The sequence below is a fragment of the Bufo gargarizans genome, chromosome 7 (assembly GCF_014858855.1).
Source record: "Bufo gargarizans isolate SCDJY-AF-19 chromosome 7, ASM1485885v1, whole genome shotgun sequence".
Classification (NCBI taxonomy): domain Eukaryota; kingdom Metazoa; phylum Chordata; class Amphibia; order Anura; family Bufonidae; genus Bufo; species Bufo gargarizans.
Genome location: NC_058086.1, coordinates 162,770,358 through 162,878,579, shown reverse-complemented (window position 1 = coordinate 162,878,579; position 108,222 = coordinate 162,770,358). Strand labels below are relative to the sequence as shown.

At 44.5% G+C, this 108,222-nt stretch overlaps 1 protein-coding gene across 2 annotated transcripts; it reads left to right on the top strand.

The window, feature by feature from the left end:
* The first annotated feature begins 3,042 nt into the window (after positions 1-3,042).
* On the top strand, positions 3,043-107,578 carry BCAR3 (BCAR3 adaptor protein, NSP family member). Of its 2 annotated transcripts, XM_044301586.1 has the most exons (12): positions 3,043-3,172; positions 24,815-25,143; positions 46,917-46,956; positions 92,772-92,903; positions 96,732-97,174; positions 98,086-98,186; positions 98,469-99,100; positions 100,192-100,307; positions 102,755-102,923; positions 103,414-103,525; positions 104,826-105,038; positions 106,925-107,578. In XM_044301586.1, exons 2-12 carry the CDS (start codon positions 24,824-24,826, stop codon positions 107,086-107,088), a joined length of 2,442 nt encoding a protein of 813 aa, XP_044157521.1. In that variant the 5' UTR covers positions 3,043-3,172; positions 24,815-24,823; the 3' UTR covers positions 107,089-107,578. The 2 variants fall into 2 exon arrangements, with proteins under 2 accessions (XP_044157521.1, XP_044157522.1); XM_044301587.1 differs by lacking the exons at positions 3,043-3,172; positions 24,815-25,143; positions 46,917-46,956 and adding an exon at positions 75,933-76,259.
* Positions 107,579-108,222: the final 644 nt, after the last annotated feature.

The following is a 108,222-nucleotide window of genomic DNA, read 5'->3' as shown; positions in this document are numbered from 1 at the left end:
GCCCTTAGTGTAAGGGAAATCCTGTCCACATGTGCTGACCTCCTGACACCAAGCAGCCAGGGTAAGCTCACAGTGCACCAACTTCAGGGAGGAGCAGCAGGCGCAGCCGCTGATGAGGCAGGAGGTGTGTTTCGGACTACTACACACTACCTGTACAGCGAAAGCCAGCTATACACAAGGCTTATCGGTGCAGTCAGTCTGTAGTGGTGGTAACTCGATGATAGTTCCGTAAGTGAAAATTAAATTAAAGCGCACACAGATTGATTTCTAGTTTGCACTGTAACACCTGCATTGGTCTAATAAGTGTCGTCGTTCCCCCCCCCCCCCCCTTTGCTGTCAGGAGTTTAGCATGGTGAAAACTGCTGACAGTTTCCCTTTAATTAAACTTGTGACAATAAAACATGAAAAAGTCTGGGGGTGCGATAGTCATTTTTATTTCACATTTTGAATGACCTGCCTATTATATAACTAATGGGTTCTTATAAAAGGAGATCATTTTACCAAAAGGCTGTGACTGGAAAAAAAAATCCTATTGAATATGTGTGTATTGTGGGAAGTTTCTTTACATATCTGTCCATGCATTTTTCCCAAAGAATTGTAAGAATTAACCATAAATGTGCTCAAACAATTGGATAGGTTGCCATCTGTTGGTACTAGTTTGGTTTTGGTACCATGGACATGGCAATTACTGGTTAGGGCATGTTCACACAGTAAAAATACACGTTGGAAATATCTGACTTGTATGTCTCACCATATCCATGGTAGAAATCTGAGGGTGACCCTTGATTGCCGTGGCTCTGCCTGTGGTTTTGGAGGCCGCACCACGAAGGGACATGTTCTTTCTTGATGTGGCCTTCAAATCCACCTGGGGAAAAAAAAATTAAAAAAAATTCAATTTTGCTATCGTTTCAACTAGTGAAAAATATCTTTGCGTGTATGATGAAGCATTAAAAGGGAATTCTGGTAACAAGAGGTTATCCCCTAGTGTTAGATCAGCAGTGGGTGGTTAACAGGGGCGGACTGGGAACTTATAGTGGCCCCATGTTGTAGGCAGGTCTAAATTGACAGAAGGCAGACCCAACAAAAGTAGATAGGGCCAGCATCATTAAGGCACAAAATACCACCCAGCACAACCAAATTACACAGTGAATCACAAAATAATGCCTCAGAAGAACCAAATATCTCCCAGGCCCACTGTGGTGGCCAGTGCCAGCTGCCACGTTCTATCCTCCTACTCTATGTGCCTCAGGATGGGGATAGAGTTGAATTCAGGAGTCAGGAGGGCAGCCCCCGGCCAAGTAGGTAAATGCTTGATGCCCACACCATCAATTAACTGTGGGAGCTTTAGACCATAACCTCTCTGAAGAGGGCTCAGGCAGCCCCCTGGACATCGGCCCACCGGGACGTTTCCCTGTAAGTTCTATGCCCAGTCCGCCCCTGCTGGTTGACTGCTTGGACAGTCACCAATCACTGTGTCCCCTGTTTGAATGGAGCCATGGTTGAGCGTGTGCACCACTATACCTTTCAAAGTGTATGGAACGGCTGACTATAGCCGAGTACAGCTCTTGGGTATCTATGGTAGTTCCATAGGCTTTGAATGTAGTGATGGTGCACATGTTGGACCATAACCCTATTCAGTGGATCTGGGGGGATGTGAGAGTCCTAGTGTTCGGACCTCCACCGTTAAAACAGTTCTCTCCTGTCTAGTGAATAGGAGAGGACTTCTTGTTACCAGAATGTCTCCATATTTTAGGGTATATTCAGTCACAGCAGATTTGTTGCAGAAACTTACCTAGTGTCTCCAGTACTTACCTAGTGTCTCCAGCACCGTCGCTCCAGTTCTGCCGGCTGTAGTAGTGACATTACGTTGACAACACGCAGTGCACCAAAACCAGACAATGGGCGCAGCAGCGATGAATCTGCTCGGTAAGTACAGCTCACAGTGTTGATCTTCCGGTCCGCGGCTCTGGAAAAAAATAGAAAATGTCCTATTCTTGTCCGCAATTGCTGACAAGAATAGGCATTTCTATGGGGGTGTCGGCTGGGTGTATTGCGGATCCACAATGCCCTACGGACGTGTGAATGGACCTTTAGTCTTAGGCCTATTGCACACGAACGTATTTTCCTTCCGTGTCCTTCCCGTTTTTTTGCGAACTGTATGCGGAACCATTTACCTCAATGGGTCCGCAAAAAAAATGGAAGTTAGTCCGTGTGCATTCCATTCTAGTATGTCCGTATTTCCGTTCCGCAAAAAAATAGAACATGTCCTATTATTGTCCGCATTACGGACAAGAACAGTACCGTTCTATGAAGGGCCAGCTGTTCCGTTCTGCAAAATATGGAATGTACACGGATGTCATCCGTATTTTTTGCGGACCGCAAAATACATACGGTCGTGTGCATGAGCCCTTAGGCAGAAGTAGAACACTAAGCAGATTTCATGCGGACGTGTGAATGGACCCTTAGGTGTAAAAGTAGACCGGGGGTTGCGTGGCGTGGGATATGGCTTTTTTGTGACTTTTGTAAAAGTCGCACATAGTAAATGAGCCATAATCCAGGTCTAATCTCACTTTTAGCTCTTAAACATGAAAAATGCCAAAGATCACAAAATGTCACAAATGTAGTCACTTGTGACTTTTTTAGACCACAAAACTGACATATCTGATTTGATAAATGACCCCCTATCTCTTTCTGGTTACACTGTAGCCAATTTAAAAATCTGATGTCACGTGTATATACAGCGTATCTCTTCAGTTTGCTTTATTTTCCATGTCCCGGGGCTTCTTGTCGTCTTCATACTCTTGCATTTAACCCGTGTAACCAGTATCCACATATACAAACAAACAGCAGTAACACCACAAGCCGCTGCAGACAATGGGCAGTGAATGTGTCCATGTGCCCTGTGTGCAGTGCAGGGCAGAGCTGGGTCATCCCATGTAAATGAGCAGCCCCAGGCTCCCCATCACACCAAGCAGGCAGGGCAGGGGAGTGGCTGCCAAGTGCAGAGCCTGCCCTGCTGCTGCTGTCTGAGCTGCCTGCTGGTATAGCTGCTGGATCTGAGCTGCTGGAGAATGCGTGAATCCTGCTGAAGAGCACTGACATAGCTCATGATTCTGGACCTGGACTGGACACTATGCTGGCTGGATAACAGACTCTTTCCATAGGCACACAGGTGAGGGGACATTTAAGCTGCACTACCTTTAAACTGCACCCCTCGTTCCCTGTGCAGAGGTGATCTGGGGTTGTGGAGAGTTACCAGTGACTCTTTAGGAAACGAATAGGAAGGCAATGAATAAGATGTGATTGTCCCCGTATGATTCTTGCATATCTAAAGTTGTGAGGGTGAATGGCACCCATGGGAGAGGAGTGAATCCTGCTGGTATTTCTTATTGTGACTAGAATTGGATTGCGTTGGATACTAGACCTCCAGGTCATTCTTGAGGTTACACGTACATGGCTTTGAAGTCACCTAGGGATACGCACTCTGGAGCAGCCATAAAGATTGGAATTTGCAAACACTTCATACAGATAATACAGTTATATTTCAGTTTACTGATCTCAGGAGTATTTCTGATAAGGAACTGGGTCACATTACCAGGTCATTGACTATAAGCTTATATTGTAAATGGGTTGAACTCCATCTCCTGCCGTAGTCACTGATTCTTACCGTATACTATTTTTTTTAAATCTCACAATATTATATGTGTAGTGGAGCTGGCTGGATAGTAGAATTGTGCTAGCTGTGGTCGTGCAGATAATATGGGTGATACGTAGCATTTGTAACTGGTTATTCACATGACCGTACTTTTTTTTTAAATAAAGGACAAAAGCAGACCCATAAAAGTCAATGGGGCTATTTATTCATTTGCATACCAATAATACATAGGGCCCCCTAGCAAAATGAGATGTAAGAAAATTAAAGCAGCAGCATAAGTAGCAATAAATAAAGGTATGTATAATAGCACCATACATCAGCAAACCCATATTATAGCAAAAAAATGAAAAAAAACTAAACACCTTATTGTTATTCTCTACAAAAAGGTACAATGTTCTTGCACCTGATTGAGCCCCCCCCCCCCCCCCCCCCCCAATCTGGGGCCCATAGCAAGTCCTATGGGTGCTATGGCTATAGTTACACACATGGGTCTAGTCACAAATATGTTTCTTTTTTTTAATTAATGAATCCCTCTGCCCAGTCCAAGAAAATAACTTTACCCCTATTCTGTTTCCTTTTTGCGGATCAGACCCGTCCATTCAATGGGAAAGAACGGACGGTGCACGCAATCCATCCGTGCGCTATTTGTTTTTCACGGATCCGGATGTAACAGCGTCAAGTGAATGAGCTCCAAAAAATGATCTGTCCGTGACTGACCAAATATTTCCAGGTGGAAAATGTATCGTCGTCTTCTGATATCTGCTGTAGATTAACATGAGCCATGTGGATGTGGTCTTGAATGGCTCCTGTGTTCTCTAGTACCGATGGCAGGAAGGGCAACTCATTTGGGCTTAGTAATATTCTTATGGATTTTCTCTATCTGTCGCCGGGATCCGTCACTGAATATTTAGTAGTAGCATGTCCAATTTAATTTCCAGAGGTTCTGCCATGTGGGGATTGTCCTCCCTGACAGTTATGATGTATTATCCACTCATCACTTTCATGTACATTAGCAAATGAAACCTTGTGGTGTTCCAAGTTCTTGTGACCTGCAGGATCGCAGTGCAGTATCATCTGTAGATGGTTACCAAATGGCCTTGAAGGTTTCATGTGTCTCCTAAGAACTTCTACATGTGGACAAATGTCTAAGGCTACTTTCACACTAGCGTTTTAGTTTTCCGGTATTGAGATCCGTCATAGGGGCTCAATACTGGGAAATAAAAAACGCTTCCGTTTTGTCCCCATTCATTGTCAATGGGGACAAAACTGAACTGAGCAGAACGGAATGCTCCAAAATGCATTCCGTTCTGTTTAGTTGCGTTACCATAACGGAGAGCAAACCGCAACATGTTGTATTTTGCTTTCCGTCCTGGGATGGGGAGCAAGACAAGTCAATTGGGATGGATCCGTTTTCTCTTCCACAATAGAAAACGTATCCGTCCTCCATTGACTTTTAATGGAATTCATGACGGATCCGTCTTGGCAATGTTAAAGATAATACAACCGGGTCCGTTCATAACGGATGCAGACAGTTGTATTATCAGTAACGGAAGCGTTTTTGCTGAACCCTGCCGGATCCAGCAAAAACGCTAGTGTGAAAGTAGCCTAAGTCTCCTCCGGCCGATTAAGGTGCTCTCTCCCCCAAGGAGGGATAATACCCCCCAAGTTTTAGAAGTATAGTAATGATCGGCCTGTGATCGGATTGCTCCGCATCCCAGGACGGAAAGCAAAATACAACATGTTGCGGTTTGCTCTTCGGTCTGGGTACGCAACTAAACGGAACGGAATGCATTTTGGAGCACAACGTTCTGTTCAGTTCAGTTTTGTCCCCATTGACAATGAATGGGGACATAACTGAAGTGTTTTTTGCCCGGTATTGAGCCCCTATGACGGATCTCAGTACCGGAAAACTAAAACGCTAGTGTGAAAGTAGCCTAAGGTTATTGCAAAATTGACAACCAGTGACCTCCCAGCCTGTGTGGGACTGGAAACCACAGTATAGACAAGGTGGCTGTACTTTATACAATATATCCAGATCTAATAAAAATGTTCTTTTCTTTTCTTAAGAAGACGACCTTTTAATAATGTTTGAAAATGTCCTTGTGGTTTCTTGACTCTTGACCCTTTTTTAATAGGAAAAATAATCCATGCCTTTCCGATAACGGTACACTATGACTTCAGATATCCCACGATGACCAGCTTTGGAAAAAAAAAACCTTTGTGCTTGTAGAGTAAGGGTGCCTGCACACATGGCAGAATGCATATATTCGGAAAAATCGGCATCATAAATAATTCCCTGTGGAGCTTAAATTTGTGTCTGTGTTCCACTGTGGAAAGCATGTGTTGCGGATTTTGTGAAGCCCAATTTCTCCATAGATTTTGATAGGCAATCGTAATCCACAATGAAATCTGCATCGAAATCCACAATAAAATCAGCACCAAAATCCACATGAACTTAAAAAAAAGGTTGCTGATTTCACTGTGGATTTTTCTACCACGTGTGAACATACCCTAAAGCTGGCCATGCCCATTATATTGGTCGAACCATCCAATTTGGGAGGATTTGGCCAGCCATCTATGTGTATGGGGCCTCCCAGCTCACCCCTGATGACTGATGTGAGGGCATGTTTGGCTGACCAACTTATGTACGGGGCCTTCTTATTCTCCCCTTACACCTGGTGTATTCCTCCCTCTCCATAAAGACAAGCATGCCTATGTATGATAGGATCGGGAGAGACGGCTTTCGGCTGAATGAGCGTTCGGTCAACAGTTATCGTATGTGTATGCCCAGTTTATTTCAAAGATGGTAATCTTGCACCTTTTATACCAGGATATCTCACGCCAAGAAGAAAGAAACATAGGAAGGACACATAAAATATCCAAAAACAAGAAAGGACCTGGATCACACCTCCTCATGTTATGCTTTGATCTAATAACTGCTTCTCAGCATAATTAACTTCGCTTCTCAGCGCCAAAAATAGTATACAGGCCCCTATGTTGCATGCTTACATGAGGCATTAGTGCACATTTTGATCAAAAAGAATAAGCCCACTCACCCCGACAAAGTTGCCTCCTCGAGTGGGAACCTACAAAAAATTTGGCGCGGCACTGCGTGGCGACCACCGACGCCACAGCACCGCACCAGCAGACGGCAGGACTGGTGTAAGCATGCATTTCCTGGTAGGTTCTGTGCAGATCACAGGTTTATTGGAGAGCAGATGAGATTCCTGACCTGTTCTGTGTAACTTTCTGGCACGTTGTGCTATAATCAACATGCAAACACATCATTCCTTCTCTTTCCTTATACGCTCTCAAGAAGTACGGTACATGCCTCCTCTTCATATCCGGAGTGGCAAACATCACTACTGTAGCGGTGAGGTTCCCTCGTTCTTTTCTTTCATGTACATTAAAGTCAAATTTTGGTTTTGTTTTGTTAGTTTTTTTTATTAATTAATACATTTTCTGATGCACTTTGTCCCTATGAAAGTATTTTAAGTACTGTGAGTGGATTTACTAGGAGTGCCAAAATTCTTATGTTCCTTGTGCCAGATTTAGATGACCAAGGCTGTTTTGGATGAGGCTGCTTGCCCCCTATTATGTGACTTGGTTAGGTAGACTTTGGTCCAGATTTAATAATGCACCTGCACCTAAAATCTTCCTAAAAAGTGGCACAAATTGGTGCAGTGTTGATGCAATTTGGAGCAACTAGAGTTTCTACACTTTTATTGACTTGCTCGAATAGGGGCGGGGCTTATAAAAAGGGCGGGATGTCACTAGAAAAGGGGAGTGGCCTAAGATGCACCGTTTTGTTGGCTTAATTATTGTCCAGGTCGTGTCTCAAGGCCTTTCAAAATGTTGAGCATTGACTTGTAGGATAGCTACCTTACATCTAGTGGCATCAGGCAGAGCTTTCTAAGAGCTCATTTGCATACATTAATTTTTCTCAGAATTCCAGAGAAGCGTTCATGACCTATAAGACTCCTCACGCCGTTTAAGAAGCTCTCCATAAGGAGATATTATATTCCCCAGCTCTGTAATGAAGTGATGCAAACAACAATGCACAAATAGAGAAGTAGCAGATTTGTTAGAAATTTGCTTCAACAGATTTAATTTCACAGATCAGTTTATACTTGAGTATGACTGTGTAACGGACGTAAGCCGGTGACTGAAAGACATGGTCCTCAGAAATGTCCGATCATCAGAAAAATCCATCAGATAAATGAAGTCGCTGCACTAAAGGTTCCTGCAGAAAATGCGATTTATTCACTCTTGTTCAGGACAACATTTCAGCCCCTCACCAGGGCTTTCTTCACCATCATCAGATAAGGAATCTTTGGCAAACCTTAGGAAAGAAGGCCCCTTTTGGCCAACAATGCCTACATCAGCACTTTCCATAAGCATGACATCTGTACTGGGGATGCCCACCAATTTTGAGGGGATCATCTAATCAATCTCATGTCTGTGGAGGGATTGGGAGTGGGGATGACCTTAGTTCATTACATCAAAGGTGTCTGCTGTATTCCTCTGCGCATTCTGCCCCTTTATCTCTTAGTTTAGAGAATTCCATATCTCCAGGCTACACTGTGGGATGTTCACTGACATTACATTTTAATGCAGTTCACATTTGCATTATATCATTATATTACACCCTAGCGCTGACCGCAGTGCAAAAAATAGTGGCCAAATGTCACAATATGGGCACATATAGGCATCTGTCAGCAGATTTGTCCCTATGACCTGACCTGTTACATGTGCGCTTGGCAGCTGAAGACGTCTGTGTTGGTCCCATGTTCATATGTGTCAGCATTACTGAGAAAAATGGTTTTATTATATGCATATGAGCCTCTAGGAGCAATGGGGGCGTTACCATTACACCTAGAGGCTCTTCTCTCTCTGCAAGTACTGTGCCCTCTGCACTTTGACAAGACCATGGTGGCATCTCACTGCCTGGCCCTGTCAAAGTGGAGAGAGCGCGGCAGTTGCAGACAGAGCAGAGCATCTAGGTGTAATGGCAATGCTCCTAGAGGCTCATTTGCATATATGTATTTATTTAATGCACTTATATAGCGCTACTACATTTACAGACATCATCACTTACTGTCCCCAACAGGGCTCACAATCTAAGTTCCCTATCAGTAAGTCTTTGGAGGTGGGAGGAAACCAGGGAGAACATACAAACTCCATGCAGATGTTGTTCTTGGCCAGATTTGAACCTAGGACCCCAGCACTGCAAGGCACCAGTGCTAACCAGTGAGCCACCATGCTTCCACCATTTTTCTCAGCAATGTGGGCACATATGAATGTGGGACCAACACAGATGTCTTCAGCTGCCAAGCGCACATGTAACAGGTCAGACAGTATCATAGGCAGGGGCGGTGCTACCATAAGGCAGACCAAGCGGCCGCTTTAGGGCGCACCCTGGGGGAGGGCGGAAAAATGTGACATGGAGGGGGAGAAATGTGACATGGGGGGCTGATGGTTGGGGGATGATGTCTGACATGGGGTTCTGATCTGAGGTCTGATTAACATTGGGGGTCTGATTGCTGGTCTGACCTGAGGTGTAATGGGAAAATATTTTTTTCTTATTATCCTCCTCTAAAACCTAGGTGTGTCTTAGAGGGCGAAAAATATGGTCCTTTAAACCAGCCATTGTCTGAAGCAGAGAGAAGATACCAGGACCACAAAGAGGAGAAGCGGGGGGGGGAGGGGGGCACCAAAATGTAGCTTCGCTTGTGTTGGCAAAAATCCTTGCACCGGCCCTGATCATAGGTACAAATCTGCTGACAGATGCCCTTTAATCGATTCTCCCAAAAAATATGGGGTCATTTATTAAACATTGTGCCCCTGTGTTTGTATGTACGTGACAGTTTATTCGCTCTATAATGTATGTAATGACACAAAATCTTTTTGAATTACACGTTCTGCGCCTTAAAGGGATGCTCCGGGAATTAAGAAAATGAAAATACTTAAATATTACTTTATTATAAATATATTCTCAAATGCCTTTCATTATTTATAATGGCTCGTTTTGTTTGGGGGGCAATCATCAGGGGAAACAAAATGGCCGCTGTCCTATTAGTTCACACAAAACCTGTCCTGATCACACATGAGGACGAGTTACTTTACAACACTAAGGTAAAGAGCTGCCTCATCCTCCTCCTCTCTACTTGTCAGGTATTATGATCCTGAATACAGATGATAAGAACTTTAGCTGAATCTCTGGGGAATTTAGTTCATGAGGAGACATGATGTTTCCTCATCCTCTCCATTCCCACAGAGATTCACCTGTATTCAGGATCATAATCCCTGACGAGCAGAGCAGAGAGGAGGATGAGGCAGCACTATGGCTCATTGTGGTGATGTAACTTGTCCTGCTGTGTGATTAGGACAGGTTTTGTGTGTATTAATAGGACGGCGGACATTTTATTTCTCCTAATGATTGGTCCCTAGACAAAACAAGCCATTCTAAGTAATGAAAAGTATTTGTGAATATAAAGTATTTTAATTTTTTTATTCCCGGAGAGCCCCTTTAATAAAGTGTGAAATCACTACTAGCGGGGCATTCCTAAGTGACCCAGTTCAATATAGACCAGAACCTCGCCACCACCACCCATGCTGCTTGTAATCGTTCCGCTATGCCGCTGCCTTTATAGTCAGGCGATTGTACTAATGAGCATGTTGGCACCTTTAGCATATGCATTTCTCTTAGAATACAAGGAGCGTTCTGTTCGCCAGGAGTGGCTGCTCTTAGAGAAGGTTTTAGTGCGCCCGTCTTCTGCGCTCAAATGCCCTTTTGTGCTAACAATGCATTTGAAGTTTGTCGCTGTGCAGGGCATTGCTCAGGCCATCTGGCTTATTGTTGGCTTACCATCTCTCGGATAGGGGCTCTGCAGTTGGGAGACAGTTGGAGGAGACGCACATTCCTATCGTCCTCCTTAGTAAGAGAGGCTTGAGCAAGTAGGCTGCCTCTAAATGTCTGGGCCACATTGTTCTGCATCATTGTTCTTTTGATATGAATGGAAACCTTGTGCCTTCAGTTTGGTCACACTGGTTGCAACATCTTTCCCAGACAGCACAAAATCAGCCTCCTGTCCTGATGTAGCAGAGTCGAATGTATCATAGTAGTTGAACCAGGGGCGTAGCTATAGTGGAAGCAGGGGAAGCTTTGGGGCCCTGACCCAGAAGGGGCCCATCTAGGTGGAGGAGGGCTAAAAGACTATGTCAGGGCCCCCTCAAAAGTATTACACAATGAAATTATATACAGTGACAGTATAGACAATGTAGAAAACGGATGGAACAGCTGCCGGGCCGGGTCTGAGCGATCTTTACTAGCCACAGGAATGGGGGCGGCATGAAAGGAAGGGGTTGCTAAAAAATTACTGGGGGAGAGGGGCCCCATTCAATAATTTGCTGTGGGGCCCAGTAATTTCTATCTACGCCACTGAGATGAACCTTATCATATTTTCTGGAGAGAAGGAGAGTTTCGGAGACAAATTAAGCTGAGGTGCATCTCCGTGATGACGTCATATGTGTGAAGCGTGGCTAGATCTTCAAATGTCAGCTATGCAGCTGCATGCCTCTTTTGGAGAGACAGTCCCTCTTTTTGAACCAAGTCCCTCTGTCCCTCTTTGATCCTTAAATGTCCCTCTTTTTGACCAGGAGAATTAATGCATACATGGGCATTAATAAATTTACTATATTGATCTTTACTAAAGTGTATGGTTTCTACTTGTATATTAGACCACAATTTTAATATTTTGTGCAATTTGAACCTTAAAATATCTATAATCCGAGGATTTATCTGCTAATATTTAAATGGATATTGAAGCGCATATTACATGCTGTAAAAAAAAAATAAAGGAACTTGCACTCACCTCACCGATCCCCAGCTGCTGCAGTTGTGACGGAGTCAGTAATTATGCTTTGCGCGGAGTTAGAGGCGTGGCCTAGTATGAAAAAAACTGCCGTGATGCGCGCCGCTCATATTGTCCCTCTTTGCATCTTTCTAAAGTTGGGAGGTATGCAGCTGTTCTTGAAGCATTGACTTGCTGTACAGATAAATAGTCTACATAAAAAGGTTTATGCACTCAGTTATCATTCAGGAATTCTGCAGACCCCACAGCAAAGCCTGGAAAAGGGCCTCCCAAAGTCAGGCTAGAACTGCGGTGATGCCGGCAGACCGTGTTTATCAGTACGAGATGCCTGTGCCCGGTCTCCTGTTTATAGCCAGGTCTCATATTAATGTCGGAGGATTTGATTGATGACAGTTCAGACTTCAGCTGCAATTAGCTGCATACTTATTCTTTACATTTGTAAAAACAGACTCATTCTGTATATATAAAGTGGACCCGTCACCTCCCCTGACAGGTCTGTTTTACTAACTACTTGCATTCCCCATGTAATAATAATTCTGGAGCATCTATTCTTGTGACTCTATGATGTGCCATTCCTTTATTATTCCTGCTAGAATTTATGAATGACTTACTTAATAGCAGTTTGCAATGAAGGTCCAGAGGGGTGTTACCTGCTGAGGTTGTGCCCTTGCACAGTCTGACACAATACAATCAGTGCTGCCAGTGTCAAACTGTGCGAGGACACACTCCCATCTGGACCTTCACTGCAGAATGCTGGTAAGTCATTCATAGCTTGAAGGAATAATAGAGGAATGGAAGAACATAAAGTCATAAGGATAGATGCTCCAGAATTGTTATTACATGGAGAATGGAGGTAGTTACTAAAGCAGATGTGTCCAGAGAGGTGACAGGTCCCTATTAAAGGTCATTTTATTTTAGGCTTCATTGATATTGTTTTACTGATTTATTATTTTACTGACTTATTTTGTGTGTACCACTTTGAAAGGATGTTGAGGTGGCCATAAGCATTAGGTAATGGTCTACCAAAACTGGCGTTTCATATGGCAGTGTGGAACTAGTTCTGCCCTTCCTGCTAAGCCCCTACACCCCGACCACTTTTCAGAAAAGCAGTGATGGCAGCGTAAAACAAAAAAATCACAGATGTTTTCCTCAAATCATAGTTTTGCAAAAATGTGTATCTTTTTGATACCACTCTACTGATACACTGGGGGGCAGATTTACCAAACTGGTGTAAAGTAGAAATGACTTAGTTGCCCATAGCAACCAATCAGATTCCACCTTTCATTTTCCAAAGGAGCTGTGAAAAATGAAAGGTGGAATCTGATTGGTTGCTATGGGCAACAAAGCCAGTTCTACTTTACAGCAGTTCTGATAAATCTCCCCCTGGGTTTGTAGATTCCACTCAATGCGTTTTCAGGATCTCTCAACTCTCCCCAATGATAATGTCAAAGTAAGAAGGATCGGGCATGTTGTATTTCAGCATGACTTGTTCCTGCATGAGATAAGTGGTTTACAATGGGGCTACACAGGGATCTTGGCCTTGATACATGATCGTTAAGTAGCACTGCAGCCATTGAACTGAATGGGTTTGCAGTTTGACTCAAAAGGTTCCACGACTTCGACCCCAGAATCGCAAAATATCCAGCAGGCCTTCAGCTTACGCGCTTTTTCCATTTTGATTTACAGGACCAGGCAATGAAAACATGATCATACCTGGCCCTGTCAATTAAAGTGCAGAGGGTGCGGCAGGGAGCTGAGCCTCTAGGTGTAATGGCAACGCCCCCGTTGCTCCTAGAGGCTAATTTGCATATATTAAAACCTAATTTTTCTCAGCAATGCGGACACATATGAACATGGGACCAACACAGACGCCTTCAGCTGCCAAGTGCACATGTAACAGGTCAGCCAGCGTCATAGGTACAAATCTGCTGATAGAGGCCCTTTAAGTAGCTGGTCATGTCTGCTTGTAGTATATCTCCCTCGGTAATAATGGCGCTTATGAGGCCACCACTACAATGAGCGCCTGCTCTGCTCCGGTTGGCTCTGTGACTACCAAAGATGATAGTTGGTATAGCACTATCATCCTTATGGAAATTTGTGCCCCTCACACCTGTCTGCTTTCCATGTCCACTTCAGTTATTAGTTATGCATTTTCCCAATATGTTAGATGAGTTTGCCCTTGGAGCTTCCATGCGTTGGCATACGCAGGGAAGTATTGCGGTGGTGATCTAACAGCTGTGATTATACCAGGAAAAGAATAGCCATCACTTTACCGTAATCCTTACATAATCTACAAGTGGCTCACCAGACACAGACTGTAGACACACGTAATATGCCGAGTGCTCTGACCACGCTCTAAGGATCGTGTTTAATAGACAATATACACATAGTCAGCACTCGAGGTATCAACTCAAAAGAGCTGAGACAACAAAATGTTATAGATCCCCAAATATAAAATATATGTAATTTTATATTTGGGAATCCATTAAAATGAATTGTTTCATATTCTTTGAGTGTTTGACTTGAGTGCCGACTATCTGTCTTTAGCTAGGACAAGAGAGGGAGAGTGCACATGGGAGAGCCTGCAGGCAGGGGCGTAGCTATAGGGGGTGCAGAGGTAGCAGTCGCTACCGGAACCAGGAGCCTGAGGGGCCCAAAGACCCTTGTGCCTCATAAGAACAACGGTATTTTAGAAAGTGCATGCAGGTCAAGTTACACCTCTGGTTGGAGGGAAGGGGTTAAGTCAAGAATTTGGCATGGGATGGGGAAGGGGGGTGCCGTTTAAATTTTTGCCTCAGATAGCAGAACGGCTATGTGCCTCCCTTTCCCTGTCCACAAAGCACTGAGGTAAGGGATGCCCAAGCTCAACCCTTGCACCAGGGCCCATGAGCCTTTAGCTACACCTCTGCCTGCAGGATATATAGAAGGGAGCCGGCTGTGTTGCGCTGAGGGTGCAACAATCCGCTGAGGCTTGAATGTAGGTGCCGCCCCACCAGGCTGAATGCTGGATAAATGGGAAGGGAAAGAAGAAGAGAACAGTGACTTCAGTGCTCGGCACTACCTCCAGAAGACAGTTAGGATATACTGTAGTTCGGGTTCAGGAATTGTTTTTATTAGTTAATTTGCAACGCATTTCCAGTCCGCATCGGACCTTTCTTCAGGCATTAACATCTATCATAATCTATTAACAAACTATCTGTCCGTTATTTTTACTTAAAGGGAACCTGTCAGCGGCAAAAACCACCCCAAACCGCCAGCAGTACCTTCAAGTAGCCGGCAGTGAGTTTCTAATGATTTTCTTCCTGCGGTCAGATGCAGTAAAAGCAGGAAGAAACGTTCTTTTATCCTCCGTCCTTGCTATTTTCGAGTCACTCTTGAAGTCAAGCGGGCAGCGGCCTCCTTGCTACAAGTCAAGGTAATCACACCCCCTTCCCTGCCCCTTCTCCTGTGACTGACAGCCGGCTGTCGGGCATACGCGTGGTCAGTCACAGCAAAGGGGCAGGGAAGGGGGCGCGGTTACCTTGACTTGTAGCAAGGAGGCCGCTGCCCGCTTGACTTCAAGAGTGACTCAAAAATAGCGCGGACGGAGGATAAAATAAAGTTTTTTCCTGCTTTTACCGCATCTGACTGCAGGAAGAAAATCATCATTAGAAACTCACTGCCGGCTACTTGAAGGTACTGCTGGCGGTTTGGGGTGGGTTTTGCCGCTGACAGGTTCCCTTCAACCTTATGGTTAGTTATATGAACATAGATGATGTCCGTGGCGGAGATACTGGAATGGAAGGAGAGGTACATAATGGAGAGGTTGGCTACATCTATGCAAAAGCGTCCTCTAAGAAACAAAATAAGATTCACCTGTAGAACCTCTTAACAGGATTTCCACGGACACTTGGAATGTTGGCTGGAAATGCTTTACAACGCAAAGGTCACTGCCCAACTGCTCCGAGGTCAAACTCATTTTGTATAAGGCTGGCAGGTTAACAGGCACATGTTGGAGGGGATCAGAACAGGTTTATCCTCTGTCATGACCACTTTTGAGAGGTGGATGGATGGTGTCACTGATGGTACTGGAATGTGTGATGTCATAAAGAGGTGAGTAGGGCTCACGGTCACGTAGACTAAAGCGTAGGGTAGAGAATGGGGGAAGCTTCACAACTCTGCTGCGGAAGTAAGAAGAAACACAAAAGCTTCTCTGCTGCTCAACAGAGCCAGGCTAATCTTCAAGGACTCGCTATTTGTTGTTGTTGTCCTAAGGCCATTTTTGTTATTTGAGGCTACTTTCACACTTGCGTTTGGTGCGGATCCCTCATAGGTCTGCACAGACGGATCCGTTGAAATAATACAAACGTCTGCATCCGTTCAGAACGGATCCGTTTGTATTATCTTTAACATAGCCAAGACGGATCCGTCTTGAACACCATTGAAAGTCAATGGAGGACAGATCCGTTTTCTATTGTGTCAAAGAAAATGGATCCGTCCCCGTTGACTTACATTGTGTGTCAGAACAGATCCGTTTGGCTTAAGCAGCATTTTGGTGTCCGCCTCCAGAGCGGAATGGAGACGGAACGGAGGCAAACCGCGGCATTCTGAGCGGATTCTTTTCCATTCAGAATGCATTAGTGCCAAACTGATCCGTTTTGGACCGCTTGTGAGAGCCCTGAACGGATCTCACAACCGGAAAGCCAAAACGCCAGTGTGAAAGCAAAGGCTAATATGAGAGTCTTACATGTGTCTACTGAGAAGGCAATAATTGGGAAGGAACCTTTCTGTCCAGTAAACTGCCTGCTCATCACTGGGGGTAAGAGCTACATTTACAAGCAGCAATCACCTTCACTGTATGGGAATGAGTAATAGGTACTGCTATAGCCCGTCCAGATTAATTGTCTCAGGGCAGAAGATCGCTGTTCACACAGCAAAATCTGCTGCTCAGAAATGAGGATTTAGGTGCCCATGTAAACGATCACCCAATGGTTTTTCTTGGTTATCAGGTGATCTTCAGGACCTTTACACGAGCCGATTCTCATAATTGACTCAGTAATTGCCCCCATGTAGATCCGCTTTATGCAAGTTTCACACTAGTGTTAGACAGTTTGCTGGAAATGTCTGGATCCAGCAATGCCGGATGCTACCGAATGCCCAGCAGCCCCTTTATCTATAATGGGGACTGGCGGAGAATAGATCCGGCCACAACCCAGCAAGTATGCCGAAAAATGGCCGGACGAAAACCGCTGCATGCAGCAGTTTTCGTACAGCCGATTCTTAGAATTTTTGCCGGGTTGCGGCCAGATCTCCCCCAGTCACCATTATAGTTTATTGGCCTGGATGGCAACGCAGTAGCTACCGGCAATGCTGGAATTCAGAGAGATCCGGCAGGCTGTTCCCTGCCGGAAAAGCATGCCAGATACAACTGCGCTAGTGTGAAACTAGCCTTAGAGCTGGGCTTGCACAGTAGATTGTCATTTGAACCCAGCTATCTAATGTGTGTAGGGGTTGTCTGAACTTTTCCCTAACAACAGATGTTGGGGGAGAAAAAAGACTGGGCTGTTGGATTTCAACATGGTCAATCCTTTATTTTTTCTCAAGGGAGAAAGGCTCCTGCCAGAGGGAGTTATAGCGAATGCTCTTGCAGCCACTTACATGTTGAAATCGAACAGTCTGATCCTCTGCCATCAGGGAAAGGCCTCATGCACACGACCGTGGTGTGCAAAGCGCAGACAAAAATAGGACATGTTATATTTTTTTGGCGGGGCCACGGAACGGAGCAACGGATGCGGACAGCACACGGAGTGCTGTCCGCATCTTTTGCGGCCCCATTGAAGTGAATGGCTCGGATGCGGACCAAAACAACGGACATGTGCATGAGGTCTAACATTGAGATGTTCCACCAGTTTCCGACATACTCAGCAGGGTTGGCTGACATTAATCTAATGTATATGGTGAACTTTAATATGTAATATGCTGCCTTTGCCTACTCTTTACTATCCTATTTTTGTATTTTTTGTTTTCTATTCCCAGTTACAGTTGGTAGCTGAATAGTGTAATTTCTCAGTGGTTTCCTATCAGTACAGGTCCGGATAGTGCTTACGCCATGTCTCTCACCATGGCCGTTGTGCAGCGTTGTTCTATGGGCACGTGTTGAGCTCTCAGCGCCCTGTTTCATCTCACTTCACAGGCAGTAATGTAGCCAGCATTTGTTCTTCCTCTCTTTGAGGGGATGAGAAGATCTGAAAGGTTTAGCTTTTTAGGTGTAACTAAACAAACATCATAGAGGAGGGGGTCGCCTTTAGTCTGCAGGATACAGTGATCAGCGAGCTGATTGTCAAGGAAGGAAAAGGAATTTGTAAAGCTTCTGGAAATCAGCTTGATACAGATAGGTCTTTAAAGATAAAGCATGAAACCCCTACATGTGTCTTCTGCCATTAGTTTTTTTTGTAGGACTACTCATCTGTATCTGTGCCTATTCTATTCACTGGACTTCCCTCGCACAGTGATGCATGTCACCACTTGTCACACGCACAAACAGAAATGGAGCTTGAAAAAGGCTCATGCTTGAGCCGAAACGTCGCTTTTGCCATCACATGTGTGATTAAAAACATCTTTTGAGAGGATACGCTTGGAGTGCAGTCCGATTTTTTTACTCTTTATATATATATATATATTTTATATACACTCTAAGCACCTCCAGCCAACATTTATTAATTAGATTAGCATGTAGCTCTTATATATTCACACATCATTGGTTTTGCACTGATGGAGACATGCACCCCTTTAGTCCGGGATGCAGACCAAACATACCCATTGAAGTCCACGGGTCCGTGAAAGAGCACAAACACAACATGGATGGCATCTGCAGTGGCGTAACTAAAAATTACTGGGCCCCAGAGCAAATTTTTTACCTGCACACAGATGATCAGATGCAAGCCCAAGACCATGCTGCCCAACATTTGCTGGGAATCCACCTAATCAGTTCATTTTCCTATAGTTTTAGAATTCTATACTTTTTGATTTTTGGGAATTATTTGTGCAGTTCCGCTCTGTAGTCGTTTATCTGTATAGGTGACCCTACTCTGTTACAGTTACAACCTTGTGTTTGTGTGTCATGGATCTGTTAGTCTTCAGTGTAAGGACACGACAGCCCTATGTAGAATTGATAACCTGCTGTAAAATTCCAGGAATCTTAGTTGGAAGGATCGTGCTTGAATGTGAAAGTACATTATTCACTTCGCTGGTGACAGCTGCTCACTTTCCGCCTAATTTTTGGGAGTGCACAGCTGTGCTGGACAGCATTTCACGCTCAGAAGGCTCTGCTGGATTGACTCCCACTCCGAAACAAGTAAACTGTGTAATATACTTTTACAGTGTGCACCACAGCATCACCCCTATGTCGGTGCTGAAATGTAGTACGTACAATACCTACTGGGGTCACACTGTGGTGGCTTCATATAAAAAGTTTACTTTAATGTAAATAACTTTTAGAAGTAAAAAGAGATTTATAGTCTAATATGTTTCACATGATTTCTTTGAAAATTGCTTATGCAGTTCATAAATTAAGGGTGAATGGAGTCCACCCCCTGGAATGCACCCAACTTGTGCTAAATCTGCCTTTTATGGGTGGAGCTTACACAAGTCCTGCCCATTTTTGACCTGGGACTGCCTGAATTTGCAGACTGTTGCCTGTCTGTATTGTGTTTTCTAAGTCATTTCTGAGAAAACGCCCACAACCTGGAACATAAAGTGATAAAACCCCACAAAAACAAAAAATGTTAGCAACAAAAAATGAACAGTGCAGGTGCTTTTAGAAAACCTGATTGCTTTGTCCCTCACACTAGATAATAATGATGATGGTAATAAAAATCCAGAAATTAATACATTCTTATCTACTAGTTTCTTACATCTGATCATTTTAAGGCAAAATCTTAACTCCTTGATGTATATAACAATAAGAAAAAGTGCTTTTAATCCATATGCAGATGAGCAATCAAGTGCACCAGAATCAGGCCCAAGCCACTCTGTGCACCCTTGCTCCTCTTGCTTCGTGTACCAGCTCCTCCCTACTTTTTCATTGACAGGGCCAGGTTTGCTCATATTCATCTTGCCTGGTCCTGTCAATCAAGAAGGAGAGGGAGGGGCTGGCAGAGGAAGCAGGAGGAGCAAGGGTGCACAGAGTGGCTTGGGCCCCGCCCTCAGTGCACTTAACTGCTCATTTGAATATGGATTAAAAGCTATTTTTCTCCAGAATGAAGCAACACATCACTAAGTGAGAAGTATCATTACATTCAGCTGAGCTAGCCCTACAAGACATTGTGCTTGGTTTACCGGGGAATTCCCTTTAATTTGTCCCTAGGTTTTGTTACTCATGAAAACATGCTCCCAAAAAGTGGCTAGCCAGGGGGTAGAACATAATACTGTATTAAACTACATCATTGCTATGTACAGAACAGGAAAGAAAGGGCGACTTAATTTTAAGCTGTCTGTGACTCATGAGTGATCCACTTTGATGATAAGGATGGTGGGTCATAACTGAGGCCAAATCATGTGTGAATCATGGAAAATTGTAGGATGCAATTTTAGGCATTTTCAATGTAATGCTGCTTTTCCTTAACCAACAAAGATTGAGTTGTTGATTTTGTGTAAATGAAGATACTATCATTTTGTGATTTTTTTAAAGCCAGAATTCTGGAGTGTAGAGCGTGATAAATTCCCCCAAAAATCACTGGCCTCATCAGTGATGTGTCCACAAGTGGCATAGGATCAGGGGACAGATTGGCAACTTAAAGTGGCCCTAGAAAAAAACTAAAAGTGGCCTCATATTGTAGGCAGGACCAAATTGATAGAAGGCAAGACAACAGGGACTGCAATACCATAGGGCAGCACAACGTACCGCCGCAGCAGTACCAAATACCACAGTGCAACACAAAATACTGCCGCCCTCTCCACAGTATTCAACTGTATCATCATCCTGAGGACAGTAATACAGTTGAATTCAGGAGGGTAACTGTGGCGGTTGAGCATCAGATCATTACGTACCTGGCCTCCAGTCATCGGGAGAGCTTCGGTGGCCCCCTAGGCATTGGCCCACCAGGAAATTTCCCTGTAGGGTCTATGACCAATCCTCCCCTGCATGTGATCCAGCAGTGATGTGCCTCTTGGGGATGCATCACTGCTGAGGCCAGTCATTGAGAAGCAGTGCACATGACACCAACATCCTTAGGGGCCAGAAGTTCTCCAAACAGCAGGTCAGTATGACCATAATTCTAGAAAAAACTTTAAAGGGAACCTCTCACATTGAAAATGCACTTCGATTTCAGGTAGTAGATGATCTGAGTATATTGAGATATATAAAAAAAGATCCTGTATAACTTGTCATTTATCGATCTAAAACTGTGCTCATTCTGGGCTTAGGAGTCCAGTGGGCGGTCCTGCTCAGTGACCTTTAGCTATATCTGTATGCACATCTGTATGCAATCATTGAGTAAGGATTCCTCCTGGACTCCTAAGCTCAAAATGAGCAGAGATCAATAAATCTTTTCTACAAAACTATATATCAATCTGCTCAACTCCTGTTCTACAACATGCTCCCACAGATCGGACACTATGTTCAACGCCAGAGTTTAACTTTAAAATAATTGCATTCTTTAACTGCTCAAATATCTTTCATCTACAAAATTGAGATTTTACAAATGTCTGTGGATGTTTGTGCATCTCCCCCACTTTATGGGAATACATATGGACACTTAAAGTTGGAACCGCCAGATGATTACGTGTGTGGCCAGCTTTTCAATAATGAGAATTTCTAGTTACAATGATATGTTTAGTTTAGTATATGAATGAACATAACCAACAGCCTTTATTTACTTTTTGTTTTTGCTCCGCCCGGACACCATCTTTTATCTCCTCGTATACAGAGACATGTTTGACATTCTGTGATTGTGTGTTCCTTTCTAGATGTTAGTAAGATTGAGAGACAATAGTGGTTTGATGTTCTGACATCATTCCTTGGCTAATATGGCAGCAAGAACGAGCTCCATAGTAACGGCCATCAGCCCACAAGTATAGATGAAGGTAACGACTGACGCCAAGCACCTCACCGCTTATCAAATACGAGAGGCTAAATATTTACCCAGTTGAGCATGGCACACTTGATGTTCCCAGAGTCTGTGTGGGGAGGCAGGTAATAATAGACAATTATATGCTTTATCTTCTCCTGTAAACCACCATGGGCACGGCAGAGATGTAGAAGATATTGCTGTACGTTTATCCCCTGAAACAAATGTTTCGGGGGATCTTTTTCCCTCATCAGTATATTGGATAGTGATTGGCTGGATGAGATGCCTTCATTGCAAGTTGGGGGGAGATTGTACTGGTTTCCATTGAAGAGACCCAGCCGGCGGATGGAGACTTATGTTGAAACGATGCTCCATGGGAAAACAAATATGCATATGAGTTCAGGTCAGCCACAGAAGATATTCCTCCAAAAGGTAAAGCAAAACATCTGTAGACTCTTTGCCCCTCATCAGTCCTGTGCGGGATACTGGTTGGCTGGATGAGATGTCTTCATTGCAAGTCGGAGGTGGGGGGGACGATTGTACTGGTTCTCATTGAAGAGAGCCATCCAATGAGTAAATGGAGACTTATTTTCAAGCAATGCTCATGGAAAAATAAGTATCAAATTAGCCCATATTGGCCAAACCAAAGCAATTTCCCATGTGTCGCTTGACGGTAAGTCTCAGAAAAGTTGCGTGACAAAAACATTTGTGCAATTATTTAAGGTTAGGGCTACACATGTGTCAGGCGACATGAAAAGCGCGCAACATTGCTTCCAAGTATCCTCAGTGGTATAGCAGAAAATACAACACTGTTAGATTTTTGCAGGGCATAAGTCGCACGAGACTTTGCTCTTATGGACCACAATGGCAGTCACACATGACTGCAACTTTTTGTGATTTGGTTGTGTTTTTACAAATGACAGCTCTAAAACAATCTCTGCAATTTGCTGTCACGCAACACATGTCACTGTGAAGCCCCAGCCTAAAAGCTGTGATTTGGCTGTAAAGTTACAGAAAAGTTGCAGGCAAGTTGCATTCTGGTTGTAAGAGAGGAAAGTCGTGTGCGACTAAAAATCCAACTGCAATTGTCGCATTGCAGTATGTCACATGTCACACTGCAACACCGTTGATAATCATTGGGTGCATTGTCACCGTGTAGCCCCAGATCTAAAGGTAAAGTGACCCATTGGTAGACACTGAGGGGCAAGAACACCAAAAAAGCTGCGTTGCTCTTCATTTCAGAGGAATTTCTGGTTTGGCTAACATGAACAAATCTGCATACTTTTTTTCCCATGAAGCATTGTCTGACAATAAGTCCGACCAGGTCTGTTCAATGAGAACCCACCACCATCACAAGCTGCATCAAAGGCTTCTCATCTAGTCAACCAGTACCCTGCAACGTATTGGTGAAGGACCCCAAAACGGCTATCTCCGGAGGCTCTTTTTTTCGGAGGAGTCTCTGATTTGGTGACATGAGATAATTTGCATACTTTTGGGGTTTGTGAAATACAGGAAAACCCACTGTCACGGCCTTTGGTTTGCGCTGTGACACTGTTGCCACACTTGCGGTTGCCCACGGCAACTTGTTGCTGTAAGAGCATGCGGTGGCAGTGTCTCGGCCTTTTGGGTGATTGCCGTGACTTGGTTGTCACGCATGCTGTTGCCGGTGGTAACGTGTGGTTTGGTATGCTTGTGTGTGCACTTCCCCTTTAAGTGGCTTCCTTCCTCTGTCTGGTGTTGGAAGGGTCAGGCCCATTAATTTGAATGGGATTGAGTTTGTGCCTAGGCCATGTGAACACTAGGTTTATGTGTGTGTGGGTGTGGCTGCTTGGGCTATTTAGCCTCTGCTGGATGCCTAAAGCTCAGTCTTCCTCCAGCCTTGGTGTATGCTGGTGGTTCACTGTTCCTAGCTTTTACCATCTGTCCAGTGAGGGCTACCCTTGTGGTCATTGATGTTATTATGGTGTCTCTTTCCCTTCTTATCTTTTGGTTTGCGTGGGTTATGTTCAGGGTGTTGTATGTCTTGTGTTGTGTTACATGGCTTGTGAGGTTTGGTGTCCAGCATGTTTGCTAGACATTCCCCTGTCTCACGTTTATTAGAGCTATGGGTGTCCTGGGTTCCTGTGTGGTTGTGGTTTGTGCTGTGTCCTTAATTTTGGTGTGGACAGCAGCACTTGTGCACGGGTTCCAGTTAGTGTGTCTGTGGCAGGTAAGTGTGTTATGGGTTTCGCTTACCTGCCAACTCCATATGCAGTATGTGTTCCCCTCTCCTTGCAGCCTGGCCTCAGATAGAGACTCCTGTTCCTCCATGACTGGGATGAACAGGCCGTCTCTTCCCGGCTCCTTGGTGAGGGCTTTCCAAGGTGACTCAGGGTCTTTAGAAATCCAGAGTATGAGCCGTCCTACCATCGGGGTCCGCTCATACGGTGAGGAGTCAGGGAGAGGATTAGGGATGCTGTAGGAGGTGACCTGCTCCCTTATTACTCCTTTTGGCCAGGCTGATCCCCTTTTACCCTTTGACACCGCACGGTGGGGGGCTTCCCCCACTCCCCACTGTGACACCCACCTACAGTAGCAGAATAGAGGAGTACCTAAACTCAGATGCCCCACCAAGATGTCTTAGTGACCAATACAGTTTGTCAAAAGGTCCAATAACATCAAAAAGTATCTCACTGTATATGTTCAATATTACAGGTTATGTAGGATAAGGCTAACATATGAAATGTGTATACACAACATAGCTTGCTCCAGCTGAAATGGGAGCTAGAATGATATTCTGGGGCCTCAGATTCTGCTTGACTTGGAGCTCCAGCCATATTCAGATTACTATGTATTCAGGTCAGAAGAAACATCAAGCAAAAAAAGGCAGTGGAGTGAGTATCTATTTTGTTCGGAAGTGTTTAGTTTTAGCAAATAAATTTCGAGGTCACAGATCTAAAGAACCAATTACATAATCAGTCAACCCTGGTAACAAAACCCAGACGTAAAAGCATGGAGGCCTTTTTAAGTAGGGACTGTGATGGAAAGTAGCCAAAGTCACACTGGAGAACAGAGGCTCCGTGAATGGGAAAGCGTCTCAGGTTCCGTGGTGAGCACAAGAGACCACTCTGTAAAGGGAAATGTAGTTTCTTTCTTTTGCCTGACACAGCATTTGTTAGGCCTCTTGAAAATGGAGAATTCTGTATCTTTTTGTCTCGACAATTATGAAAACTGCTCTGTTCCTTCTCTTTTTTTGTCAGGACTGAAGAATGATGGCCGCTGGGAAATTTGCCAGTTACCACAGAAACGTGCAAACGAACCATCCTTTCCCACTGGCATCGTCAATGGATCTTCTAAGTAGCAAATCCCCCCTTGCTGAGCGGCGGGCTGATTCGTTTCAGAATGTATGTATCCATGGCACATTACCACGTAAAAAGAAGGACAGGACTCCCATTAGATCCAGTGACATGTTCAGCCACATGGGAACCTTGCCACACTCCAAGTCTCACAGGCTACCAACTTCTAAAATGCAGGATATAATAGAGGAATATTCATTTCAGGACAGGAGAACAGCAATGTATCCCACCAGGTAATGTAAAAAAAATAATTGCTACTGACTGTTTTGAAGGCTTGGAACACCTGCAAAGCCTTTTTGGGGCCAAAAACATAATTTTTTGTAAAAGTATTTGTGTTAAAAATTTTACATTGTTTGTCTTTTGCAGCTTCTTTGTATCACAATACATAGCAACCTGCAGAATGCTGTTCTGTGATAAACCCATGAGACTGTCTGTCTCTATAACACATAAGTGGTATTTACATCATGAAATTATGGCTTATTCACAAAATGTGCTATAAATCTCAGAAAGGGTTGTGTCCCAACTCTGGGACTCCCACCTATCTCAAGAAGAGGGCCCTTTCTTTTGGCAAATGGAGAGATGGCTACACATGCGTGACACACATGGGCATCCCAAAAAATAGCCAAGGTTACTGGGGTTCAAGACGGATCCCCATTCTTTGTGGTCCTGTGTATATGCCAAGTGTTGGGATGGAAATACCCCTTTTAAAGGGGTTCTCTGGGATTTTCATATTGCTAGCCTATCCTCAGGATAGATTATCAGTATCTGATTGGTCCAACACCCGACACCCCCACGATCACCCGGCCTCCTCGCAGCTCCGTACATTATATAGCGGTTTTGCTTGGTATTACAGCTCAGGCCCATTAATTTGAATGGGATTGAGTTTGTGCCTAGGCCATGTGACTGGTGTACATGACATCAGCTAATCGGCAGGGGTCCCGGGTGTCAGACCCCCACCGATCAAATACTGATGACCTATCCTGAGGATCGGCCATTAATATTAAAATCCCAGAAAACCCCTTGAAATATTACACAACTGTCTCATGACAAAGATTCTTGTGTGGCCCCAGCCTTAAAACTTGTCTCCTCCTGAGAACCAAGGGAATAATAATTAACCGTGATCTGTCATCCATAGAGTTGGGCTCCAGTGGTCCCCGGCCTCCATACTAGTTGCTAGGTCTGCTCCCGCCTTAGTTCCGCACATGTTGAGTACTGAGCTCAGACTCACGATTGTAGGGGTGGCCATTTTATGCTGGTATATGTGCAGATGCCAATATACCACCTCTGTTCTAGCGGTCAAGGAATTCAAGCGCTCTATGCATCCTTTTCTATCCGCCATATTTAGATATAGCTATAGAACCTTTATATTTGGGAGACATGATAGGCACAGCGCAGAAGCTGAGTGTATTTCCCAAGTATTTTTTACAAGCCTTTACTCATTTGTCAGGACTTTTCAGTCACTGCTGCACAGATAGAAACCACTTTGTAGAGGTTTATAGAAGACAAAGGGTCTATAATGTCTACAGGCTTACAACAAATGGGTAAACACCCAGCAGATTGCTGCTCTGTAAAGGGCGAACAACAAAGTGCTGCTCTCTGTGCCTGTTCAGTCTAGTTTGTACATTTTATTACACCGTGCATTCGGTCTATGACCAGAAGCTGAAAATACCAGATGTTATCAGTACACAGCAATTGGAGCTTGCTTCTACCAAGTAATTATGCCCTACCATTTAAAGGTAAGAGAAGGTCAACCAGAAAAAATGTGAAAACTTCAGTGGAAAGGTCTGAAGGTCTTGTTCAGTCCAAGTACAAAGACAACTGGACTACAATATAACACAGTTTCGGGCAGTTACGTAGACATTCCAAAATGTGGAGACTGGTGGTAGCAGCAAAGGAATTTGTGGGCAGTCTCAGGTCATTCTGGGGCAGTGAGGAAGCCACTGGACAGTTGCCCAGAATGGACCTACTTTTGATTTTGATCACGTGGGTTCGCACCACCTTGCTGCATTTTAACAATTTTAACTACAGCTTTTACAAGGGTAGATTTGGGAGCTATAGTCGTCATCAGGGCCACATAACCCTGTGAGCCTTACCAAACTTAGCCTGATTCCTCCTCAGATTATTTGGTTGTTTATATTAGAACATTTGGCCATTTTCCTCATTTGGATTTCATATATTATTACAGCCTTCATTACAAACCATCTGCTTCCTTAAAGGGGTTGTCCAAGCACAAACTCAAAATTAATTACCAGTTCATGACTATTTACTGGCCTCAGCAGTGACAAGTCTCCAAGCGGCATGTGACCACTGAGCCTCTGATGTCACATACTGCTGGGGGGCACGTCACTGCCAAGGCCAGTGAATGGCTGCATTGGTGCACGTGACCGCAGACAGATGTTGTACTTTTGGTCCACAGGGGACCAGAAACAGAAGGGACAGGACTTCTAGTCCACGGGGGATCAGAAACAGAAGGGACAGGTCCCTCAGCGCTGGAACGAAGCTGCTTTCAAGAGGTGAGTTTTTTCCTTTATTGTACACACATTTCCATTAGAAATTAATTTTGGGTTGGTGATCGGATAGCTCCTTTAAGGTTCTGTACACATCATAGATGTGGCTTTTTGTTTATAACAGAAGTCACAATGCTGTGCCAGATTTGTCACTTTTTTAGACACACACAGCATCTGACAGACCCTGTTGACTTATGATGGGATCTGTGAAGCCCTGCTGACATGTCCACAAAGTCATTTTTTCCTTCAAAAACAATGGAACTTCCAACACAGATCTGAAAAGAGCAGTTCAGGGTATTCCAGCTTCGTCCCATTCAAGTGAACGCTAACACAAACACTAGGCAGTAAATGGCTGTGCAGGTAAATTCCTTCAAACAGCTGATCGGTTGGGATGCTGAGAGGTTGGACCCCCACTTCATAGTGGGCAACAGTCCCAAATTTTCAGGGACTATCCCTAATTTTCAGTAACAGTCCCTGCAAATTTACGCTGTCCCGGGCTGAAAATGGACGGGCTTATGTAAACTTTGCCGATAAATGGGCAGTCCCGCTTGATTTGGCGCTGTTACGGGATGGAATCCCTAATTTAGTCAACGGCAATGTTGGTAAGTATGCGGTCTGTTATTGATGGCCTGTCCTTAGGATGGGCCATCAATAGTCCAAACCTGTAAAACCCCTTTAAAGATACATGAAGGATGTTTCTAATCAATGTTCTGAGAATTTTCCACTATGCCTCAAGTACATTTCCAATAAAGTAACAAACATATAAGTCATTAACGGGATGGCCATCACTATCTGATTGTAGGCGTCTAATAATTGCAGTCCTACAAGAACTCTCAAGCGCAGAGTCCTACACATCAGTGTCCTGACTAATAGCAGTCAACGCTTCATCATCCTTGCTGGTTGTAGTGTTTGTGATCGTGGTGAACACCTACATGCATTCGTTAGTTATGTAACTTTTGTAGTCACTCACTTGCACAATCTTAGCACTTAGTTCACGGGCAGAGCCTAAAACTTCCCTTCCACCGTCCTGTTGTGGTTTCTGAATTGTCTTTGGCACTTTAAAGGACTTTCAGAGATCTGCAATGTGCATTACATCAGCAGCATGGAAGCTGCACACAGACAATAGCTGCTCGTAAAGCAGTCATTTGGTTACATTGTACTTCATCTGACATCAGCGGGCTATAAACAAAGCCTTGTGAGACTGGGAATGACTTGGCACATCATGGATGCCACTCCATCAAAAAACTCACTCTGTCCCTGTGCCCAGTTTATGTTCTCAAAATGTTTGGTAGAAACCATATAAATAAAATGCAATGTGAGTGTTATTGTTGTAAAGCACTACGGGAGATTATCAGACTCTGGCATGGAAATGCCAAACGCCAAATATGTATACAGTGATCCCTCAAGGTACAATGGCCTAAAAATACTATATTTCCAAGATACAATGGTCTTTTCTGGGTCATTGCAAGTTGAAACCAGACTCAACATACAATGCCTCAGACTCAGATCCTACCACAGTATGGCTATTTCCCTGGTAAACTCCTTTATTGGTTGTCTATTAGCTCCTCTGCGGTACTACAAGTTCTGTACTGCCCTCTGTCTGGGCCAGGATGAGCTGCTCTTTTGAACACCAGTTGAGCAGCGACTCCATTTTATTTTTCTGGTACATGGATGTACTATGCAAGAACCTGAAGAAGCTCCTGCCGTCACCATAGAAAGTGATCTACAGCTTCCAGCATCTAGTTCTCTCTGTTTTATGTAAGGGCTTGCTTTATATATATCTTGGTTATCTGCTTATTTTTCTTTTTCTTATTCTGGGATGACATTTTTGGGCTTTGCAACCAATTACTGGTTTTCCATAGAGTAATGGACTCAGGTTACAATGGTTTCAACATACAATGGTCGTCCTTGAGGGACCACTGTACTTTATTCATAAATGGGCACATGATGAACTTTGCTGGTTACATTGAATGGCATGGAAGGCTAATGTTGGCCGTTGACATGTATCAGTCCTGACATTCCCATAAACTTCCCTTAACCTTTATGGTATTTCCCAAATTACTAATCATCATTGCAAAGATATGCTGAGTCTCATGTCAAGTACTGGAGGATAAAGAATGAGCAATCCTGTGTGAAGCCATGCCATGCCAAGCACCATCTACAGTTAGTGATTCGCTAGGAATTAATTCATTGCCCTGAGAAAAGTATCACATTTATTAGTTAAGATAAAATAGGTCTAGTTCACATCACCGTTTAGCTTTACGCTCTTCTGATCCGTCATAATGGATCTGTTATTTTGAGGATCAGTTGTGATCAGCTTGCATCGGTTTTTGTCACTTCTGTCAGACATAAGATATTTTTGACTGGAGAAAAATTCCTGTGTGCATGATGTCTGGCGGAAGTAACAAAAACTGAGGTAAACCGATCACAACTGATGCTCAAAATAACCGATCCATCTCTTTTTAGTTTTTTTCCTGTTCTTCTAATGGATCAGAAGAGCGGAAAGCTAAACAGCCATGTGAACTCAGCCATAGCCTCGTAAGGGCTTTATGGTGAGTCTAATTAATTTTCCTTTAAGAGGGTTTTCCAGTACTTAGATAGGCCTTCAATATCAGATCAGTGGGAGTCCCACTCACAGAAACCCCACTGATCAGCTGTTTGAAAGGGACACAGTGCCGTTCTTGGTATTGCAGCCCAGACCCATTTACTTGAATAGAACTGAGCTGCAAATAGGCCATATGATTAATGAATGTGATAGCAGTGGCCTAGGAAGAGGCCGCAGATCTTCAAACTGCTGATTGGCGGTGGTGCCGGGAGTCGAACCCCCACTCATTTCACACCGATGACCTATCCTGAGGATGTATTAGATTAGATATGTAGGACTGAATAGTGTATCAGATCTATGTGATTGTAAAACTTGTAGAATTATTACAAAAACAAGCAGTTGTTTTACTTGGGTCAGTCTTTGGTCACCCTCCAGTCTCTGTGACACCAGATAATGTAAGTCTTTGGTCACCCTCCAGTCTCTGTGACACCAGATAATGTAAGTCTTTGGTCACCCTCCAGTCTCTGTGACACCATATAATGTCAGTCTTTGGTCACCCTCCAGTCTCTGTGACACCATATAATGTCAGTGTCATATTCTGTACAGTCAGGCTAGAGACTAAAATATCTTAAAGGGGTTCTCCAGGAATTAAGAAAATTGAAAATATTTAAATATTACTTTATGATAAATATATACCCAAATACCTTTCATTAGTAATAATGGTTCGTTTTGTCTGGGGAGCAATCATTAGGAGATATAAAATGGCCGCCATCCTAGTAGTACACACAGAACCTGTCCTAATCACACAGGAGGACAAGTTACTTCACAACACTGAGGTAAAGAGGTGCCTCATCCTCCTCTCTGCTATACTTGTCAGGTATTATAATCCTGAATACAGGTGAATCTGGGGGAATGGAGATGATGAGGAGACATGATAGGATTGTGGGGTGTGGCTAATGAGTAGCATCATTTGTATGCAGTCTCTATTACCACATCAGCACATTACCATCGTCTGTCCTGTCCGTCCTCTCTGTACTAAATTTCCCAGAGATTCAGCTAAAGTTCTTATCCGCTGTATTCAGGATCATAATCCCTGACCAGTAAGGTAGAGAGGAGGATGAGGCAGCTCTTTACCTCAGTGTTGTTAAGTAACTTGTCCTTCTGTGTGATTAGGACAGGTTTTGTGTGTACTAATAGGATGGCGGCCATTTTATTTCCCCTGATGACTGCTCCCCAGACAAAATGAGCCATTATAAATAATGAAAGGTATTTGGGAATATATTTATTATAAAGTAATATTTAGGTATTTTCATTTTCTTAATTCCCAGAGAACCCCTTTAAGCTGACCATACAATTCAGAGCTTATGGTCGGGTTGCCGTTTCTCCCGATTCCATCTCATACAAATGCGTGCGTTTTCGAAGAGAGAGAAGTTTGTTCTATAATATTTTACATTTTGATAGATAATATATAAAATATTTAAACCCCCTTCAACCCAAGGTATGCATGTTTCAATGTGCCCAGGGTGAATGTTTATTTCAATAGGGATAGATGGAGAAGCTGCTTAAATCCAGCATGTCTGCTTGCAGGACAGCAAAAATACACACTTAGAATTTTGCTTTGGTCCCTGGAGATGTCTTGAGTCTGAAGATGGCTTAAAGGGGTTGCCTGTTTTTTTTGTTAAATCTAACTCTAAGACATCAGGACCTGTGGAGAAATCCATACACACCTGGCCCACCATGGCTTGGTTCTGGCTTCCTGGATCCTGAGCTCTCTTCACCGAGCTTCATGTGTAGATGGGTTCACCGTTGCAGCCAATGACTGTCCCAAAGCGCCACATGACCCAGCAGTGAGGTGCCACTTGGGGACGTCACCACTGAGGCCAGTCATTGGCTGCAGCAGCTCACATAATCCCGCCTGTGCTGGAAGTTGATAGGCAGGAGCTGGGATAATAAAAATAATCTTTATTTATACAGCGCCAACGTATTTCGCAGCGCTTTACAATCAGAAGTCAAGAGCCAGGGCTGGAACCGAGAGATGGGGACCAGGTCGGGAGGTTAGATTTTTTTTTTTGATGAAAGAAACTTTAAGCTGATCATACACAATAGACAACTACTTCTCCCAACTCCACCATAAACATGCACCCCAGACCATGCTTGCATGTGTAATTCAATGGGGAGATGGTAAAAAGCTGTGGCCAGACCCTGCAGGAACAAAGGATTGAACCTATTGACATTCAACATCTCTCCCTCTTCCCCAGACATTTGCATAAGGCCCTCATAGTCTTGAAATCATTAGGTAATCCCACTAAAATCAGAACACAATTCGCCAACTTGTATCTCGTGTGTGTGGCCAGCTCTAGTCACTTCTAGAGCACATTTGAGCTTCCTGGTGTCCATAAAGCAGTAGACCAGTAATGTCTACCTTGTACTAGCACAGATTATGAGAAATTAGGCTAACACAGTACCAGTAGACTTAACACATAAGGAGTCGCCCTGTCTGGCGCCCGTTAGTATTACTCAATTTGTTATAAAATCCACAGGAGAAGGACGTGAGGAAGATGCAACCCCCTTCAGATGTTGTCTCTGACAAACTCATCAATCTATCACTAAATCTATGTCATGAGTTATAAATTTGGACATATTTTTTGAGAAATATGAAAGGTGGCTGAGTCACGTCAAGTTCCAGGCAGGTGGAATGTGGTATTTCTACATAAATATGTTGATAAAGTCTTAATCTTCAGGCTGTTGAAATTCATAGCAGCATGATACATACCACCCTAGCCATAAAACTATTTACTAGTTATCTTGAAATTACTGAACCATCATACAGTGTATTTGAACAAGGAAATCCTTTTTTTTTTCATCCAGCATACTTCAGGTTCTGAATACCTAACCTGTGAGTAAGACTGTGGTCTCTTATGTAGCATTTGCTCTTCAAGACCATTCAAAAATTGTACTTTTTTATTTTTATGAGAACATCGATGCGTACAATATCAGATTTGTGGGGAGTCCAACTCTTGGCACTATTGTTTGCATGGGGAGCCTGAGCCTGTTGGAGCATTGCAGCCTCTCCATTGATTATATTGGGCCATCTACCTGCAAAGTGTCTACTTAGTAGGGAAGGTGGAGGCCAAATGGTAGCCAAAATCGGATGAAACTACCATATTTTTCGCTCTATAAGACTCAGCTGCCCATAAGATGCAGCTAGGTTTTAGTGGAGGAAAATAAGAAAAAAATATATTTTTAATTAGACCTCAGATCAGACCCCCAATGTCTATAAGACCCCCAATCAGACCTCAGATCAGACCCCCATGTTAATCAGAACTCAGAGCAGACAAAAAAAATTAGAATACGCCACTACTCCTGAGATACAGCACCTTTTGTTGCTATTCCTGCTGCGCTGTGCTGTGACCCGACATCACACAGCGCGAGATCACAGAAAGCGCCTATACCCTCACGCCGTGCGCAGGTCACAGTACAGTGTGCGGAACCCTGCAGGAGAAGACCAGGAAGCGTTGAGTACAGAGCCAGCACAGGGAGTGCTGTGTTCACTGCTCGCCAGTCCTGCTGTACTAATTTTCATAATGGAAGCCCTCATTAGTATTTTCCCAATAAGACGCACTGACATTCCCCCCCCCCCCCCCCACTTTGTGCGTCTTATAGGGAGAGAAATACGGTATATCATGCACTGCCGGCATTAAGTAGAAGGTCCAGCGTAAAAAAAAAATTAACAGGCTGCAGTGCTTGCATGACTTAATGGCCTCAAGTAGCTGATCTGTGGGGGTGCCTGATCCAGAAAACCCCCTTTAAAGGGTGTCTGTCAGCAGATTTATTCATGCAAAACTGTGGACAGCACTAGGTAGGGCCGGGGGGAAGCAGGACAAACATACCTTTTATATGACTCTTTTATCAGGTGTAGTGTGAATATGAACTTTTATTCTGCCAGACACTGTTCCCTGTTCATACATGTGTCCTGGAAGTGGTGCTTCACAGGGATGTGCCCTCTGCGTTGAGTCATGTACTATATGATGTCTAATCTTCATTTTTTAAGTTAATCATGGGATAATCCCTTTGAGTATTTCGGAAGAGAAAATATCATGTGACGGGGCAACCCGTTTAATAACTTCAGCACTGGGTTCATTTTTTTTTGTGTATTACAATATCTTGAAAGATCAAGAATGTGTGATCTTTCAGTTATTACGCCCCCCTTTATTTTGTATGTGAAGTTTTCCTTTAAGTGAATCAACCCTTCCATGGTATTTATTACTGAGTTTTCCATGGTCCATTGTAACTGACACCCAAAACCAGCAACCATCAACAGCTGCATATTTGGTCTCATTTATGTCATAGCTGTGGAAAGAAATTCAGGATTCAGTCATCCATCAGGACAAATATCCTTTCCAGAGACAAAGTATACTCATTTTCCTGGTGAGGACTGCATGTAACCTACCTCTGAGGTCAGTCTTAGAGCACCGTTGGCTTGTTTACTAGACTTCCTGCATTTCACAGGGTCCACATTTTGGGGAGAGCTTGGAATTTTTGCATATCTGTGTTGGCACAGAATGCTGCCTCACCCAAAACCTGAAATAACAAGATACAGTATGTGAAATACAGCTGATACAACCAACCCAGAGAAAACTATGTCACCACCAGCAGCCCCTTTAAAAATGGCAACTGTTCCAGCTGTACATACATGCCAAGCCTGCAGCGTTTGATGATGGTGGGGTAATCTGGGACACTTGTGGGACTGCAAGCAGATAGTGCCAAATGCAGATTCTTGGTCACAACTGGGACAAATTATTGCTGTTTGAAAAGGTATCTGAAAATAAATGACAAAGCGCACATAGAGAATCACTTCCGACAACTTAGTGGCTGCCACTTTTACTGGAACAAATACTGCTTGTCCTGTGTACGGCTCATATGTGACTACCTCCCAGCAACACATGTGAAAGAGACTTTACTATAATAAAATGTTTTGGTGTTTTTTTTATTTTTTTTCTTACTTTACGTTACTATTGGCATTGTAGTAGTGATTGTTATGGTCTGCATACTTCTCCTTTATTCATTATAAGACTCATGAGCTTCAGGGCATAAGCAGCAGGTAGTCTCAGCTAAAACAAAAACATATAGAAAAGCAGCTTTGAGGGGCATCAAGTAGTAGCACTGGGACCCTGGATCCAAATACAACCAAGGGCGACATCTGCAAGACGTTACCATGACCTCCTCACATTGATGTGGATCTTCTATCAGGCTCCAAGAAAAAATGCTGATAGGTAAATTAGCCCTAATGTGTGCAAGATAAGGAATTAAAGGGGTTGTCCTGGTTCAGAGCTGAACCCGGACATATCCCCATTTTCACCCGGGCAGCCCCTCTGACATGAGCTGAATCGCGCAGAGCCAAGGCGTTTTTTGGAGATTCGGTGAGGTACCGGGCTGTCCATGGGGAAAGCTAGGCAGAGGCTCCCGCCTAGCAGTGAGCCCGGTGATGTCATCGGTACTTAAGGATGGGCTTTAGCATTGCCCTAGCCTGTAAAACGAAATGTTACAATGCTCATGTCATAGAGGCCGGAGGGGTGAAAATGAGGATATGTCCGGGTTCAGAGCTGAACCCCTTTAAGACCCACTGAAGACAGAAAATGATGTGAGTGATGTCAATCTATGTACAGCTCTGTGGTATACGCTAGTGCTATGTATATGCAACATTAAAGAAATTAAGTGAAATAACTGGGTGTGACGAAACCAACCTCGCCACGGTGTTTTGGAGGGGGCTGGTTGCTAGCCTCTTGCCTCAGGATTATGGCCCATACTAACTTTAAAGAAAACAGGCCGGCCGCACAGCTTAAATCTGTCTTTGGAATTGTGTTTTATGTTATTATGCGTTCGGTTACATTGTATGTTATGTGAGGGCACCCAGATAGCTAATATTATTGTATTCGTGTATTCTGAGTGCCATTCACCTAATGATATGCACTCAGACTTGAGCTATCTGGGGATATGTTAAATGTCTGTGTTTGCTGGGAGGGTGTGCCATTGTGTGTTTGGGTGGTGATTCCTGTCCTGTTGTCTCCACATGTGTATTGGTGTTTTCCCTTTGTCCTGAGACATAATTGGATTGCTCCTCGGGTGTCGCTAGGCAGAGAGGAGGAAACCATGATGCATTGTGGGGATGTGTTGTGTCTGTGTATCCTGAATTTCTGCATATCTGTCCTGTGTCGCAGTCTCCATTCTGGTCCCCTAAGGGCGTGGCCACCAGATGGGGACCTGCATAAATACGGGCGGGTAGCCCTCAATAAAGTGTTCCTGTTTTATCCTTCATCATGCTGAGACTGGTGTTTGGATAACTGATCAAACTGGGGGATTGCTATACGCTGAAGATTTGCTATACTCCCCTGGCATAACTACGAGCTCTTGTAAGAGCTGTTCCTGCTCTCTGGCTGTAGGAGAGGTTCACCCACTGGAACCTGGAGCCTTGTCGTAGGTCCAGCGTGGGTGGAGGACGGTGAGACCCCAACCAAGCTGCGGCGGTTCGTGGGGTCTGCAGGGCGTACGGTGTCAAGTGGAGTGCTTGGAGTCCTCGGAAAGCACTAGGAGCATCTATCGACGGAGGTACCCGGTCGGGGTGCTAGGAGATCCGTTACATTGGTGGCAAGCAGTGGGATAGCGTCCTAGTGTGAGGAGAAGCAGCTCGGAGACACCGTTCGTGGAGTATATTGAGGGCAACGCTAGTATCCGTACAGCGCCCCTGGCTACAGCAGGATGGAATCGGCTAGTCTTCGAACAGCGTTCCACTACGAGGAGGATGATGACCCGGACTGGAGGGATGCAGTCCGTAAAGGCGTCTGGCACGAGGCCCTGGAAGATGTACAGCGTCGGCGGGGTGAGTGTCTCCCCAGTGAGGAGCAGCAGTTGCGGATGCGAGTGGCCCTGCGAATGCCCCTTCTAGGAGAGGAGCCCCTGAATGAGTGGGTGACAGAACTGGAGAGCCTGGTATGGAAGGAGCTTTGGCTAGATGACGCCTACCAGGCACTCTGGTGGTATGTGATTCGGTACTCCCCCTGGATGGCTGAGCACGACAGACCCGAGGGTGAGGATTATGATGGCCCTGGCCTGTTGTTTGAGGCCTTTGCAGAACCGGAGTTCGGAGATGCTGGAGGGTCCCGGTTCTGGGATATCTATGACTACAGAGAAGCTATGCATGATTGGGCAACAGCGAGAGAGGTGAGACAAGACCTGGCATCTCTAGTGACAAAGGAGTGGGAGCTGGAGCAGGACTACCAATACTTCTTCAGCTCAATTCGGTCCCAATATACACTGCCAGAGAGCTGGGTGGCAGTCCCAGACCTACAACCCTACAGCTGGGAAGACCCGACTGAAGTATCCCCTGCTTCAGTACCAGCTACAGAGGTAGGGGTCCTCATAGACTGATCCTGTGAGGAACCACAACAGGCAGGTGGAGACGGGACCGAGGGCTCTCCACCGGGATGCTGGGATGCTGGCCCAGACCCTCAGCAGCAGCCGGAGTTGCCAGGTGTGGACGCAGGTGATCCTGACTCGCAAATGTTGAGGGACCTCACAGACTGGTCCTGGGAGGACCCACAGATGGCAGGTGGAGATGGGACTGAGGTCTCTCTACTGGCCCTACAGGGATGCTGGGCCGCCTGCCCAGATCTCCAGCGGCAGTGCATATCACAGGGAGAGGAGACAACCGGTCTCTCTCCCCAGCGGCAACCTGAGTTCCAGGGGGAGGAGATGCGGGGTCGCTCTGCCTTACAGCAACCAGAGTCCTGGGGAGGAGAGGCAACCGGCCTCACCTTCCACCAGCAGCCGGAGATACCGGGAAAAGGGGAACACAAACCCCTCTACACGGGCGCAGATGAGACCGCGGGCTTGGTGCCAGTCCTACAGGGATGCTGGACAGTCGGTCCAGATCCCCATCCATCTCCGCAGGGATACCAGGAGGAGGAGGTAAGCGAGCCCTCCCCTTCCCAGCTACTTCCCAACAGAGTTCTGGGGGCAGGAGATGAGCCTGCGCTACCCACTGATTTCTTCCCAGCGGAAGAGCTGGCATCAGGGCAGAGCGCAGTCGGCCTCTGCCCCCCCCTACCCTCTTCTTCAGAGCCGGACTTTCCACAGGCTACCCCCGCGGAAGAGTTGGCATCTGGGCAGAGCGCAGTCGGCCTCTGCCCACCAAGTACCTACAGCTCCAAGCTGGAGAACCACAAGGCAGCAAGGAGTCGCAGATGCCCACTCAACAGCTGGGGACATACGGAACAGAGCCAGGCCCCAAAATTCAACAGGTCCAGTATGGGGTTGTGGTTGGACTGCCAGACTAACTCAGGTACTGACCGTGAGGTCAGGTATCTGGTTAGTCTTCCCTGGAAGGGGGAGATGTGTGACGAAACCAACCTCGCCACTGTGTTTTGGAGGGGGCTGGTTGCTAGCCTCTTGCCTCAGGATTATGGCCCATACTAACTTTAAAGAAAACAGGCCGGCCGCACAGCTTAAATCTGTCTTTGGAATTGTGTTTTATGTTATTATGCGTTCGGTTACATTGTATGTTATGTGAGGGCACCCAGATAGCTAATATTATTGTATTCGTGTATTCTGAGTGCCATTCACCTAATGATATGCACTCAGACTTGAGCTATCTGGGGATATGTTAAATGTCTGTGTTTGCTGGGAGGGTGTGCCATTGTGTGTTTGGGTGGTGATTCCTGTCCTGTTGTCTCCACATGTGTATTGGTGTTTTCCCTTTGTCCTGAGACATAATTGGATTGCTCCTCGGGTGTCGCTAGGCAGAGAGGAGGAAACCATGATGCATTGTGGGGATGTGTTGTGTCTGTGTATCCTGAATTTCTACATATCTGTCCTGTGTCGCAGTCTCCATTCTGGTCCCCTAAGGGCGTGGCCACCAGATGGGGACCTGCATAAATACGGGCGGGTAGCCCTCAATAAAGTGTTCCTGTTTTATCCTTCATCATGCTGAGACTGGTGTTTGGATAACTGATCAAACTGGGGGATTGCTATACGCTGAAGATTTGCTATACTCCCCTGGCATAACTACGAGCTCTTGTAAGAGCTGTTCCTGCTCTCTGGCTGTAGGAGAGGTTCACCCACTGGAGCCTGGAGCCTTGTCGTAGGTCCAGCGTGGGTGGAGGACGGTGAGACCCCAACCAAGCTGCGGCGGTTCGTGGGGTCTGCAGGGCGTACGGTGTCAAGTGGAGTGCTTGGAGTCCTCGGAAAGCACTAGGAGCATCTATCGACGGAGGTACCCGGTCGGGGTGCTAGGCGTTCCGTTACACTGGGGTTTCTCCAACTTTTTCAGACTTGCTTGAAAAGGTGTAGGGCATAGTGGGAAAGGGGCATTGCCTAAAACATGTCATTTTGCACCCAAATTGTACCTCAGTTCTGGCTTAAACTTCGATTTTAAACTAAGGCTAGTTTCAGACTAGCGTTCCAGAGATCCGGAAGGCTGTTCCGCCAAAGAAGATGATTAGTGCGCATGTGCCGATTACGTCATTACACAGAGAAGTGGAGGTGCCTTCTGCTTCATCTGCAATTACCTCCACTTCCGGGTGTAAGGATGTCAATGGCACGTGCGCACTAATCATATATTTTTAATCATAGCTATAGACCTGGTTTAATGGGGTTGATCCTGGTGACAGAGGTTCTTTAAAGGGATTCTGTCACTTCCCCTAACCCAAAAAACGATTTTAAAGCAGCCATGAAGCAGAGCTTACCTTGATTAGGCTGTGCTCTTTTATCTTGTAATCCGTCCAGCAGTTTCTGCAAAAAACGACTTTTATTGATATGCAAATGTGTCCTGAAGGTGCCCAGAGGGGCGTTTTGTTCCCCTTAGAGAGCCCAGTACCGCCCCTCTTACAGTGCCCAGCCCGCCTTCCTTGCACTGTCTAACCGCCCCCAGCCTGCCACAGCCTCTCCTCCCCCTCCCTCACGCCGAACGAACTCTCGCACAGGCGCAGTACCCACTGAGGGCTGCGCCTGTGCGATCAGCAGGAGACTGAGGGCAGGAGCTTCATCCTCGTCACTGGGCATGCGCTGAGCCCAGTGACGTCCGATGCTCGCTCTTCCCTGCTGACTCTCTAAGGGGAACAAAACGCCCCTCTGGGCACCTTCAGGACACATTTGCATATCAATAAAAGTCGTTTTTTGCAGAAACTGCTGGACGGATTACAAGATAAAAGAGCACCGCCTAATCCAGGTAAGCTCTGCTTCATGGCTGCTTTAAAATCGTTTTTTGGGTTAGGGGAGGTGACAGAATCCCTTTAAAGCTGGTTTCACACGGGCAGATTTACTAGACTTCCACCTGATCTATCACTGGGGCTCAGGCTGGTTGATAAATGTGGGGCAGGGATAGACACTTTTGTCTAACTTATTGTTGATTATTAGTTGGCTTAGGCTAGTTTCACATTAGTGTTACAGAGACCTGGAAGGATGTTCTGGCAGGGAGCAGTGGTATTTGTCCGGTCCGTTCTTGGCATATTTGCCAGGTAGTGGCTGGATCTCCGCCAGTCCCTATTATAGTTAATGGGGCCAGCGGGCATTCAGGTAGCAACCGGCAATGCTGGATCCAGAGAAGGCGCGGCAGTTGCAGAGAGAGCAGAGCCTCTAGGTGTAATGGTAACGCCCCCGTTGCTCCTAGAGGCTCATTTGCATATATTAAAACAAAATTTTTCTCAGCAATGCGGGCACATATGAACATGGAGCCAACAGACGTCTTCAGCTGCCAAGCGCACATGTAACAGGTCAGCCAGTGTCATTGGTACAAATCTGCTGACAGATGCCCTTTAAGTAAAATTATCTTTGGCCTATGATACACAAATTATTTTGCAGCATTTACTTTACCCCATTTCATATTATTATGTGATCTCCTGCGTTACTCATCTTTTTTCTTCTGGTTCTCTGTTCTTAATAATTTTTCCCGGAATTTCATATTACTTTCAAATCTTTATTGAATAAGGACTACATCCCACCCTATGTAGATATTGGAGTTAGCGCAAAGTCAGGCTTCATATTAACTGTATTTCCTTCTTGGCATTTTCATGCCTATGGATGATTTGTTCACTTTTGTTACTTAACGTAGTAGAATCTGCTTTGTGCAAGTAATGTGTCATGTACAAAGCCGCACTGTAGATGCAGGTAGGCCAAGTTCACGTTACTGATTTCTGTTCTTTTGATCCAGCAGAAGAACAGAAAAAAGGTTAGTTTGAGCATCATTTTTTATCAGCTTTATCAGTTATTTTTGACAGGAGAAAAAGTACTTTTTTCAGGACTTTTCAGAACTTTTCCTCCCATTAAAAATAACTGATCTCTGCCGGAAGTGACAAAACTGAAGCAAACTGATCATAACTGATGCTCAAAAAGATGGATCAGTTTTCTTTCCTGTTCTTCTGACTGATCAAAAGAACGAAAAGCTAAACTGGTGATGTGAACCTGGCCGTACCTGCGTGTCGGAGCCAAAGATTAAGGTTGTACTGACTGCAGACTACAATTTATTTTTGCTTGAATGAGGTCCCTTTAAATTAACACTGAATGTGGTTTAATTATTTTTACCGTGCTTCCTACATGAGGAATTTTCATTTGTATAAAGCTATTTGAGGTTCTCTCATTATGGCTGTTCTGTCAGTGGGCTGAGAACTTGGGAACCTGAAAACTTGTCACTTTCATTGTTAAGTTCTTTAGCAAAAACGGGCTACATTGTGGCTCGTAAACCTGAGGCTTTTGTAGTCTGATGAAGACAAAAAGCTGCATCTGAAAAGTGTGTGTGAAAATAGCTCCTTCTGACCCCCAAGGGGTCTCACATAAAAGCAGCCAATGTATCTTCTCAGACTTCTTTTGTTTGTGGCTGACAAAGTGTTAAATCTCTGCATAGATTTCTACATTGATACTGACCCGGTAGCTGTGTCATCCCCTCCTGTTCATCAAGACTCTTTTGCTTTAAGACACACATGTCCCAACTTTAATCCACGTCTAGGCATGAGAAATTCACCATAACATGGACATTACAGAGAATGAGACCAGATGCTTTCGGTGACTACAACCCTATCCTCTCCTGGCTTGACATAGGCCTGCTACGCTGGATAAGATTTGGCTCCAATACTGAGTCACTGGCTGAGAAGTGGATTTATCTAATATGTCTTGTGTATCTTGCAAATACCTTTGTAATTAAGAGCAGTTCCTCTCCGTATTGCAACCACAGCTCCAAGAGTAATGTTCAGGAGATTTCAGGACTTTTGCCAATGCAGCATGATTTCACTAAGACGATTTTCCATTGTATGTAAATCTTAACAATTCGTCTCAGATGATCAGATTCCAAGGGATTGACCATTTTGGGGCTTTGTGGTCATTGACACATATTTTCCATATGTTGTATTTTATGTTTTTGTTCTTGGCTGATCAAGGTCAGAAACTCCTAGGCAGTAGTATGGAAGATTTCAGGGGACTCGTTGAGGATGTGAGGAGTGGACTGCTTGTTTTTATAGCTCTGGTAGCTTCTGTATAATAGTTTTTTGAGGTTACATAGCTCATTCTCAATATTCTTCCTACTGGAAACTCCATAATAATAAACTTGGCCAAACAGAAGCAATTTTCAAGGTCAGGTTGAGCTATACGAGTCAATCGAGTATTGCCTTGTAGCCAAAAGCTTCTTGGTTTTCTCTTTCAGCATCTGTGATCTCAGTTACTCACATCAACCATTCCCCCTTTGCTCCTGGGTCTCCATTGGTCTCTATTTCCTGGTCTATCTCGGCACGCGGGAATTGACTGCTGAGCCAATCACTGGCTGTGGTGCTGACCCACCTCATCTAATGAGTGGTCCTTTACTGTGTGTTGAGAGGACCAGGAGGTAGAGACCAATAATTAGGGGCTGCAGAGCTTCTCATGACCAAAGATTCATGTGTAGCAGTGCAGCCATTGAATTGAATGGGGTCGAAGAGTGACTCGGAAGTTGACACAACCCCAGAATCACAACACATCCAGCTTGTTGGATTTTCTGGGATTGCAGTTGCGGCAATTCAGTTCAGTGGCCGTGCTGCTATACAGTCATCAACTGTTTGACGGGTGTAGCCCCAGCATTATTGACCCAAAAAATGTCAGGAGCAACGGGGGTCCATGAGGTGAATATCACTACTTCTGACTTTTTTAAATGCCATATTGACCCTTTTTTTTAAATAAACAAAAATATTGGCTTGACAACCCCCTTTAAAGGAACACTAACATTTAAAAATAACGTTTTTTTTTAACTAAACCATGGTGGTTTATAAAGCATAAAATATTTTTGGCTGCAAGAATAAAAAAAGTTAACTGTATGTCACAGGCTTCAAATCCACAACTCACCAAATGTTTTTGCATATGGTGACAATACTACCATTTAGGACACTCTTCCCTGCAGGTTTCCAATTGACTGTGAAACAGTGCTCATATCACCCTAGAGGCAGCCATTTTGAATTTATGATAATTTGGCATGTTTGGTTCATAGGTAAATTTTAGGATTAAGAAAAGCAATGTGTTTGTTGTATTGGTAGCTCTAGGGCACGATTAAAAGAGGCACACCCAAAACCAAATAGAACAATGCAAAGCTTTAGGTATTGGCATTGTATATTGATGTTAAGGCCAAGCAAATTGCATCATAAGTAATACTGAAAAATTAAGGACTAGGCAAAGCAGTGAAAACCCGATATACAGTGATTTTTTTCCTAGTCTTATATTAGAAGATTGGCTTAAAACTCTCTTCTACTCAGAACTTTGTGACACCACAAGATCTGCACAATAGCTAGAAGACTTTGAGTGTCAAGCCTGTGACCGAAAAATATCCAGATAACTGCTAAGAAAAATGTTTTCTTGTTTGCCCAAAACTATGCTTGAAATTCAGTACATAGAATAATACTGTGAACATGATGAATTATAATGTCTCTGGTGTTCTAGGGCAGTAAAGGGTTTGATGGTAAAGTCTCTAGTAGTCCAGTGTGGTGAGTTTTAAATGCAACTCTCAGGTTGCTCCAAGGGATCCAGTCCTGGATGCCTCTAGGCAATTGCTCAATTTGAGCCAGACCTGCACAGAGGCTTCCTGGTTCCGTTTAAACTACTGATATAATGGTCAGTTTTGCAAGAGCAAGTGAATGTAAAGTGTGTTCTTCTTTTCCCTTTGCTGGCCTCCTCTTTTCATAATCTCATACATCTTGCATATTAAGCAGCCTCTCCACCCATTAAAGGGGTTATCCCCCGAAAAATATTCTACAGTTTTCAAACTAGTCCCTGGATCTGAATCCTTTTTGAATCGCATGTCATTAAAAATTTTGCATAGCCACTGAGTTATTCAATAAAATGTATCTGTATAGCGCCACCTGCAGTTTGCTTTTTTCTTATTTCTTTGACCTGCTCACTGAGAAGGCCACACATGCTCAGTTTCATTCCTCAGCTGCCTCCTAAGCTGTGATAGGGAGAGCTGGGACAAGCCCCCTGAGCTGTGATAGGGAGAGCATGGACACGCCCCCTGAGCTGTGATAGGGATAGCATGGACACCCCCCTGAGCTGTGATAGGGAGAGCATGGACACGCCCCCTGAGCTGCAGCAGAAGAGACACTCTCCCTGAGCTGTCAGCTTGATATAAATTTAGCAGAGCAATGAATGGGGAGATCTCTGGATCCGTGTAAGGTACAGGGCTGGTTCTAGCTTTAGAAAGATGTTGTCATGTCCTGTATGATGTCTGATTTTCATTTTTTACATTAGTCCTGGGATAACTTCTTTACCTTCCAACCTGAAATGTTAATTGCACTTAATGCACTTGTAAGGGCCTATGCATATGGCCATATCAGTTTTGTGGTCCTCAAATCGTAGATTTGCAAAATACAGATGTATTGCATTCTTGGACAAGTATAGGGCGTGTTCTGTTTGCAGAAAGGACATGTGAATGTCTAAAGTACACAGATCCGTATGCTTTCAGCTTCCGCATGTCCATTCCGCAAAAATGTTCACAAAATGTGGACCAAGGACCTAATGAAGAGAATGGGTCTGCAAACAAAATGCGAACGACACACAGACCGCATCTGTATTTGGCAGATCCACGATTTGCAGACCGCCAAATGGATACGGTTGTGTGCATGGGGCCTTATTCTGGATCAAGTGAAGATCATGTCCCCCTGGATTATTTATTTCACTAAATTTCTAAGCGCCTGCCAATATTTTTTTTGCGATAATTAATGATTGATGTACATAGTTTATTGCTTGTTTTATATTTTATTACAGGGCATCTGTTTTGTACCTATGACGCTGGCTGACCTGTTACATGTGCGCTTGGCAGCTGAAGGCGTCTGTGTTGGTCCCATGTTCATATGTGCCCACATTGCTGAGAAAAATGATGTTTTAATATATGCAAATGAGCCTCTAGGACATACCTCTCAACTCTGTAAACGAATAAAGAGGGACACATTGTGCCCCCTAGTAATATGCCCACATTGTGCCCCCCAGTAATATGCCTACATTGTGCCCCCAGTAATATTCCCACATTGTGCCCCCAGTGATATTCCCACATTGTGCCGCCCAGCAGTATTCCCACATTGTGCCGTCCAGCAATATTCCCACATTGTGCCCCCCAGTAATATTCCCACATTGTGCCCCCAGTAATATTCCCACATTGTGCCCCTCAGTAATATGCCCACATTGTGCCCCCAGTAATATGCCCACATTGTGCCCCCCAGTAATGTGCCCACATTGTGCCTCCCAGTAATATTTCCACATTGTGCCCCCAGTAATATGCCCACATTGTGCCCCTCACAGAAAGTTAAAAAATAAACACCACATACTTACCTTCTTCCAAGCAGCAGCAGGACATCGGCTTCATCATAATACAGGCAACTGTCTCTGCTTCCTATGGAGCAGCCACTGTAATGCGGGACTGTCCCGCCGGATCCGGGATGGTTGGGAGGTATGCTCTAGGAGCAACGGGGACATTGTTGTTACACCTAGAGGTCCTGCTCTCTCTGCAACTGCCATGCCCTCTGCACTGTGATTGACAGGGCCAGGGTCATCACACCGGCAGTTGCAGAGAGAGCAGAGTCTCTAGGTGTAACAACAACGCCCCTGTTGCTCCTAGAGGCTCATTTGCATAAAATAAAACTTCATTTTTCTCAGCAGTGCACCCACATATGAACATGGGACCAACACTTTCAGCTGCAAAGTGCACATGCAACAGTTCAGCCAGTGTCATAGGTACAAAGCTGCTGACAGATGCCCTTTAAGAAATGTAGTGAAATAAATGAAATTATCCAGGGAGACATAATCTTCACTTCTTCTATCTTCTAACCACCCTGTTTCATTCTGTGAATGCTGGGGCAATGACCTTGTGCTAATTCTCACAAGGCAGGTCTGGTAGGGTTTGTACGACAGTACAAGTACCGCGGTATGCTTCCCCTATCACAACTTCTGATTGAAGGTTATTTGGATGATGATGTGTGTATAACCCAGTGCAAGGTAAATGTGGACTGGTGGCCATTAGCAATTTATCAGATTCTGGTTCCCATCTCTCAGTGACCCTTTGAAAAATTTAGGTTGAACCATGACTGGTAGTTTTCGGCAATAATTCATGCCTATAAAGTACTTAACACTGCAGAATATGTTAGTGCCATATCAGTAGTGGAATAGAAAAACGCCAACAGGACGTCCTAAACTGAGAGTCTGCTCAGTCGCTGCTCCATGACGAGGCTGCAATGTCACCCTGGTGGCTGAGAAATCCAGTAGCATAAATGAGGACATTTTAGCCTTGAAAACTAGCATGTTGTGCTGTATAATGAATAACATTGTAACAGGGGTGGAATTTTTACGGTTCCAGTTGCGATCTTGCATTGTGCAGCTTAGAAAATGATCTTTCCTTCCTAGCACGGCTCATTTCATGCTTTCTCTGCCCTGTTTACTGACACTTCTTTTTATTTTATTTTAGGGACTATAAATCTCCAGATTTTGCAATGGAATATGTCAAGGTAAGATCATGCATCGGGAGGGGGAATCTGTTGTTTTCTAACCTCTATGTACTAAACATTACACCCAGAAGCAGACCAGCCATTGACCCTACAGGGAAACCTCCGGTGGGCCGATGCCCAAGGGCGCCGCCTGGCCCTCCTCTGGCCACCAGCCATGATAACTAATGATTTAACTCCACTCCTGAATTCAACTGTATTGCCATCCTGAGGCAACTACAGTAGGAGGACAGAACTAGGCAGTTGCAATGGCCACCACAGAGGGGCAGTTTTTGGGGAGGTATTTTGTGATGCACTTTGGTGTTTGGCTCTGCCGGGGTGGTATAATGTACTGAAATATGGTATTTCGGCAAATTATACCAACCCAGCAGTGCAGTTTGGACCCAATTACAAAATGGGGCCACTTTTTCTAGGCCCACTTTAAGTTCCCAGTCATGTGTTTTCACTGTCAGCAGGGACACGGATACAAGGGTTCTGCCATTTACAAAAAGCTCCAGTTATCAGTACTGTGAAGAGTCTTTCCGTAGGGATGTTAACGCTGGCCATATAGAAAATAGCACAAATACAATGGCTTACATAGCAATTCCTTAATATAATCTTATTGGAATTATGTACATTGCACTCGTTTATGTATGCATGTCAAGTTAAGAATAGACATCATGAAGCTCCTTGATATTAGACGTGGCACCAGTCTTAATAGCCCAGTGTCTGGGTGCAGCAGCCTACACACACCAGTAACCCCATTTTGTCTCCAGGCCTGAGATGCTTCCCTTGTAATTCTTCGCAATTCCCCTTTATCCAGGCAGTCTAAACAGCGGGCACAGCCCCGAGCCTGTCTGCGAGCAAGCCATGGAAAGAGATTTGCTGAAACAATAGCACGTTGTCCCCCATGTGAGATCAGTGCACGGTGTATGAGGAGGATAATGGCCGTATTCGCTGCTTTTTGCCTGTGTGTGCACATCCCACAGGACAAGCTCCATCCCCCCTCCTGGGACAAAGGATCAGGCAGGGCTGTGAATGAGTAACTGTACTGTACTGAATCTGAGCCTATTACCTCCATATCCCAGCGGCTGCAGGCTAAATATGAGCAATGTAGGACACGCCAATCACGGCTTATTCCCCAGAACCAGAAATGTTCTTTTCTTCCCTGTATACCCTGTGTTCTGTGTTAAGGACTTACAAGCTCAGGTCATAAATATGAGATCGGCAGGGGCACCCCCACCCATCAGCTGTATGAAGAGAAGGCATGCGCCGTGCACACGTACCGTCTCCTGTCTCTCTTCCTGCTCGCCGCTGCCATGTCCATGGCAAACAGGAAGAGAGAAGGGAGACGGCACGCGTGCACTGCGAGATCGGCGAGGATGCCCCCACCGATCTGATATTGATGGCTTATACGGAGGAAAGGTCATCAACATTAAAAGAACCCCTTTAAAGAGCATCTGTCAGCAGATGTGTATCCATGACACTGGTTGACCTATTATTACATGTGTGTTGGTCCCATGTTCATATATGTCCCGTGTTGCCAAGAAAAATAATGTTTTAATATATGCAAATGAGCCTCTAGGAGCAACGGGGGCGTTACCATTACACCCAGAGGATCAGCTCTCTCTGCAACTGCCGCGCCCTCTCCACTTTGATTGACAGGGTCAGGCAGTTAAAAAAAAAACGTCGTCACACCTAGTCCTGCCAATAAATGTGCGGAGGGCGCGGCAGTAGCACAGAGAGCTGAGCCACTAGGTGTAACAGCGACGCCCCCGTTGCTCCTAGAGGCTCATTTGCATATATTAAAACATAATGTTTCTTAGCAATGCGGACACATATGAATATAGGACCAACACAGACGTCTTCAGCTGCCAAGCTGTAACAGGTCAGCCAGTTTCATAGGTACAAATCTGCTGACAGACGCATAAAATATATATATATATATATATATATATATATATATGTAAAATTTTGATCCTTGAATTGTTATACAAGTGGTGTATCTATTATAGAAGTCATCCATGCAACACCTATAGAGCCTGTGATGAGAAGGAGCTGTGAACTGCTTCTCCTCCAGTTTCCCAGAACACAGCTATACGGTTTACCTGCAGCCACCACCAGGGGGAGCTAGGTACATACAAATGTGATCACTTATTTTCCCTAGTGATATTGCAGGCAGTCAGAGTTCTTTCATGTACTATATGAATGGAAGTGAGGGATTTTGAGCTGTACGTGTAGAAAAGGATGCTACATCATCTATAAGATATGTTTTGAAATGTAATAAGGAAGTAGTCGGGGTTGTCAGGGCCTAATGTAAGTTTTGTTATGGCGCATTAGGATTTCCGTGTACATCCCTGCTTATAGCTGCAGTTTCCATCAAACGAACGTTTTATTAACGACAGTAAAAAGTCATATGTGTACCTATAACTAAAGTTGACCATTGAGGATAATTGACTCTATCCTATCGCAGATCATTGGCCAGAGAGATGATCTTTGTTTCTGATGACGATCCGACTTGGACAAGAAGCTGAATTACTGACCATTGACACTATGAATGTATCATCTAAATACTATTGATCAGGAAATTCCTATGTGGGCCAAGCTCGGTTTTTATGGTTACATGGCAGTTGTAACAAGCTATTACCGAACTACCAAGTTTCCAGACATAAATTTTAATACTTCCGTCTAAACATTTGTAGCAAATGAGACGACCGGGCCACAGGGGATGTAGTAAGTGCACGGTGAGAGTGGTGATAATGTGCCGAGTGGGTGCAGTGGTTGTACTCACTTATCTGTAGCTCCCAGGGCCGGCGTGCAGTGGATGGGAAGACAGCACTAAATCCTCCGGGGCACTCTCTATTGCAGGGAACACCAGCCAGATGGAAGTCGAGGTGCCCTTCATGGTAGTTGGTATGCTTAGGGTGCTTTGGTGGATGGGCCCCTGTGTTCGTCACGCCAGCACTGTTAGGTGCAATTAGGAGATGAAGTAGAATGATGAGAGAGGCAGTAGTTCCAAACAGGAACTTTACTTGTAAGTTGTAGTCTTGCAATAAGTAGCATTCAATAACAGTACTTTGTCTTACATGAAGTTGGTAAAGATGATAAAGCTGCAAATCCCAATCAGCAGGCTCTGTGAGGTGTAGTATGTAGGTTCCAGCTCAACTTATGCAGGAGTGGTAATGATACTCTACTTGGTTCCTGATCTTGCTAAGGCTTTTTAGTCTTGCAATAATATGGATCCTCTGGCACTAATAGTATACAACCCAAGGGCAGTCTCCCTCATGGCAGGCAAACTCTCTGCTCCATTCTTTGAAAAGGTTGTTTGAACTATAGTCCAGGTAGTGTCTGGCCTTGACTCTACAATGTAGGATTACTAAATCCTGCTTCTGGATTCCAAAAGTTCAAGTAGCTTACCTCCTGGGCACGGCCCAGGAGAACAGAGACAGGGTCTGTCTCCTAGACTCTTCACTCCTCTTCTCCCTCAACTTCTCTTCTATCTAACTTCCTGTGGCTGACCTATATAAATGATGTTATAGTGACCTCTAGTGTTGGTAGTGTGTAATGCATTTTAACAGCCTGTAATAGGAATTTAGCAACATTAACCAAGAAAAATCTGACACCATGCACCGTCGCTGACCAGCTTTTATGGGGTAGCTCAGCACCAGATCTATACAGTACATCCTTTGTGTAGTGGATGGAGCTGGTAAGTGCAGCAATGCTCCCTTTCACTACAATGGAAGCCAGGTACACAATGGACGAGAGCTACGCCAAAACAGCTGATCGGTGGGAAGTCAGGCCCCTGCCAATCAGAAATTGAAGCCCTATACTGAGGGTGGGCCAACCCCTTTAAGTTTTCTAACCCCTTTAAATGCTCATTTACTTAGGTAATTGGTTGACTCCATGATACATACTTTCCCATACCAGAAAATGTATAGCACCCCGGACAGATCCTGCAGACTCAGCGGACACCATTTTCTAACAGCTGGAATAGCAATTGCAGGCTGAGTCATTTCTGTCAAGTCTAGCTGAATGTAAGCTCTTATGACTAAGTGAGGAGAAGTGAACTTGGACCAAGTCCTACAGTATAATCTACATAGTGTGTCCGTGATTCCTGACCACATAAATTTCTTTTTCCATAAGTTGATAGCGTTGATTATTTTTCATTTAACCCTTTTCCTGATCACTAGCGATGACGGTAACACGACGCTGCACCTTAGTGTTAGTTCTTGTACATTCTACGTTTGCAGTAACCAGTCAGTTCCTTAGGTTTTATGCTGAGGAATATAGTGGTTTGTAGTGAGCTCTGATCCTATGCAGTTACAGAAGGCAGATTTTTGGCTGATAGCGCCACCTGCTGGCCATGAGTGATACTTCATTCTGAGGTCATATTTTTACTTACAAAGCTGTTTTATAGCTATGCTTGGTAATTTTTCTTCCACACATAATGTAATGACCGCATATGAACCACCATCTGGTTTACATCCATTCGTAATCTAAATTGTGGGAACATAAGACTGAGTTTTTTCATGCAAAGAATGATAATGCCTTATACTGCGATTCTACAGACAAGTCCCACGAGTATTTAATAATGTATGACACTTCGTGACAGTGACGTACAAGTCGTTGCTCTGATGGATATCTTATGGTCTTAGGTTATGTATTTGCTGCTTAAAGGAGCAACAGAATACGGCGATAGGGCAGTATTATTTTTTATTTACTACAGGACACATGATTGTTATAATTTATAAATAATATAATAATTGTTATAAATGATTAAATATTGTATTTTATGGGTAAATTCACAAAGGGCAGGTTTGCTGCAAATCCGCTTGGAAACTCTACAGTGGAATACAGTATAGTAGGTAAGTGGATGAGATTTTAACACATTACATCCACTTGGAAATTAGCCCATTGTGTGGATTTTGAAATCTGCAACATTTCAATTTATGTTGCAGATTTCTCATGGATTTGTTCCAAATTCTTTCCACTCATTTTAACAGGGAAGTCAAAACCGCAATATACTGTCTCCACAATCATATTGAGTTGCATAATTTGCTGTGGGTTACCTGCTGGCAGCATCGGACTGGCCCAGTGGGTCCTCTGGTTGGTCACACAAGCTGTGACACAATAAAGGATCCTTAAAGGGGTTGGCCACTTTCTGGTTACTGTTCACCAATGTGTTTGTGAGAGATTTATACGTCATTTACTAAAATGGCCTTCGTTGAAATTCGGCTCTTTCATAAGATATGCCCCCTTGTTTACAGGGTCTTTTGTGCTGTCCACACAGAGGTCCTGTCCATAAGATGGCCGCTGATGGAGGGTCATGTGACCAGACAAATCACCTCCATGTGATGTCTCCTCCATTCAAATACACTGCACCTGCACTGAACTCCCTACAGAACAAGTGCAGATGGCAGGTGTAGTGTATTTGAATGGAGGAGACATCACGTGGAGGTGATTTTCCTGGTCACATGACCCTCCATCTTATGGACAGGACAGGACCTCTGTGTGGACAGCACATAAGGCTTTATAAACAAGGGGGCATTATCTTATAAAATATAGAAAGGCCATATTAGTAAGTGACATATAATCTCACAAACACATTGGTGAACAATAACCAGAAAGTGGCCAACCCCTTTAATAAAACAGGGCCGCTGAGGTCTAGCAGAAGACAGGGGTGGACATACCATATAGGCCACTTTTGAGCATCTGCTGGAAACTCTGCAGTGGTTTTTCCTCCATCCAATCTACATCAGTTGGTTTACAGTTGCCTCTGCAGATTTGTTCATATAGCAAATTAGGGAGGTTAATAGACTGCCCAGTGTATTATTATAGAAGCAGTGGTTGGTCAGGGGTGACTTGTGCCAGAAAGTATCCTCTTTCCCCAGGGACCTGCCCTGTGGAAGTCGCTGCAGGGACCCCTATAATCAGTCGTCGCTGTGGGAGCAGATAATATTTGCATGTAGCTGTACAGTGGGCCCCCTGAATGGATCTTACTGGTGGGCCCTAGGCTCCCCAGTCCAACACTGCTTACATTACTACTGTCCTATCAGGGGATTTGGATTCATATTCTACCTGTCCTTCATTATGTTATTTTCCGGCATTTTTTAACCCCCATGCCAAAGTGGAAAAACACTGTACATAAATTACACTGCATATTGTTAAAATATGACAAAACTGCTTTAAAAAAACTGTGCAAAAAAAGTCAGGTAAAACACTTTGTGCCACATTTCATAATTGACTGTAGACTTTATACAGGACCTGTAATCTCTCCTGACATGTCTGTGTTCAGCTGCTTCAGCAAAACTTCTGGAGCATTTATATTTATGACAGTATGATGTGCCATTCCTCTATTATTCTTCCTATAAATTATGAATGAATTACTAGCAGGTTGCAATGAAGGTCCAGATGGGTGTTTGCAGTTGGGGGGGAGGGAGTGTTCTTGCACAGTCTGACATTATACAATCGGTGCTGCCAGTGTCAGACTGTGCAGAGGCACCCCCCAACTGGTAACACCCATCTGGACCTTCGTTGCAAACTGCTAGCAATTCTTTCATAACTTTTAGCAGGAATAATAAAGGAGTCATACGAATAGATGCCCCATGATTGTTATTACACAGGGACTGCAAGTCATTATTAAAACACACATCAGAAGAGGCCCATGCAGGGCAGTGCAGTTAATAAGTCAACACAAATGCAAAAAAACAAAAAAATCCACAAAAATGCCAAAAATAAACCAGCCATATAATGACATCATGAAATGGACCGATGCTTCAGGCCAGGTCTCCGGCCTCAATCAAGGTACATATTTGTCTTCTGAAATAAGGGACCAGTGGAAGGACATCAACCATTTTAAAGATACGTGATCACAGTCCATTGCTACTTCCAATAAAGACCCCATCTGATCACTGCAGAGGACAGTTTTATCACAGTAGATTAGCGTCTATATTACTGATATGGATCACTGCTTGAATAGACGATTCAAATAAAATAAAATCTTTATTAATTGGATACACTAAAAACAGTGGGATAATCCCCACGGAATAAATACCGCAGGCAGAACGTGATCGGAGTCAAAGTGATGTTGTGAATATTGCAGCCGACCACTGCCTGCTGTTTAGCAGAGCCTCCTCTTACTGGGCTCAGCTATAAGGGATAGGCTGGCAAATGATTGTTTTAGCCAAGAAAAAGCACTAGCCTGTGTGTGCAAGAGTGGTCCCAGCCACCAGAAAAGCCGGTGCTTTTTTCTATAGTGTACAAGCACGACCACCGCTGCTGGATTGCAGGGTGGACGTAACCCCCGGAAACGAACAGTGTATAATGCGATGGAAAAATGAATGAATCCAGCAAAGGTGGCAATATGGACAATCACAATACATTAGTAAGTGCTTGACTTAACTTTCTTTACATGATAAGTGCCACTTGCTGAAGTGAGAGGACCCCTTTAACTTTAACGGAATTGTACAGATGTCCTCATTTAATGGCATCTGTCCTGATAACAGTTTCTAAATATATGTGGTTATATGTTGGACACATCTCCATTTTAGTTTTAGTTCTGTCATTTCCTGTGAATATGAATCCCCAGAAAGTGTCCTTGTTCTCCCCGCATGCAATTTAGTCCCCAGTGATGAAATGTTTGTCCCTATACAATCCGCAAGGCCGGCTCATATTGTTCACAGTCCTACTTCCTACAGATGTCGAGTATGCGCCCCGTGAATGGGCGCAGTGTCTGCTCATGAAGTGGGTCACTATGCGGAGCGCTGGATGCTACATTTCTGCATTTTTATCTAATCTGAAGTGTTCCACTACATGGAGTATTAATAACTGGGATCACAGCCTATGCCTGGCACTGTCTGTGAGCTGCAGAACCGGGTCTAGGGTCATTCGGGGTATTTTTGGCAGCAGCATACAGCATCCCGCGGCAGTTAGGGGGTCAGTATTGTCATTACTGCAGTTTAGGTCGGCAATGGAATCCGTTCTCTGATGGAAGCCTCCATGATGGTATCCCATTGTATAGGCATACAGAGGGGAAAACACCAGTTTTCTGGCATAAAAAAGTAGCAAATCTTGTGTTTAACACCATTGAGCCCAAATCTAGGTGCAGGTGACGTTTGTATCCAAACTTTGTTTGTCCCAAGCTGCCGTCGATTTCAGTTTAGACGCATGGACTGCTAGAGGATGAGCCTAATATATGGCGAGGATATCATAGTGTGACGTAAAATACCAGTCTGTGATAAATTCCCCCCACATTGTTTTATAGTCTCATATAATTACAAAAAAATACCATGCTACATTATTTACAGCATGTTTCGGTATTAAAGGGGTTATGCAAGATCTATAATGCCCCGAGTGTAGTAAATCCACAGAGTTTTACAGTGTCTGCAAAGTAAGATTTGAAGCAATCTCATTCACATGCTGCGGATCCTCAGCATGTCAATGTATACTGCAGATGCCAACTGTGGACTTCACCCTTTGCAATGCAAAGAGTGAAATCTGTGCCCAGTGTGCAGCAGAAATTCCGCCCTGTGTTTGGCTGTGCCCATACAGCTGAAGAAATATGTACCAACATACACCTCCCGGCACTCTCACATTACAGCGGCGCTTCCATTTTACCCCTTAGATGGAACAGTCAATAGCGACCGCAGCCTCTAAGTGGTTTACAGGGGGGTGCACCCTCTTTCAGGCATAGGCATCCCATGAGTGAGATTGCTGGGTGCCCATGTCTTAGGCCTCTTTCACACGGGCGTCATGTTTTTTGCCCAGATAAGATGCGGCTGCGTTGCGGGAAAATGCGCAATTTTTTCGCGCGAGTGCAAAACATTGTAACGCGTTTTGCACGCGCGTGAGAAAAATCGGCATGTTTGGTACCCAAACCCGAACTTCTTCACAGAAGTTCGGGTTTGGGTTAGGTGTTCTGTAGATTGTATTATTTTCCTTTATAACATGGTTATAAGGGGAAATAATAGCATTCTTAATACAGAATGCTTAGTAAAATAGTGCTGGAAGGGTTAAAAATAATAATAATAATGATTTAACTCACCTTAATCCACTTGATCGCACAGCCGGTATCTCTTCTGTCTTCTTCTTTGCTGTGCACAGGAATAGGACCTTTGATGACGTCACTGTGCTCATCACATGGTCCAATAAAATGGTTCATCACCATGGTGAGGGACCATGTGATTGGATCATGTGATGTGACGTCACCACAGGTCCTTAGCCGGCAGCTCAACATTACAGAAGAAGACAGAGATCCGCAACTACGCGATCAAGTGGACTCGGTTAGTTAATTTTTATTTTATTTTTAACCCCTCCATCACTATTTTACTTTGCATTCTGTATTCAGAATGCTATTATTTTCCCTTCTAACCATGTTATAAGGGAAAATAATAATGATCGTGTCAACAGCCCGATCGTCACCTAGCAACCATGCGTGAAATATCGCACCGCATCTGCACTTGCTTGCGGATGCTTGCGATTTTTACGCGGCCCCATTCACTTCTATGGGGCCTGCGTTGCGTGAAAAACGCAGAATATAGAGCTTGCTGCGATTTTCACGCAACGCACAAGTGATGCGTGAAAATCACAGCTCATGTGCACAGCCCCATTGAAGTGAATAGGTCCGGATTCAGTGCGGGTGCAATGCGCTCAACTCACGCATTGCACCCGAGCGGAATACTCGCCCGTGTGAAAGGGGCCTTAGGGTCCATTCACACGTCCGCAAGTGTTGTCTGAACCCGTTCCGCAATTGTGCGGACCCATTCATTCTCTATGGGGACTGAATGGATGCGGAGAGCAGACTATGTGCTCTCTCGCATCCACATTTCCGGAGCGTGGCCCCGTACGGACGTGTGAATGGACCCTAAGGACAAAATGTTTTTTGATTAACTGCACAAAAACATCCCTCAGGGGCTAGATTTCTGAAATGTGAAATACAATGTCTTTGTTACCCAAAGCAACGAATCACAAAGCAGCTTTCATTTTTTTAAGATTAAAGGGAACCTGTCACCCAAAAATCGCCTATTAAGCTGTTTACAGTACCTTATAGTGCTGTATAGTCGTTTCCTGATGCACTTTTTGTTAGTTTTGCAGCATGTATGCTCAGTCAGAAATCGATGTTATATTCAGCTGCTGCCCCGTGCTTCAAGTCAGGCTTGAAGTCACGGGGGCAGCGGCCTCGGCGTCTTACATGGCCCTCTCCCCGCCCCCTGCCTCTGTGACTGACAGCCGAAATCCGATTCCGGGACCGCGCTCAACGGCCGCATGCGCAGTAAAGGGCGGCAGGAGCGCGGTCCCGGCTGCCGCGCGTACTACGCGCCGTCTTACTTTCGCCGCACTGCGCATGCGCCCGACATCCTGTATCAAACGCGCCCGCGCCCGGCATCTGGGCGCGGGCGCGTTTGATACAGGATGTCGGGCGCATGCGCAGTGCGGCGAAAGTAAGACGGCGCGTAGTACGCGCGGCAGCCGGGACCGCGCTCCTGCCGCCCTTTACTGCGCATGCGGCCGTTGAGCGCGGTCCCGGAATCGGATTTCGGCTGTCAGTCACAGAGGCAGGGGGCGGGGAGAGGGCCATGTAAGACGCCGAGGCCGCTGCCCCCGTGACTTCAAGCCTGACTTGAAGCACGGGGCAGCAGCTGAATATAACATCGATTTCTGACTGAGCATACATGCTGCAAAACTAACAAAAAGTGCATCAGGAAACGACTATACAGCACTATAAGGTACTGTAAACAGCTTAATAGGCGATTTTTGGGTGACAGGTTCCCTTTAAAGTTCACCTGGCAGACACTACCGCCCTTATTTACTGGTGTGTCCGCGGCAAAAATCTGTATGAAAAGTGGTGCAACTTGACACAGTTTGGCGCATCTAGGGCTTTCACATTATTTTACTGACATACTCGACAAGGGGATGGGGCCTAGCATACAGGGGGTGGAGTTTTACTTAAATGGGGCCTAAAATGCACTATTTTGCTCCAAATTTGCGCTACAATTGTAGTATAAAAATCCATCTCAATGTAAGCCAACCAATAGTTGGTATACAGCTAGACAAAAGTGTCTGTGTGCAATCATTTGTGACTTTTGAAGCTTCTCGACACTTTTCTAAAGTGGCAAGAAAAGGGGCAAGGCTTGGTGGGAAGGGAGGGTCCATATTACTATAAATTACGCCAAAAACTAGTGTAAGCTTTAGCTGAAGTATACACCAGCCCCTGGCTAATGGAGGCTTCGGTTTCTTGCACATGGACTTCCAGAAATGTGCCCTAATTTATTAATTGCCTCTTAAGAAATTGGTAGCATCTCACTCCAGGGCACAGGGGATGGACTGGCGTACGGGAATGCCAGTCTTGATAAATGTCCCTCATTGTGTAGCTGATCGGCAAATGCTCATTCAGCCAACAGCCGTTCCTTCCAAACCCTCCATAACAATTTGTGCTCGGCTGCAGGGCCGGTGCTACCATAAGGCAGACCAAGCGGCTGCCTTAGGGCGCACCCTGGGGGAGGGCGGAAAAATGTGACATGGAGGGCTGATGTGACATGGGGGGGGGGGAAATGTGACATGTGGGGCTGATGGCTGACATGGGGGCATGATGGCTTACATGGGGGCATAATGGATGGGGGCTGATGGCTGACATGGGGGGTTGATGGATAGGGGCTGATGTCTGACATGGGAGTCTGATCTGAGGTCTGATTAACATTGGGGGTCTGATTAGGGGGGTGAGCTGAGGTCTGATTAACATTGGGGTCTGATTGCTGGTCTGACCTGAGGTGTAATGGAAAATATTTTTTTCTTATTATTCTCCTCTAAAACCTAGGTGTATCTTAGAGGGTGAAAAATACTGTCCTCAAACCAGCGATTGTCTTAACCAGAGAGAAGATACCAGGGCCACACAGAGGAGAAGCCAGCTTATGCAGACGGGACCAGGGCCAGATGAGCTGCGGGGGGGGGGGGGGGGGGGGGGCCAAAATGTAGCTTCGCTTGTGTTGGCAAAAATCCTTGCACCGGCCCTGCTCGGCTAAACGTATATTTGTTTAAATGGAGAAAGGGGAGTGATTTGCTGCCAGACACGTCTCCGGGTGGCTTACCTCCCCCAAGGACAAGGGATCGGGCATGTTGTATATCCCCTACATCTGCTGGGACGGCCCCCATACACATTAGATGGTCAGCCAGTTCATTTGATGTATACGGGCACAGTAAGGTTAGCCATTTTTATCTCCATCGTTTCAAACAATTATTTTCTATAGTGGATTTTATTAGGAAAAAATTGACCATCATCTAAAATCTGTGCCAACTTACCAAGGGCCCTATACTGTGCCACGTGTGGCCTTATCTTGTATATGTGATATGCATTGAATACTTCTATACCAATGTCCTGAAAATTCCCATCCCAGACACAGAGAATACAAGTGCGTTTGAAGCCCCTTTATTAGTCATATGAATGGCTTCTTACAAATGACTTGAAACGCAACATTTTATAAATCTTTGATTTCTGCTTGTCTTCTCTGTTCATCTATTTATGGGTCATAAACATCATTTGGATGACTTGTGAGCAGCAATTATACTTCACAAAACCAGCATTGTGCTTGGTGTAACGCCCCTTAGATCTGGTAATGCTATAAGCCCGGCTCTTTTTTAAGCATGATCTGAAGGAACGAGTTGCTCAAAACAGATTGTTTGCGATTGGGAATCAAAGTAACGCTGTCTTTAAGAGCATTTCCCTCTAAGGCAAGAAAATGACATCAGCCCTACAGTTATCTTCATATGTCCACAAGTTCTTGGGTTGTGTTCTCACTTTGCTGTGTTGTGCAGCACTTGGCCGCTCTGCTACTACCTATTGTTGCGCTCATCTTCTTGCATAGATCAGTAGTACATGTACAGTGCTGCCCATAATTATTCATACTCCTGGCAAATTTTGACTTAGGCCCCTTTCACACGGGCGAATATTCCGCGCGGACGCGATGCGTGAGTTGAACGCATTGCACCCACACTGAATCCCGACCCATTCATTTCTATGGGGCTGTTCACATGAGCGGTGATTTTCACGCATCACTTGTGCGTTGCGTGAAAATCGCAGCATGCTCCATATTCTGCATTTTTCACGTAACGCAGGCCCCATAGAAATGAATGGGGTTGCGTGAAAATCAAAAGCATCCGCAAGCAAGTGCGGATGCAGTGCGATTTTCACGCATGGTTGCTAGGAGATGATCGGGATGGAGACCCGATCATTATTATTTTCCCTTATAACATGGTTATAAGGGAAAATAATAGCATTGTGAATACAGAATGCATAGTAAAATAGCGCTGGAGGGGTTACAAAAAAACAACAAATAATTAAACTCACCTTAGTCCACTTGATCGCGCAGCCGGCATCTCTTATTGTCTTCTTTGCTGATTGAGGTAACAGGACCTGTGGTGACGTCACTCTGGTCATCACATGATCCATCACATGATCTTTTACCATGGTGATGGATCATGTGATGAACCATGTGATGACCGGAGTGACGTCACCACAGGTCCTGTTACTTCAATCAGGAAAGAAGGAGACACAAGAGAAGCCGGGCTGCGCAATCAAGTGGACTAAGGTGAGTTTAATTATTTGTTGTTTTTTTTTAACCCCTCCAGCGCTATTGTGCTATGCATTCTGTATTCAGAATGCTATTATTTTCCCTTATAACCATGTTATAAGGGAAAATAATACAATCTACAGAACACCTATCCCAAGCCTGAACTTCTGTGAAGAAGTTCCGGTTTGGGTACCAAACATGCCGATTTTTCTCACTCGCGTGCAAAACACATTACAATGTTTTGCACTTGCGCTGAAAAATCACGCATGTTCCCGCAACGCACCCGCACCTTTTCCCGCAACGCCCATCTAAAAGAGGCCTTAAAGTTAATTTTATTCAACCAGCAAGTAATTTTTTGACGGGAAATGACAGGTGTCTCCAAAAAGATAATAAGACGATTTACAAGAGGCATTATTGTGGAAAAAATAACATTTCTCAGCTTTTATTTACATTTGAGCAAAAAGTGTCCAGTCCAAAATTATTCCTACCCTTCTCAATAATCAATAGAAAAGCCTTTATTGGCTATTACAGCAATCAAACGTTTCCTATAATTGCAGACCAGCTTTTTGCATGTTTCCACAGGTATTTTTGCCCATTCATCTTTAGCAATGAGCTCCAAATCTTTCAGGTTGGAGGGTCTTAATACAACAGTGAGAAATACAACAGTGCCCCTAATACAACAGTGCTATCCTTGTCCATAACGCGGACAACAATAGGACATGTTCTATTTTTTTGCAGCTTAGCCATGCGGACATGCAGTCACAGAATGCACACAAAGTCATCTCCGTTTTATGCGCCCCCATTGAAGTGAATGGTTCTGCATATATTCGGAACGGACACAGAGAAAAAATAAGTTTGTGTGCACGAGTCCTAATTCTGTAGGAAGCAGTGTCTTGTTTTCTCATCGAAGTCAGTGGGGCAAAAAAAAAAAAATACAGATGGGGTAATGGAAGATGTAATAGGACTGCAATTTTTAGCGTCTATATTTTGGCCTTGACAGACATATAAGGGCACCTGAACATGACCATATTTTTCATCTGTGTGCTATTCAAATCTTTTGCAGACAGCACACTGGCCCATTCATTTCTATGGGGCTATGCACACATGCATACTTTTTGGGTTCTATGTGGCTGCTCTGCAAACTACAGACCGGGTCCTATTCTTATCTGTATTGCGGATAAGCATAGCCCTTTTTATTGATGGCAGTGAGAAAAATGCACACGGAAGGTATCTACCGGTATATATTGCAGATATGGAAATGGCTGTGTGCATGAAGCGCAGCACTGTGTTCATGTCTGGAAAAAAAAATACATAAATTAAATTGTTCTAAATAATAAATTTTGTCAGGACAGATAACTACATTATACTGATAGGTAGAGATGAGCAAAGCGAGCTTCCGATGTTACATCCGAAGTCGCTTCGTTCATAACTTCTGATTAATACTGTACGGAGATCCGTCTTAGTACAGTGTATCAGAATGTATGGGCTCCGTTGAATAACTTCGGTAATTGATTTTTAAAGTGGAAAACCACTTTAAAACTTGAAACCACACCGACTTCAGTTCTGAGGTATTAGATGATGTGTATAAAACGCAATGGGATATGTCAGTGATATATAAGTAGAAGTAAAAGTAAAATAAAATCAGTTATAAAATAAATAATTGTATTTATCTGCAAGCATGTCTCATTTTAATTGACCTTAACATTTGGTACCAAATTTTTCTTTACAGGAGTGACCACCAGCCGATGGAAGCAGAGCGCTCCGGTGCTCGCTGTTTCAGCATCTTCCATTGCAGTACATGAGAGCTACGGAAACAGCGTAACACAGCACGCTAGTTACGGAAACAGCGTAACACAGCAAGCTAGTTAGGCCCCTTTCACACGGGCGAGTATTCTGTGCGGATGCGATGCGTGAGTTGAACGCATTGCACCCGCACTGAATCCGGACCCATTCATTTCTATGGGGCTGTTCACATGAGCGGTGATTTTCACGCATCACTTGTGCGTTGAGTGAAAATCGCAGCATGCTCTATATTGTCCGATTTTCACGCGACGCAGGCCCCATAGAAGTGAATGGGAAGCGTGAAAATCGCATAGCATCCGCAAGCAAATGCGGATGCGGTGCGATTTTCACGCACGGTTGCTAGGAGACGATCGGCATGGAGACCCGATCATTATTATTTTCCCTTATAACATGGTTATAAGGGAAAATAATACAATCTACAGAACACTGATCCCAAACCCGAACTTCTGTGAAGAAGTTCGGGTTTGGGTACCAAACATGCGCGATTTTTCTCACGCGAGTGCAAAACGCATGACAATGTTTTGCACTCGCGTGGAAAAATCGCGCATTTTCCTGCAACGCACCCGCCTCTTATCCGGGCAAAAAAACTGACGCCCGTGTGAAAGAGGCCTTATGGAAACAGCATAGCTTTTTCCGTAGCTCTCATGTACTGGAATGGAAGATACTGAAACAGCGAGCACCGGAGCGCTCTGCTGATTCCCGACCGGCTGGTGGTCAGGACTGTATCTCATCTTGCCTTAGTAACAGCGAGATGAGACCATCCCTGTAAAGCTTGTGTTTGCTCCGAGTTGTTAGCTCTTAGGGCTCATGCACATGAACGTTTTTTGCATTCAGTATGCGTTACTTTTACTGAACCATTTATTTAAATGGGTCAGCAAAAAAAACTGAAGTGTCTCCGTGTGCATTCCATGTCCGTATTTGTGTTTTTCCGTTCCGTTCAAAGATAGAACATGTCCTATTATTGCCCGCAAATCACGTTCCGTGGCTCCATTCAAGTCAATGGGTCCGCAAAAAAAAAAAACGGAACACATACGGAATGTACTCCGTATGTCTTCCGTATCCATTCCGTTTTTGCGGAACCATCTATTGGAAGTTTTATGCCCAGCCCAATTTTTTCTATGTAATTACTGTATACTGTATATGCCATACGGAAAAACTGATCCGTTAAAAAAGGCCCGCAAAACACTGAAAAAGCCATACAGTCGTGTGCATGAGCCCTTATTGACATTTTGCTGGACCCTGCACGCTGCACCTGTCACGTGTTTACTTTTACAGCTGCTGCGGCGCATACTTTTCTTTGGATGGACCAGAGAGCCCACTCAAAGTGTGAAGTCTCTGGAGCCACTGCAGAATACATTATGGCATTGCCTAGCAATTTATATGTTTATTAATGGAAGCACTTCTTTGTAGCCTCTCTATTTCAAATTCTTTCAGGTTGCCCTGCAGACTCATCACCAGACTGTCGGCTGACATTTGTAGCAGCCTGTAGTCTTCACTGATTATGGATTAAAGAACAGAATATTGGACCATACTTCCTAACCATCCTGGATCCGGCAGGACACTGCCCCACAGGTCCTGGGAGGACTGAGTCGTGTCCTGCTTTGAACTGTGCTTCACCATTCACCTGGTCATTGCTCTCTCCAGCAGCAGGTGCAGGGCAGTGATATAATCGATGATCATCCCCTGGCCTGTGCGCTCTTGTGCTCAGTCCAGCAGGTGTGATGACATCACTACATCGCACCTGCTGCAGGGGAGAGCAGGATGTTCTCCACTCACCAAGGGAACGGGGCTAGGTAATTATTTTTTTATTTTATTAACTGTACAGGCTTCACTACTGTGAGGGGAAGGGGCTACACTATTGTAAGGTGGGAAGTGGAGCACCACTATTGTGAGAGGGCATTCTGCTGTTTTTGGGGGCACTAAATGGTATTCTACTGTGTGTGGGGGCACAAAGGGGGCATGACTACTGTGTGGGGGCACAAAGAGGGCATGACTACTGTGTGGGGACACAAAAGGGGCATGACTACTGTGTGGGGACACAAAGAGGGCATAACTACTGTGTGGGGGCACAAAAAGGGCATAACTACTGTGTGGGGGCACAAAAAGGGCATAACTATTGTGTGGGGACACAAAAGGGCATAACTACTGTGTGGGGGCACAAAAGGGCATAACTATTGTGTGGGGACACAAAAGGGGCATGACTACTGTGTGGGGACACAAAAGAGGCATAACTATTGTGTGTGGGCACAAAGAGGGCATGACTATTGTGTGTGGGCACAAAGAGGGCATGACTATTGTGTGGGAGCACAAAGGGGTCATGACTACTGTGTGGGGGTACAAAGAGGGCATGACTATTGGTTGGGGGCACACAGGGTGCATGACTACTGTGTAGGGGCACAAAGGGGTCATGACTGCTGTGTGGGGGTACAAAGAGGGCATAACTATTGTGTGGGGGGAACAAAGGGAACATGACTATTGTGTGGGGGCACAAAGGGGACATGACTACTGTGTGGGGGCACTAAGGGGACATGATTACTGTGTGGGGGTACAAAGAGGGCATGACTATTGTGTGGGGGGAACAAAGGGGACATGACTACTGTGTGGGGGCACAAAGGGGACATGATTACTGTGTGGGGGCACTAAGGGGACTAGGCTGGATTGGGCAGAGTTGGAGGTAAGGCTTAGTGTAAAAAATAATTTTCTACCGTGGGCGGCAGATAATGTCCACCTTTCAGCTTTTAGAAAGTTGGGTGTTATGGAAAGCATTTCTTTTGAGCAGCGGTGTACAAAGAGGGTAAAACGGCCCATAGCAGAATAAAAGGGGTTCTCCTAGACTGGGAACTCCTTTCATTTATGCAGGCAGGGTGCAGTTATTTAATTTAAAAAAGACTCACCAGCACTCCAGTTCCCCTGACGAGCTCCTTTCTTCTCTACTTCCAGTGCTCGCTTTACTGGAAGTGATGTTTGCCATATACAGTACATGCATGTCACTGCTGCCTGCCAATTGGTGACCTCAGCAGTGGCAGCAGTCATACTTCCAGTCCAGTGGAATAGAAGGGAGCTTGGTGCATGAACCATACCACTTTTTCTTAACCCCTGTACCTGTTTAGTGTGCATTATCTCATCATTACAAACGGCTCTCCATAATGTGAGGAAGGCATGGCCGAGGGCATCATTTCCCCATCACAGGAGAGAAGGGAAGTGGACCCCTTTTACTACCTAATCCCCAAAAATAGCTTGTAGAAAGAGGAGACTATGCAACGTCTACACAATCTCATGATGAATGCGTGAATAGCAGCTTTGCCATTATTTGCAGATACCCATATGTTCAAAGAAAATCTGACGGGAGGAATAGTGTCGGGTACCGTCAATCCAACATACTGCCTTATTAGTCAATGAAGACTCTGCATCGTCTTTGTTCTCTAGTAGTAGTTCACCATAGTATCCGTTTTAAACAGACCACTGTTTCATGTTATAAGGCTACATTCACACGACGAGGGTTAAAAATGGATAAACTCAGAATCAGCTTTTCATGGCCGTTTTGCATCCATATGTGCATCCGTTACCTGTCCATCTATCTATTTGTCATCGGTTTTGCTTCTTTCTTTTAACACCTGTCTAAACGGCCATTAAAAACAGGCCTGTTGATTTCAATGTGGTCTGTCTGGCCTTTTTTGGATGTCTGTTATTCCCTGACCGATAAAAACAGCCACGTGAATAGCCCAATAGACTGCAATGTCTCTGAAAACCCCCTGGTGATGGGCGTTAAAAAAAAAAAAATGGCCGTCATATGTCATGCGAATGAGGCCTGAGAGGGACCTGTGGTAAATGATTTCTAGCCGGGCTGGGAACGCTGTAGCCGGGATGACTGTTGTTGTTTCATGTGTTAATTCCTGTTTACATGGAATTCCTATAGACAGAAGTTTCCATGTATCATGCTGGCAGCGGGCAGGCTGGGCAGGCAGTGAAGTGTTCTTGTTCTATGCTTCCCAGGCTAATGATATCCCTAGAAAGGACTTTCATGGAAACAGAGTCCCATGACACTTAATTTTCAACCACATAAATTCTCCCAATGACTGTGATTATGACTTTCTGCGCTTGTAATCAGTAAACACCACATTCTCCTCTAATAAGAGAGTGGTGAGAGAGTGCCTGATTAGCCGGCATGTTGAGGAACAGCAGGCATGAGAATGGGCGATGAACATAGTGCATATATAGTTATACAGTCCTGATCAAAAGTTTAAGACCACTTGAAAAATGGCAAAAAATCTTATTTAGCATGGCTGGATCTTAACAAGGTTCCAAGTAGAGCTTCAACATGCAACAAGAAGAAATGGGAGTGAGACAAAACATTTGAGCATTCAATTTAATGAAAACAACGAATAAACGGAAACAGGCTGTTTTTCAGCTGATCAAAAGTTTAGGACCACACCTCCAAAAAAAAACCGAAACCCCCCCAAAACAGAAATCCAACTTCCAAACATGAACTCGGTAATGAGTAGCTCCGCCGTTATTGTTTATCACCTCCAAAATTTGTTTTGGCATGCTTGATGAAAGCATTTCCATGAGGTGAGTGGGAACATTTCTCCAAGTGGTGAAGACGGCCACACAAAGGCCATCTACTGTCTGGAACTGTTGTCCATTTTTGTAAACTTCCCTTGCCATCCATTCCCAAAGGTTCTCAAATGGATTTAGATCAGGGGAACACGCAGGATGGGCCAAAAGAGTGATGTTATTCTCCTGGAAGAAGTCCTTGTCCTGCGGGCATTGTGTACTGTAGCGTTGTCCTGTTGAAAAACCCAGTGACGTTACCACACAGACGAGGGCCCTCAATCATGAGGAATGCTCTCTGCAACATCTGGACATAGCCAGCGGCCGTTTGACGCCCCTGCACTTCCTGAAGCTCCATTGTTCCACTGAAGGAAAAAGCACCCCAGACCATTATGGCGCCCCCTCCACTCTGGCGCGTAGAAAACATCTCAGGTGGGATCTGCTTGTCATGCCAATAACGTTGGAAACCATCAAGGTTAAATTTTTTCTCATCAGAGAATAAAACTTGCTTCCACCTTTGAATATCCCATGTTTGGTGCTCTCTTGCAAAGTCCAAACGAGCAGTTCTGTGGCGTTCAAGGAGACGAGGTCTTTGAAGACGTTTTTTGTTTTTGAAGCCCCTCAGTCTCAGATGCTGTCTGATGGTTATGGGGCTGCAGTCAGCACCAGTAAGGGCCTTAATTTAGGTCGAGGATCGTCCAGTGTCTTGACGGACAGCCAATTGGATCCTCCGGCTCAGTGCTGGTGAAATTTTTTGGGGTCTTCCACTTGACTTTTTTGTTCCATAACCCTCAGGATCATTTAAGAAATTCCACTTCTTACTGCGTCCCACCTCAGCAGCGATGGCGCGCTGTCAGAGACCCTGCTTATGCAGTTCAACAACCCGACCACATTCAAAAAGGGAGAGTTTTTTTGCCTTTGCCATCACAACGTGTGACTACCTGACAGAAAATGACAATGAATCCACATCTTTGCACTGATTTGGCCTTTCAAAGGCATGTAGTCCTAAAATTTGGATCAGCTGAAAAACAGCCTGTTTCAGTTTAATCGTTATTTTCAATTAATTGAATGCTCAAAAAAATGTTTTGTCTCCCTCTCATTTCTTCTTGTTGCATGTTGAAGCTCTACTTGCAACCTTGTTAAGATCCAACAATGTAAAATATAATTTTTTGCCATTTTTCAAGTGGTCTTAAACTTTTGATCAGGACTGTATATAGTATATAGCAGTCCCCAAACTGCAACCCAAAACCCACTTATTTATTGCAAAGTGGCAACACGGCAATTTACCCTGAATACTACAGTCCGATATAGTATATCTCCCATGTACTTTAGCTATAATAGCCTGCCTACATTCAGTGCGCTGCCTGTGCCGCTAATAGTGTGCCCTGTGCTGATGAATGGCAGGAAAAGTCTAAGGTATATTGGTATACCATGGACTTTTTCCAGGGTGCGAGTGCCCACAGATAGGGCTCTGAGTGCCGCCTCTGGCACCCGTGCCATAGTTTCGCCACCACTGGTATACAGATTCTGGAGGGAAGGGGCTAATTCCCAGGGGACCACCTGAGCCCTCCTCACTGCCGCTAGCCAAGTAAGTAATGAACTGTCACTCTTAGAGTTAATTAACCCTCCTGATTCCAGAATTTCAACTGTATTGCCATCCTGAGGCAATTGTTGTAGGAGGACAAAACGTGGCTGATACTGTGCCAAGGTGCCCCCACAGTAATAGTGCTCTCCAAAGTCCCACTAATAGTAATAATTCTCTGCTAGAGCAAACATGGTAGTAACAGTGCTCCTACAGTGCACCCAACATGTCCTAACTGTGTCCCAGAAGTAATAATGCTCCCATAGTGCCCTAGTAATCATGTTCCCCATAGACCCCCAATAGTAATAAAGCCCACTATTATGCCCCCCAGTGGTAGTAATAATACTCCTTCTAATGTGACAGTACAAAAAATGCCCCCTTATAATGTGTACCAGTGTAAGAAAAATACCCCCTTTTAATGCACCCAGTTGAGCTAATGTCCCCATAGTACCCCAAAATGTGCCAGTATAAAATACCCCTATATAGTGCCCCTAGTAAATGCCCATAGTGCTCCTCTCCCCCTTCCTCCTAGTGCCCCCCATAATGTACCAGTATAAAATACCCCTATATAGTGCCCCCAGTAAATGCCCCATAGTGCTCCTGTCCCTCCTTTCTCCTAGTGCCCCTCATAATGTACCAGTATAAAATGCCCCATATATAGTGCCCCAGTAGATGCCCTCAGTGTCCCCCAGAATTTGCAAGTATAAAATATCTCTTCTTAGTGCCCCCCATGGATGACCCCATAGTACTCCTCTCCCCCCTTCCCCATAGTACCCACCATAATGTGTCCCAGTATAAAATGCCCCTATACAGAGCCCCCCATATAAAATTACCCCTTGTTTGTGGCCTCAGTAGATGCCCCCATAGTGCCCCCCAATAATGTGCCAGTAAGAAATGCCCCAATAGTGTCACCAAATAATGTGCCAGTAAAAAGTGCCCCCCAATAATGTGCCAGTTAGAAGTGCCCCCAATCATGTGCCAGTAAGAAGTGCCCCCCATAGATTCCCCCAATCATGTGCCAGTAAGAAAAGCCCGCATAGATGCCCCCCAATTATGTGCCAGTAAGAAGTGCCCCCACAGTGCCGCCCCAATCATGTGCTAGTAACAAGTGCCCAACACCAATCATGTGCCAGTAACAAGTGCCCCCATAGCGCTCCTCTCCTCCATTGTACTATATTAAAAAATATAAACACATATGCAATACGCCAGTCCTGCAGGGGGAGCGAATGTAAGGTCACAGGGGACAGTTAACAGACCGAGGGTTGCTATTGGTACTCACAGTTTTTATATACCCTGGGCAGGCGTACAGCAGTGATGGAGAGGCTGGCACATAGATCCTCTGGGGCACTCTCTGGGTATAGGGACCAGGCCTGGTGGTAGGTGAGGTGCCCTGGGTGTTGTATGTTTAGTGTGCCGGTGGCAAGATCCCTTATAGTTCGTGACACCAGTGCCGGTAATGGTGGCACACCGATTTATCATAGGAATAATTGAGGTACACACAGTTGTAGTGAACCAGAGCTCTTTTTTACTGAACAGTTCAACTATATACAGGCTTCAGTTAGTTCCATATGCAAGGACTTGGTAACAGGCAGGCTTCACATAAATGGCAGGCAAAGTTCTTGCAAGATACTCAGAGAGAATAACACTCACAGATCAGGCTGTACTTTCTTCAGATCCTGTCTGGCTTTCTCCAAGGCCTGTATGCCGTATTGCTGGCTTTATCCTTGGGTAGGGAAACCTTCCTCTGGTATAAATCCTCTTGCTGTAAATATCCTTCTGCCCTTCAGCTTTCTACTTGGCTGGATAAAAGTGCCTCTGCACTGTACTTTTCAAGGTACTAGATATCTTCAGGAGGCAACTTCTTCTCCTGGACTAACTTCTGAGCTTCACTTGCTCAGCACTTCAGGCAGGCTAGACTGCACTACTTAGCCTCCTGGACTAGCCTGGACTGACTCTTTCCTGTCTGGGCCTAACTATATATACTAGGGGGTTCCCTAGCTCCCTCTACAGCTTGGGGGGATAAACTACACCCCTAACAGGCCTGGTACACAGGAGATAATATGACAACATACATTAAAATGCAATACAAAATACCACAGGAGGTGGAGACCCAATTGACCTATGAGTAGTGCCCACATTTACATAGTGGGACACTACACATATACTTACCTCCATCAGTCTGGCAGCTATGCGATGCAGGCCCCTACCGGCCTGTGTCCCTGCGCTGTACTTCATCGCGCCGCCTGCACCGGCCTCTGATCAAAGGAACGGGGAAGGGAGACGCCTCTCCCCTGCCCCACAGCATCCATCTGTATTGCTGTCCTGAGGACGGCGATACAGATGACTATGGAGATGAACGCTTCCACAATGGAAGCACTCATCTCCCTGTGCCCTGCCGCCCCCCACTTGTCACCAGGGCCGCGCCTAAGGCAATCGCCTCACCTCGCCTAATTGGCGGTGCGGCCCTGGAGGTCAGGACAGGTGCTTTTGCTGACCCCCTGACGAAGGCACGCCGAAACGCGCGTTGGGGTAGCGCCATCCTGGTTTTCCGTTCACACTTGGTCCCATACTGGTGAGTGTCTGATCACAGGTTCCCAGCCATGGCTATGTGCTGCCAATGTTGAGCTATCTCACTTGGTCCATCACTGTCCATTTATTGGTACACTGTTTACACATTTTTGTATGACCTATGTCTCTTGTACCATATTTTATGCACTATAGCCATGGCGGTCTGCCCACATCTGATCTCCACTCACCCTTTACATTAAATAATTTATCATGTCTGCATTTATGGGTTGGTCATTGTACCACACATTATCTGTTTTTCCCATATCTGCAGTAATACAATCGATAGATCATTACATTTTGTGACCAGTGTGTCCGTCCAGGGTGGCGCTCGTTTTCTTTTTCCCTGCTCCCTTACCCTATCTTAGGCATTCACTATTGTGTGTTTTTTATCGTGAACTCAATAAAAACGTATATATTTTTCTAACTATTGGTACTCTTAGCTCCTTTCTTCTGTTTTCTGCCATTATACTCGGAGCTTGTACCGAGTTACCCTCTTTCAGGTATCCCCCTACATTTATTTAAAATAATATAGGCATTGTCCTTGCTATATAGGCTGGGGGACTTCTGGGGTCGTCTTCTTTTTCTTCTAACTTCTTCTCCTGGACTAACTTCTGAGCTTCACTTGCTCAGCACTTCAGGCAGGCTAGACTGCACTACTTAGCCTCCTGGACTAGCCTGGACTGACTCTTTCCTGTCTGGGCCTAACTATATATACTAGGGGGTTCCCTAGCTCCCTCTACAGCTTGGGGGGATAAACTACACCCCTAACAGGCCTGGTACACAGGAGATAATATGACAACATACATTAAAATGCAATACAAAATACCACAGGAGGTGGAGACCCAATTGACCTATGAGTAGTGCCCGCAGTTACGTAGTGGGACACTACACATATACTTACCTCCATCAGTCTGGCAGCTATGCGATGCAGGCCCCTACCGGCCTGTGTCCCTGCGCTGTACTTCATCGCGCCGCCTGCACCGGCCTCTGATCAAAGGAACGGGGAAGGGAGACGCCTCTCCCCTGCCCCACAGCATCCATCTGTATTGCTGTCCTGAGGACGGCGATACAGATGACTATGGAGATAAACGCTTCCACAATGGAAGCACTCATCTCCCTGTGCCCTGCCGCCCCCCACTTGTCACCAGGGCCGCGCCGCCTAAGGCAATCGCCTCACCTCGCCTAATTGGCGGTGCGGTCCTGGAAGTCAGGACAGGTGCTTTTGCTGACACAGGCTGGAACTCACTGGTGTAAAAGGGGCCTTAGTTTATTTTCCAGGGCCACTTTAAGTTCCCAGTCTGCCCCTGGGCGGCAGGAGGCTATATACGACATTGTGGGGCTCGTTTCCATCTGTATTCGAGCCTTTGTTGCAGCTTCCATAAAAAATGCTGGGCAAAACAGCCCCGCACGCTGCAGTGTTGTGTCTGGGAAAATGAGGGACACCATGAAGGAAACTTGACGGACCCATCATAAACTGGGCCAAAATTTAGCACAATTTGGTGCATTTTTGGTGCACATTTGCGCTTCTAGGGAGTGATTTATGAGGCATTTTATGCCACAAAAAGGCACTAAATAGTGGCACACACCATAATTTGCGAGATTCGCCACTTTTCAAAAGTGCTGAGGAAAAGTGGGTGGGGTTTAGTGGAGTGGGTGTGGCTTCTCACAGACAGACAGATTTGCTATAATTTTACGCAAAAAACAAACATAAATGATTGTTCAAATCTATGGCAACTCACAGATGGCGTAGATTCGAATTTTCCTCGCACGGACGGCCCTGAGGTACTTCAGATACTGTAAATTTTGCACATTCTGCACTAACGAACTTTCTACTGAGATTGGCGTTTGTAATGTTGGTCTTATTATGTCTGCTCCCTAGATCTTGCGGGTTTGGCTTACCGTAAAAGAGGTGTGGCTTCATGGACTGGGTGTGGCCTAATATCCAACATTTAGCACTAAAATTGCATCACAGTTATGACATAAAATTCAGTCTCAAACTAAACCAACCAATAGCCGCTATGGAGTCAGAGAAAAGTGTCTGTTCCTGCACCACATTCACTATCCAGCCTGAGCCACTGTGATAAACCTGGTGCAGGTCTAGATAGACTGGTTTACGCCATCTTTAGGATTAGTAAATCTGCCCCTTGCTTTGTAGAGCTAGCTCAGTTGCTTCATTCTGGAGAAAAAGTACTTATAATCCATATGCAAATCATCAGTTAAGTGCACTGAGGGTGGTCCCAAGCCACTGTGTGCACCCCCTGCTTCCTCTGTCAGGCACTTTCCTTCTTGCTTGGCAGGGCCAGTTTCCTGCATAGTAATGTTGCCTGAGCATGTCAATCAGGAAGGAGAGGGAGGAACTGGCAGAGAAAGACAGAGGAGAAAGGGTGCACTGTGTGGCTTGGGCCCGCCCTCAGTGCACTTAACTCCTCATTTGCATATGGATTACAAGTACCTTTTTTTCCAAAATGAAGCAACAGGTCACTAAATGAAATATCTCATTCAGCTGAGCTAGCCGTGCAAGAAATTGGGGGTCATTTACAAAGACTGGCTTTTAGCGCCAGAAAAGTGGTGCACGAAGAATGATAAATTATCCCCCATGGTTTGTATTAGGCGCGGATTTGTGTGCAGAAAATCCAGAGCATAAGGCCTCACGCACACGACCTTTGTTTGGGTCTACATCGGCGGTTCGGATGCAGACCCATTCACTTCAAAAGATGTGGACAGCTCTCCATGTGCTGTCCGCATCCGTTGCTCTGTTCCTTGGTCCCACAAAAAAATATAACGTCCTATTCTTGTCTGTTTTGCAGACAAGAATAGGCATTTCTATAATGGGCGGTCAATCTGTTCCACAAATTGCGGAATGTACACAGGCGGCATCTGTGTTTTGCGGATCCGCAATTTGCGGACCGCAAAACATGGTTGTGTGCATGTAGCCTAATACAGTATCAGCTAAGCAGATGCAATTGACCTGCTGTACAGATTTAGAATTTGGCAGCATGTCAATTGTTTGTGTGGACTTTCAGTGCTGATTTAACCCTTTGCAACGCAAAGGATGAGATCTGGGGTAAGTCTAAAAGAAAATCCACAAGGATATTGGTGAGGAAATGCAGTGAAAAACGTACAAAAATTCCATGTAGAAAATCCACATGCCGTTTGCACCACTTTTCTGGCGCTAAAAGCCAGTTTGCATGTACCCTAAGGGTTTGGCTACACACAGATGCAGAAAAGTCGTGGAACACCAAACTATTTGCCGCGCGACTATTTTAGAAATGTGATTTTGCTGTGAAAACACAGCCAAGTCGCTGGCGAGTTGCATGTTGAGCCCCCCTTACATTAAAGTCAATAGGGGAGATTTATCAAAACTGGTGTAAAGGGAAACTGGCTTATTTGCCCATAGCAACCAATCAGATTCCACCTTTCATTTTTCAGAGCTCCTTTGGAAAGTGAAAGGTGGAATTTGATTGGTTACTATGGGCAACTAAGCCAGTTCTGCTTTACACCAGTTTGATAAATCTCCCCCAAACGTCCGTGTCTGTGCTCAAATCCGTGAGCAGGTGGTCAGTGATGAATCCGCGAAGCTGTCCATGAAGGATCCGTGTTGGGTTCCGTGTGTCCGTTGTTTGCTGTCCGTGTTGCATCTGTGTTTCACTGACTCTGCACAGCTGAAAAATAATTTTCAAAGCATCTCTTCTCAATGATCCGTGCAACACGGATGGCATCCGCGTTGCATCCGTGCTTTTCACGGACCCGTAGACTAATAATGGACGTGATGGATCCATAAACACAGATAAAATAGAGCATGCGTCCGTGCTAAAAACACGGACCCACGGACTGTGCTAAAACACTGATGTCTGAATACATTCATTAAAATAAATGGGGACTGTGCTGTCCGTGGAGAACGCGTACAGCACACGTCCGTGGAACACGTGTGAATGAGGCTTTAAAGTCACATGACACAAAATCGATGGATTTTTTTTGCGTCTGTCGCATCGCAGTCGCTGCATGTCGCATTGCGACTCCATTGACAAACATTACATGAAATGTCGCACGTAGCTGAATTCTAAAGGTTTTAATAATTTAGCCAAGATTTTGCAACCAACCAGTTCCATAGATGTAATGCACAACAAGATGAGCCCTAGGTTGGAGCCCTCGGGATGAAAATTCACTTATTATACAAAAGGTCATCCAGACTAAAAAATCCCTTTAGGGGTCCCAACAAAAAAGTTTAATGTATATAAAACTAATTATTTAATTGTACCTTTAAAATTAAGCCTACAGACGACAGATCATGAACAATTAAAACTATCAGGGACTGGCAATATGTCACTTGTAGTCTTGGAATTGCTGTTTGTCAAACCTTTTTTTGGGACCCCTAAAGGGATTTTTTGGTCTGGATGACCTTTTGTATAATAGATGTAACGCTCCTCCCTGTTCTTCACCATTTCCACCACGTGCGACATTATACAGCGGCTCGTGGCGTGTTTTCTAGCTGTACCTAACACTCTGATGGGACGTGGGGTTACTGTTTGCCATTCTCCCAGCTAACTAAACACTGCAGGTTTTAACCAATGGATCATAGTTATAACAGGATCATGTTAGCTGCTTTTATCTGTCAGGTCTCCAATATAAACCCCATAATTAAAAGCAAACAAAATGAGGTATACAGCGCCTCCTGCCCCAGTGCTGATAATCCCTTATATATAAGCGACACCGCGATCAATAGAAGTGCTGGGATTTTTAGCCCTTTAATCACTTAAGTGGGCTCTGGGTCATGCCGCATGCCCTTATGGATGGGGAGCTAGAGGTGATGATGATGATGAGAGTCATGATCCAGGCATGGTGCATCAGGTATGCCACTGACAGTATGAGAATCCTTGCTGGTTTGTGTCCAGCTCTGAAAGCCCCTGGAGCTCAGCTGGTGTGAGGGCTTCTCAGATGGTTAGAATTTCATTGGTGAGTAAGAGGAATCACATGAGGATTCTTGCACTCTATACATGGCAGGCTGAGGACTCACATGCCAGAAAGCACTGAGCTCATAGACACTGCTCCATCTGAGCAAATAAACCAAGACAAATGTCCTGCCGGACAAAGATGTAGCAGCTTGAGGAAGGGGAGCATCTCACACTTCAGTCTCCTTGGTGTTTAATCAGAGTCATAGAGAAGATCTGAAAATGTCCAAGGACTGTTTTTGCAATGTCTTTGAGAGCGTCACAGCGGCGTTGTGCTGCTTCTACCAGGGCAAATCTGTCATCGGGGTTAAGGTAAGTGTGACGATTAGGATTTTAATCTATTTAGGTTTTTTTGGATTAATATTTGCCGCTATAGAGTGGACAATGCTGACTTTCTCCAGATGATTTACATTCTGCCAAATACCCTTATTTTTAGGTCTATCGCCCTCATTAGCTTCGTCGGTCTGTCGGAGTGATAGCAGGTTTTTGCAATTTTTTTCCATTGAGAACTGAAGTAAGACATAGGACTCAGAGGAACAATTTTGTATATTGATATTAACTTTTGGATGTGGGGGGTTGTAGTTATGTTTGCTGGAGCCTTGAGGAAGTTTTTTTTTAAACAGCTAATGCCTGTGCTCAGACACAGTGGTGCTGTATGACATTAGGATGGGTGCGGAGTGCGGGTTCCAATTGTCTGCTTGTTGTTTTTAAGGCGGCAGATCAATGTACAGATCATTCATCTTGTGCATCCTCCGATTACAAGAGGTGATTCTCTGATAGAAAAACGAGGGCAAAAGAAGACCACATGTCCCTCTACTCTTTTTATATTATATTTACCAGTTTTCAGGCATTAATACTTAATTTTACACGGTCTGTAGGTCAGTTTTTTTTTTAGCATGGATACATGCTGTATTATGTTAACGGATACATCACACCCATAACAGTCTATGGGTCAGTGAAAACCACGGATGCCATCTGTGTTTAATCCGTGTTTACAGATCATTATGAAGAGATGCTTTAAAAATAATTTTTCAGCTGTTCAGTGTTAGCAAAACACGGATGACACACGGACATCAAAAAACGGACTCACGGAGGCATCACGGATTTAAGCATGGACGTGTGAATCAGGCTTTATACCCCGTAAGAGAGGGCTAAAATGCATGGTGAACCCCACCAAACCATTGTATGTATAGCAACCTTTAGGGTACGGCCACACGGTCAGGGTTCCGATGCCATTTTGGAAGCCATAATCAGAAGTGAATAAAAGGACAGATACGACTTTTTTTTTTTATTCATTCTTGAATTTGGTTTCCAAAACTGCACCCGGAACCTGTCTGTGTGGCCGTACCCTTACTAAAGCTGGGGCTCAACAAAAAGAAATATGCACAACCTGTCTCCGTTTTGCTGTCGTGCAACTATTTTAGAGCTGAGATTTGGCTGCAAAAACGTAGCCAAGTCGCAGGTGAGTCGATGTGGTGCACGACTTATATTGCAGTCCATACAGTAAAAGTCGTGGGAGACCTGCGGCACAAATTCTATCCATGTCTGCATTTTTTTGTGACTGTCGCATCGCAGCATGTCACATTGTCTAAGGCCGAATGCACACGGCCGTGTTCCGCAGCCGAGAGCGGTCCGTGGTATGCCGGGCTGGATTCCTGTTCAGAGCAGGAGCGCACGGCGTCATTGGTTGCTATGAACAGGAATCCAGCCCGGTATACCACGGACCGCTCTCGGCCGCGGAACACGGCCGCGTGCATTTGGCCTAAATCTTACACAAGCTCAAGATGAAATGGGAAACCATTCTAACATACTAAAGGCCCCTTTACACCGCCCGATATTCAGGCAGATTATTGCTAACAAGCATTTGTACGAAAACTCGTTAGCGATAATCAGCCCGTTTAAGGCTGCTGCCGATGAACAAGTGAAACGCTCATCCATCGGGTAATAATCATTGGTGCAGTCACCTAAGCTATCGTTTGTGGGCAGCAGTTCGTGCCATCTGAAGTGAACACTGCTGCCAACAAAGACCCTGTATAGGGATGAGAGATGGTATTAGAGATCACTCCTCTCCATACTGTGGAGGAGATCGCTGCATGTAAATTCAGAGGTCACCTCCACCGACGAGCAGGCAATTGTCAGGAAGGAACTCTTCCCAACAGTCGTCCGCTCCTTGGAGCAATGTAAAGGGGCCATTCCCTTTTGAATTATCACCATTCCTAAACTACGACTCCCAGGGTCCCCCATCACCTCCTGCAGCAATGATATTTTCTCAGGCTGCGTGTGAGCACAAATCCCTGGTTGCACCAGCATTACGGACGACGCATTACTAGTGATGAGCGAACTTGTGTTTTCAAGTTCGGCGTACAGGTTTGGGTTATGAAGGAATCCCGTTATAGTTTCTGCTACCACGGACCATAACGGAATTCTATGACTGCATGTACCACGGAAACCCATAAGAGGCATTCTGTATTATATTCGTCATAATAGAAGTCTATGGCCAGTCAGTGGGTCCACAAAACAAATGCGGATGGCACATGCACCTTAACTATATTATGTGGACCAACTGTTTGAGGACCGCAAAATGGACACGGTCCTGTGCATGGGGCCTTATACATTTTTTCTCTGTTGATGTTCCATTCTTTGTCTTGTCTTACAAATACTGATGCAGTATACTGACCACGTGAAAGTGGTCAGAGGGTACAATCGTACAGGGAGTTATTGGTGCAGCAGAGAGACCATTAAAAGAAAGGGTTGGCCGTGTAATCTGTGCGCCAAGCTCATTTCAGATGCATGGGACATGCCAGAAATAGTAAACGCTCTCTTTTATTTCTATTGCTGATTATAAAATGTATTCTTTGGAAAATAGTCCTGAGATTCCCAGAGTCACTTCCTTTGAAATAATCCTTCCCCAGAGAGTAAGATAGTATTTATGAGTGTGTACAGCCTGGGAAGAAAACCCCAAATATGCTTCCCCGTTTTTGTTTTTTTCCCCTCTGTGGAACTTTGCATTTTTATTTCTAGAGTCTTGGTGTGTAGCTGATTTATGTGCCGCTTATCTCTAGTATTATACTGGCTGCACGGTGTACACAGAGTTTAGTCATCAGCACAGGACGGTATTTAAATAAGAGAATTTGCTGTTGCCGGTGTTTCCCTATGTTCCGTGTATGTACGTCAGGTATCTTCAGGTGTAATGGGCCTGATGTCCTCTACCTGGGGGGGGGGATTAAGATAGCACTTTGCTCACCTGCTGAGACACGATTTTGTTACTGTACAGATTGCTCCTATTCACACCAGAAAGCTGTAACACATTAGAAATCGGAGGCTTGCCAACCAAAAACAACCCTTTTTCTTATCGCTTCTTAGAACGGATGTATCCTCTGCCTGTCCCCTGCGCAGCTCATGTACTTCATGCACTATTAATACTGCGGCATTCCATGGGAAAAATAATCTCCGACAAAAATTTCAGCACAGAATAGAAGAGCTGATGCCTCATGATTTTGTGGTGTTATAATAATAGCCTGTGACTGATAGTCCACACATAGTTCTGTGAAGATCACCCTATATTGAGACCTCATTATATGTAGCTGCTGTCCACGGTATTCATTATTTCAGCAGACATTAGATAAAGCTCATCCTATGAGGATTTGGGCCCAGAAGATTATTTCTGCACATGACAGTATTACTAGTGTCTATCGAGTCATCTATGATTTTTTGTTTTTGGACATGTTTGCACAAGAGAAGGATACAAGGCGTGTGTGTGTGTGTGTGTGTGTATGTATATAATATATATATTTTAGCAAATCCAAAACTTTTGTAATTCATCTCTCATGAATTGCTCAAAATGGCAGCCATCATTTCACAGGTAAGAAAATGGAGAAGGCATTTGCCACCGGCAAAGTGAGTTATTACTGTAATCGGGGTGTTTATCAACACGTTTATTTGCAATACATACAACACTTTTGAAAGCGACAGTGTATTGCAGTTTGGGGGCCCCCCGTTAGTTTTGAGCTGTGGTAACAGATTCCGCTTGTGGCCTACTGGACACTAAAAGGACATTTAAATTGCTCACCTACAATTATATATGTGGATCAATGCCAAGATGTATTTTTGTGAGGACATACGGTAAATGAAGGCGTTTGCTGTATTTAAGCTTTGAATTTGTAAGAACATTTGAGAAAAGTCTTTAGACTTCAATGGGCTGTCCAGGTACAAATTATTTACAAAGTGGTTTAAAGAAAATGTAAAAAAAAAAAACTATCTCCTCACTGATTCCCTGCTGCTCCCGTTCCAGCGTCCCAGTCCCTGGCTGGTCTTTGCTTCCTGGTCCCTCTCAACATGCAGGAATTATTGACTGGGTGTAGTCGTTGGTGCTGCCAGTGATTGGGTCAGCAGTCACTTCCTGTGTGTCAAGAGGCATTAGAACCTGTTAGGGGACCAGGGAATCATCTGAACAGGAGTGGCGGGGCATCAGTGAGGTGTGTGGGTTTTTTATTTTTTTTATACCATTTTGATGCTTTTTAAAGGATTTTGTATTCCCTGGGCAGTATCCTTAAGCCTTTTTGTAAGAGGTGTTTCCTGTTCACACGGTGTCTCGCCTCTACATTAAGGGATCAGCTGTAATCTCTGGTAGGAGTGCAGCTCCACTCTAGAACTACCACAGGGAAATTAAGCATTACATAGTTCCCATTAAAATCAATAGACTGGGTAAATTCCTTATTCACACGTCAGTGTTTTGGTCAGTGCTCTCCATCAGTGATTGTTAGCTAAAACCAGGATTGGAGCTACACAGAGATGGGGCTCATGCACACAAACGTATTTTCTTTCCATGTCCGTTCCGGGGTTTTTTTTTTTGGACCATATGCGGCACCATTTATTTTAATGGGCCCCCCCCCCTCCCAAAAAAACCCCAAAAAACGGAAGTTACTCCGTAATTCCGTTCCGCAAAAAAATAGAACATGTCCTAATATTGTCTGCGTTACGGACAAGAATAGGACTGTTCTATTAGGGGCCAGCTGTTCCGTTCCGCAAAATACGGAATGCACATGGACGTCATCTGTATTTTTTGCAGATTCGTTTTTGCGGACCGCAAAATACATAGTCGTGTGCATGAGGCCATAAGGTATAAGGGAAAGATCTGCTCCTGTTCTATTTAGAGCCGCATCTGGTTTTGGCTCACAATCATTGATGGAAATCGCTGATCAAACACTGACGTGTGAATGAGGCATAATACATGAATAGGTGGAGTCCTCCATGTTGACTATTAGATGAGTGCCCCACCCATATTAAAGGGGTTGTACAGTAATAAAAACCAATGGTTACTTTCAGAAGTATTGCCACCTCTGTCCATGGGTTGCAGCTCAGGGAATGGGAGGGGAATGAGACTAAGCTGCATTACCATACACAACCTATCGACAGGTGTGGCGCTATGTTTTCCTAATCTGGGACAACCCCATTAACTCCCCAATTAAGAATTCCCTAACAGGATAGTTGAAAATGGTTTTCTCAACAAGAAATCCCTTTAAATAGCAAGTCCTGAATATACTGGTATTATTTCTGGCGAGCCTACACTGCAAGGCACTGTTAAAAATATTCTGGTAGGTTCACCAAAGGTGAAGCTACATTATAATCTGATTCCTTCTACATGTTGCTCCACAACCAGACGCACTGCTATATCTAGCAGGCTTGATTCTCCACATTTCAGCGGAGTATTTATATCCTTAGTCAGATTTGTGTTGTTGCCTCCATTAGATGAAGGAGAATCGGCGTGTAAAACTCCAACCAAAGGTCCATAGAGTGGAGCCTTCTCATGACATTCATCTAGTAAAGCAGACGTATTCTACAGTATGGAATGCAGAACTAGTTATTACGTGATAGTCATTATCAAGCTCCTGACGGTCGTCTCCCACTCTTATTAAGGCTTTAATTAAGATCTACAGTGTTTTCATCTGCTCTTTGTATCCAGCTGAACATACCATTCATGCAGTTCCCATGTCTTTTGCCCTTAAACTCCGGAGGTCAACAACTGGAAGAATGTAGCCTAGCAGTTCCTAGTATCCACAGTAGAGGAATGTTCTCCTGAATTATGAATAGGATACAAATATAAAGTTCTTAAGACAAGCTGAAGGACGTTCTAAGAGAGCCGACAAACGAGATAAAGTCAGGCTGCGAACTAGACGGTTCTCTGTAGTGACATTTGTAGAGCAGGGCTGTCGCCTTTTTTGTGGCAAATACTGGACACTGGTGGGGAGATTAGAAATGCAGAGTAAATAGAGAATGATGATAAGTAGCCATTATATATTCTGAGGGATGTGTCAGAAGAACTTTATAATTATTGTGTATTTTCTGTTGAAGAATTGTTTAATAGACACTAAAATTGTATGGAATTATACTATGAAACATACATAAAGTACAAGGTATACTGTACTAGGTGCTTCACCTTTGCCTTCCATCCACATAAAGAACAATGGAAAAGCATCAAAATAGACCATGTTCAGGAGAAAACATGAAAGCTAATGGTATTTTAGTCATTTGTATTTCCCTCAATGCTGAAACAAAGAGCACAGCCTAATACGGTCCAAAATGTTTTATGAGATCCATCCAGGTAGGGACGTCTTTAGGGGTATTTGAGTGTCTCGAATGAAGAAATGTTGGAATGAAGCCTTCTTACATGATGCCAGATTCCTTATCACATGCATGTGCTGCCCTGGTCTTCAACTTTGAGACTGCGGCATTGTCCAATAAATAGGGTGACGCTTACAGTATTAGAATGTATTGGCTCCGATAAGCTGAAGTTATTGCTTGGAACCGAACCGGAGTTCGGGATATGGTTTTTTACAGTACAATTTAATTTATGAAGTTATTACCCGAAGTATCGCAAGACTTCGCGAAGCAATAACTTCAGCTCATCTGAGCCAATACATTCTAATACTGTAATGAGCTCCTGCCATGTACAGTATTGGAACAAAGTTTTATGCGAATTGACTTCAGATGTTTAAACCAAAGTCGATTCGTTCATCCCTCATAGTAACCTCACGCATTATCATTTATTAAAAAAGGAGTAAAACATTAGGAATAAACCTAAAAACAGTAATAAATCGTGGTGACAACCTCACTGGCGTCAGAGGGCGTCTCGTGCTGCTAAGTTGTGGTAAGGGCCTATTCCAGTGTCCGAATGTTGGCCCCTTGCACTGAAGGATCCTTTGGTCCTCTGTTGGGTAAGTCTGACCCTATCCACTGCATGTCTGTATTTATGGGCAATATTCGAGTGAAATTCACATAACCTGTTTTTCTAGTGCAAAGTTTTCACAGGAAGTCTGTTATGTCATTTATAAATGACAGGTGACTAGTGACACTGAGCCCATACACAAATTCCCTCAAGTATCAAAGAATAACTAGTATGGCAGAGGTTACCACGTGACAAAGCTCATATAATATGTACAGGTATACGTGACAAAGTACGTCCTCCTTCAGTACATGGAGGCAAATGACCCCTTTCAGACTTAACTGTTCCATAGTAATTAATAAAATAATGACATGACACCTTGTGTTGGAATAAAAATGGCTGCAATGCTTTATTAAGGGTAAATAAATTAATAAATAATTAAAACTTCAAATTCATTAAATGAATAACCTTAAAAAATTACCGAAATACACTCAGCAATAGCTGAGTGATACAGCCCCTCTCATCAAAGCGTCATAAAGCATAAGAATAGGGAGGGAGGGCGGGGAGACGATCCAGTCTTGATAAAACTGGCCCAGAAGCGCCGCCGAAACCCTCTTTTTAAGGACCATACCTTCCCGCCGCTGGCATCCACACCAATCAGCTGTCCGGAAATCTCCCTCAGCAACCAGCTGCACCAATCAGAAGATCCCTGCTTGTCATCCAAGGCTCAGGTGAGACCGGATAAAACCAGCTGATTCTGACAGAACTTAACCATTTCATGTAAACCTGAAATAAAAGAGCGGGAAAGCAAGAAAAAAATGGGGGGGGGGGGGGGGAGAAAAAAGAGCAAAACCATACCAAAATACAAAAATGAATGATGTCATTGCCCCCATGTGTCCCCCCCCCCCCCCCAAGCGAAACGCTCTGGGGGGCCTGAACAGTCTGTGGAACGCTAGAAAGACGTGTTTGTTTCAGACACAGTGGACTGATCCGGTTTAGGTTTTTGGAAGAACAACCGGAGATCCAGTGGGCAGAAGATGGGTGGGCGTTCAGGACCCTGGCCTGAATGTTGTTTTAGTTGGAGAGGCACAGCTGAGATTTCTTGACCTACAGGACACATTCCTAAAACTTTCTCAGCATCTACTCGGCCAGTAGTAAGAATCTGAAACTTTTCTTGTTTGAGGTCCATGTGCTTTCTAGGTTCTCAGCCTCGGACAATGGCAGAAGCTTTTATTATCGCAATGCCTTCATGAGAAGTGCAGCCACCACCTTTTGTGTTGCTGACACATGTTAGATTTTACAGCAGCCATAAAAAGAAACGTGCTGTAGATAAAGAATTCCTGCCCCATTCTCCGCAGTCTGGCTCCACCTGAACGTATTTGACTAATGTTGTCTTTTTGACAAGTACAAGTGGTCTTCACAAGACTTTCAGTGGGAACAAGAGAATAAACCTCCATTGGGAGTATTCTGCTTTTGAAAGAACTTACAATAGTCTACTGTTAAACTTGATATAAGGCCATATGTATTCTGAGGTCCGCAAATTGCGAATCCGCAAAATGCAGATACAGTCCATGTTGCATCAACATTCTTTGCGGACCTATTGACGTCAATAGGTCTGTGTTCTGCATTTTGCACCCGGTATAAGACCTGTTCTATCATTTTGCGGAACGAATATGCAGATGCGGAAAGCACACAGATAATGTGCTTTCCCCATCCCTATGTCCACAGGCAGTGAAAACATCATAACACCTGGCCCTGTCAATCAAAGTGCAAAGGGCGTGGCAGCTGCAGAGAGAGCTGAGCCTTTAGGAGTAAAGGCAACGCCCCCAGTGCTCCTAGAGGCTTATTTGCATATATTAATAACTTTTTCTCAGCAATGCGGGCACATATGAACATGGGACCAACACAGATGCCTTCAGCTGCCAAGCGCACATGTAACAGGTCAGCCAGTGTCATGGGGACAAATCTGATAACGGATGCCCTTTAATGGCATTGTCTGAGAAGAGATAAGGGCCTATGGTTCATGGGTTTTGTATGATATCGCAGCTCATCTCATTTACTTGAATACAGCTTACATGTAATACCAAACACAGCCCCGGAACAAGGGTGGCGCTCTTTCTGTAAGAACCCATACTGTCTTTTTGTAATCTTGAACATCTATTAGTTATGAATGGAGAAAAATGGTTTACCGGAATTCAGACATTACAAAAATAGGCTTTGTAATATATTACTAAGTTTTTAACAATATCTGAATCCCGGGCATAATAAAATAATTAAAAAAAGTCAAATCGCGCACGATGCCTTTAAATCCTCTGTGAATAAAATGGTACGTGCAATGAATGAAAGATGTCAGAAATACATATAGACAATAGACCTGATATTTATTTCAGCACGCAAAGTGTTTCTAATCCAATCTTTCAGCAGTTCATAATCCGATATGTAATGATAATTAGATTACAGGTTACTTGATGCGAGCCCCTCTCATACATATACTGTAATGACATCAAGCCCTGAGGAATCGCAGCGGCCCGCGGATGGGCTGACACCCCGGTCTCTGGTGGGCATCGGCTTACACTCACACAGGATGTGCGAGACCTCTCCGCTATTGTAAGGCTCATCTGTGTACTTTAGGGAAAATTCTATTACACTGGAGGACATACTGGGCATGAGCAGCGGATGTGGTGTATTATAACAGTGTGGATGGTGGAGAATTGCTGGATATTCATAACCCAGGATTTACTATATTAACGCTACATGCACATGACCGTGGTGTGTTTTGCGGTTCGCAAATCGCAGATCCGCAAAACACGGCGTCCGTGCGCGTTCCGAACGGCACGGACAGCCTTTAATATGACTGCCTATTCTTGTCGGCAAAGCGCGGACAAGAATAGGACATGTTATTTCTTTTTTTGTGGGGCAACGGATGCGGACCAAAACAACGGCCGTGTGCATGAGACCTTATTCTGTACATGGTATAAATGGAGGACGGTTACTTCTGCTGCAAATCTTCAGTTATTGAACCCAACTATATGAATCTGTATCTGTTAGCAGTGACGGCTTTCCCTGTATGAATGTACATAGAGAGAACTGTCAATCACGGAGTAGGACCGCCCACTGGACTCCTAAACATAGAGGGCATTTAAGTTAATAAATACAAGTTGTACAGAATCTTTTATTATAAAACTATATATCAATCTGTTCAGCTCCTCCTGCTCTATCACATGCGACCTGCGGGTCAGACATCATGTATGTGACCTTTTATATTAGCCATGTCTGTCTGACTTAAAGGAGTTTTCCTCTGGATAGGTCATTCATATCTAATGGGCGGGGATCTAACTCCCAGCACCCGACGATCTGTGGTGAGCGCTGCAGCCAGTCGCGGGGTCTAGGTGCAGCTCGGTGCCACTGAAGTGAATGCGCTGGGCTGCAGTACCCAGCATAGCCACTATCCAATGGACAGCACTGTGCTGGGTAACCTGTGAGAAGGCAGCAGCATCTTGAAACAGCTGATCAGTGGTGGTGCCAGAGGTCAGAACCCAACAATCAGCTGGTGGTGACTCGTCCTAAGAATAGGTCATCAATATCTTTATTCCTAGAAAACCCCTTTTAAAGATGCCAGATTTTTAAAGGGGGACTCCATCAATGGCAGCCATGCATAGCGTTTGTCAATCAGCTTTTCACAGACCACACAGTTCTGTTCATCATTTGTCCCATACTGCCTGCTTGTAGCATTATAAATCAGGTAGTGCAGGATATATATATACTGTATAGCAGGGTGCTGCAGTGCACGCAGGGGGTTTTGCAGTCTTGAAGGGAGCAATGCTCTAATATATACTGTACATCTATTATCCAGATTACAATCAGCAGCGACTGGCGAAGAGCAGAGACGATTGAAGTGGGTAATAGATTTATATCTTGCACTTGTTTACAGGGCAGTTCCCTGATATATTTAAACGCCCCTAAAAGTGCACTGGTCAGTAATGCACACAGGGCATCTGGAACTGCGGGAAAACGTCTTGGAAAAACCTTTGCTGTAAATATTCCTAAAATTGTCTTCATGGGATTATTTCTTGAAACGTCATTTATGTCTAACCAATTGCAGAGTGAAAGCGAAGCATGAGTACATGAATGGGCTCAGCACTTATCCATATGTATCCAGGGGCTAAGACATTACACATCGGAACAGGATCCTTGGCTGGAGCTTCATTATTGACATGCAGAGCTGTGCTTCCAAAGCAATGTAATCAATACACCGCTAATACTGCGCTAATTGGAGGTGAAGGTCCAGGAGGACAGATGCTGGTCTCTGGATCCTGTAGTAATCCTGTGCATGAGCAGCAATAATCCATGCGGATCTAGATAATTAGCTGGGCCTTTCAGCTATTGCCTTGTATTCTAGTGTCTATACATACACTTACTGCATGAGAGCGATATATATGACCGTACCCCAGGACTATTATGGAGTAGTATGGCATGCTCTTCTGCTGGCAGCACATCACAGTATCCCAGTCATTGTCAGCTGTGAGATGTCTGAAAGGCTTTCACCCGGTTTCAGAAGGAGCGTTCACAGCAAAGATGTTCTCATTTTTTATTTTATTTTTGTCAAGTTACTAAACTATCCAGGATGGTAAATGAGATTCCAGCAGTAGAAACACTGATTTGTACAAAACTACATGTTCTCAGTGGACATTACCACCTGGTCCATAGGTATTTTCACCACTTTTAATATGACAAGCGAGGAACCACAGATGGTCAAGCCGTGAAGCATGTGGACAAACTACTTTAGGTCAATTGAAGTGTGGAGTCCAAGGCATTTCCTGGTCTTTGACCTTGACTTGCCCTCACAGGTTTATGCAATGAAAATCCCCAAGTCCTTGTCCTCAGCTTCCGATGAGTGAAGTTGGTGGACAATAGACAGGAGTCAAAGAATAAATCAAACCAACAGGCACTTAATGCGGAACGAAGAGAGTGAACCAACCAAAGTAACATTCAAAGGAATAAGATCGGCCAGGAGCCAGAGACCTCATTAGAACTTGGGACAACCATAGTAATGGTGAAGGAACAACTAGAGGCTGGGCAGATGACCAAACACACAGGCAACAGCAGCAGGCCAGACTAGAGTTCCCAATGACCTCACCAAGGGACTGATGCAACCCAACAGGGAAGAGAAGTCCTATTACTATGGTGAGGCCTACTGAACAAGGATGCAGTAGAGTGAATGACAAGTGGATTTGTATGATTCCACCTTAATAAACTATACAAGACAGACTGATCAGTGCAGCAAAACTGGTCACAGTCACAGACCTGCAGATACTGGTCACAGACCTGCAGATACTGGTCACAGACCTGCAGATACTGGTCACAGACCTGCAGATACTGGTCACAGACCTGCAGATACTGGTCACAGACCTGCAGATACTGGTCACAGACCTGCAGATACTGGTCACAGACCTGCAGATACATGGGCCAGTATGACCGTTGATCAGTCACTACTGGAGTCATCATGGAGTGTAAGGGGGGAAATTATCATTATTAAAATCCTCAAGCAGGAGAATTTGTGTTTTGTACAAATTCTTCAATGCACTTCCTCACTGTGGCGGGATCTAACATTTTGAAATACACACATTCCTATGATATAAGCCTGTTACGTGGCACTTTTTTTTATTTTTTATGAAGACATTTTACTTTCTCTAGAAATTGCTCTTAATTGGAGGAGATCTCGTGGTTCCAGACCCGGCTTATGTAAAATTGAAACGTAAGCTGCACAATCCTCTCATTTTCCATATTCTTAAGCATTTTCTAAAGACTCCTTTGTGCCTTTAACGTCCCACAATGGTAACTGGTACAGGAGTGATTGGTAATGGGAGGATTAGACTGGGCCTGTCACCTGGAATTAACATTTTTTCATTCTGCACTGCATTAAAATGACCGGGGGTTGTGTTCTGATGAGCTCCTCCCCATCTATGGCTGACAGTCCTATTATTAGGTCATGGCCAATCCACATAAAGGGGAGGGTGGCTTTCTGTAACAAAAAAATACTAATAATTCAGGTTGTAGTAATTTTTAGTTGGTTCTTGTTTTAAAGAGCTCAGGGGCAGACTGGGAACTTAAAGTGGTCCTGTAAAAAATACTAAAAGTGGCCCCGGTTTGTAGTCGGGTCCCAACTGATGGAAGGCAGGGCCAGAAATACCATATTGTGGCACATTATACCACCCCAACAGAGCCAAATATCACAGTCCATCACAAAATACCTCCACTGGCCAACTGTGGGAAGGGCTCAGACGGCCAATGGCTCACTGGGAAATTTCCCTGAAAGGAGTTGTGCCAAGTTTGCAAGTTATCCCCTTTATACAGGACAGGATAACCAACTGATTGCTGGGGATCCAACTTCTGGTATCCCTACCGATCTGATGGAGTGGCAGGTAAAGCATGCACACTGCCGCTCTATTCATTCTCTATATGACCCCTAGAAATAGCTGAGCACTGTACTCTGCAGCCGGGCACATGCTCAACCTGCCACTTCAACAGATCTGGGGTCCCATTCTCTGGATCAGTGGAAGTTCCTGTGGTCGGACCCCCACCGATCAGTTAGTTATTCCCTACCCTGTGGATAAGGGATAGCTAGCAAAATTGGCAGAACCTCTTTAAAGTCATATTCCAGTAGAGTAGGTAAATTAATGAAGCTAAGTTGGGCACTAACTTTGGCTGAATGTTGATCTTGGGGGGGCACCTATGGGGTGGGGTTTCTCTATAGACGAGTAGTACTTCTATAAGGGTCTATGGATGTCTTTCTCTTTAATGGATAATGCATTAATAATCTTGGCGCTAACTGAACTTTACTATAAGAGAGGCTCTTGTTGAGAAATGGGAATATCGTCGGCGCTTTCATCCGTTGCCAAGACGTTCCTCCTCATGATTCCATCACTGAAGTCCGTTCTTCACATCTGATCTGCATGAGTATCTTTCAGAGCTTGTTTGGCCGGCAGCTGTTCAGCAGATCTTGTGCTGATTCCTTTTTTACTGCAACACAATCTCTGTGTATCAAGGGAGAAAATAGCCAGTGGTTTACCAGCCGGAGGACTGGGAAGGGCCTTGCTGAGTGACACACAATTGGCTTACTAAAAAGGGACACTAATAAGTCAGTGATTGCGCTGTTACCTGTTGTCCATTTCAGGTCGGGAAGAGGCTGAATGAGATGAGTAACAGGAGGTCTAGAAAAACATGGCTGCCTCGTGAACACTGCCTTATCTCAAACAGCTGTCGGACCCCCACTAATCTGATATCGATGACTTATCTGGAGGACAGGTCATCCGTATCAAAAAGCTGGAATACACCTTTAGAGGGTAATTCTCCTCTCGTACATTTATCCTGTGGATATGCCATAAACACCTGATAGAGGTAGGACCTGCACCTGTTTCTAGAACAGGGGCCCCCATTCCAAGGGGCGACCACTGTATCCAATCTGTGCGAGGTGGCCTGGTTTATGGAAACATCTGTGCTTGAGGTGCTACACTGCTTCCATAACTTCTATGGGAGTTACAGAAACAACATGGCACAGGGAGCTCTGTAAATCTAGTCCACTATCCTAGCATGGATGCGGCAGAAAAAGGGCAAGTTCAGGGGATTGTTCTATAGATAGGTTGTACCTGCAAATATCAGTCACTTGTGGCATAAATGTCTAAGATGAAAATACCCCTTTCATTGTTAAATTCTACAGTCAAGTACAAGTATTCCTAAATGTAGGACCATTCTGCTTTGTGGAATCATGTATACTATACTACAATGTGAAATAAGGGACTATTAAAATTGGTCCACCCTTGAGGACCATTTTTTCTTTTTTTATCTTAATAGATCCAAAGCCCTGTTCTGATTATTTTCTTAATATTTCTTTATAGCAGTTAGAGCTCTGTTTTCAGATACAAAGTTTCAAATACCAGAGTTAAATCAGAACATTCTGGCTAACTGCAGTTACCACTAGGGCATGCTGAAAAACTTACTGCATACTCTTGATTAGGGATGAGTGAATCCAACGTTTTCGGGTTCGAGCGGTGGAGGTATATAATAGAATTCTATGATGGAAAGCAAAACGGAAGGCTTTAAGAGGCATTCTGTCATAATAGAAGTCTATGGGCAGCATAATGGATCCGTCTGGTTTCCGTTATGCAGGATGGAAGACAAAGTCCTGTCCTGCATAACGGAAACCAGACGGATCTGTAATGCTGCCCATAGACAGAATGCCTCTTAAAGGCTTCCATTTGGCATTCCGTCATAGAATTCCAATATATTCAATATATTCCAATATATTCAACGGAATTCCGCGAACGCCAAACCCAAACCTGAAAACGTCGGGTTGGCTCATCCCTACCCTTGATACATACAACTCCATAATAAGAGTACACGGTGACTGTGTGCTCCTCTAGAGGCGGCTGCCACCAGCCAGAATGTCTTCACTGAAAGAGCATCTTAAGTGTCTCACTCTAGAAGTTTTAGTCTGACCCTGTGAGACACAACATAGTTGTCTTAGCAGTAATTTTCGGATCTGCTGGCTGTCTCCCATAGTTTTATTTATTTTATACGATACCTTGTGACAGTTTTATTATATTCTATTTTCGTCAATGTGAAGAATAAAACATATATTTTTTTCCTATTTCACTTGTATTCAAAACCCCATATGCAGCTCACCCTGCCCGCCAAAAGTATTAATAATGACATTTACGATTGTTTTATACATTATTTTGCTTGCTAAGGAACTTTGAGTTCAAAAGGGCAGATCTATACCTTTTTTTTTTTTAAAGGGATTTTCTGGGAATGATTACTTTTTATCTAATGGCTGCAGCCTGCCTCATGAAACAGAAGATTCATACGTTCCTGCTGCCCACCGCTCCAGTCCTCCCTGCGGCCTCCACGCTGTTGCACGGGCATGGTCACATACTGCAGTGGTGCATGTGATCATACCCACACAGCACTGGGGACCAGAATATGGAGGCAGCGCGGAGGACTGGAGCCATGGGGAGCAGGAAAGTATGACGTTTCAGGAGGCAGGCTTCGGGCATTAGATACAAAATACCGTAATTCCCAGAGAACCCCTTTAAGACACATACAAAAAATCACAGGATGTTTTCTGATATCTAATATACTCCTGGTTACTACTCAGTGCTGCGTGGGAGGGAGTTATTTCTTTAAGTGCGTATTGATATTGGATACATCTTTATATGTAATGTATTCATATAAATCGGGGTATGTTAACAAAACCGGCATTTGGGGTATATAATTTTCAACAGTATAGACTACATATAGTCTTTTCTCGTACTGTATAAAACCATAGAACCCCTTTATTTTTGCTGCCGCTGGTTGTTAATGGGTTAAGTGATAAGAGGCGGTTGTCTCATAAACCTAGTACAAAGGACGGCTGGGAAATTTGAAAGTAAGCCGCAGATGAGTGCAGGTGTAGCCTCTGTGCATCCGATCCTTACGTGATGGCCTTTGATCTCCCAGGCAGGCAGGCTTAGGAACACCCACGTCCCGGGGCTGGTGACAGAGCATGTGACAAGTGACAAAATGAAAGTTCCTGTTTGCATTGTGGCTGCTGTAGAGGTAACCAGGTGATATCAGCACGGGGGAGAGTCTCGCCTGGGCTCACGCTCACCTGTTCTGTCTTTCAGTTCTCTAAGGATCGATATATTATGGATGGAGGGACACCAGACAAATTAAAGAAGGAGCTGGAGGAGGAGCTGAAGCTGAGCAGCGAAGATTTACGCAGTCATGCCTGGTACCACGGCAGGATTCCTCGCCAGGTGAGTGTGGCAAGAGGGATTGAAGGGGTTAAATGGCTTGGAGTAAAGCAGTCTAAAAAAGTTGACGGAAACTGTTGTATGAATGGGTTGCGTCCAGTCAGAATAATAAGGTTGGATCTTGCTGATGAGGAATCTTTTCTAGACCGGTGTACAGTAAGCAGCAGGTGTACGGGCGTACTGTCACTGAGGTCACCAGGCCTGACATGTTTGCTTAACACACCTCCCTATAAGTGACTGAGCAAAAAGTCAGATAAAATACAAGCTTTACTAACCGGGCCATGCTATTATATGCTAAGCGTCATCTAATGAGCTGGTAAAACAGTCTAGATCACCTCTGCCATCATGACCCCTCCTCACAGAACCAGTACCTTGTACTGACCGTCACTCTAAAATGAATTTACAATTCTGTTCTGCCTCGGGTAATGGATGCTGGGTGACAACCACTAATGGCAGCCATTATAATGCCCACAATGGTTGTCACCCAGCTTTCCACCAACCCTGAATAAATACTTAAAGGGATTCCATCACCTCTTTTTACCCTATAGAGATGCGGACATGCACGGCTAGATCGCTGCTAGCATGTCCGCAATATACCTGTCCCATATCTCTATGTGGTTTTATTGAGTGTAAAAAATTATTTCATATATATGTAAATCAGCCTGGTAAGGAGCCCAGCACCGCCTGTATCCAGGAATCTCCTCCTTGCACATATAGTCAGATCGCCGTGAGCTTGCGCATGCGCAGGTCCTTCCCTGAGGCTTATGCTAGCGCAGGGAAGGAACACTATGCCGGCACTGCGCATCGCGAGATTACGGCGATCTGACTTTGTGAGCAAGGAGGAGATTCCTGGATACAGGCGGTGCTGGGCTCCTTCACAGGGGGGCGTGGCTGGTTTCCTTCACAGGGGGGCGTGGCTGGGCTCCTTCACAGGGGGGCGTGGCTGGGCTCCAGAACGGTTAGTGCGGCCCCTTGGGCCCCTTACCAGGCTGATTTACATATATATGAAATAATTTTTTACACTCAATAAAACCACATAGAGATATGGGACAGGTATATTGCGGACATGCTAGCAGCGATCTAGCCGTGCATGTCCGCATCTCTATAGGGTAAAAAGAGGTGACAGAATCCCTTTAAGCTAAAGCTGGTAACACAGAACCCGTGCGGCAATGCACAGAGGCTGCATGTCTCCTTAGTATGGAGCCGCACAGCCTCCATGTGCTGCCATAAAGCTTCAGTCAGGTTTGGTATGTACAGGGATATTTCCCTAGGAACAATGCATTGGGAGTCCATTGAAGCACACCACCATATTATTTTTTTTTATTTTTTTTGTGTTAAAACCGACATTCTTTGTATGGACATGGAGGCATAAAGACAGTACAAGTGAGCCCTGTGTACATTTCTGTTGCATCCAGGAAAGCTGTCGCTTGCAGGGCATGCTGGGAGTTGTAGTTTTGCACACAGGTTGCTGTATTAGTTATTATAATTGGATTATAGCGGTCATCCTCATGTATGTTTATAATCCTTTTTTCTGGTCATTGCATGTGACATGAACACACGTGTTTGCTTCTTAATAAGTAACTGAATTCCAGCATAAGCTGAAAATGAGTAAATGAGTGCACAGCCATTGCTGGTAGATGCACAGTACATGAAAGCAGGGAGTGCATTGATTTTCCTATGATCTCTCCGTATTGTGCATGTACAATGTCAAGCAAATATTACTCCCTCCCCCATCACTGGTGACTGTAATCTATCAGGCGCAGCTGCAACTGGCGGTGACCTCTGTGCCCGGTCCCAGACATGAGGTCAGAGGAGACGGTAGGAGGCGCTTCCATTACAAGAACTATATTCCCATGTCGCGCCCGTCACTAATAGTATTAAAAAAATGTCACGGCTTAAAATGAAACGCAGTTACCAGAGACAGAGTAGTCAGCCGCACCACTGTAGGCCTCTGGATTGCAAAAGTATTCACGTCCCGAGACTCTGCTGGCGATTTTCTATGTACTTTTACAACAAAGAATTCAGGCGTAATTCTGTTCTGCGGTAAGAAGTGGTGTTAGAGGTGGTTAGTGTGAAGTTTCACCGGTCAGGATCGGGATAAGCCCTTCATATTGAGCCCTATCCCCTTGGTCCCTTGTTTGGCATGATAACTGGACACTCATCCATTTAAAGGGCCTCTATCAGCAGATTTGTACCTATGACGCTGGCTGACCTGTTACATGTGCACTTGGCAGCTAAAGACGTCTGTGTTGGTCCCATGTCCATATGTGCCCACAATACTGAGAAAAAAAGATGTTTTGATATATGCAAATGAGCCTCTAGGAGCAATGGGGGCGTTGCTGTTACTCCTAGAGGCTCTGCTCTCTCTGCAACTGCCATGCCCTCTCCACTTTGACATGGCCAGGCAGTGTAAGGCCCCTTTCACACGGGCGAGCATTCCGCGCGGATGCGATGCGTAAGTTGAACACATTGCACCCGCACTGAATCCTGACCCATTCATTTCTATAGGGCTGTGCACATGAGCGGTGATTTTCACGCATCACTTGTGCGTTGCGTGAAAAACGCAGCATGCTCCTCTTTGTGGGCTTTTCACGTAACGCAGGCCCATAGAAATGAATGGGGTTGCGTGAAAATCGCAAGCATCCGCAAACAAGTGCGGATGCGGTGCGATTTTCACACACTGTTGCTAGGAGACGATCGGGATGGAGACCCGATCATTATTATTTTCCCTTATAACATGGTTATAAGGGAAAATAATAGCATTCTGAATACAGAATGCATAGTACAATAGCGCTGGAGGGGTTAAAAAAAATACTAATAATAATTTAACTCGCCTTAATCCACTTGATCGCGCAGCCGGCATCTCTTCTGTCTTCTTCTTTGCTGTGTGCAGGAAAAGGACCTGTGGTGACGTCCGGTCATCACAGGTCCTTTTCCTGCACACAGCAAAGACCGAAGAGAAGCCGGGCTGCGCGATCAAGTGGATTAAGGTGAGTTAAATTATTTTTTATTAACCCCTCCAGCGCTATTGTACTATGCATTCTGTATTCAGAATGCTATTATTTTCCCTTATAACCATGTTATAAGGGAAAATAATACAATCTACAGAACACCGATCCCAAGCCCGAACTTCTGTGCAGAAGTTCGGGATTGGGTACCAAACATGCCGATTTTTCTCACGCTCGTGCAAAACGCATTACAATGTTTTGCACTCGCGTGAAAAAATCGCGCATGTTCCTGCAACGCACCTGCATCTTTCCTCACAACGCCCGTGTGAAAGGTGCCGAAAAGTGATCACATCCGACCATATCAATCAAAGTGCAGAGGGTGTGGCAGTTGCAGGGCCTCTAGGAGTAACCGCAACACCCCCATTGCTCCTAGAGGCTCATTTGAATATATTAAAACTTAATTTATTCTCAGTAATGGGGGCACATATGAACATGGGACCAACACAGATGTCTTCAGCTGCCAAGAGCACATGTAACAGGTCAGCCCGTTTGCAAATCTACTGACAGATGCCTTTTAATTGTCTTCTGTCATATTGAAGGGAAGCATTCAACATCCTCTATAAAAGTATTAGCAACTCGGGCACAACATCCACTGGTTCTACAAAGAGTGGTAATCATTTTCTCAGCTTTTATAGCCCTTCTCCTCAATAGCGCCCTAGGCAGCTGCCTACTTTGCTTGGCCCTGATCTAGGTTAGTATTCTTGTTCAGGATAACATGTATTTTATGCAGGATAAGATATAGTTGGTTGATTAACTTAGTTTACAGCCACTGAAGATGGGTCAGTATGAAATGCATACAATGCTTGTTCTTCTCTCTCTCAAGGTGTCTGAGAGCCTGGTGAGAAGAGATGGAGATTTCCTGATCAGGGATTCATTGTCCAGCCCTGGAAACTTTGTGCTCACCTGTCAGTGGAAAAACCTCTCCCAGCATTTCAAGATAAATAAAGTAATCATCAGACTCAATGAAGCTTACAGTCGGATTCAGTACCAGTTTGAACTTGAGAGCTTTGACAGTATCCCAGCATTGGTGAGATTCTACGTGGGGAATCGCAAGCCAGTGTCGCAGCAGAGCGGAGCCATCATTTTTCAGCCGATCAACAGGACTGTGCCGCTAAGGTGTATAGAGGAAAAGTATGGGGTCTCCCCAGCTAGACGTTTGGAAATGGGAGCACTGGAAGAAAAAGCAGAAACCCCTAAAAGACTGAGTCTCAATATAGGCCATGGCCTGACACCAGAGCAAAGCCTGATCCGGGAAAATCTGCTAAGGTTTGTAGGAAAACTTGTATGTGTTGGATGAATGGCAGCAGATAATGAGCACTTCCCTTACAAAAAGTGAATGTAAAATTTTACTGTTTCAAAAATATCTCCGGTCACGACCACTTCTTCGTATCTTTTTGCAGCCTTGGTATTATTTTGGCAAATAATCTTTTTTTCTTTGTATAGTTTTCTAATATAGTTTATGTATTCATTTGTCAGTGTCCAAGATCTCTGCTTGCTGTTATTAAATAGGAACCTTTAGTTATCTTACCTTTCATTATACAAAAAATAACATTCATTTGCTGAAGCTGTAATATCTATTTAGGCTAGCCGTCTATAGCATTTTCATAGCTAGTTTCATTCTGTAGTCTGTTAAAAGATCGCCACCTAGTGGCCACGGTGGCATGTAAAATTTAAGGGGTTTTCTGAGACTTTCCTACTGATGACCTATCCTGGATAGGTCATCGGTATCTGATTGGTGGGGTCTGACAACCAGAACCCCCGCCGATCAGCTTTTTGAGAAGGCACTGGTGCGCACAGTCGAGTGGTTGTCTTCTCTCGGCTCTCGAAGCACAGTGTCGTCCATGTGTTAGCGGCTGTGCTTGATATCGCAGCTCAGCCCCATTCATTTTGGGGCCATGTGATCGGTGAACATGATGTCGCATGACCTAGGCTAAGCTGTGAGCACCATTGCCTTCTCAGACCGCTGATCGGCGGGGGTCCCGGGTGTCTCCCACCGATCAGACACTGATGACCTATACAGAACATAGATCACCAGTAGAAAAGTCTCTGAAAACCCATTTAAAGGTATATAAACATATTTATAATATATTTTTATTTAAGAAACATATAGTAGTAGACACTGGGCTTGACATTTCCGATTGTATAATTGGCATTTGTTTGTATATTGGTCCTTCCAGAAATAAGGAGAAAAGCGGCAGCCATCCATCTTGCTTAGATAACATGCGAGAAAAGAGACGGCCACTCAACTCGCATCAATCAGAAAGCTACCTACCACTAGGTAAGTATGTAGTTACTCTGCCAGCCCATTTCAACCCTCAGAACTGCTATAGGATGCTTTCAGAAGGACCTCATTTAGGTGTTGGAAAATTGTTGCTTTGCATTAGTCTGGAGACCATCCTAAAAACCTGCGGACAAGTCTTCTTCAGGTCATCTGCATGGGATTGTAATTTGCTCACAATGAGTAGGTTATGAGAATGGTCCAGAGGGTAAAGGGCAGGTCATTGATAAACATTTGCCAATATGTAGAGATACACCATATTAACATGTATATATTTTGTAGGTAACAGACAGCAATACTTGTCACCAGGAATGGATGGGAGGTTAACGCCGAGACCGAATGTCTTCAGAACTGGAAGTGAACCCACTCTAAGCCCGACGGAAATCCGGAGGTTCAGCTCCGAGGCTCACTCTGCAGAAGCATTGAGGGGATCAGACAGTCAACTCTGCCCTAGAGCCCCTCCAAAGCCAAGCAAGTCGCTGTATGTGAAGCAGCCACAGTCTCCTACAATATGGCAGAACTCAGAAGCAAACTATTGTGAACTGCAACCTACACCTCTAGAGGACTTTGTGTGGGCAAAGACCCATTCCTCACACAGCAGTATGATAGAAAGTCAGAAAGCAGATGAAGAGGAGTCCCTCTCTCTTAGTAACTCAGAACTGAGCTTCCACACGTTGGAGGACAGTATATCTCAATGCTCTCAAACAGAACCCAATGAGAAGGGGGGTGAGGTAGAGTTTGTTAGGCCAGTATATGAGAATGTATCCTCGTTTAATCTTAAAGACTTTGAATCTATTTTACTACCCCCTGAAAACAAACCCTTGGAAACAGCCCTACTGAAACGGGCCAAGGAACTTTTTACAAACAATGACCCAAGGACTATTGCCAAGCACATCCTCAGAATGGACTGTAAGGTAAAACCTCTTTCATGTAATGATAGAGTATGTAGAAGGGTTAGAGCAACAAAGGTTACTCCATGAATATAGACATCAGCTATTATTGAAGCTTACTTTAATTTTTTTTTTAATATATTCAGTTAAAGGAGTTGTCGTGTCTCGCCAGCTCCAGGTGGCCAGACTTAAAGCATAAGTGAGTTTTTTTTTTTTTTTTTTTTTTTTTTAATGTTTACATGATTGCTGTGCCTCTTAGTTCACAGTTATGATTGTACTAAAATGTCTATTTAGGCTTCCATAATGTTTTTCGTTTCAGCTGCACAGTTAGATGCATTTCACTCAGAAGCAGTGGGCATATCCCTTCTGTGGAATTTGCCAGCATTGTCCTGCTGTGCCATCCTTTTCCTTAATTCCCACTGTTTGTTTTCAGCTCTGAAGCTGACAGAACAGATAAGGAGGGAGAAATCACATCACAGAAAGGCAGGAGGCTCCTCTAAATTTCAGAAGGAGTGTAGAAGCAGTTGTTTTTATCAGACTCCGGGTCTCAGCTGGCTCTGACACCCCACCCCACTTCCTCTCAGCCGGCTTCTGAGTCTGTCACCAGACAGTGGACTACAACTAGGTGGAAGTGAGACCCCTAGTGGTTATGACTTTACAGCTTATTGAAGTGGATGCAGGCATATTTTTTAAATGAAGTGATTTACAAGTTTGCTAGTTACACCATTCTCCATTGTTTCCATAACTCCCATTGTAGTGAATAGGAGCTATGCAACCAGCGTAAGAGAACAAGCTACCGTGCTTCTATAACTCCCAGCGTTATGGATGTGTCCGGGACTCCTGTCCCTGACACAGAGTTTCTTGGTAATGCAGCTCAGGCTTTGGGCCTGTAACTTCATGCAATAGTTTAACAATTTTCTTCTTCTGGTCTCTGCAGAACTGTGAGAATTGATTACATTTAAAGGTCTGGTACAATTCTGTAGTGGCCACCCAGTGTCCATGAGGAGCTCCAATCTAATTTGTAAAATTAGAAGCTGGGGTTAATTAACATATGCTTATCAGCCCATCACATGATGCTTCCTGAATATGCGCATATAAACCTTTGTACCCTACAGGTCGCTAGGATACTTGATGTCTCGTCAGAGATGGAAAAGATGATGGGAGTGAGCAGTGGCCTGGAACTAATGACACTACCGCATGGGCACCAACTGCGCTTGGACCTAATCGAAAGGTAAACTTCCTCTCCTGCAGCTATCTAGATATTTACCTAGTCTGATAGGTATGAGCACCTGTTCCTGTCACTAAAACAATACACCTAATGTAAAGAAAGAAGTATTTTTTTTTACCGCCATGTGTCTAGCGGCCTATGAGAGTGAACAGTGGCGACAGGAGCCACATGCCCCATTGGCTGAGGTGAGGCGGCCCTGGTTATGGTGCTGTCTAACTCGTCTGTCAAGGGGCTCCACGCAATTGTAAAGACCGCCAGTATGTGTAGGACAGAATGCGGGACATGTTTAAGGGTACTTTCACACTAGCGGCAAGGAACTCTGGCAGGGCGGGCCGGAGTTCCGGTGGCAGCACGGCAAACATGCCGAGAGGCGGCCTGAATGCTTGCCGTGCTGCTGCCAGAACTCCGGACTCCTCACCCACCAACATCTTCCATCAGGAAAGAGTTGAGAAGCCACAATACACATTAGATGGTCTCATGGAACCCACTAAAATTCGCAGGTTTTGGCACCCCCCCCCCCCCCCCCAATCCCCTCCTAAAGTGAAGGAGAGCACACCGCACATGAGCATCATGCTGTGAATTCACTGCTATAGGAGTTACAAAAATAGCCAAGTCAGCCTGCTCGGGCTAATTTAGAAAGTCCTGTAGAAGTGAATGGAGAGCGCACTGCACATCCATGGCCACCTCTCCATTCACTCAGAGTTGTGCATGTATTTCCTTAGCTAAGATATTAATTCCCAGGAAATGGTTACAAACTGATCCACCCACAATACGGGAATGGCTCACAGAAAGTACAAGGATTTGAGAGAAGATGGCGAGTCCTACTCAAACCTACGAAATGTGAGAGTATCTGGAGCAAATGGACTGACTTTCTAACTCCCACTAAAGCACTCCAACTGTTTGAACTTTAGTCTTATTTGGCTAGTTTACTGATACATTGTGTTGAGGTTTGCTATAAAACTTCACCACTTTAGTTGTTTTACTTTCCTCTCTATTTCTATGATTGTGAGTCGTATGCCTTCAACATCTTTTTTCTGAACCATGAGAAATAATCATTGGGTTCCTGACTGGTACTTTTACTCCTCATTACCTTTTCCCTTCCTTCCCCCCTGTTCTCTCCTTCCTCTTCCCTTCCCCTCCACTGTCCTATGTAATGAAGTTACACTTAAAGGGCTTCTGTCACCCCACTAAAGTCATTATTTTTTTTTGGGCTAGTTACATTCCTTATAGTGCGATATATGAGAATATAATGGTGTTACTTACTTTCCTTCAGCCGTTTCTTATAAAAACTAAGTTTTATAATGTAAATCCGGTCTCTACCAGCAAGTAGGGCGTCTTCTTGCTGGTAGCCGCCGCAAAAAAACGCCCCCTCGTCGTGTTGATTGACATGGCCAGCCGTGATCTCCTCCTCCGGCCGGCCCTGTCAGCATTTAAAAAATCGCGCGCCTCTGTTCATTCGGCGCAGGCGCTCTGAGATGAGGAGGCTCGTCTCCTCAGAACTCCCTCAGTGCGCCTGCGCTGATGACGTCTTCTCTTTCGGTGATGTTATCGGCGCAGGCGCACCGAGGGGAGTTCTGAGGAGACGAGCCTCCTCATCTCAGAGCGCCTGCGCCGAATGAACAGAGGCGCGCGATTTTTAAAATGCTGACAGGGCCGGTGGAGGAGGAGATCACGGCTGGCCCTGTCAATCAACACGACGAGGGGGCGGTTTTTTGCGGCGGCTACCAGTAAGTAGACGCCCTACTTGCTGGTAGAGACCGGATTTGCATATTATAAAACTTAGTTTTCTCAAGAAACGGTGGCATGAAAGTAAGTGACAACATTATATTCTCCTATATCGCACTATAAGGAATGTAACTAGCCCAAAAAAAAAAAAGGACTTTAGTGGGGTGACAGAAGCCCTTTTAATAGTTAAATTTGTATTTTATACAATGCTAATTGATGTTCATACATATTTTTTTTTTTTTTCTTCCCCCTTTTTTCATTATTATGTGATTTGCATTATCTATATATCTGCTTCCTTATATTTTATTGAGAGTGACGTAACTCATGTTTGTAATCTTAAACTTTTTCAAAAATTAAAGAATTTACAAGAAATAGCTGAGCCAGCGTTTAGCATTTTTGGAACTCCCTTCATTACAGAGAGCCAGTTCTGGAGATTTCTGCAGGTCCCACCTCTGGGGCCCACTTCTATCTGACATTGATGGCCTATCTTAGCGATATGCCACCAATGTCTGAGATGGGCCAACCCATTTAAGACGTTATTACATTGGTATGGAATGAAATCCGTATACATGAAGGGATAGGATGATTAGGAAATACCCTTTACCCTTCAAGTTTGTACATTACTTTGAATTTGAGAATCATGGCTCCACATCACATGTAAAGAACCCATTTACTATCTGACAGCTATACAGTGATGACCTGATTGTAATATATTATCATTGCAGGCATACAACCATGGCCATAGGGATTGCAGTGGACATTTTGGGATGTACGGGTAATTTAGACGAAAGGGTTGTAACACTGAACAAGATCATCCAACTTGCAGTAGAACTGAAGGATTTGGGAGACTTCTTTGCCTTTACTTCCATCATGAAAGCACTGGACATGCCTCAGGTGACGTACTGTCCATGACGCCAATGTGCTGTGTATAACTGACTGGCTAGTTTCACATTTATATTCGTCTGTGTGTATTTGTGTTCATTAGACATCTATTAGAATGTGATGTTTATTGGAAATAATGATAATGCACGGGGTGCAGAAGAAAAGCTTCACTGAAAATACCTACATTAGGATGTAGCAGGAGCCATTATGTAAGGCTCACCGTCCTTAGGCACATGGCACCGAGATCACGTTTTAACACACGGATATGTTTTTATGTCTGCAAAGTAAGAAAAACTAAGATCTCTACAAGTGACTGCAGCTTTATGGCAATACTTGGATAACTAGGGGGGTAAAAGCAAATTATTATATTGTAACAGATTTTTATATATAATAAATAAAAATAATTACAGATAATTTATTATGTTCTGAACGTAGCTGCTTTGCTATAAAATCTAGGATATCACTCATGATTGTAACATGATATCTGGTTTCTTTGGATCAGATTACAAGGCTGGAACGTACCTGGACATTCCTGAGGCATCAATATACACAGACGGCAATCACTTATGAAAAACAGCTGAAGCCTTTTAGCAAAGCTTTGTATGAAGGAGCAGGTAAGTGAAAAGTGCATTTCTATAACAGAGTAGGGTTGTCATCTAGGTAGAAATTATATACATACAGTACAGACCAAAAGTTTGGACACACCTTCTCATTCAAAGAGTTTTCTTTATTTTCATGACCTCACGACCTTGACGTGGTGAGTGGCTTATTACGCTTTGGCCAAAATGTACACCAATGCCTTATTCAACATCCAGCATAAAGGCACTTGCTGGTAGCCGCTGCAAAAAAGCACCCCCTCGTCGTGTTGATTGACAGGGCCAGCCGCGGTCTCCTCCTCCGGCCCTGTCAGTATTTCAAAAATCGCGCGCCTGTGTTCATTTGGCGCAGGCGCTCTGAGATGAGGAGGCTCGTCTCCTCAGCACTCCCTCAGTGCGCCTGCGCCGATGACGTCTTCTATTTCGGTGATGTCATCGGCGCAAGTGCACTGAGGGAGTTCTGAGGAGACGAGCCTCCTCATCTCAGAGCGCCTGCGCCGAATGAACAGAGGCGTGCGATTTTTGAAATGCTGACAGGGCCGGTGGAGGAGATCGCAGCTGGTCCTGTCAATCAACACGACGAAGGGGCGTTTTTTTTTTTTTTTGCTGCGGCTACCAGCAAGTAGACGCCCTACTTGCTGGTAGAGACCTAATTTACATATGACAAAACTTCGTTTTATAAGAAACAGCTGACGAAAAGTAAGTAACACCATTATATTTTCATATATCGCAGTATAAGGAATTTAACTAACCCAAAAAAAAAAAAGACTTTAGTGGGGTGACAGAACTACTCCCTCCTGACCTCTGCACAGGTCACATAGCATGCCTGGAAAACTCTCCCATATCAGTCAATGGGGTCAGCTCCTAACGCTGGGCTCAGATTGTACGGGCGTTTGCAATCGCGCATACAGAGACAAGCGAACGCCCATTGTCGCGCGTTCCCGCTGAAGTCTATATACGGGAACGCGCGACAAGACGCCCCAAAGAAGCTCCTGTACTTCTTGGGGCGTCGGGCGTTTTACAGCGCGATCGTACACACTGTAAAACGCTCAGGTCTGAACCCAGCCTAAATGCTGTTAAGAACAGCTCAGTCAAAATGGCCTCCATAAATATGTTCAAAACTTAGAATAAGAAAATGTGCCTTTAGAAAATGAAAACTGGCTAGAAAAAGTATTGCTATCTGGGTTTAACCAGCAGAAAGAGAGTTCCATTCCCTTCAAATCCCTTTGTCAGCCCCAAGGTAAAAAACTGTGTATAATTTCTGGATCACTTGGTTTTAAGTGCAGACAAAATTGTAAATGATGCATTTGTTTTTTAGGTACAATACTCAACACACAAGAAAATTTCACAGTCCCCCTCGTGGTGCCTGTAATATTGTTGTTGGAGCGTCAGTCTGTCATATTTGAAGGAATGGACTGGTGGGAGAACCATGACCGAGGATGTGAAATAATGTTCAACCATTTGGAATCTGCACGAATTATTGCCCAGAATGCAGCTTTGTATCAAAGCAATGCAGAGCGGCTCTTGGAAGGTAAGCAATGCGTAACACCAGGGACTTCAGCCGCCACGTGGATGAGGGCACGCTACTACGCCCCGGTTATTAATAAAAGTATAGACATGCTCTGCTTGCAATGGCTGTATGGGATACGATTAGAGAGGAGCAAAGTGACTTTGGATGCTTCAACTGAAGTCGCTTTTAAAAAAAAAATTATTATGATGCTGTATGGAGATTTGTCTCCGTAGAGTATTAGAATGTATGGGCTCTGATGAACCGAAGTAAGTTAATCACGAAGTTGCGCGAGATTTTGTTCCATTATTTTGTTAATGGATTATTACAGTGAAAAACCTTGGGACCGAACTCTGCTTTGTTTCCAAGGTATCACTCGGAACTGAAGCCGAGTTTGGTTCCAAGTTTTGAAGTGGTTCTGCACTGTAATAATCAATTATCTAAGTTATTCAACGAAGTTGCGCACGACTTTGTGAATAACTTTGGCTCATTGGAGCCCATACATCTCCGAATCATGAATCTCTGTATAGTATTACGATTTTTTTTTTTTTTTTTGCGAAGCGCCTTCGGATGTAACAGCTAAAGCTCGCTTCGCTCATATCTAGATACAATCTTCATAGAACAGTTGCACAAGGGAGTGTTATGGCTCAGTGGGTACATAGCGGGAGATTTATAATCTCTATACAACCGAAAATTGCAAATCTGGGGTTTGTGAGCCTTCTGAAAAGGGGGCAAAGGTGTGGGTAGGGACATTGGCCCCAGCAGATTTATCATCATTTATGTAGTAAACAGAAGTAGGCGGCACAGCTGTACACTCTACAACAATCCATACACCGACACGGGTGTCTCGCGCACCTCCACGTCTTTACTGCAATCAAGTTCAAAAATAGAGATAGTAAGAAGGCGGCACTCGCCCATGCAGTAATTTACAAAATGGATCCTTTATTCATCCGGGATATGGTTTAGCAATATCGGCAGAAATGACAGGGGCGGAATGCAGATAATCCACACATAGCGGCGACTGCCGTTTCGCACAAAATTGCGCTTCTTCAGGCCACTTCAGTGCCGCTATGTGTGGATCATCTGCATTTTGATGATATTGTTGAACCATATCCCGGATGAATAAAGGATCGTTTTTGTAAAATTACTGCATGGGTGAGTGCCGCCTTCTTACTATCTCTCTTTTTGAACTTTATCATCATTTGTGGCAATTGCCTGGTGTAAATGATTAACTGACATCTATGACGGCCATAAACTGGTGTAAATGATGACAGATCTAATCCAGCTATGAGCTGGCGTAGATTTCATTCTAGACGCACAGAACTGCCGGAGGATGTGCCTCATCATAAAGTAAAAGCGGAGCAGGGATATCGAGGCTGGCGTTGAAAATGCTGGTAAATCTCCCTACAATGTAGTACTGGGCAGGCTGCGAGACCTATGCCAGGATGAGCTGTGTGCACGCGCGCAATATCTCAGCAAACCGTATCCCCTTGTAAACCTAAAAAGCTGGAATATGGCGGCTATAAGTTGAGACCTCATGCACACGAACGTATGCCGGCTATTCCTTGCATTGGGGACCACAACTTGCAGTCCCCAATCCATGGGCACCATTCGTGCAGTTGCTGCAGACCCATTCAATTTGATTGGGCCCATGATCTGTCCGCACCCTAAAAAAATAAATAAAAAAAAATTGTTCTGTTCCGCATCGCTCCTTCCAGATTGCAGACCCATTCAAGTGAATGGTTCTGCTATCTTGATACAGTGTGCACTCAGCCGGTGCCTGTATACTGCAGACCCCAATACGGGCACGGCCAAGCAACTGCCCTGTGCATGAGGCCTAATGTGTGCTTTTTTTTTTTTTTTATATATATATATTTCTGAGATCTACCCCTTTTTTTGTGTACTTTTAGGATTTACACCAGATGAAGAGATGAGTGAAATCTTGAAGACAGAATTCCAAATGAGACTCCTATGGGGGAGCAAAGGAGCCCAAGTCAACCAGGCTGAAAGATACCACAAATTCAGCCAGATCTTAACAGCCTTGTCCCGAAAACTAGAGCCCTTAGCTTCTTGAAGCAGACCTGCCTCCGATGTGTGCTGTATAATAGAGACTGATTCCAGATTTTAGCTGTTTTTGTGAACAGCTTGCTGTATATGTACAATGTATATTTTGCCTTTGTTTTTAAAAAAAACCTATAACAGCAAATTATTTATTTAATATTACTATGAATTTGATCTCCGCTACTAACTGTGTAGTAGCATAATGGACAGGCCTCGTTCATAAACCTGTTCTACTAAAGTGTCGTTACTGCCATAGCAGTCTGCTTCCAGATGTTATTTTTCTCAAGCGGGTTTGAGAAATGAAAGCTGTGGGAAATGGTGACTTTTATTTTAACCTGGCTTATTTTATGCATTAGGCCCAAAATCATGGATAAATTAGACTTCTGTTGTGTAAGTATAACAGATATAAACCAAGTCCTTAGTGAATAATGTATCTACCAAGAAGAAACAATCTGTGCACGTGAATAAACGCCCCTGGAAAAGTAAACCTTTACTGAAGGGAATGTGTCGCCTATAGTGTGGTGTTTATTTGGATGAAATGGGTAACTTTAATCTCTTACAAAAGGTGCAGTTTGGTTTTACAACGTACCCTTCTTAAAGTCTATGGACACTTGAAAGTTGCGTTCATTCATTATCAGACCTCCGGATAATTACTTTGCAACCTGTTCCTAGCTGTAGACTTGTCCCCCAGGCTTCACTAGCAATGATTTACCCCACTAAGGGTCCATTCACATGTCCGTTTTTTCTTTCCTGATCTGTTCCGTTTTTTCAGGAACAGATCAGGACCAGATTTGGACCCATTCATTTTCAATGGGTCCTGGAAAAAATCGGACAGCACAATGTGTGCTGTCCGTTTCCGTTGTTCCGTTCCGCATGTCCGTTTAAATATAAAACATGTCCTATTCTTGTCCTGAAAAATCGGATCCTGGTACAATACAAAGTCAATGGATCCGCAAAAAACGGATGACATTCGGATGTCATTCCGTATGTCATCCGTTTTTTGCGGATTCCGTTCCTGCGTCACCTCCACCAGAGATCAGTTATTTTTGACAGGAGAAAGTACTGCAAGCAGGATGCAATCTCTCTCCTCCTTTATTGGCTATAGACGCAGGGATGGGGAGGAGGTTGTCCTGCCAGCTCGCTCTGC

Bases quoted from the DNA above. Each gene is read 5' to 3' on its own strand.
- BCAR3 (XM_044301586.1), top strand. From the start codon at position 24,824: ATGATGGCCGCTGGGAAATTTGCCAGTTACCACAGAAACGTGCAAACG. The intron at 46,957-92,771 runs GTAAGATCATGC...TCTGTCTTTCAG, and splicing joins TTGCAATGGAATATGTCAAG to TTCTCTAAGGATCGATATAT. The intron at 99,101-100,191 runs GTAAAACCTCTT...TGTACCCTACAG, and splicing joins TCCTCAGAATGGACTGTAAG to GTCGCTAGGATACTTGATGT.